Genomic DNA, 117932 nt, shown 5'->3' on the forward strand with positions numbered 1-117932 from the left:
TTCCCCTTACTTTTTAGGAGGGAAAAAGTGAGTCTTACAGAGCAAAAAATACGGTAATCATTTCCATCTTTAAGGCAGCAGTGGCCAGCTTTGACTAGGGAGTGAGGTAGCCTCTTTTCACCTTTTCCTGAGCAAATTAGCCTGAAAATGCTCTCCCTGTTCTCCAAGCAGTTGGCATCTAATCCAAAGCAGTGCACCAATGCACTGCTTTTCTCTAGCCTGCAGTATCTCTTTTAAGTTTTTTGGTTGTAGGGCCATCAGCTAGTTGGCTGAAAGTAGCATACTGCTCTGGCAACTGTCAGCGCTGCCTCTTAAGCAACTGTGTTTGACTAGGGCTTGCCAGTGCCAAGATTTGCATGCACACTATGCCATTCCTTACCCACAAGACATGCTTCCCCATGGGAAATGAGAGATCACAATCTATAGTGACCTCTCATTCCCCCTTGGGTGGTTTCCTGTGAGATGAGAAGAGCAAAATGCATGTGCAAAGCCTATCTATTTGCCAAATTAGCAATAGTGATAAGTGTCGTTCCCCCCCACCCCCCAGAATGGTCATTTTTCTTTGTAATTAGAAATTGCTCTGGCACTGAATATTATAGAATATGAGAGGCACTAAATGTGTCACCTTTGCCAACATTTTTTGAATTTTGCACATCTGATTGTAATTGGAGATGCCATTAAACCCCTAGGCAATATGTTCTGCACCTTCACTGTTAGAATGCCTAACCTCTAACCTAAATACTTCCAGCTGCAATTTGAGCCTGTTCACATTTAAACTGTATGAGAGCAAGCAGCAAAGGTTAATTCTGGACGGAAGCCGCTCAAGGGTCAAAGATTTGATAACCTGGCTGGAGGTGAACTCTCCAGAGTTGCCAGTTCTGACACTGCTTTTGGAGAGAGAATGGGATCTATTGTACTCCCTCTTTTCTTTTTTGCCTGCAAGCCTTAAAAGAAGTAAACCCCCCACCCCACTCCATTTGCTTTTTACCTCTTCTCACCCATGTCATCCTTTCCTAGTGATACTAGATGGGAAAGGGATAAGTCAGAGGATTTTACCTCAAGGCCCATCGGCCATCTTGGTCCTTGATACCTATTTATAGTCTTTCAGGTGTAAGGCCCAATAATGTTGCTGTCTGTTTTCTCCTTGGTACAAATCCCTCCTATGAGCTCACATCAGATCCCGTGAAGGAAGTGTGTACTACTCCTTATTTTGCCACTTCTGAAGCCAAACTTCCTAGTTTGCGGTAAGGCCATTGGGCTAGCTGTTCAAGACGTGCCTCCAGGTCTTCTCTGAAGGTCTGGGAGAATCAGGTCACACTTAAGGCTCAAGGATTCACTGTTTCTAGCCTGAGCAAATGAGATTTTGCTTTCTATCGCCTAGTCGAGTGGACTGGCTTAGCTGCTTAAAAGTTAAGATTAAGGAGAGTAGGCTTTCCACTCTGAAGTTTTCAACATGATTATGAACAGACTCTCTTCATGATTATGGGAGTGTCTGGTCACTGACCTTGTGCATCTTTGAACACCTGCATCAAGAACCAAAGACCAGCAGTGCTTTTTTTTCTGGGGGGATGCATACCCCTAAACATTTTGTGAATCTTTGTACTTTTGTCCACTTACTGTATTTATTTTTCCCAGTTTGAACTATAAAATGGTGATTTTCTTGAGTCAAAATTGAGAGTACCCCTAAACATTTTTTTTTTTGGGGGGGGGGACTGGAGACGAGCAACCAAGTCCATCAGTTCAGTGGTAAAAAAATTTAAAAAAAATTCTCTGGGTCTTGTGCAAGGTGAGGTAATTTGAGATGGAGATGATTGTAACGGCTTGATGCTAGCTGCAGAGATAGTACTTCCCCAGTTTTACAGAGCTCGGTGTCAACAAATGCTGGCCTCCTCTTCTCAGAGTTGACCTGTTACTCATCCAGATCCATCATAGCTACAGCTGCATGCCTGGAGATTGAACAGCAACTGGTGGAAACAGGCTTGTTTCTGTGCAGTGCTCCAGATCATTTTGACCTTCTGTCTTGCCTCCACAAACAGGATTTATGAGACCGTGTGGAAAGATTCCCCACAATGGAACAAAAGAAATAAGCGTTGCCTTCCTTGGTCTCAAAGGTTCCGATACTCTGCTCTTGGCTCAGCCCTGAGCAACATCCTGAAGGATACTTCCAAAAAGTCTTTGGGCTGTATTCAACTTCAGTTCTACTCAGACCCTTTGATGAACCTAAGGTAGTCATAACCATTAATATAAATGGGTCTACTCTTGAGTAGAGCTAACATTGTATGCATGTAATCTGAATTTTCACATTTATCTCTTCCTCCTCACTGGCAAATATAGTATGTTTATGCAAAGGAATCTGTTGGCATAGAGTCTCATACACCACCTCTAAGGAACCTGTCTCAAATACTTTGTAGAGAGAAAATGACATGTAGACACAGGGCTTGCTATGCACTTTAAAAGGGGAAATAATTACATACTTTAAAAGAGTAAAAGTGTGCTTCAAGAAGGAGGGGTAAGCAAGACACACTTGTAGGCCACTTGTAAAATCAGCCGAACAAAGGCCAAAAGGTGTTCTGGTATACTTTTGGAGTTGGGAGAGGGTGGTGATGGGGAATAGTGTAGTGAGCATTATATTGTTGGCTTAAGGGAAGGCTTACCTTTGAGTGTATCTCAAACATTTTTGTAAACAGTGATACTTCATTTGTAGCAGAGCCTACAAGCTCAAGAAAAATCTGATCAAATGTACAAGTGTCTGTCAAAGAAAAAACACATTACTTCCAACTTAAGACATCAGCCTGCATCTAGGTCAAATAGTCTCAAGGGAGTGAAAATCACATGGGTGCACATCTTGGATGCGGGTAAGTATACATTTTAAGAAGGGTGATGGCATATTTTTTTAACCCAGTTAGAACAGTACAGCTACCTTTCAAACAAAGTGTTCTGTACAGTAAGCCCATGATTTACGCACATTTAATTCAGCTTTACGTACTTGGCAGAAAAAAGAATATAAAAAGAGCAGAAAGAGAATGAGCATGGGGGGGGAATACTTGGGCAATCCCACCTGCCGTTGCACCAAGTGTGTTTTTAACTACATGCAATTTTGGCTTTTAGGCACGATCCCTGGAACTTAACCCTGCACAAGTTGCAGTCTTGCTGTATAAAAGACAATGGGATAGGTCCTGCATGTTAAGTAGCCTCTGCGGCCAAGAAAAATTCCCATGATAGGTTTGACTATGTGGCATTTACTCTGTGCTCTTGGCCAGAAGAGCTGATAAAAAGCAGGTTGTGTCCTGTGGGGGCCCTATGTTTGCTTAGTCCCTTCTGTAGGAATGGGTTTACTGCTTACTGAGAGTAGAGGCGGAGGGACTAGGCAAAAGAAGGTCAACGCAGTGCAAATGCATTTGTGAAGCCAATACAACATTCCCATTGGTGCATTTGCATTGCGCCAACCTGTCCCCTCCCCCATCTACCCATAAGCAGCAGCAATGCAACCAGCCAGAGGTCAGCTGGGTGCTGCCACCCCACAACACCACCCGCTGCTGATCTGATGCTATTTTGTACAGGACTCCTGTTCTTAGGGACTTTCAAAGCTGCGTTTGTTACACAGCAGTTGTCCGGTTACAGTAATTTCTCTTTAATGAGAGCTCTAAAAGCCATTTGCGATGGATGGTAACATCTCAAGTCGTGGGGAAATAACAGTTTTTCCGGGCAAGCAGCAATAGTTTTACAACTGCAGAAATACATTTGCTTGCCAGATGTATTATCCACTGCAGTGGCCTCCTATTTAGGCACCTATGACTTGGCAAGTGTTGAGTGATACAATCTGCCCACCATACTGTTTATAAACATTTACATTTCATAAACTTTACAAAAAAGACTGCTACCTCGTACCAAAGTCCTTTCAATTTATTTATACCATTTTCTCCCCCCCCCCCCCCCGCAGTGAAACAGCCATTTGCCGCCAGCAAGGCACGTTTCCAACTCCCTTACATGGGAGGAATATAAAATGCTAACAAAATGTGAAATCTCCAAGCCAATTACTCATAATTTTCCCCTTGGTTTTGCGCACTGGTTTGATCATCGTAAGGGGATGGGGGAAGAAAATATGGTGACCTAATTGGCCTTGTTAAGAGGCTAATAAAAGATGTAAGGAAACAGGATGGAGTCGAGCGTAACAGTCCTGGGCTTAGTGCAGTTACACCAAAGCTAGTGTCCAAGGAAGGGGAATCATCTGAAAAGGCTTTACGCCTGCTCTTGGCTCCCCTGTTGCATCTTCTTTCATCCCTACGCAACGGTGGGAGAAGCTTCATGTGCCAAGTTTTTTTTTTAAATAATATTTATTGAGGTTTTGGAAGATTACAAAAAAAAGAAAAAAAGAACAAAAAACAGAAAAATAAAAACAATTTAAAAAAAGACAAATCAATCCTTCCATAACTTATCTTTCATTTGCTTGTTTCCTTGACCTCCTCACACCTCCCTTTTTTGTGTTCTAGTTCAATTAGCTATTTCAGCAAATCCTTTCCATCTTTGTTTTTATCCTAATAATTTATCTTAATATAATGTAACTTTACATTCTCACCAATTAACAATCTATTTTTACTTAATCCTTTATAACATTTCTGCTAAAACCACGTAACTTCATTCCAACATCCTTCTAACATTCCTTAATTTTACAATGTTTCTGTAAATAAACTTTAAATTTCTTCCAATCTTCTTCCACCGACTCTTCTCCCTGGTCTCGGATTCTGCCAGTCATTTCCACCAGTTCCATGTAGTCTATCACTTTCATCTGCCATTCTTCCCGGGTGGGTAGATCTTGTGTCTTCCAATACTTTGTAATAAGTATTCTTGCTGCTGTTGTAGCGTACATAAAAAAAGTTCTGCTCTTCTTTGGCACCGATTGGCCGACCATGCCCAGGAGAAAGGCCTCTGGTTTCTTCAGAAAGGTATATTTAAATACCTTTTTCATTTCATTATAGATCATCTCCCAGAAAGTCTTAATCCTTGGGCATGTCCACCAAAGGTGAAAGAATGTACCTTCAGTCTCTTTACATTTCCAGCATTTATTATCAGGCAAGTGATATATTTTTGCAAGCTTGACTGGTGTCATGTACCACCTGTAAATCATTTTCATTATATTCTCTCTTAGGCACATGCCAAGTTTTCTCTACCGAACATAGAAAATCAGACCTGTCCTGGCACCAAGGGTGTCTCGATTGTGAAGTAGGCTTCAGGTTCCAGCTGTGGCAATTAATTTGTAGCTCATTTTAAGAAGCAGCAGTTTTTAGACAAGCCTGGGCTGCCAGTATCATTCATACTATCTAGATTGATGTGAATTTCCCGTGTTGTTGTCTGAAAGTCATTTAGGACAAGACAATGGTGTGACTCTGAAGGCAGAATGCTGGACTTCTAGGGCCACAGGCCTGATTCAGGTGGATGGAAGTCTACTTTCCTTGCACATATCTCGTCTTTGATATACATGCAATTTATTTTTGCCGTTACATTGTCAGATCTGGATGCCACAGTCACTGCCATGTCTTTAAAAGAGATGAGGCAACCCTACTCTTACGTCAGTTCACATAACCACTCTGAATGTCTGCTTCTCCATCTGCCCCCAGTCCAGATTACTTCATTAATGTGACAAACCATCTGCAAATGTCCAGGGAATTACTTTAATGTAGGGGCAAGGGCTATTAAAATGTGCAATAAAGGACAGTATCATCTACTCTTGCATTTCTGAAGTGGTTCTAGACATTCTTCACAAGTAATGCTTTGAAAATGGAGAGGTTGAGATGTAGTTTAATTTTCGTGTTCTTAATATAATGTTAAGGGGCATTTTAAATCTGTTGTTAGCTGTCTCGGGAGGGTTGAAAACAAAAATCTCTAACTTCAGTTTCCATCCCCCATGCAGCTTCATACAACTCAGTTTACCCTTACAGCTTTCACAGACCATTGGATGAAAAAAATGATACTGTATTTGCAACAAGCCCTGCTTGGAGCTCATGTTTAGGGGAAACTAAGGCTGCAGTTCTACCAGAGAGTGAGCCCCAATTAAAATGAGACTTCTTAGTAGACATGTACAGGATTGCATTTTTACTCCACTAAAAGTCTACATAATTGTTTGGCTCAAAAGGCAAATATTCACTTCTATATTCATACTGAAAATAGTAGCTGGTGTTCAGTTCCTTCCAGCAATTAAGAGTTACATAATTCTTCCTCAATAGCTCTGAGCAATACTATGTTTTGTTATTTCCATCAAGCCTCACAAATGTTTCATTAGGTAATTGGACAAGGCTTGTACAGTCCTTATATGCATGTTGGAAACTATTAGCCATAAGTGAAGCTGGATTCGAGAGGGAAGGAGTGGAAGAAATCTGCTTTTGCGTGGTTAGGTAATTGTGAATTCCATGGCATCCATTAATCTTCTGACAGCAGATTCTGAGAATTTGAAGTGGGTACCTCCACCCTAAGAGCTAGTCTATATAAACAGTAGCTCACACAGGAAAAGCTATTCCTGGTCTGTACCACTTTAGACTGCTGGGGGAATCACATGATTGAATGCTCCCTCCCTATTAAAAGCATACCTGCACATGGAAAGTTTGTGTGTCAGGCAATAAGAATTCTACTACCGTCTTCTTTCTGACATGCTGGTTGTCTGAGCGTAGGGAGATTTTGAGAGGAGCATTCAAGTGAGCGAAATAAAACTCCCTCCTGGAATGATATAATCTAGGAACAATTTAGGGCACCTACTGGGTGGGGAAAGGCTTTGTCCCATTCAACAGTATGTCCACTCTTTTGCTGAAAGAAATGAAATTGCTCGCCTCCTGCAGCCCAAAGTGGTGAGGTCTATTCTACCTCCAGGAAGCCAGGGAAATAAGAAACAAACCACGGCTGATACTTGCAGCTCATGGTGATCCAGGAGCCCCTCATTCAGCCCAAACCATGAACAACGATCTCATGAGAATAAACCAATTCTCCATCTGAATCCAGATCAAGGCTCCCACAGCTTGAAATGAGAATTTAAAGACATTTTCTGCTTTGACCCTACAATCCAGATAGGAACAGTTTCCTCTCTGCCTGTGTCCATCAATTTAAAATTCCAGATTTGCTTTGTGCATGCATTCACATGCACACATCCAGCAGCACCCTACTGGTCTGAGAGACCCCACTCGGCAAAACTCTGCCACAACTATTAAGGCACATTGGCAGCCTTTTGCCAAAAGACTCAGACTACTCGTCCACAACATCGCACCAGCAAAATTCCTGACAGTGGTTGGTCATATACAGGACCATTGAAATCAATGAACACAATAAGTCTGACTTAACTCGATTGTTTCAGTTGACCTTGAGTATGACTTGGATACCACTCAGAAGGCAAGACAGGCAGTATCCACCTAGCGTGGCAAAGCAGCGTGAAAAGTTCAGTACAAATTCTTGCATAAATATGGGGAGGTTGGTGCAAAGTAAGTGGTGTCAAAAGTACATGTACCTCTTTGCCTTCTGCACAGAACATGCTTGGTGAGAAGATATCCTGGAATTGGCAACCATGCCCTGCTGGACCAGACCAAAGACCTATCTAGGCCAATATTCTGTTTCCCAGAGTGGTCCACCTGATGCCTAAGGAATGCCCACAAGAGCCTACACTAGTTCAAAAGCATTCTCAGCATCTGGTTAACTGTAAAGCTCTCTCAGGCTTAAAGCTCTTAATTATTTCTTCCTCCTCCCAGCCACATGGCTTTCTGCATAAAATCCCACACATAGCCACACACCCAAAGTGATTTGCCCTCAAATCTATGAGGCGGCAGGCTTACCCTGCCTTTCATAGATAGCATATTTGCTTTTTGCTGTGCTCTACATGTGTGAGTAAGCAGATATTACAAAGGTCTCTCATCTCAAGGAAACGGGTCATCTGATTGTGTAGCTCAAATCCACTTGGCCAAGTGGAAACTGGACTGGTTCTTGTGAGAAAGGAGGTTTTGTAACAGAAGTCGCAAGAACGCTGAACACTTAATAATAATAATAATTTATTATTTATACCCCGCCCATCTGGCTGAGTTTCCCCAGCCACTCTGGGCGGCTCCCAATCAAGTGTTAAAAACAGTACAGCGTTAAATATTAAAAACTTCCCTGAAGTTCCCTGAAGGGCTGCCTTCAGATGTCTTTTAAAGATAGGATAGCTGCTTATTTCCTTCACATCTGATGGGAGGGCGTTCCACAGGGCGGGCGCCACTACCGAGAAGGCCCTCTGACTGGTTCCCTGTAACCTCACTTCTCGCAATGAGGGAACCGCCAGAAGGCCCTCGGCGCTGGATCTCAGTGTCCGGGCTGAACGATGGGGGTGGAGACGCTCCTTCAGGTATACAGGACCAAGGCCATTTAGGGCTTTAAAGGTCAGCACCAACACTTTGAATTGTGCTCGGAAACGTACTGGGAGCCAATGCAGATCTCTTGGAACCGGTGTTATGTGGTCCCGGCGGCCACTCCCAGTCACCGGTCTAGCTGCTGCATTCTGGATTAATTGCAGTTTCTGGGTCACCTTCAAAGGTAGCCCCACGTAGAGCACGCTGCGGTAGTCCAAGCAGGAGATAACTTAGGAGGCAAAACAATGGCATAAAGTGGATTGTGAATGGTAAGGATGAAAATATAAACAAAGTATTTATTTAGTAGGTGTGTCCCACAAGCACCCACCACACACATACAATGTCACCCCTCCCCTTTTTATCCCAACTCCTAGCGTAGAGATCAGGGCTATTTTTCTAGAAAAAGAGGTGCTGGAATTCACCATGAATACCTCCCTTGTTCTCTTATAATGGCAATGGCGTCCACTTGAGAGGTGCCAGAACTGAGTTCCGGCGAGTTCCGGCTGGGGAAAAAGTCCTGGTTGGTGTGCAATTGCACCCATCCCTTTTCAGACTTCCTAAATAAAAAGGCCTCCATGAGTCATGTTTGAACTAAATCCAGCATGCTACTGCTAACACTTTTATGTAAGTTACCTCCTTTGAAAGAAGCAAGAGAGGGACCTGATATGTCCTTGACAGTTGCAGCTAATTGTTAGAACAATTTCACCCAAAATTCTGGCTAGCACCCAAGAGCTATTACAATTACTATTGCTTAGCCTGTTCCTGATACAGTACTAAGAGAGCTTTCAGATTTGGGAAGCAAATTGCTGTCTCTTCATTTATTCTGCAGCCTTTACACCCTTTTTCCAGCTTCCCGCACATAATTTTAAGAAAGTTAGGAAAAGAAACCTTCCAGATTTATTGAACATGTTTTCTGTACCCCCCTCCCCGTGACAAAAAAGAAAAAGCTGCTTTTTTTTGGCTTTGCATGTCACACCCAAACTCCAGTGCTAAATTACAGCTGTTAGAAAGGAATCTTTGTTATTCAGCTTTGCCCCCATACTGTGCCTGAACTATTAGCATTTCCATTTCTGTACCCTGACGTGTGCCATGCCGCAGTCTGCAGCCTCCCCACTCCCAAATTTTCAAAGGCACCGCACAGCTTTGGGCTCATGGCTTCCATTAAAGAAAATCAGCAGGAGACAGAAAAATAAAATTCCAGGCTCCTCCGCCCCTCACTGCCTACAAGAAGCCCACAGGGAAATAACAGGAAATTCTCCTGTAAGAGATGCCCTGGCACTCTTTCACTGCTGAGTCAGATACTTGATTCCCTTTCCACTAAGATGCTCCCATCTTCTGCCATGACCACCAGAAAAGGGACATAATACAAGGAAGGGCCCAAATGAGTCTCAAGAGGGTTGTAGCTGATGCCGGTCCTTCTCAGAGCAGACCCACTAAAACTAATGACCATGATGACCTTGGGTCCATTCATTTCAATGGGTCTACTCTGAGTAGGACCAGCATTGGGTAGTACCAACCCTAGGTCACATGCACACCACATGTTTAAAGCATGTGTGCAAACCCTAAAAAAAATAAATTTGAAAATTGTGGGAACTGTAGCTTATCCCTCAGAGCTACAATTCCCAGCACTGTTAGCAAACTAAAGCTCCCAGGGGTTTTTTTTATTTGGAAGGGCTGCTTTAAATATATGGTGTGTACAGCCCTCGTCTCCTCCTTCCCCCCAGCAATCAGGTTAGGACCCTAAATCTGTTTTTTAACGGAGGGTTTCCTTGTCCTTTACTTGCACCTAGTCTGCCCCCCACCCCCACCCTGGTCCCTTTAGGCTGAGGTCTAGTCTGAGGTCACACAACACTGAAGGCTGGTTTGAGTGGACTTCAGACTGCAGGTGTGTGTGAGGTTATATTTTTGAACGCTTCCCCATATATAAGTTCTCTCAACAAGCAGAAATCTGCCACATCAAGGAGGAAGTCTCTGGCCCAGCCCTCTCCTCAGGGTGCTGGTTGTTGTTTAAACTGACAGGAAGTTGTTAGGTTTTTTTAAGAGAGCCCTCAGAAATTGCATTTGCGGCCCCACCCACAATCTGAAGTGGTGCAGTTAGAGCCTTAGGAACCTGCTGTTTGTGTTTGCCCCACATGAGCAAGCAATCTGGCTCCACCACTGCCTTTTCATTTCATTTCATTTCATTTTTAACTTCTCCAATCACTCGATTCTGAGACCCTGGCTCGCCGAGCCAAGTGATAGTTTAATTGCATTCGATTGCACCCACTCATTTTACCACCACCGTCTGGAGCAGAGTGCCAGCACACATTTTAGTGGTGGAGAAGAACGAATACCACCATGCATTAACATGCTTAAAAAATTTCAGAACCCTTTTTTTAGGAGAGGACTGTGTTCTCATAATGCGGTCAATGGAGGTGGGAACAATACTTACATTTTTCAAAAAGAGACAGCCACCATTAGGGCAGCTCTCCACTGAGGAAAATAAACAAGAGGACCCAAAACTACCCAGACCCTCCAAATGTCTATTAAATAAGACATCCCTATTTTCATCAGAGAAATATTGGAGCGTATGCATGACAAGGCTGGCTGAACATATTTTGAAGGGACATAATGCAATTACCATCTGAAGCAGGGGCAGGGAGATCTTACGCCATTAATTCCAGAGTCTGAAGAAGGTAGGAGGAAGCTCTGGCCCTCCAGTTGCTGCTGAACTGTTGGGTCCCATCAGCCCCAGCAAGTGCAGCTGGTGGCTAGAATGGATGAGAGGTGGAGGAACAACCTGGTCCACACCTGGTCTAAAGTTACTTCGCTGCACAACCAACCCAACATTGACATCTGCACGGAAAGCTTAATTCCAGAAATGTGTTGGCAAAAGCTTCCGTTCCTCACTGATGAGAGGAAAGCACTCACTGTATGTTCTCACTAGTAATATTTTATTTGATGGCCATATCTTTAAAAGAAGAGGTGAGGTCATAGAAGGGAGTGATGAAGCTAAATGGCCGTGGTCAAAAGTGTGTGTGTGTGTGTGTGTGTGTGTGTGTGACATTTCTTTATTTGTTTTCACAGATTGATCAGCCAAAAGCTATCGAAGCAGTGTGCCATAAGGTAAAGCACGAAAGATACAGACACTCAGAATAGTAAAACTATTTGTACAATTACATAGTCAACATTCCATAAAATAACTGGGTCATGCTTCAGGGAAAGCCTTAAACAAAAACTTATTTAGCAGCTGCCTAAATATCAAGATATGAGGTGCTTGTCTCATTTGTGTTGGGGACTGATTTCAGAGTGCTGGAGCCCTCTGTTTTAGAAAGACCAGACAATACCTACAGGAGATTCTCTCTCCCAACTTTATGCCACGTGCAGCAGTACAGTGGTACCTCGGGTTAAGTACTTAATTCGTTCCGGAGGTCCATTCTTAACCTGAAACTGTTCTTAACCTGAAGCAAGACTTTAGCTAATGGGGCCTCCTGCTGCCGCCATGCTGCCAGAGCACGATTTCTGTTCTTATACTGAAACAAAGTTCTTAACCTGAAGCACTATTTCTGGGTTAGCAGAGTCTGTAACCTGAAGCGTATGTAACCCGAGGTACCACTGTACTACATTCTAGCTTACAACTTACAGCTATATTTTTTCATGAGCCTATGGGTTAGGGAGCTGATCCTCTCTGGTGCTCCCGTTACATTACTCGCTTGTGCTTCTTTATCCAATCAGCATCTTCTTTTCCTCCCCTCAAGTCATGCATCCTCCCACCTGAAGCTGAGCGACCAGCATCTCAGGAAGGATGTGATGGTTGGTGACATCCTGTCAGCTCTATAGCCATGCTTTCGCATCAAAACCAGCAGCAATAATCTTCAGCCTCAGTCACTATGCATCTATTGCCTTCATCATTCATATATATGTGTAGATATGTATGCTGGATGGTTTACAAACTTATTTTAAAAATGCAAAATGCAATCCTTTTTTTTTAAATAGTATAAATCAAAGCAGCCCAAAAGATCTCATTCTAAAAGCCAGAATAAGGACCAGCAGTATACAATCACTATAAAAACCAGCAAGAGGGAAAGAAATTCATGCAAGAATTGATAAAAGCGCACACACAAATATTTGTTATAAAAAGTAAAAGCGCTGGTGTATACAAAGATACACAACCCAGCAAAAAACCCAGTGGAGCTGCTCCTTAATTCTGAATTAAATGTCAGTCTGACCCTGCTCCAGGGTCACAGTCACAACTTGTGACCCACCAAGCCAAACATGGTCCCACTATGGTACTCTAGGGTTTGGTGTTGTTGTTTTTTTGCCTGCCAGGAATTGCAATAGTGGGGCCCATCAAACATCTAGCAAGCTAGAGTATTTGACTGTCAGGCTGCATTGGGCTTGATGGATCACAAGTTGCTTCAGCACAACAACTTGCCTGCCTACTAGTTTTTTTGTGAGAGAGTTTTCCCTTTTGGCAGATACATCTGCGGAATGCCTAAACTGCTTTAAATTCTCCTAGGTCTATCTGTCTATAACACTTGCTTCTTGCATTTCCTCCAGAGGAGGCTCAAAGAGGCCTGGGTGAGGTTTTTGTTTATCTTCACAGCAAACTTGTGAGGCAGGGTGGACTGAGCTACAGGGGTGTGCTGAGGATCGCCAAGGAAGTTTCATAGCTGTACCCTCATTTCCTTGAGTCGAAATCTGTCCATTACACCCAGAAGAGGTTCAGGAGGTTGTAATGAGAGCTTTTAGAAGAGGATGTTAAGGATGCAGACTACTACTAATGTATCATTTTTTTAAAGCTGAAAAAGTTCCTACATATCTACTTCAGTCTAAGGCATGGATGCAGAACCTGCGGCCCTGCAGATGTTGTTGGGTCTACCAACTTTCCTCATCCCTGGCTACTGAACTGGTTTGCACGTCTCTTACCTCACTTGCTGGACACAACATCAAATGAAGGTTTGCATGTGTGAAAATACCACAGGCAGAATTGCTTTTCGGAAGAGTCATTTCAATTCACACATTTGGCTGTGAACCGTCAATTTATGTGAAACTGAATGGTACATATGTACGAGTGAACCAGGACTATGAGTGTCAAGGTGTCCACTGGATTCGCTAAGCACAAGACTGAGCCTGTTGGGTGACAGCCGCATAATTGCTGGTTATGATACGATATATAGGGACTAGGAATAGAATAATCTGTCAGTTTTACCTGTCAAGAGTAAGCATGGACCAATGGCACCAAATAGTATGGGAGACAGCCCTACTAGAAAAATTAACCAATAAACTGAAACTGACACTGGGACAAATAGAAGATGACACCTTCACCCCGGTATGGCTCCCCTTCATCACATACACAGCCCAACAAGACAACGACAAGAATCCAGCAACAGCATATGAATCAATATGGCTAACCTGATTAAAAAAACCCACCCACCCCACTCACACACGAAAACAAAGTTCAACACAGCCAATCACAAACAAGCAACCACACCTTGGGCCAGATACAATTTCTCTCACCACCAAAGGAACACAAGCGAATAGCAAAGAGAACCTGCACAAACTACGCTGACACAAAAACCCACACATACATAAAGCAAAATAGAAATATCGCCTCCCGACCCCACCCCCACCCACCATGGCCCCCTCCACCTCTTCTCCCCTTTTTTTCTTCCTAATGTAACCCTAATGTCTCAACAAATGAAACTGACCTATGGAAAATGTAACTTGAAAAAAGAGACATTGCGCATACCTGTGTAAACCAATAAAACTTTAATAAAATATTTAAAATAATAATAATAATCTGTCAGTTTTGGTTATCTCAGTTTCTCCTTCTTCCAGTCTTAAATTCAGCTCTCCGCCTTTCTGCAGCAATTTGCAATTTTTAATAAATCCAAATGAAATTGATTGGCAATGTATTGAGAATTTCTCCAAGTAAACACATGTTTGTGTGCAGTTTTGACCAAAGTACACATTTTTGCAAGAATTTTCCCCTAATATAATGTGCTTTTGTATGCTATTTTCACTAAACTACTCATTTTTACGCACACTTTCCACTGATACGTGCATTTTTGTAAACTCTGGTTGGTTGGTGAACTGCATAGCAAAATTCAGATAAGAGCAAAGTTCAAACGACGGCTGCATTTCAGTTCTCACATTGTTTCAGAAAGCACAAACTTGATAAATTTGCCTTTAAATGTGAACCGAATCAAATTTCTCACCCATCACTAATTGGGACTAACAGGGTTGTATCAAATGCTGCCACTGTGCAATTCTGTTTGCTCAATGGGGCTTCCCTTTTCTCCCCCTCCCCATTTTATGGGGGCCTTCTGGAACAGGTGAGGGGCACAGAGAACAGGGGAGGAGAGGGAGGGGATTCCTGTTTTCTGAGCAGAAAGCCTCTTGCATTGCACTGCATACAACCCAACGTGCAACTGCAGTTGCTCTCTAGTTCACTTAGAAAAAATTCCCACTTAACAACCTAACTCACAATCCTTTCCTAGCCAAAACGTCCTTTTGTTATATAACTAAAGTTTTTAAAAAAAAAGAAAAAAAGAAAGAAATGAATACATGTTAATGATTTATTTGTTTTACATTTGCATACTGCCCACATAACTCAGGTCTCTGGACGGTTTACAGACAGTTAAAAATACAGAACCCAATCCAAAATTTAAGCAATTAAAAAAAACCACTAAAGCCAATTAAATTGGGAAACAATTACCACACAGCAGAAGAGGGGGAGGAAGGATATTAGCTTTGCATAGCCAAACAGCAATGCTATTATCTCATCAGCATAGCACAGGCTGAGGCAGAATTATAAATAGCAGCAGCAGTAATGCTTGGGAGTTGCAACTTGGCAGTGCCGCTGCCGGCCACTTCGCTCTGGCTCTTGTTCAAGGAGCTGTAAAAAAGGGCTGGGATCACACCAGCCAGCCAGCCGGCCGGCCAACCAGCCAGCCAGCAACGGAAAATATCCATCAGTTCATTGATTCTCTGCTCCTGTCGGGACGGGATGCAGACTAGCGAGCATCACACCTAAAATGAACAATCCGATTGACTGTGGAACAGTTAATATACTTGTTCTATTGCATTGCTTTCTTAAAAAAGCAGAAGGAAGATGGGGACAGGGAACACAAACTGCAAAGGGTGAGAGCAGGAGTGGGGAACCTGTAGCCTTCCAGATGCAGTTGAACTCCAACTCCCATCAGCCCCAGCCAGCAGAGACATTTGTTGTGGGTGATGGGATTTGAAGTCCAAAGACGTCTGAGACCCGACAGGTCCCCCACTTCTGGGTTAGATAAATCTGTCTGCAGATCTATGAAAGGGCTCCCTGGGCAGAATGAGAGAGCCAGTGTGGTGTAGTGGTTAAGAGCGGTAGTCTCATAATCTGGTGAACTGGGTTCGCGTCTCCGCTCCTCCACGTGCAGCTGCTGGGTGACCTTGGGCCAGTCACACTTCTCTGAAGTCTCTCAGCCCCACTCACCTCACAGAGTGTTTGTTGTGGGGGAGGAAGGGAAAGGAGAATGTTAGCCACTTTGAGACTCCTTAAAGGGAGTGAAAGGCGGGATATCAAATCCAAACTCCACTTCTTCTTCTTCTTCTTCTTCTTCTTCTTCTTCTTCTTCTTCTTCTTCTTCTTCTTCTTCTTCTTTTTACCATAGTCTATCTGCAGCTCCTATCCTATCCTGGAGGCAAGAGCCAGAAACCAAGGCCGGGCCGCCAATGTTATTTGTACATTGTTCCATTTTGTCTGCACTTTGATTCTTGTAAGCTGGTTTTGAACTGAAAAGGGAGGGGATCAAGATAAGAAGCCCATGTACCCTAAACAATACATACAGGAAGCGGAAGGTATATCATTGTCAAATTGATTGGTCCCTAAAGCTCCATCTCATTTGCCCAAAGTTGTTGAACTTTTTCCCCCCAAAATCTCCAACAAAAAAGATTTTTTTTGAGCTTTTTAAAGGAAAATTGCCAAAAAATCAACACTTCCAATAGGGGCTGCCACTTCCGATATGGGCTTTCCTAAACATTTTAACCACTTAAAGGAAGTTCTGCCCAGACGCTGTTTTCGACAGACAAATCCCAGATATATCTGGGAAATTCCAGACGTATGGTAGCCTAGACCATGGGTAGGCAAACTAAGGCCCGGGGGCCGAATCCGTCCCAATCGCCTTTTAAATCCGGCCCACGGACGGTGCAGGAATCAGTGTGTTTTTACATAAGTAGAATGTGTCCTTTTATTTAAAATGCATCTCTGGGTTATTTGTGGGGCATAGGAATTTGTTTCTTCTTCAAAATATAGTCCGGCCCCCCACAAGGTCTGATGAAAAGTTTGCTGACCCCTGCCCTAGACTCTATTCCTGTGCTGGAGTGTCATGAATAAGACTGCAAAGATTCCTATTCAGCCATGAAGCTCACTGGGTAACCTTGGGCCAGTCACTTTCTCTCAGCCTAACCTACCTCACAAGGCTGTTGTAAGAATATGATGTGTGTGTACTGGGGGGGGCGGGGAGCAGAACCTTGTATGTGGCCTCAAGCTCTTTCAGTGAAAGATACAAATGTAATAAATAAATGTTGGCTTTTTGTAATAGCAGACCCTCCAGCTTCCTTCTGGGACAGATGGTGGTACCTCGGGTTAAGTACTTAATTCGTTCCGTAGGTCCGTACTTAACCTGAAACTGTTCTTAATGTGAAGTAGATAAATAGGTACCACTCTGGCGGGAAGGTAAACGGTGTTTCAGTGTGCTGCTCTGGTTCGCCAGAAGCAGCTTAGTCATGTTGGCCACATGACCAGGAAGCTGTACACCGGCTCCCTTGGGCAATAAAGTGAGAAATGTTGGAAGGTATGTCATATTTGGTTTATTTCTGTGTATATAATAAAAATGCCAGGATGTCGTCGTGTAGCCCCCATTGGAGGATTTGTGGTGCTGCATCACAGTCCTGCATTTGCACAAAGCCAGGGGAGAAAAAGCAAAGGCAGGTTAAACAACAGCAGTGGCTAAGGCACTGAACTGAGAAGGAGGAAGCAATGAGAGGGGAAAGTGGTGGTTTAAAACCATGGCAGAGTAAAGCAGGGACAGGGGAAACTGAGAGGAAAATAGCGGCTTTAAACAAGAGCAGAGGTCTAAGTAAAGCAGCACACATATCAGTCTGTTTCCTTAGCTGCAGAGGAAAGGGTGTGTCACTCTCCAAACTTTGAAAGCTCACCCATTCAAATACTCAAGAGAGATCTGCCGACTATTGCCTAACCATTAGCTCCAGTTGAGAAAGCATCTACCAACTAACCTAGACCATTCATCAGTAGTTTGCATTAAGAAATGAATAGTTTGCCAACAGCCATAACAGGATCTAGATGGGCTGGTGCAGAGCCCTATGTGGAAGCGCAGGGAAAGAGGCAGCGCATCAAACAACAAGCACCGCCACTTTTATTGCTAAATTCAGGCTAAGTGATCCTGTAAGGTTAGGCTAACAACAGCTGTCCCCAAGTCACCCTGGGTTTTTCATGGCACTATAGTTCATGAGGGATGCGGGTGGCGCTGTGGGTTAAACCACAGAGCCTAGGACTTGCCAATCAGAAGGTCGGTGGTTCAAATCCCCGCGACGGGGTGAGCTCCCGTTGCTCGGTCCCTGCTCCTGCCAACCAAACAGTTCGAAAGCACCTCAAAGTGCAAGTAGATAAATAGGTACCACTCCGGCGGGAAGGTAAACGGTGTTTCAGTGTGCTGCTCTGGTTCACCAGAAGCAGCTTAGTCATGTTGGCCACATGACCAGGAAGCTGTACGCTGGCTCCCTTGGCCAATAAAGTGAGATGAGTGCTGCAACCCCAGAGTCGTCCACAACTGGACCTAATGGTCAGGGGTCCCTTTACCTTCACCTTTACCTTTACCTTTTACAGTTCATGAGGGCTAGGACCTTGTGTTTGTCTGCTGCAAATCTTGGGTGTTTCGTGGCAGAGCAGGGATTTTAACTCAGAATTCTCTACTCCAAATCCAGCATTCTGGCTATTCCACACACTGGTTGCCACATGCTTCCTTGCTTGATTTAACAGCATGGTCCAGACTAAAAGCCTGCTTTTACTGTCACTTGTAAAAATGTTAAAGATTCCCTGCTGGAAGGGAAAGGGACAACAAGATACAATCTTTAGAATGTCACAGTTAAATAAGCAGTAGGCAAGAGGTTAAAATCTAAAGTGTTCTTTATGGGAGCCACCTGTATAAATGCATTAAGAAAACAAGCTGTTGGATGTTTTTATGATGGACTTTGGCCCCTAGAATGACAGAGCCCTGCTATTGCTTTGATCAGAGGCCTAAAAAAATCTGGCTGATATATATTTTTTACAGGTTTTTACAAATTATTTTTCTCTGATAAGCACTTGAGATGTTCACCCAGTCTACTTATTTATTTATTTTTATTTCCTAAAAATATTCCACAAGTGTAAAAACCTCAAAGCATCTAACAGAGGGAATGAAACAATAAAATTAGCAGTAAAAACAGTTAAAAGCCATGACTTAAAACATTTTTTTTTAATCAGCAGTAAACTAAAAATGAATCAAAACACACACCAGCATTCTACATATCTGGGGAGGATCGTCTAAACAAAAATGTTTTTAGCAGGTACTGAAAACAGTACAGCAAAGGAACCTGCTTTCTGTCATCAGACAGGGAGTTTCAAAGTTTACATGCTTCCACACTAAATTTGCTTTGTCTCAAATGCAGAATGAGTATTATGTGGCTCCTGTAATGGTCTGCCGTACTCTTGCAAAAATAAAAAATAAAAATTGGAAGATGGTGTCCCAGATTTTGGCTTCAAAATTTTGCCAGGTATGCCCCCAGAGAACGCTTTTTCCTAGGTCACACACATACTCCAAAACTCTGAAAATGATGCAAATAGGAAGAGGGCCCCTCTGCTGATCTGAAGATTTTGCTTTGTCTTTGCACTGGATGTACATCTTTTTACTTTTAAAAGTGTGGAGTTCTGCAATTCAGGGGGTGAGGGGAAAACCCTACACCTATCAAGACATTTTTGAAGACTTGCCCCAGTTCCTGTGTGCCCTGCAGAAGAAAATTGCACAGGTACAGTATTTCTTCAAGCCAATGCAGAAAAGGCAGCCATCCCAGTGACTTAATGGCTCTAAATAGCCTTTGGCTTGAAATGCAGTAGTTAACTTTGGCAGCTAGTCAAGAAAAACATAGCCCAATAAGAAGAATATTTTAGCAGGCTGCCTAGGGAGAGGGTTTTTCCAAAATGCAAGCGGAACGCTCTGGTTTCATCAACAGGAGAAAAGAGGTCTGCCTGTCGATATGTACAGAGCAGAGCAGTCGATAAAAAAAAAAAAACATGGAGAAGGTTTCTAATCAATTTTTTAAACAAAATAAATTACAGGGGACGTCACACAAAGAGCAGAGCACGATTCTAGAGGCCTGCTCATCTCTGCACCCAAATGTATGGGAAATGTAATGTTTCTACTGAAGTGCTTAATGTTCAAGGCATTATTCGGTGAATTATGTAGTCCTCACAGATCCCCCTGTGGGACTGGCAACAAGAGAACAGTCTGAGAATTCGAGGAATGACAACATTTTATTTTGCTGCTTTTCTTCTTTGTGTTCATCAGCTCTGAACTAGAGGGCTGCTCTCTGGTGGCCAAGTAAGGGATGTGCAACGTTAACAGTGGGGCTGTGCATTGGGGAAGGAGGTTTGGTTTTTAACTTCCTCTTAGCCTCACCACAGAAAGCTAAAGGCCTGCAAGCAGCCCAGGGACTGGGTTTGTTACCTCATATAAAATGCCATCTTTTGCAGATCCTAGCACGGTGCCCCTTTCCGCTCTTAGTGTTGTGTATTGAGTCAAAGGATTTTATATCTGTATTATTATTGTCTGCATTGCATTAGGGTAAAGTAACTGCCTTTTGGTTCCAGAGGGTACAGCTACTATTGGTTCATTTAAGCTGCTGTATTTGGATCCTCTGTCTTATTGGTTTCCTCCAAAAGGCAGGACTGTGATTGCCTGATATTGTTCCCTCCAAAATGTATCCTTTCTAGCTTGTTCCCTGTCCCTATAAATGTAGCTCTCCCCTCCTCAAGTCTCAGTCTTGTTTGCTTTAATAAAGAAGTGTTACTAGAGAACTGTCTCCAGCATATTATGTCAAGAGAGCTGAAATCACAAACCCCACGTCACAACACTTAGAATCCTCCTTTCGGCCTCCTCGTTCCTCCACAAACCCTCCAATGTGGAAATAGGACAGCCGAATGCAAAATAGGTCAGGGCTCCTGCACCTTTCGTTGTTTTCTTCATAACTATTAAAGGTGTAGAAGCTCCTGTCCTCTTTTTCACTTGACCCCCTACCTGGAAATACACGTGGCTCCGTCATCGTTATCACTATGTTTTAAAAGAAAACCACCTTTTTGACATTTCTATTTCAGCCCGAATATTACTAACTGCGGTGCTACAGGTTAATTGGTACCATTCGTTTTCAAGGAGTGTTGTCAGGATTAAACGCATCCTGCATTTTTAAACATGCTTTTGGTAAGTCTGCAACCCCCAATAAAGAAGAAACGCTAGAACAGGGGTCAGCAAGCTTTTTCAGCCATGGGCCAGTCCACCATCCCTCAGACCATGCGGTGGGCCGGACTATATTTTGGGGGAAATAATGAACGAATTCCTATGCCCCACAAATAACCCAGAGATGCATTTTAAATAAAAGCACACATTCTACTCATGTAAAAACACCAGGCAGGCCCCACAAATAACCCAGAGATGCATTTTAAATAAAAGCACACATTCTACTCATGTGAAAACACACTGATTCCCGGACCATCCGCGGTCCGGATTGAGAAGGCAATTGGGCTGTATCTGGCCCCTGCACTAGAACTTACTTCATCCTCACAGACCCTTATATGTTAATTTAACATGCTGGAATAGCACTAATTATTACAGCCTCCTGAATGTGTGGACCGTACAGTGTGAATGCTCGTTCAGTGTCATGTGCGAACAGGTCTTTTATCCCCTCCTTTCTGAGGATCCTGCTATATATACCCCACTTCTACATGATTCTTCCTACCCAGGGGTGCCAACTTAAATAAAATATTGGGGGTCTCACCCCACATAATCTCTCACAAAACACAGTGCACACACACACCATTTGAATGACTATGTCCATCAACTTGGGGGGTGGCAGCAATAAAAAAATATTTTATTGGGGGCCCCAAAAAGACCTCAGCCCCTAGGAGTTGGCTCCTATGTTCCTACCCCTCTCTTGGGGCTAGCCTTACCACTAGGTAACAAAAGGCAGTTCTCTTAGGGGGCAGGTGGTGAGGGAAGAAGTGTCGAATGACACAGCCCACTCCATATCTCCAAAGCTAGGCTGCTGCTCTGAGGTATGGTGGAGGATGCTGTCCTGTTGCCAGGATTTTAAGGAAGGTCCTATCTGCACTATGTGTACATTTAATGCAGTGACATACCAGTCATGGCTTCCCCCAATGAATCCTGGGAAATGTAGTTTGCTAAGGGGTGATGAGAGTTGTTAAGAGACCTCAATTCCCTTTCAGTGAGCTACAATTCCCAGAGTTCCATGGGAAGAGGGATTTATCGTTAAACCACTCTGGGAATTGTCGCTGTCTGAGTGAAGCATCATAGGTCAGACACAAAAGGAAAAGGGAATGGGGAGGGATGCAAGCATTCTGGCTATGCACCCAGCATACATTTAAAGCACATTCCCCCTCTTCAAAGCATTCCAAGAACTGTAGTTTACCCTTCACAGAGCTACAGTTCCCAGCATGCTGAAACTACAGTTCACATGGTAGACTCTGCTTTAAATGTATGGTATAAGCAGCTGACAAGTAAAGTCCTTTGTGCATTAGAGAAGCAATTCCCTGCAGCGGCTGCTTCTCTGGCCAGCGCATTGGACTAGGCTGGTTTTTCTCTTGTCTGCTATGTTCTCGGTGGGAGGCAGGGGGGCAGCTTAAGAGGTGCATGACTCACTTGCCTGCTTAACTTTTTCACCATGACACTTTGTCAGCTGAAACTCCCTGGGGGTTCATAGAGTGCATTACAGTAATCCACTCTAGGTGAGTTAACACTGAACTGAAAGTTTCATCTTGAAACCACCCCAACCCCCCAGAAAAAAGCCCCAGGATGTTGGGGACCAGGGGAGGGGGAAAATGTTGAATATTTTATGGGGAAGTGGTAAAAAAACTGAGAAACATACGGGGGGGGGGGTATTGAGGCAGCTTTTCTTTTAAAGGGTTGCTTGGTGGCTGTTCCGAGCAGCGACAGCAGTCCAGCCATGTTCTCCCCCAAAGCCTTGTGTACAGTCACACTCCTCATCCATTCCTGCTTTAAAGGCTGTAAAGTTGTGCAAGCAGAAGGTTTCACTAACTGAGTAATTCCAAGCCAATTCAGCATGATGCTGCAATGCTGTAGTTTCTGTAATGTTGCATCACTGTAATAAAATTTCAGGTGCTGATGCAACATTGCAAGGCTATACTGTACATGATGCATTCATGAAATGTGAACACATGAAGTGCTGTCTCATTCTCTTGGTCCATCTAACCTAGTCCTGCCTGCTCCAGTTGGCTCTGTTGTCCAATTTTCGGGCAGTGGTCCTTCCCAGTCCAGCTTCCTGAAATTCTTTAGCTAGAGATGTGATGGACCGAAGTGGAGACCTTCTGAATGCCAAGCATACATTTAAACTGCAGAAGAGCAAAATCTGTTTGCTGATAACCATGAAGATTTTCACAGCAAACCATCAAGCCCTACAGCAAACATCTACATGTTTAAGCCTGGGAATTCTCCCTTCCATATTGAGATTTCCTTCCTTCTGTTGACATCCTTCCCTCTTCTGATGAAGCAACAGACATTAGCACACCATCTACACACAAGCAGCCATTAGGCTGCAGCTACAGAGCAAGGCATTTCTTAAACCGGTGGTGGTAGGAAACTCACAGCCCCACAGGCCTGGTTAGGCCACACTGGCTCCCAGTACGTTTCCAAACACAGTTCTAAGTGTTGGTGCTGACCTTTAAAGCCGGTCCAGTATACTTGAAGAAGCGTCTCCACCTCCATCGTTCTGCCTGGACACTGAGGTCCAGCGCCAAGGGCCTTCTGGCGGTTCCCTTGCTATGAGAAGCCAAGTTCCAGGGAACCAGGCAAAGGGCCTTCTCGGTAGTGGCACCAGCCCTGTGGAACGCCCTCCCACCAGATGTCAAAGAGAAAAATAACTACCAAACTTTTAGAAGACATCTGAAGGCAGCCCTGTCTAGGGAAGCTTTTAATGTTTAATAGGTTATTGTATTTTAGTCTTCTGTTGGAAGCTGCCCAGAGTGGCTGGGGAAACCCTGCCAGATGGGCGGGGTATAAATAATAAATTATTATTATTATTATTATTATTATTATTATTATTATTAGGCTTCCCAGGCCTCCTCATTTGGCCCTCAAGACAATTTTGGCGAAGCCACGCCTACCTGCCCTACTTCTGACATCAATATGGTGTCACCTGACATCATATATGCCGCCATATACTATCAGTGGCAGGAGTGCCAACTTGAATAAAATACTGTATTGTGGGGGCCACATAATCGATCACATGATCCAGTACCCATCAACTTTGTGGGGGTCATCATCTCCTCAGTTCCCTCAGTGTGGAGAAAAAGTTGAAAAGAATACAGAGGTCCTCTTGTAGCTTGTGATTGGTGTGCATCCTTCTTCCCCAGACAGGGACTTCCTTCAGGGGAGCAGTGGCATTTGTTTACCTCAGATCTTTGCCATGACACACCTGTCACTGTTCACCTTCCAAAATTTAATGCTACTTCTGTGATCACAGAGGAAGTGTGTGGGAGTGGGGGGGGACCCACTTTGTTCTAACATAACATGGAAGCTGGATCTTTTTTTAAAAAAAAAAGGACGCCTGGACATGTCAGTGACTGTCGCCGCTTGCCGGCTCACTTTACAAAGACTGGCTTTGAAGTACGGTACTCTCACAAATCAAAAGAGCTATGTCTTTTAAATGAGAAAGTACAAACTGAACCAAAAAAGGAATGATCAAAACCTTTTGTCCTCACAGCTTGCTGGCAGCTTCTAGAGGGATGTGGTGTCAGCCTAGCGCACCCAGCAGAACACTTGTTTGTCGCAGGAGAACTTCATGGAAATGTTGTTTGCATTCCGTTGCAAAAGGAGTTTCTTCGATAGAAATGGTTTGCTGGGGTCAGCTCTGAGATAAAACCTCTGGTATGGTGCCCTCTGGTGGGTCCTCTCCTATGGACATGAATGCACACACCACGTGGGCCTTCTTGCCAGCAAGCAGCCACAGTAGCAGCCCCAAAATACTGTGGCATTTTGGAGTTACCTTTTACATTTCCCACAATGCCCTGGAGTGACGCTACATTGGGGAAAGACTCCAGAGCATTGTAGGAAAGGTAAATGGTGCCGTACTCCTCAGAGTGTCGCAAAAGAAGGGCCCCCATCAGCGATGGGCCTAGGCAGCTGCCCAGAAATGCCAGGTGCTGGTGCAAGTCCCCACGGAAGCCTATTGCGGCTTCTGATCTTGATGTGGAATTACAGGTAGGCGAACTTTCTCTTAATCTAACCTCCAGTCAATGTGGGAAGACAGGAGATCGCCTTACCTGACAAGGCAGTGGATGAGACACCAGCCACCTTAGCACCGGAGCAGAGGGCTAACATTTCGGATTTAAAAGTATAGTGGACAATGAGTAAGAAAAAGTAAAAATGAAACGTTGGTTGCTGTGCCAGCGTTTGCCTCTGCCATCTCCAAATGGGATGTAGATCCTGAAATGTTGCCCAGAAAGGATTGTGACTTTGAGCTGCTGAACATGAGCAAACACGTCAAATGACCAAGCTATTGTTATCAGCTGCGGGCAACAAGGAATTTGGTGACGTACACCTGCTGAAGTATTATTTATTTACTGAGTTTATATCTCGCCTTCCCTCCTTCGAGGAGCCCAGGGAGGCAAATAGATACACAAGTTAAAAAGTTTTGTATTCACGCAGTTAATATCATGGCTAGTTTAGCCTTTCCTTTTGTCCAGACGGGAGATATACTTCATTACTTTCTTACACTTGGTTCCTGTGGAATTATTGCCTTTTCTTTGTTCTATGCTCCATTATAAACCAACTTGTTTGCTTCCAACCTGACTGTTTAGACATTATGCAAAGTGGGAATTGTCTTATTTGTTGCAAAAGGACTTCCTTGCATCCTTTCCCAGCTCAGCTGAAGAACTGGAAAAATACACACCCATATATTTCATCACAAGGGCAAAGAGTGATTTTCCCACCTCCGAAAAAGAAAGAAAGAATTCACACTATGTCCTTTGTTTCATAATATTCCTTCTTTAAAATTTACTTGGAGTTTGTACTGCCAAAGAGTATCACAGAACTATATGTCCAAACCGAGTAAAACATGGAGTGCTATCAAGAGCACACTATATCAGTCTGAAGAAATTGGCACTCCCTTGTGAAAGCTACGTGTTCCTTTCTTATCTTGCGGGTACAGATCTCAGGCTTTTTAGTTTTCCCAATGACATTTAAGTACATGTCACAGCCCTGTGGATAGTTTAGAAATAGGGTGGAGAGAACAGGGCAAGAAGGATTCTGATGTACTGGAGTTCAAGAACAAGGCAATTTTGCCACACATGAAAACCAGAATTTGCTGTTGCTAAAGTATATCAGTATGTGGACAGAGAATATACCATACCCAATTCCCAGGACTCCAGGTGGTTTACAACATGCTTCAAAAAAGTTACCATGTTTGCCCACCAACTTACAATACCACCATTTCATTGGACATACAGCCCTCCCCAGGTACTGACTGCCAGACCCAAACTAAAAAGTCTGGCAATTCTTCCACAAGATGCTCAACTCTGGCAAGCCTCTAAGGTTTCCATATTTGTGGAGTGCTCCCAATAATACTTCTCTGTGTATCCTCAACATTTGGGCAGCTCATGGGTGGCACGATGAGATGTCTGAGCCACAGGTGAGGAAGCTAGTCATTTTAGCATATTAGGCATTTAATGCTTTATAGAATACCGCCAGCACAGTGATCAGACAAAGACAGAGAACAAGAACAGAACACAGAACAACACAAAACCCATGTCCTTGTAGCAGCCAAACTCTAGGGCCACATTCTGCACTAAAGGTAAAGGTAAAGGGACCCCTGACCATAAGGTCCAGTCATGGCCGACTCTGGGGTTGCGGCACTCATCTCGCTTTATTGGCCAAGGGAGCCGGCGTACAGCTCCCGGGTCATGTGGCCAGCATGACTAAGCTGCTTCTGGCAAACCACAGCAGCGCACAGAAACGCCGTTTACCTTCCCGCCGGAGCGGTACCTATTTATCTACTTGCACTTTGATGTGCTTTTGAACTACTAGGTTGGCAGGAGCAGGGACCAAGCAATGGGAGCTCACCCCGTCGAGGGGATTCGAACCGCCAACCTTCTGATCGGCAAGTCCTAGGCTCTGTGGTTTAATCCACAGCACCGCCTGCGTGCCTCACATTCTGTACTAGCTGCAGCTTTTAAACCAGGGGTTGCCAATGTGATACCTGGAGGCAGCAGTGTGCCTGCCGGAACTTTCTGTGGTGCCTGCAAATTGTTGCTGGCGTCTGCCTCAAGAGACAATGGAGAAGTGCACTTTTGGAGGCAAGATCAAGCTGTTGGACAGTTGCAGTACCTGCTGTGGCTGTAGATACCAATGTGGGAGAGACATGTTTTGTTGCACCTGGGGCAAATGAAGGCATCTGGTTGTGCTGCCGCAGATGCACCACGGCGTTTCTTATCTCTGCACTCCTCTCAGCAGTCATTTCTCCTCTGCTCACTCCTATGGGTACACGACTTGACTGCCAGTCTCTAGGCATTTCAGTTGTCTGCAAGGGATTCCCACACAGTAGGGTTGATGTTGCCAGCCTTCACGTTATGTTTGCAGACATTTTTGTAGCTTACAGTTGGTCTGCCAATTGACCAGGTACCTGAAGCCAGCTCCCCATAGAGCAGGGGTCAGCAGCCTTTTTCAGCCGTGGGCCAGTCCACCCTCCCTCAGACCATATGGTGGGCTGGACTATATTTTTTGGGGGGAATGAACAACTTCCTATGTCCCACAAATAACCCAGAGATGCATTTTAAATAAAAGGGCACATTCTACTCATGTAAAAACACACTGATTCCCAGACCATCTGTGGGCCAGATTGAGAAGGCGATTGGGCCGCATCCGGCCCCCGGGCCTTAGGTTGCCTTTGGGGATCCTGCCATCTTCCATTCTGTGGACATGACCATGCCAGCGTAGATGTCACAGAGACAGCCCTCAGTAAATCTCCCCTCAAAAATCTGCAGTGAATAAAAGACTGTTTATTCTTGCTGTTCAGCTCCTCTTTGCACTGGCTCAGCCTCTCCTACATTGAATATGTCCCCTTAAACATGCCCACATTTCATTGGATGCCAGGATCAGACACTCACCCTTCCACCTGCTCTGAACAGAGGAGAAATGCAAATAGCTTCTCTTTGACTGATATAGTTGCTTTTTCCTGCATCAATTGGGGCTGGGGATGCTCACAGCATTTTGTGCTCATCTCTTTTTCTGTTCTTGTAGATATGGCCGCCATTTTGTTCATACCCCATGGCAGCCATTTTGTGTTATGTCATTCCCTCATGGCAGCTGGCATTTTGTGCCTGCCACCCATTATGCCTTCTCAAAAACCCATTTTTGTCCCCTGGTCCAAAGAGGTTTGCCACTTCTTATCTAAACATTCATGAAGGGCAGCCCAATGTAGGAGTTCCCAGGACAGAAGGTAGATAAGCTCTCCATAAATTTCCTAGCTTTTGTCCAGAGTCTCAATGTGGCATTCTTTGCACTATGAAGACATAAACTTATTTTAAATCAAAATGATCTGTAATGTTCTTCAGTTAAATTGCTACCCACATAACACAATTATACATTTTGAGAGAAAGAAAGAATAAAATCTAAACTCCTACCCTTTAAATATGCTTCATTTTAGGTGTGAGATAACTAAGCCAAGCAACACTGTCATGCTGCCTGCATGAAGTGCACAAAATGTTCAGATCTATTACTTCTTTTCTTCTCCCCCTTCCCGACTAGTGGGATCCTCATGTGCTTGCTGTAGAACTGTGACAATAGTCTAATAGAAAAGCGAAGATAAAGCCTGGACTTTTCAAGGTGAGACAAAACGACTCATGACCCACATCTTCAGAACCGCAGTTAATGGCGATAATGAACACTCTGTGGGACAGCAAGCATTTGAAACTGGATCAATTGCTAAGCAAACTGAACAGCCTAGCAAAAGGGGGGGGGGAGTGAGCATAATACTGCAGCATCTTCAATAGCACAAAAGAAATCCACACGCTTTGACAGCAACCAAACAAGTTTCTGGATAATGAAATTGAACATTTGCAGATCTTATCAGTGCAGAAAATGGATTATTGAGTGCAGTGGGGAGGGAGGGCTCTTCAGATTTTAATTAACTAAACAATTTGATTTGATTTGAAAAGCCTTATTGAAAATGGACATGAAGGTAGATAATAAAACAAGGTTTCGATATTTATTTGCTAGGTTCAAATAGGCTGCTCGTTATCCTCAGTTTGTTGCAGCCCTGCTACAGACTCTAAGATCATAAAATTGTAGAATTGGAAGAGACCCTGAGGGTCATCTTGTTCAACCCTCTGCAATGCTGGACTACACACACACACACACACACACACACACACACTTGCAAAATGTCTACTTTGGATCTAACTTAGGTGTGTGGGAGTGCTACTCTTATTACTAAATGGAACTTATGGGTGAAGGGGAGTAAAACTCATCTCCATCCTGCCTTACTTCCTTGTGCTGCACAGCTTTGATTACCAGAAATGAATTGGTTTTGGGGGTAGAGAGTCTTCAATAAGCAGAGCTATGGGGAGATGTGGGGAGATAAGGCACGGGATCAACAAGCATATGTTTAGCAAACACAAGTCTGTCTGTTTGGGCTCTCAGAAGCAGGGCCAGATGAAGGCCTTTAGAGTCCATATATATATAGAGAGAGAGAGAGACAGAGAGCGAGAGAGAGAGAGAGAGAGACCCTATATATATCTAATTCAAAATAAAAACAATAATAAACCATAAAATAAAAAAAATCTTTCAAAATGAAACAAAACCTACAGCAGGGTGGAAAATAATGTTGATGTTGTATACTTCCACTTTATATTTCAAATGCTGAGTTTGCAGTTTCTGCCAAGTTTTACTAAAGATTACTTAATCACTTGACCGAGTAGCAGGTTTGCAGCTATGGTGAGCCACGGATCACAGATCCACCAAACTGGCCACTACTCAGTATTGGCAACCCACTTAGTGCGGTAAGTGCCCTTCTCTATACTATAGTTAGCGTCATAATTAATTCAGCTCTGGATTAACTATGAAAGTCCCACTGCAAAGGCATGTGCCTAGCGTTTATGACTGGGTCTACTGCATGGTGGTGAAAGCAGCAAAAAGAGCCTGCTTTGCTGCTTCCTTCATGTATTTGAGTAATCACCCAGCAGAGCTCTTCAAGGTGTATAGACTATTCACACCTGTCTTAGTGGACAAATCTTAGAACACCTCAGAGACCTTCTGTGAGTAGCTTGCTGGACACTTTGAGGACAAAGTTGCTTGTCTCCATAGTGGGCTGGATGCCGCAACTGATGCAGTTCCAACTGAAGACTCCAAAGCTCCATCAAGCCATGTTTTGTTGCAATTTTTGCAACCTGCTGATGATGAGTGGGTGCCCTTCTTGACTGTGTTACCTGGTTGGCACCAGAGTGTGGTGAATATGTCTTTGTATGGGGGGGGGATGGGGGCAGGGGCATGTGCCTGCCACTTATAAATACTTCTACTCAGTGGCGTAGCGTGGGTTGTCAGCACCCGGGGCAAGGCAAGTAATTTGCGCCCCCTAACCCGTGGATTTGCCCCCCCTAACCCTAACCCCCAGATGTTGCACCCGGTGCGGCCGGCCCCCCCTGCACCCCCCACGCTACGCCACTGCTTCCACTTACAGACTATTCAAGCAACCACAGAAACCTGCTTGTGTTTATTGTTGAAAGTGTCTTGCATTCCAGTGCTAGTTCTTGTTTCTGCAGGACCTTGATTTTCCCTGCTAGACTAGACTTCCTGCTTTGACCTTACTTGCACCCTAGGGTTACAGCTTCCATCTGCAGTTCAGAGTTTGCAAAGACTTCTCCACAGCACCACCTAACTTTGTTCTATTCAAGACCACTGAAAACAAAAACAAAAAAAACTTTCATTTTCCTTCTGTTAATTTTCTGTGGCATGAATTGCTAGTTGCCATGGTGAAGAGTTATCATCATTAGAGGAGAAAGTGTGATCTGCGGTTTGCTAAGATGTTTAAAAAAAAAAAAAACCTTGGGAATTCTGCTGCTATATCAGACAGAATCTGGATGAATAAAATCATAAACCATAACTGGTTATTTTGCTTGACGAAGCCAAATGAAAGAGAAATCCTTGCTTTCAGCATGCTACTGTAGAACCTCAGAGAGACAAGCCAATTTAATGTGTCATCACTGCATTTCTTTCTCTTGCCACTGACTCCAGATGGAGCCCAAGAGGGGTTGAGGGAAGATACAAGTGGGTGAGGCAGAGCACAAGGAGAGTTAGCGGGAGAATGGGCGTCTCTGGAAAACCTTTCAATTGTTTGGGGGTGAGGAACCTGTGACCTTCCAAATGTTGGGACTCTCTCCCTTCAGCCACCATGGACAATGGTCAGGGATGGTGAGAGTCGGGAGTCGAAAAACATCTGCTGGGCTCCCAGCTTCAGGCCCGTGGCCTAGTTCCTGCACTTCATGGCAATTAAGCCGAAGTACATGTAATTAAAATCACCACATATTCTTCTCCTGCCTTCTCAGCTTCTATTTCCCCACTCCCTCTCTTGTTTCCCTGTGTCTGTTTTAGACTGTAAGCCCCTCAGGGAAGAGACCTGCCACACCTGTTCTTTGTAAAGTGCCATGTATCTTTATAATAATATACTGGATCAACCCTTTTTGCTTACTATGAAGAACCTACTAACACGCTCCCCACTCCTCCAAGTGGCGAGATGTTCCAGAGGAAGATAAATATCCTTTGGAAGCAGGGTATGGCACATTTGCAATATTTGGGCTTATTTACAGGAATATAAACTGAGCAGAGGTGGAGATGAACTGTAGAAGGCCCTGCACTCCCCAGAAAAAAGTGCAGGATGGCACAATGAGGATGCAATGGAGATAACAAATGATGCCTTCTTTGCACCACAGCTTAAGAAGAATATTGACAAACTGGGATGTGTGCAGAGGAGGGTCTGGAAATCAAGCCTTATGAGGAACTGTTGAGGAAGTTGGGTATGTTTAGCCTGGATAAGAGGCAATTGAGTTATGATAGCCATCTTCAAATATTTAAAGGGCTGTCACATGGAAGATGGATCAAGTTTTCTCCTGCTACAGAGGGTAAGACCCAAACCAATGGCGTTAAGTTACAAAAAAGGAGATTCTGAACTTTCTGAGAGTCAGAGCTGTTTGAGAGTGGAATGGACTCCCTCAAGAGGTTGTGGAGATTTTAAAGAAGAGGTTGGATGGCGGCCTACCATGGATGTTTTAGCTGAGATTCCTGCCTTGCAAGAGGTTGGACTAGGTGATCCTTGGGGTCCCTTCCCAATTTACAGTTCTATGATTTTATGATTCAGTGAGGAGAAGAAACAGAAGTAACTGGCAAACAGGACTTCAGCAGTTTCTTCAGGATCAGTGCTCACTAATTTAAATAGTAACAAGAGGCAGAAGCCAAAGTTCAAGCCAGAGGAGGAAAAGGCGAATGAGGCTTCCTGATGCAAGAGAAATGACAGAAGAATGAAGGAAAAGCAAGCTCAGAGTATGTGAGTTCGTCACATGATACAGAAATAATGTTTGACAAGTGGGAGGCAACACAAATCTCATTAACACCACAAACACAGGTTCACATTGTTACATTTATTTATTTAAAACATTTAAATCCCTCCCTTTGGGGAAAAAATCAAGGCATCTAAAAAAGAAAGGAATATACAAACAGTATAAAAAATACAAAAAGTTACATTTTAAAAATTAAAAAACACCACTGAAAAGTGCCATTGTTGATAAGAAAGAGGTGGAAACCCAGCAGATGAAAACAATGAGAATAGCAGTTTAACACAGCAAGTCTTCAGTGAAGATCTCAACCATTAAAAGCCAAAAACCATGCTGGAAAGGAAAGTTTCTGCATTGCCAAAGAAGAACATAAGGAAAGGGGTGAGGTGGACTTTTATAGGCAGGGTGTTCTTAGCACTGCTTTCTTTGTCCCTCATCCCAGTCAGATGTGAATTTTGGGCTTTCTGTGTTAATACATCTGGAATAACAAAATAACTCCTAGTTCACAGTGACGGAGACTGCAAGTTGAACAGGCTGTCTTGAAAGGCTGGTTGACTCTCACCAAAGGTTTTTAAACAGAGGCTAGACAGTCATCTAGCATGAATATTGGCATAGTGGGTCCCCTGCATTGGCAGGGGGTTGGAATAAATGATCCCTGAGGTTCCTTCCAACTTGATGATTCTAAATGGGATTTACTGCTTGTGTACTCTGCCAAGCTGCCTTGCAGGTTCTGTTGTTGGGACAGGAAGAGAATAGACGTACAGTATTTTAATAATGAAGGAATTGGGCCTTTAGTGCTGTGGCATCTACCCTTTGGAATTCCCTCCCGTTAAATATTAAACAGGCTGTGGAGCTCTTTCTCAGTCTGCATATGCCTAGGAATTGTTTTCAGATGTTTTAATTGTTTTATTGTTTATGTGTTTGCTATCCTGGGCTTTTGTGGGGAGAAAGGTGGGGTACAGACTAATAATAATAATAATAATGATGATGATGATGATGATGATGTAGCACCCTGCTTGTAGTTAACGCTTAGCTGGAATGAAATATTCAACGCAGCAATAGAGAAATTAAAATAGTAATTTATTTGTCAGACAAATAAATGAGAGGCACAGTGGTATATGGTTACCAAGCTCTGGCCTGGCCTCCTGCCATTCTGGCCAGCACTTATATTTCCTTAATCCAGCCCCCTTGCTCCTCCTGTGGCTGCCTCTGTCCAATCAGCCTGGTTGAAATTCCTATTGGCTGTTTACTAGAACCAATCACAAAAGATACACCCATTTCCCTTCCCTTTTATGGGAAACAAAAAGCTATATATTCTTCTATCTATAAATGACAAATAAGTAGTCATATATCTTACAGGAACCTTAATTACCAGCTCACCTCCTGCCCTCCTTGCCCTATTGCCTTCCAAAACAGATGGTTAATCTTAACTTTTTATCTTAGACAGATGTCAAGGATCTTAAGTTCACATCATCACTGAAAGATCTCCTTCTTTTGGAGGTCTTTAAACAAAGGCCTGACAACCATATGTGTGCTCTAATGATGTTTCCTGCTTGGCAGGGGGGCTGGGCTGATGGCTGACTTAATTTCAGGATAGTTACAACTCTTACAACTATATGAAATAAGAATCCATCATTTCTTAAATCCTTTGCATAATTACATTTAAGCCAATATATTTAATACATAACATAGGTAGCTTTTTAGAAGAATAAACCTTCTCAAAGTAAAAGGAATGAACAGTTTACAGCCTCAAAATAAAATAGGAAGAAAACCTCTTCTTCTGTTTACACTCCCCTTCTCCAGCCATTTGCTCTTGGCCTTTTAACCTTAGGAAAATATGGCTCAAGTTTAATGGGAGGCACATGGTTTTATTTTACTATTTATCAACTCTTAATTTAACCACTCTTACAGCTTAATTGTACTTTGCAACATGCAAGGTCAGTGTCCGCTCTCAGCCTGTAATTCCCTTTTTACAACTTTGAGAATTGTTTTCTGCTATAAATCAGGGGGCCCCCTTGTCTAGGAGAATAAACATTGCCAAGGTTCTTAGGCAGCTGGTCTTCTGCCTGGCATAAACATTTGAAAATCTTTAAGCTCTTTTTAAAATACAGGCCCTGATCAAAAAATATAAGCTTTGATAAAAATGCAGGCTTATGATTAGATGCCTCAATAATACTAAATTCAACAAGAATTTAAATAAATGTTTTGTGGCAGCAAACTTGCTTAGGCCCCTCAGCCTGCTCCTAGTTGAAGGGGGAGGTAAAGGGGGAGGTGGGACATGTAAAAAATGCTCATACCTCAAGAATCTTCCCTCTACTTTGGGGGATCTGTTTCTGTTCGATCACCTCCTGTTTTTGCACCCAGAAACCAGAAGCAGCATGCCCACTTTATTCACAAAGGAATGCTAACATCCACCTTGCCCATAAGCATGCGCTACAAGGGTGGGCAGGAATTCTACTGCTCGTTACAAGAGCCATGCAAATCTGAAAGTTTGTATCTCCCTATATGAGCCTGCCTGGGCTCTGGGATTTTTTGGGCGAGACTCTCTCTCGGTCCAGTCACCTTCACATGCACACTTGTTAAGGATATGGGAAAGGGCCTTCTCAGCTACTGCTACCAGCTTATGGAACTCCTCTCCACAAGAGGCTAGGCTGGCCCCCCTGTTTTTCTTTCACTAGCTAATAACTATTTTGTTTAGGACAGGCCTATGGACACTAACAGGCTATTGTGGTAGAGTATTCTGAGTGTGGGTGATGTATATTTCCTTTTTGGCTTATTTTTAAATGGTTTTAGGTGTTTGACTTCAGTGTTGTTTTAATAGAGAACTTATTTGTGTGTGCTTTTAAATATTTATATTAATTGGTGTGTTTTTAGCTTTAATATGTCCAGTTTATAATTTCACGTTTTTTAATTCATGTTGTGAGCTATACTGGGTCTTGTCCTAGGAGATAGGCAGGATATGAAATAAATAAATAAATAAATAAGAGGTAACTCATCTATTTTAAGAAACTAGAATTATGCTGAAGCCAAACAGATCAAGGTTTGGTCAGCGGCTAGATTTGAGCTCTCTGTTTACTGTATCATATTGAATTCTTGGGATACAAATGTAATGAATTAACAGGTGTTCATCCAGTGTCTCATCCAGCCATAATGTCACGATTCCACCACAAGCATCTGTCGGTGATGGTAAACTTCAGATACACAGAATTTCCTACTTCAGGGCAGAAAGATTTGGAGCTGATATTGGAGGTGGGGGGCAGAAACAACCACAGACCTGCCCTGTTCAACCCCCTGCAAGGAGGAATTTGCACCTGTCCCATATGGAGACTGAAGCTGCAACCTTGGTGCTATTAGCACACACTCTAACCAACTGCGCTATCCTGACATCCGTCTGTCTCAGAAGACAATGAAGGAGTGCACCTTTGTGGGGTAGGGCTATCCCATAATAAATGGTATTTTCAACATAACAGTCTTTTATTCTGAATTTTAACTGCTGCAAAGTCATTTTGGTAGCCAACCTTAGCTGAAAAGTCAAAACAAAAAAATTGTTTTCTTCCAGTAGCACCTTAAAGACCAACTAAGTCAGTTCTTGGTATGAGCTTTCGTGTGCATGCACACTTCTTTTTCGTTAGCTGAAAAGCTTAACTATGACAGCAACAAGGACAAATGATCTACATTTTAATGGTGGAAACAATGTCAGAGTCTAAACTATTAAGAGTAAGATTCCCCCCCCCCTTGAGTTTACTTTTTTACCAGCAGCACAGTAAACAGCCACCAGTTCTTCCCTCTCCCTACCAACTAAACAATTCTTTGTATTAAAAAACGCACACACCCATCTCTGCGCATGCGTTCATGAAACCTGACTGTCATGCGCCCGTCTGAAGCGTTCTTTACGAAAAAGCTTGCTATTCGTAGACCTGTAATAGCCTGCCACTCCCCTTGCGCATGCGTCTTGTACAAAGGTTAATGGCCTGTTTTTTAACCGCAAGGAAGCCAACAGCGCATGCGCTCCTTCTTTCCTCCTAACCGCTGCCCTCCCCACCACCACAATAGTCCTGCGATCTAGCCGCCTATTCTCTCGTGCGTCTTCCAACTGCCCATGCGCAACCTATTGCCCAACCCCGGCACCTTTTCGTAAGCCATGGCGTCAGACGCAACCGCCACGCGCTTCTGCTCCGCCCCTTTCTTCCTTCCCTTTTGTGGCGGCGCGTGCGCGCCGAGCCCTTTCAGTGCGTGGCGAGCTGTATGGTAGAGGCGGCTGGGGGCGGGGCTTCTATATATAGTGCGCGGCCGGGGCGGCGGCCTCCCCCTTGTCCCCCGGCCGCTGAAGGTGCTGTTGTGCGTAGTGTGTGTGCTCCGGCCTTCCCCGGGCACACCAGCTCCGCCGCACCATTTATTACTAAAAGAAAAAAAAACCTTTAAAAATCCAAAAAAAATCTTAAAAGCCCGAAAAAACCATTAAAAAAAACCCCCCTCGACTACCACCCGCCCCTATCTGAAACCGGCCGGTTTGGTATAAAATAACCCGGTGAAGCGAAGCGAAGTCCCAGACCCGGCGCAGCCGAGAGGAGACCCGCCCAAGCCACTACCAAGAGCAGCAGGAAGAAGAAAAAGAAGAGCCGCCGCCGCTTCCAGGAGCAGCAGCAACAACAACCCGCTCCTCCTCCTCCTCCCGCCGGCAGCAACGAGCGCTCGAGCGGCCCGCCAACCGTCGCCAACCGCCTCCGCGGAGCCGTTGAGTTTCGAACCCGGCGGCCCGTCGCGGCCTCCTCGGCGCTCGCGAGTCTGCCCTGCCTCCTCGCCCCCCCTCCCCGTCCCCCCGCCAGCATGAACCCCAGCGCCCCCAGCTACCCGATGGCCTCGCTCTACGTGGGGGACCTGCACCCCGATGTCACCGAGGCCATGCTCTACGAGAAGTTCAGCCCCGCCGGGCCCATCCTCTCCATCCGCGTCTGCAGGGACATGATCACCCGGCGCTCCCTGGGCTACGCCTATGTCAACTTCCAGCAGCCTGCCGACGGTGAGGAATGGGGAGAAGCGCGGGGGACGGGACGGGGAGGGCAGAGAAGCCGCCGTAGCTGGTCGGGCGATTGATTCCCTGCTCTTATTTTACCCCCCACACTTCGAGGAGCGGGTGGGACGGGGACACGTGCGGGGAGGGACGGCGGCAGGGAATTTCCGGGCGCAATTTGTCCGGTCTTGGGGGTGGGGGCTTGGGGGAGGCTGCCCTCCCGGCCTCCGGCTTCCTGTTCCCGGAGCCATATTCTCGCACCCCCACGAGGGCCGCCGCGCATTCCTCCCCTTCCGCTTCTCCCCGCCTCCTCCACGCGAGTCATCCCCGGAGCATCCATTTTACGGATTCAACGCGGCTCCTCGGAGAGTCCTGGGCCTGCCTCGCGGCGGCGCTTCCCCATAAGTCTTTTCTCTCAGAGCCCCCTTCTCCCCGACCCCGCAAGGACTCGCCCTCCTTCACGTGAAATTATCGAACATTTCTGTCCAGAGGGGGGAATAACTGAGGGGGGTGATGAGAGAAACGCTCGTGTGAGGCCAGCTTCTGCCGCCGCTCGACCCCACCGCGTTGTGGAGGAGCCGGGAGAGAGGCCTCGTGGCGGGGAGGAGCCCCCGCGGCACCCGAGCGGGAGGGAGAAAAGGAGGCCTCGTCATCGGCTGGGCCTGCTTTTTTTTGCCACGGGGCCTCCTTCCGCGAAAAGGCCTGGGTCGGCATCTCGGAAGCGGCCCTAGTTTCTCGGATCACGAGGCAGGGCCCTTAAGTTGGGGTGGGGGGGGGGGAGTCAGCGACCAGGGCGGGCCTGTCGCCTCGCTTCCGCCGGCTCAATGAGGAAGTCCGAGATGAGAGGCGCCTTGAAGGAAATGCCTGGATAATTAGGGCCTTAAATGGCGACGGAGGAACGGGCGCAAGTGGGTCGTGTGCCCGCGCGAAGTAAAACTAGGGCAAGCCACGCTTAATTAGAAGTTTCTGAATTGGGCTGCTTGGTGCCCTTTGGTCGCGGGTGCTAATTTATCAGCCTTGCATGTAATGAAAAATCCATCAAATTGGTGTATGGGGCGGGGGGGGGGGTCGATTGTCCACAGGCAGGACAGGAAGTTGCAACACCCATCCCTCTTGCTGGCAAACAGGGTTTTAAGAGGCCAATATTGTTGACCATTGCTGGTTGATGAGGGGAAGGTGAGCATTTACCCAGTCAAGACACCAGAAATGGGAAAGGGAGTGGGGTCTTTAAGACGCTCTTTCCAAAGCCCATCTGCTAGTCTTACTTTAAGGCTGACACTTTGAGAGCAGGTGGCCTGCAGTGATGCGTAGAGATTTTTTTTTTAATATGCCTTTGATGACTTGAATCAGTTTAGTTTCTATTAAATGTCAGGCAGTTGTGATAATTTTTTTATGGACACATTGGTCCTACACAATATGGTGTCCGTCTTGACAGCTTATTACCAAGTTGCATTAGAGCTCTTATCTTTAAGTGAGAAAAATGGGGGAGTCTGCATACTAAGTTTATACACTTTGACAAGAGTAAGCTAATTCACATACATGCATCTAAACTGACCAGGAGTGAGCTTACCTGTAGGTATTTTTCTCTAAAGTATTTTGCTGTTTTTTCCTACCAGCTTCAAAATAATTTGTCCTTCTGCTGGGTGATCCATTCAACCAGAGTTCTAGTAAACTCATTGTAATAAGTATTCTACTGAGATGGAGTAGCATGTTTTCTCTTTGTGTAGACTCTAGGAAAAAAAATGACATTTGTAAATTCTTCAAGTGACGTGAAGAAGCATGTTTTCAATGACCAATATTTCTGAGTTCACAGAAAACTTGTTTAAGCAAAATAAACCTCCTTTGGAGGGGAGAGCTCTTCAACAATTGTCACTTTATTCCAATATAAATGCTAGAATGAACAAGAATAGGACACTGTCTAATAATTTGAATAAGCATTCCAGTGGGGGGTGGGTTACACTTTTATATTGACTACACACTTAAAGCAGTGTTGCAAACAGGATCACAAGGAATAGCCACCCATGCTTTGCTCTTTGCTGAATTCTAGCTCCTTATCCCTTCATTACGGGGTGTAGGCATTGAAAGGGGCTGTGCTACAGCAGTGCTGTGCTGAGCTGGCAGTTCTCACAGTGCAATCTGTGCCTAGAGAGAGGCAAGCAGAGCTGTTGTCTCAGCGCTGCTTTGTACAAAACAGAGATGACAGCCTTGGCTGGCTCCGTGTCCTAAGGTGTACAGAAAGCTTTGCAGAGCCATTACCTTTGCATCCCTCTCTCCACCAGAGGAATAGCCAGCTGTCAGAGATTGGCTATTTTTTCTAGTGGGTTGTTAGCTGGGGCTTGCTATCTGAGTTGAAGATTCTGCCTCTTTACAGAGCAATAAGCTTCTTAGGCAGAAATGCAACTTTTAAATGGGAGTCTCCACTCAAGCTTTTTCAGTCTGCACAGGTATTTGATGGCACTGCTTGGCTAACTAAATTCACAGCTTGCCATTCAGATGCTTACCTAGAGACAGTTGATTTACAGGATCATATCCAGGAATCATGACACAGGATTTGTGATTTAGCTGCTTGCAGTAATTGTGGGAGGTCAGTAAATACAGGGAAAAGGTTGTAACAGCATAGACTTCTACAGATAGCTCCTCTTTACATCTTAGCACAGCCAGTTCCTAAGGCTGCCAAAAGCTCCTGGTAATGCTTGAATGAGCTGCTGGGCAGAAAAGCAGCTTGGAAGTATAAGAAATGGTGGGTCTTCTCCAGTTGTTTCATTGCTCTGAGCAGGGATATGGGTGGGTAGGGAAGAAAGGTGTCACTTGGTTCATAGAGCCTAGCCAGACATAGTTTTCCTGTTCCTGACAGTTTGCCCCTTCCTTGCCAGGTTAATTTCTGAGTTTGGGGGCAGGGAGTCAATGCATGCATCTGATATGTAACCCTATTGCTTGTTGGCAATCCTCATGCCATTAACAGACTTGGGAAGCGGCATTATACTGAATAGGACCATAGGGTGGTGCTGTCTACATTGACTAGCAGCAACTCACGCTGGGGCCATTCCCAGTTGTAGCTGGGGCTTGAACTTGGCAACTTCTGTTTTCTATGGCTTTTCACCATGGTACTCTATCTTACGAATATTCTCATGGATAAGTCGAAATGTTGAGCTTCCACTCTGAAAAGTGCAGTATCATTTGGGATTGGGAGAAGTAACACACTTGAGGGTTGAGGCTTTCTCTGCTAACATCATTTTGGGACCATGCAACAGAACTGCAGAAAGTCTAGAGGCACAAGAATAGAAAAAGAGGTTTGAAGGCTGTGTGTATGGGACTGTGCTAAAATAGTGCTGAAATTCACAGTAGTTTGAAATACATTTAAAAGTGAAAGCTTGCGGGAGAGAGGTTCTACTGTACAACCAAAAATCCTTGCACTAGCAAAACTTCTTAACTGAATATTGCCCATTGTCTTCTCCTTGGAATGCTTACCCTGGGTCCAATTTTTACCCCATTCATTGGAATTGAACTGCCTTTCCTGAACATCACAAATTAGAACAGTGTTTGATTTTGGTGGTGATCCAGAAGCCAACATATTGTATATTGTAAGTGGGTGCAAAGACATTAACAATTAATTTTCTTAGTGATATCTATGTGATAGTTGTGTTGCCTTAAAGATTTAAACAATTTAACACTTTCTATTTAACACTTCTTTTGTAGCTGAGAGAGCCTTAGATACTATGAATTTCGATGTCATTAAAGGCAAGCCAGTGCGTATCATGTGGTCTCAGCGTGATCCATCTCTACGTAAGAGTGGTGTTGGAAACATCTTCATTAAAAACTTGGATAAGTCAATTGATAATAAAGCTTTGTATGATACATTTTCTGCTTTTGGAAACATCCTTTCTTGTAAGGTGAGTTGAAAGGAAAAAGAACCTAGAACAGTAATTCAGCCTTTAAATTAGCATAATTACATTCCAGTCATTTGACCTATCCTAATAATTTTCATAGGTTGTATGTGATGAAAATGGATCCAAAGGCTATGGGTTTGTTCACTTTGAGACACAAGAAGCTGCAGAAAGAGCTATTGAAAAAATGAATGGAATGCTGCTTAATGATCGTAAAGTGTGAGTTTCCTTAACACTTAAAAAAAAAAATTAATGTGGAAATGAATTTAGAAGAGAGATTTTATCAATTATTGTTTCTTGCTTCTAGTGTTGGTTCAGTAATTGGAAATATATGTTCAGAAAACAAAAGGGAGGGAATTATTTCATTCATTGCACAGGAACTGTGAGAGCGACAGTATGTCACAATTGGGGGCAGTCATAGCACATTGCCATGTTTTTTCTGGCTGGGGAAGCACAGCAGAGTAGTATGGCTGCCCCATTCTGAACAATCTGTCTTCCATGACAGATAGAGAGGCTGGGTGGGAGTAGCTTACTCTGCTCTTTCCCTTACCGGGGGAATATTGCAGTGTGCTATGGCAGCAGCTCGCTTGCCAGGAGCTGACACGGGGTATGGGTAAGCACCAGGCTTTTACTATATAAAGTACCTCCTTAATGGAAAGAAAATGATGCCCTGAATCTTGTCAAAGTTAAGCAACTTTTCACCTTGCTTTTTTAACTAGGTTTGTTGGAAGGTTTAAATCTCGTAAAGAACGTGAAGCAGAGCTTGGAGCTCGTGCCAAGGAGTTCACTAATGTTTACATCAAGAATTTTGGAGAGGACATGGATGATGAGAGACTTAAGGAACTCTTTGGCAAGTTTGGTAATGTCATTTCCTTCCATGTATTTGAAAAAGATTTAGGACCTGGTGTGATCATAGTGCTTGCACCCAACTGCAGCTTGCCTACCTCAACTCCTGATAATAACCTGCTTTATTCAGAGTCGGGCTGTTACGGTATTAACCTTTTAGCTGTAGATGGCAGGAACTGAGACAGGCACCGTCTGCAACCACTTGTTTGTGCCCTTCTGGAGTGCAGATTCCTGCCATTGGTTTCAACCTATATGTGTTAGGTTGGCAGCACTATTGATTGCCGTTAGAACCAACCAGAGCTTCCACTTAAGGATTTGAAACCAAGGTTCCAAACTGGCTTCAGATCTTTGGAAATCCGAAGCTCTTGGCAGTGTAACATGTAAGCTCTGATAAGGCCAAAAACAAAAGTTTGCTCTCAAGAACAGAAGTATTAAGGGGAATATGTGTGATAACATAGCTGCTTGTTTGTTGTCATCTTAACAATTGGTAAGCTAAATAAAACAAGAAAAACCATTCCATTCTTCTACACTGAAAATAGCCAAGTGATTTAATGCAGGGCAGAATAAAATCTCTAATGTGTGTACTTTAATCTAGCACAACACCAAAAGGAAGTTTACTGTTGGGTTAGTAATAATTGTAAATTATAGCCTGTTCAGTCCATGATTGCAATGTTTATTTTCTTCAAGGAGTTAATATTGTTGTATGTTCAAGAAATCAAGGCATTCATTATAAAATGAGATCAACAAGGCCAACCAGAGTCTGACATGGCCATGTAATTTGTCAGACTACTAATTTATAACTAGTTGGGAAATTAGTCTCCCAAATGGGTTGCCTTGGCTACAGTTGTCAGTTTATAAATCTTCTAAGTAAAAAGTGTTGTCTGCTGAAAACAAGCCTTTTTAGAGAATTAATTTGAATCATTGTTGGTCATTTGTGTTGTATTTTATTATTTAAGGCTTTTATTATACACTGCCATGATACCTTTTAATGATGTGGTATATTAAGATTATTATAAATAAAATGTAAAATATTTTTTTTGTACTTTTTAGGGCCTGCCTTAAGTGTGAAAGTTATGACTGATGAGAGTGGGAAATCCAAAGGCTTTGGCTTTGTCAGTTTTGAAAGACATGAGGATGCTCAGAAAGTAAGTCCATACATTTTATAAGAATTTGTCAAGTGTTGTGAGTGGTCACTAATTAATTAAAACAAATGCTTTTGGACACTCTTATTTAGTATAACCTGATCTAAAACAGAACATGCCTAGTTTTAATTTTTATATATCTTTATATTAATTGATTCTCTTATAGATAGTAGGTTTTCTAAAATAGGTCTAATAGTGATCAGAGGAATATTAATCTGTCCTCTAAATCAAGCTAGGGAGCCTTTGGCCCATGGACTAAATTTGGTTTGCCAAGTTTCCTCATTTGACCGAACAGACCTTTCCCAAACTGCCCATCTACCCCACACCTGATGTCAAATGGGATGTCAGGTGTAGGATAGGTAGAGACGGAGCTGGATCCAGTGAATGGAAAGCAGGATTGAACTCCCTTTGTTTCAACTGCAGCATGAAGGGTTCACTCTTGCTTGGTTCAGGAACTCAAATGAGTTCTCTGGAACCTGCTGTTTCCCCTGAACCTAACAGAAAGCTGGATGGAACTCCCATGTGCATCAGCAGGTCCAACCAATCTACTCACTCATTTGGGTCAAATTTGGGCATTATGACATCAGATTATAGATAAATAGTCCCGCCCACCTGTCAGAGTTGGCTCACAGCTTGAGTGAGGTGCAGATCTGGCCTACTGGACCAAAACATCTCCCCAGTCCTGCTGTAAAATCTGTTGCCAAGTTACTTCTTCATATAGTGTTCTTACAGTGTATTATTCCCTCTCATGTGCTAGGAAGATAGAAGCACACTGCCTCAGTCTGTACATTTCATCCACCTAGTTTATGTGTGTTTAGATTCCTTGTTTTTTTACTTGCTCTAGCTTTTTGATTGGGGGACCTGACTTAATTCTATGTGAAATCAACTATGACAAACAAGTTAAAGTACCTTTTTTATTTGTGAAGGCTGTAGATGAGATGAACGGAAAGGAACTCAATGGAAAACAAATATATGTTGGTCGAGCTCAGAAAAAAGTAGAAAGACAAACAGAGCTGAAGCGCAAATTTGAACAAATGAAGCAGGACAGGATCACCAGATACCAGGTAGGATGTTAACTGAATATTTGGGGGAGGAGAGGTTTATTGGTGTGGGGGGGGAGTTCTTGTTTTTATTAAGTGTTTTGTGGTTTTTATATGGTATTTTTATGTTGTGAACTGCCCTGAAATCTACAGGTGAGGAGTGGTATACAAATTAAATAAATACAAAAAAATATATAATATTTTCACTGGGTTAAATGTTCTGCATACTGATCGCTTCACCTACTCAATATTTCAGGGTGTAAACCTTTATGTGAAAAACCTCGATGATGGAATTGATGATGAGCGCCTACGCAAAGAATTTTCACCATTTGGTACCATCACTAGTGCAAAGGTAAATGGCATTTTAATCGGCTTTTAGAGTGACTTGTAGGGAGAGTAACTATCAAGAATTGTTTTTAGTGGTCCTTTAAAATTACAAGATACAGTAAATTCTATATATACATACAGATTTGTCTGCAGCAGAACAAAATATGCTGTTAGACTTTTAAAAGCTGTTGGATCGGCTTTTACCGTATTTTTGGCCCTATAGGACGCACTTTTCCCCCTCCAAAAATGAAGGGGAAATGTGTGTGCGTCCTATGGGGCGAATACAGGCTTTCGCTGAAGCTTGGAGAGCGAGAGGGGTCGGTGCGCAGAATATAGCAGCCTGCCGCCCGGCGCGCAAAATACCCTGAAGCAGAGCGCACCGGGCAGACATCAGCCAGCCCCACAAGCTCGGGGGACAGCGGGGAGGCGCAGCACCGCCATCCCGCTGTTCCCCGACTTGGTTTTGGGGGGAATAAAGGGGGGGGGAATTCCTTTATCCCCCTCCAAAAAAAATTAGGTGCGTCCTATGGGACGAAAAATACGGTATTTTAAAACTTCAGAGGAATGAATGTAGAGCCAGGTTTCACTGTTGTGAACAAAAAGGCACATTCTGTCTACAGGAGGCTTTTGATTATTCCACTGTGGAAAAGTGGGAAGTGAGTTTTGTTGATTCTTCCCTCCTCTCTCAGCACCATATCCTACACCTTAACCCTCCAAAGCGGGGGATTCTGAGGGGGATGGGGGAATCTGCAAAAGTTTCCTAAATTCTGCTGAGAGATTCATCCCCTGAATGAAAATTCCTAGGTATGCTTCTGGCAGCAAAAAGAAACCTAACACATGATTGATTGATTGATTGATTGATTGATTGATTAGTTAGATTATGTTCAATCACAAGCTGCAATAGAATATAATGAAATAACATTGTTCAGTGTTCTCTATGCTGCATTTTTACGGTTGCATTTCTTTTTTTAACAGGTTATGATGGAAGGGGGCCGCAGTAAAGGATTTGGGTTTGTCTGCTTTTCTTCACCAGAAGAAGCAACCAAAGCAGTCACAGAAATGAATGGTAGAATTGTGGCCACCAAACCACTTTATGTAGCCTTAGCCCAACGTAAAGAAGAACGCCAAGCTCACCTCACCAACCAGTACATGCAGAGAATGGCAAGTGTGAGAGCAGTGCCGAATCCAGTCATCAACCCGTACCAGCCAGCGCCTCCTTCAGGTTATGTCATGGCAGCTATTCCACAGGTATGACTTACACTATGTTCCCTATTACATTTACTCTTATAAAAAATAAAATAAATAAAAATAATCAGGCATTTTAATTTGAATGGAATAACTTTATTTCCTAAAGCATTTTTTTCTGGTACAGCAAAGCACTGAAGCTGACGAATTAAACAAATACATTATTATTTTTTGACAGATGCAAAACCGTGCTGCATACTATCCTAGCCAAATTGCTCAGCTCAGACCAAGTCCTCGCTGGACTACTCAGGGTGCCAGACCTCATCGTAAGTGACTTGCTTTTCTTAGGGATTTTGGGGGCGGGGGTTGGATTTGACCAAGGCTTGATTTGTGTTGGTTCAGAAATGCATACTTACCGTGAATTAATTTCAAATGCAGCTTTCCAGAACATGCCAAGTGCCATCCGCCCAGCAGCTCCCAGACCACCATTCAGTACCATGAGGCCAGCTTCATCACAGGTTCCACGAGTAATGTCAACACAGCGTGTTGGTGAGTTCTGGAGATCAGTTATTTTAAGTATATTGGCTTGGTTTGGCATGCTGTTAATTGTCTGAAAATTGAAGTGTAATGTGTTTTTAAAAGACTGTCTTAAGCTAGACTGTGAAAGGAGGTCTGCTGAAACAGTTTGAATAGAATATGCTGCTTGGCCTGAAAACAGTCTTTTTTTCCAGCAAACACATCAACACAGACAATGGGTCCACGTCCAGCTGCTGCTGCCGCCGCTGCTACTCCAGCCGTACGCACGGTTCCTCAGTACAAGTATGCGGCAGGTGTTCGCAATCCTCAGCAACACCTTAATACACAACCTCAGGTTGCTATGCAGCAGGTAAGCGTAACAGTTATAGCAGCACTTTTGGATGGAGTCGGTTATATTAATAAGCTGAGCACTTGCAGAGTTGGACATGCCCAAGCCTATTGAAAACAGTAGGGTTAGGTGGACTTGTATGGAGTTAGAAATAGTTTTTCTGAGTGACATTAATGCAAATGTAACTTGGAACGTACTACACAAATTATGTACTCCATTTTAATCCTGTTAAATCTTTTCAAATTCTAGCCTGCTGTCCATGTCCAAGGTCAAGAACCTTTGACTGCTTCCATGTTGGCTTCTGCCCCTCCACAGGAACAAAAGCAGATGTTGGGTAAGTCCGTATTTGGTGGAGAGGTGGGGCTCATGTTGTAAGAGTTGGGGTGTCCGTGCGTGGGGGAGGACAGATAGCAGCAGCACCATTTGGCATGTCTTCCTGAGAAGTCCAAAAAGTTAGGGCTGAGTCCAGTGATCCATGAGTGCTGGGGAAGTACTGCTGCTGCTTGCTCCAAATAGTTGTGCAGTAGCACACGCAGTGATAGGTGGGCTGTTCTGCAGTTCAGAAATCATCTTTGGTTATAGTTGTTTTTTTTATGTATTTACCCCAGTGTAAGTGTGCTTTTGGATGCAACCCTGTAGGGCCAGGATTTCTAGAAATGTGGCTCCCTCTGGGATTGCTTAGGAAAAGTAGGTCCACTACTGAGGGCCCAGTTAACTCTGATGGGAAGTTGTGCAGAGAAAAGAGGGTATGGAGGATCCAGGGAGTGGGAGAAAGAATAAATCTGAAGAGTTTAGAAGCTGGGTGAGTGAACTCCCTGAGTGTGTTAGGGTGGAAGAAGGTATAATTGGAGAAAGGGATGTGATTTCATAACCTTACAAATTATTAAGTTGATAATGGGCATCTACTATTAGGATCTGTGTTTTAACCATAAATGTCTGCTTGGCTAATTATTATAGTTTTCCAGTTCTAGTAACTTAGTTGGGTTTATTCTTTTAAAAAAACTTCTGCCATTCTGCTAAAGGGGTAAACAAATACTGATATGTAGATGGCTAACGTACTCATTTTGAGGCATGTTAAAAGGAAATCTATTTGGAATAGTATTAAGAGGCAAATATAAACCTTGCAAACTTGTCAACTGTTTTCTAGGCGAACGTCTTTTCCCTCTTATTCACGCCATGCACCCTACTCTGGCGGGTAAAATCACTGGTATGTTGTTAGAGATTGACAATTCTGAACTCCTCCATATGCTTGAGTCTCCCGAATCTCTTCGTTCGAAGGTAGGTGGATTCTTTTGTCAACAGTATTTTTTCCTTTAAATGATTTTCTTTTAAGTGCAGCTTATGTGTTAAACTAGCTTGCCTTTACAGCAATGTTAATAACATTGTTTTTATCTTAACTAGGTTGATGAAGCTGTAGCCGTACTGCAAGCCCACCAAGCTAAGGAAGCTGCTCAAAAAGCAGTTAACAATCCAGCGGGTGTTCCAAGTGTCTAATGTAAGTATTCTGGAGAAATGGCTTCAAATGCAGGCATAGATGCACCTGTGTGTGTGAAATAAATCTTCTGTCTGGGGAGGGAGACCAAAGTTCTGTTCACAGTGATTCCTATCTAATGTTTGTTGGTACTGGAGCATCATAATTACTAATGCTCCCACCTCTGTTGCGGAGATTGTCATACTGAACTGTGGGCTGATGTTTTCCTTAACTTGCAGTGTGTGCCCTTAAATACATTACTACCAAATCCCCTGTCTGAATCCTACACAACCATAATGAAGATTTCAGTTTCAAAGTGTGGGAAGCATCTGTTGTCAGGGAGTACAGGTTTTTTAAAATTAGATCTTGTAGATCAGAGGTTCCCAATTAGGTAAGTACTGCAAACCCCCCGTTTTTCAAAAGCCAAGCCACGGACCCCCTGCTTTTGAAAACCTTGATATTTCTGTGGTAGTTTTTATTATGGTGCCAGCATACCCTCCAACATGTCCCAGTGCAAAACTGGGTTGCACGTTTTGCAGGCTACGCTTGTACACAAGTCACATGACCCCACATGAGAGTATGGTGCCCTAAAACGTGTAGTTTTGGGTGCTGTGATCTCACGTGAGACACATGTCTGGCCATGATCCTGCATGTTTTTGGGCACAGTTCCTCCAAAACGGGATGTCCTGGATAGTTAGGGGGTCCATGGCACATAACCATCAAGTGGGTTCTGTGGACCCCAGGAGGGAACCACTGTTCTAGATCAAAGATTAGTATTCCACTTCCATTGATTTTTAACCAAAACTAGGGCTATCTGTGACAGTCGTAGGGACTGGTAACTTAGCAAATGGAAAAGATGTTAGCTGAATTTTTGCCCTTGTGCAGCATTATTGACTATAGGTTGGGTGATATCCATACTGAGTGTAAACCACTAAAATCCATGAACCTTAAGTCTGTTGATTTCAGCGGGCCTCGAGTATGACATTTTGGCAATTATCCTGGTGACATTTCACACCATACTGTACAATCAGGACTGTGGAAGTTACCTAGCATGCAAAAAAGAAGTAAAGGAGTTTATTTCAATTATTTTTCATATCTTTGTCCAATAATTTGGTGCAATTCTAATGCATGATTTCTGTAGGCTAACAGTTTTATCAGTTCCCGCTTGATAAAAAGATTAAGCAAGCTCATGGCATGTTCCCATATTACACCTGATCCTGGTCAACTACTGTTATTTTTCGCTCTATAGGATGCACTTTTCCCCCCCAAAAAAATTGAGGGGAAATGTGTGTGCATCCTATGGAGCGAATGCAGGCTCCTTGGCTTCAGCGATAGCAACGCTAAGCCTCTGAAGCGCAGAGGGAGTGCTTCCTCCGCGCTCCGGAGGCTTCGTGTTGCTTTCGCTGAAGCCTGGAGAGCGAGAGGCGTCGGTGCGCACCGACCCCTTTCGCTCTCCAGGCTTCAGGGATAGCCGCGCACAGCCCCTCCAGCAGGGAGAGGCTGCACGCGGCAATGGCTTCTTTAGCCCCGCACAGCCTCTTCCGGCAGGGAGAGGTTGCATGGGGCTAAAGAGGAAGCCAAAACGGCGAGCGGGATCCATCCCATGCGCTGCCCTGGCTTGTGCCATAGCCCCACGTAACCCCTCTGGAAGGGAGAGGTTATGCAGCCTGTACGCTGCTCTTTGGGGAGGGGGGGAATAAGATTTTTTTTAATCCCCCCCCCTAAAAACTAGGTGCACCCTATGGTCCGTTTCGCCCTATGGAGCAAAAAATACGGTATACTGTTGGGTTTTAGTAATATTTAATATAATACAAATCTGTTTTTCTAAAGGAAATATATTTCAGTATTAATATTTTAATTCTTTTGGTTACAGAAGATCCGGGACTACGCATTATAATTTCGCTTCACCGAAGAAAAATATCTAAACATGGAAAAACTACTAAATATTGAGAAAAACATTGCAAAATATAAAATAAATAAAAAAAGGAAAGGAAACTTTGAAGCTTATGTACACAACAAATGCCAGGACTAGCAAAACTGTTGGTCCTAGATTACCTATTGATTTAAAATACAAAAAAATAGCAAAAGTTAAAAAGACAAATTAATGTTTTATAAACCCAGGAAAAGAATTTTCAGCACAGTACAAAAATTTAAAGCATTCCTTTCTTTAATTTTGTAATTTACTGTGGAAAACGCTCAGAATATCGCTACTGTTGTAGTTAACAGTAGGAATTGATAGCTGAGCAAAGAACCATAATTTGGATTATAAGATTCTTGCTTTAATAAAAATTCCTTAAACACTGATCTAATTGCGATTTTATTTCTATACTTCTAATGAGATGTCAACAATAGAGTTTGGATGTAGATCTACAGCAAATGCAGTTGTGGATGAGATTAACCTACATTGAGCCACCTGTTAATGGGGTATCTGTAAGCACTAAAATGGATAAACAACTGGATTCATCTCTTTTGTAGCTTAAAATTCTTGGCAGCATTTTCTAGAGCTGAATATGCAAAGTTTTTTTATTGTAGTGAAATTTAAATAGAAATTATGTGTTTGTATGTTGAGCTGGGGGCAAAATGAAGTTAATTAAATATGAATAGGCTTGGATTAAGCTTGGAAATCAAAATAGATAATTTTAATGGTACATTCAAAGGCCTAAAAAAAGGAGCAGATAAGATATGTTAACAATCAGTAATGGGGTGAATAGAACCGTGCTTGTGTTTTGTTGCAAATCAACATGGTCCAGCTGTCATATATTACTATTAGGTATGCAGTTTACATGTACAGTGGTACCTCAGGTTAAGTACTTAATTTGGTCCGTACTTAACCTGAAACTGTTCTTAGCCTGAAGCACCACTTCAGGTTAGCTAATGGGTCCTCCTGCTGCCACCACACCGCCAGAGCACGATTTCTCTTCTTATCCTGAAGCAAACCTCTTAACTTGAAGCACTATTTCTGGGTTAGCGGAAGCGTATGTAATCCGAGGTACCACTGTATGCTTCAGGACCCACATGCAATCCTGACACTCAGTTCAAGGGATCTTGATAAGAGAACAACACACTCCAGTGTTCATCACCTATAGAATTAACAGGCAGCAGAAATTAGAAGGGAATGAAGCTTATTGTCTCAAAAGGGAAGGAGCACATTTACTAAAAAATATTAAGCAATAAAACAGCACACTAAATATAGTCTGATCTTAGCAGAGTTAAAACCAGTACAAGTAATTGTTAGAAGCATTCCTAGGAACACATGAGAAAAAACAGAATGTGGTCAGGGAAAGGGAGTAGAATTAAATGGGATGGAAGGAGGTTTGGCTGAAGGGCAAAAAGTGGTATGGCAAGAGAAAAATGGATGCAGATAATAACTGGTTGCTAGAGGAGTAAGGTGTTGGCATATGTGGCAGGCATGGCCAAACATGGCCCTCCAGGGGACTACAATTCCCATCATCCCTGACCACTGGTCCAGTTGTAGTCCCAAAACAGCTGGAGGGCCATGTTTCGCCATGCCTGGCATATAGAGTTAAAATGCTGACAATTCTGAATCACTGCTACGAAGCTGGGAGGTTTCTCTGCCCCTTCGCTTGCAGGTATATCTCTACAATGCAAGCTGAGTTGCAACCCAATTCTTGTAAAATTAGCTAGGTCTGGTTAGTGGGTTTTGGGGAAAGTTTTTAGCTGAAAATCAAGAAAGGCGGAAACTTTGGGGCAATGGTTGAAAGTAGTGAGGTTAGGGACATCTGAGATTTTGAGGTGAGAAAACAGGAATGAATGAGCACAACAAGGAGAAGAAAACGAGTCTCCCCAAGAAAGAAGGACCTCTGATTGAGTTTCAGACAAGTTGCGGATGTTGGACAGCTGGACCTGAGAGCAAGTATAATACAATAAGCCTGTAACTTGCGTACATTCAGCTTTATACGCTTGCCCAAAAAAAAAAAGGGTGTTTGGGGGGAACCTTGGTTTCAGTGGCGGGTGGGACTGCCAGCATGTTTTGACCATATGCAATTTTGGCTTTAGGTGTGATCCCTGCAACATAACCCTCACATAACTTGGGGGCTTACTGTACCTTATTTGGCAAGGCTGGGGTTGAGTGTTGGAGGTGAGAGTACGTATTGAACAAGAAAGGGGAGGAGCTTACAGGAAAGTTCATTGGTACAGATGAGATATTTTGATACCTGAAACTAGTGCTGTCAGTTAGTCGTTTTAAAAACCCAACCCTGATAACGGAGGATGAGGAAGGAGTGATGTTTGGTGACCCTATTATGTGCTGTTCCTGAAGGACTGTGACTCGAAGGATTTCCAAGGGGGGGAGAGAGACAGGATTTATTTGCCTTCCAGGCCTGAGTTTCCCCACCAGTGATCAAAATGGTCACCATTGACATAAAAGTGCAGTCCTGCATGTGACTGACCTCTACAGACATTACTTTAGTTGCTACCATGTGCCCAGATGGTTTTTCTGACCCACCACCTCAATTTTCAATGTTTAGAAAATTGCTGAAATAGTGTGACACCATCCATGCCTAAGAGGGGAGATATCAGTAGGCTTGAGAAGGAGGCCCCAAGGCTTGCAGATTAATAGGGGACCCTGCCAAAAAAATAGCCCAGCGAAGGATGGAGCATGTGTGTTGGGCGTGGTGAGGAATGATCAAATACAAAAGGGCTGCTCATTTCAGCAGCACAGTATGTAGTTAGGAGATTGAGAAGAAATTATATAGCACTGAAACCTAAAATGGACTTTTAAGTGTTTACAGGGATAAAAACCATTTACACAAACATTACAGTATAAATGTCCATAATTAAAATAGACAGTAGGCATGGACATTTTATCCAACAATGGCTAACAATGCCATCAATGCAGACCACGTTTGTTAGGAAGCAATCCCCATTGAGTTCAAATGGACTTAACTCCCAGGTAAGTGCACATAAAGAAAGAAAAGAAAAGAAAAGAAAGAAAGAAAGAAAGAACTGGAGAGGGGGAGCATCTCAAAATGACCTTCAAGATTAAAATCAACTGTAAGGGAAGCTTGCCCTCTTGAGGCTCCATTTCACAGCAATAAAAAGTTGGTGCTTTGTTGCACACATTTGTAAGTACAGTTGTACCTTGGAAGTTGAACACAATCCGTTCCAGAAGTTCGACTTCCAAAACGTTCAACTTCCAATGCACAGCTTCCGATTGGCCACAGGAGCATCCTGCAGCCAACCGGAAACCGTGCTGGACATTCGGCTAACAAAAATCATTTGAAAACCGGAACAATCACTTTCAGTTTTTGATCGTTTGGGAGCCAAAACATTTTGAGTTTACAAGTGCTCAGTTTCCGAGGTTCCACTGTACTGTAATACACCATTCATCCTGTAGTGAATCTTAATCGGCTACAAGTGATCGCCAAAGAAGAAAGAAGTTTTTGCAACACTTTATCTTCTATACAACCTGTTAGAACATGTACCTTATAACTTCAAGTTCGATCCATTTTGCTGTAGGGTTCTATCCTGCGTCTCTTTCCTTTTTTTATAATAAATTTTTATTAATTTCCACATAAAATACATAACACATCACATTTCAACTTTAACAAATTTTTCATTTTGGACTTCCTTCAACCTCTCCGATAATCATCCGAATTTAATTTTTAAATACACATTTCTTTAATTCGCTATTGCCTTTTAATATACCTTTTAATCCTGTTTTTCTTTTTTGCAATATTTCTTCGACTTTTACAGAGCTTCTTTAAATGCCACTAACGTTATTTCTCTGTCACTTATACCTTCCCAATAATCCACCAGCTTTCCCCAGTCCTCGATAAACTTTTGATCTCGTAGATATCTGACCTTTCCTGTCAGTTTATCCAGTTCTGCATAATCCATCAGCTTCATTCTCCACTCCTCTAGTGTTGGTACTTGTTCCTGTTTCCAATTCTGGGCCAGCAATATTCTCGCCGCTGTTACTGCATATTGAAATAGTTTACAGTCCTTTCTATTTATTTCGTTTCCTGTAATTCCTAAAAGAAAAGCCTCTGGTTTCTTAACAAATGTATATTTCAACATTTTCTTCAATACATTATAGATCAGTTCCCAGAAGCTCTTCACTTTTTTACATTCCCACCACATATGATAGAAAGTACCATCCTTTTCTTTACATTTCCAACATTTCTTACATGTTTTATACATTTTTGCAAGTTTCACCGGTGTAATGTACCATCTATACATAATTTTCATAATGTTTTCTTTTAACGCTGTACATGCAGTACATATTTTCATTCCATAGTTTACTCCAATCATCCATTTGTATATTATATCCAAAGTCCCTGGCCCATTTTATCACCTGCGTCTCTTTCCCTGTGTGTATATATTGACATCTGAATGAGTACAATTACTGTTTGGAGCAAGCTCAGGATCATGATTCCATTTGGGCACAGGCTATCTACCGTTAGAGAACTATAGGGAGTAGAATGGTTGCAGCTAAACCCTGGGTTTTTGGCTTGTGCTGCTGTAAAAGCCAATCCCAGTTAGAGGTGAATGCCTTTCTGGGTCTGTACCCACCCCTCTTCCCAGTGCCCTGCAAATAAAATAAGGCTGCTTTTCTGGTGAACATTCAATGTTTTCTAGATCAGTTTGCAGGGCTCGGGTAAACCATGGATATGAGATCGTTTCCTAGCTTAAGAGTAGCTGACTCACAGGAGTATTCTTGTAAGTCATTTGTATGTCAAGGAACAAGGGTACTGATCAAGCCTTCAGAATAATTCATTGGAATTAGTCACATGAACAAACACAACGTAGTGCAAATTTGAAGGTCCCAGGGTTGGCACACAGTGCCTTGTACGAGAGTATCTGCCACTGTGTGGTGTTATCCTAGAAATTTCCATATAGGTATACTTGGAATTTTTTAAAAATAACTGCTCCTTTATCACCTGTGTGCTTCTTACACTTGAGATGTGCTTTTTAATTTATAGCACAGAACTATCCCTTGCTGTCAGGAATTCAGAAGCTCCTTGAAACTCTTGCTCAATTTTGAATCTGTCTGAGCTGATTTCATTTAATATTATTGCACTATTCTAAGACATGGGCAGTTCGCCCTATGCAATGGGTATCTTTGTGGTTTTCCTTTCTCCTTTGTTTCCTTCCATCACCAAGGTGTGAGAATGCTGAGCTGAGAAAGAATTATGTAGCCTTGCTTGTTGCAAGTAGAAATCAGACTTTGAGGCCAATGGATGTGGTTTGGCAAGGAGTTCAGATAAGAAAATGTGCCAAGACTTGGCCCTTGGGCTGGATGGGAGCCGTGCATAATTTGCAGGGCAGATTGAGCGATCCAAAGAATGGAGTATAAGGAAAATAGCCAGCGATAGTATTCTACAAATGCTTGTGTAAGCAATAGTAGAACACTTCATGCAATGTTGGAGTAGGCAAGCTCTGGCAGCTCTCATGCTTCCCTTTGCACATGCTTTTCAGAAATGCAATAATATATTTTGGATTTAGGCTGTACACACACTATATATTTAAAGTGCGTTCTTTGCCTCTAAAAATTCTGATCATTGTTTGCAGGGAGATTGCAATTCTGTGAGGTGTAAACTACAATGCCCAGAATTCATTGAGGGAAATGTGTGTGTACACAGCTTTAGTTTCCCTTTTGTCATACAACACTTAATTTTTTTTAAATTTTTTTTTAAATTTAAAAACCTAAGTCCCTCTGTGATTCAAAGACATTGACATATAGAAAAGCTCCTCTGGATCCAACCCAGAGTGCTTTAAATCCAGTATATAAATCCTGCCAATAAACAGAAGTGACTAACTGGTGTTTCTCTTCAGAAATACTTCTTTCTCCAATTATACCTTAGTTAGGATTTTGAAACAGGAGAGGGTGGACTTACAATGCAAAGGTGGGAAAATTTTCTTAGGGTTTTAAGTTTACGGCTGACAGGACAGGAGAGGGGAAAGAAACAACAAAGGGGGATGTTTGAAGAACTAAGACTCATTTTGTAAGATAACAGTTTTGAATTCTACTTGGAGGTCCAGCAAACCATAATTTGCTTTGTGGGTTTTAAAAAAATATGTCCTATTCATGTCCCATCATCTCTGTAGTCACATACAGTATATGGGTTCTTGGCTTGCACCCCAGTGTAGATGCTGTTTATTGGCACATCATATTGCAAAAGCAATGAATGCCCATTAAGATGAATGATAGAAACATAGAATTTTAGAGTTGGAAGGGACCCTGAGGATCATCTAGTCCAGCCCCCTGCAAGGCAGGAATATGCAGCTGCCCCATATAGAGATTGAACTTTCAACCTTTGCATTATCAGCACCATGTTGTAACTAATGAGATGCATCTTCAGTTGCTGTGCATTCAGTGAGGCTTCTGATTCAACTCTCAAGTCCTTCACCATTCAAGGTGGTGTTGCCCTTTCTACTTTAAAGAAACTTTTGCACGAGGGAGAAACTGGGTTCAGAAGTCCGCGCAAGGACATGCAATTCTCCATGCACAGCCCCCTTCTTACTAAACTCCTAGTCAAGGAAGCGAGAGAACATGTAACCGTACATCAGCCATCTGCAAACCTTCTCTGGCAGCATGTGAGTCCATCCTGGTGGGGGGGCAGGTCTTTTTAAATAGAGATTTGTTGCATATAACAGGGGTTCCTGCATCTATCCCTGTCCTTTCCTCTGGTTTGGTACCTAATATGGTAAGCCAGGATGCCCACTTTACAAACAGAATTATGTTGATGTATCAGCCTCACTTTCATTTAAAAATATTTTTTATTGTTTTCTGTTGCAAACACCAACAAACAGAACATTTGTGTTCTCGCATTCACAATATCAAATCAAGACCACCTTGCATTAAGGTTTTCTCCTTGTCTATGAATGTCTTGTTTTTTACACAGAGCTTGTGAAAAATCTGCTGCAGCTCCCCTCACTGCTGCTTGTGTGTAACAGTCAGCATTTTCTTTTCTGGGTGTTATCCTGCTTGCTCAGCGGTTCTCTTCTGTCTCGTGTCTTACTAACGTACATTTCATTCCTAAGTAAAAACTTGTGCCTGAGTTTGCTTATTTCCTCCTTCCTCCCAATCCATTTTCCTTTGCCATCTAACATTGAAACCCTGAGGGTAGCCTCTTTTTAAAAAAATATATCTGTAAGCCATTTTGTGAACCTTTTTTAGTGGGATACATCTTTAAATAAATAGATTTTTCTAAGGCTCGTATTAGCCCAGCTGGAAGAGAGCTGACCCACTTGCTAGTATGTGCACTTACATCAATTATGCTTGCTTTACTAGTAGTCCAGTCCTTTGACCACGGCGCATCATTTTTAAGAGAGATACTAGAGTTAAACCATACCTGGAAGTTTCATTTGCATACAGTAGAGGCCGGCCCACTGGAGGCAAGTGGGGCACTGCCCCACCAACCTCAGTCTGGATTCAGCCAGCCTGCCATCTTACTTACAACCAATAGGGGGGAGGATCTGCTTGTCATTGGCTCTGCTCCACCCACTGTTGGTCTTCCAACTTTCTGCCCTAACAGTGCCATTGGGCACACCAGCCCACAACTGCATGCATAATTTGGAAGCTCTTCTCCGTAATCCCAGATATTCTGGATTTATCCTTGTTCTTTGTAAAACAGCCCTTTGTCTACACGCTCAGAGGCACCGAGAGGTTCTGTTTCCCACCTCCTTGCCCACTCTTCACAAACTGTGAAATGGTTTCAGATAATCGAAAGCTGCACTGAAAATAAACTAGCATTAGTCTATCGGTCTCATTTTACAACCTGCTGGGCATTTCTTCCATGTACCAAAGGGATGGGGAAATGTAGCCAACTCAAATTAAACCGGCTGAACAATGATAATTTAAGAACTCTGTTCAAAAATAGAGAGCTGCCTCAGTCTGAAGGATGTCATTGTAATTAGAGAACAACACACTCTAACTCTGTTACAGTGGTACACTGCAGCAAAAAGACAAGAGTAACAAAATCTACCTGAAATTCTGCACCAAGAAAGTTTCATTCAAAAACCAAAACAAATTATGCATATTTCTCATACAGAATCACAGAATGGGAAGGGACCACAAACGCCTTCTAGTCTAGCCTTAATTTACATCATTTGTTTATAAAGTATTTCTGTACCACCATATAATAAAATATCAGGGTGGTTGGTGTTCAACGATAAAGTGTAAAGCACCATAAAAAATAATGCAATGTAGCTTTTTTCATTCAGATAGCTGCACTATCTGGTCCAATTGGACCCTGGAAGTTAGAAATCCTTCTGAGTCTCTAATTATAGCATTTTCACCAGGAATTCTTCATAAAGCCCGCCTGCTGAGCCTCTTGAGTTTTGTACCCAATGCTGCATTCCGCATTTCTTATGACTGCATGGAACTGCAGAATATACACAGACCTAAGCTGAGGAATTAACTAAGGTTGTGTATGCACTGCTATTTACTCTGGTTCTAGTGTGCTCCCACTGAAGGGGTCTGAAGCCATGTGGCAGAGTTGGGTACTATGAGGCTCTGAGAGAGGCAACCCCCCCCCCAGCCCTTGTGTTGCCTTCCCAATGGCAGGGAAGGAGATAGAAGGGTTCTGGTAGTGTGCTAGAGCCCTCCCACCCCATTCCCAAAGCTGGAAAAGCACTAACTAGGCTTTGGAAAGGAGGCAGAAGACCTCTAGGACCCTGTCAGAGCCCTTACACCTCTTTCCCAAAGTTCTGCACTTCCTGGGCTTTGAGATGGTGCTGCCTCAGCTCAGTGCAGGTGCACCAGTCTCCCAGCCCTATATCCACCTCTGGGTTAGCCACAATGCATAGTTTCTTGAGACACACTGCTGTTTGATATGTCCCTCCTCAAACCAGCTTCCATCTGATTTGAAAATGTCAGCCACGTTCACTGCAGTTTGGCTGAGGTGTGTACATTTGAGGTAGCCACTGCACATGTGCAGATCACAGCTGCATGAACAGAAGTTGCTTTGGGGGTGGGTTCAGGTGTGGGGAAAGCAAATAGGTAAAATGCACCAGGCGAAAACATTCCCAACCCCTCTCTGGTGTGTACAGCAACATGCAAATGCCACTCGAAACTTGAGTGGAGGGAAATGACCTTGCTGTGTTTCAAACCGCTAATGTGCACATAGCCTAACAAGTAAAGAAGAAGGAGACATCTCTGATGCTACCAGGCTGAATGCAGTTTAAAATACAGAATTTTAGAGGAAGGAAATTTTTCCGTCCTTACAAGGTGAGAGCAAAAAAAAGCATGTCCTAACAATGCCTATGTGATTGGCATTGGACCCCACCGTGCATCAAATAGAGATCAAACCCGGACAGGCAATGAGGGTGTGTACAACATCTAACAACTCACTCTCTATATATACATATATCACAAAACTGCACGGCCTGCTTGGACAAGTAATGGAATGTGGTTAAGCAAGGGGGGGAGTCTTACATCCTCATCACAAACAATGGCGTAAGCTATATTCACAAAGTCTCAGGGATGCCACTCCTGCAACCACAATCCATGTTTCATTTAACAAATATGATGGACATGTACTGCAGCTGGTGAGGGGTCCAATGGTTGTGTTTTACAGGCCTTTAACAGCCACCTTACACAGAAATTAAAATGGTCAGTTGCTCAAGACGACAACAGCATATTCAGGACAGCAGACAGAAGAATAAATGGTGGAAGAACATCAATTTAGAAAAAGAGTTAAAACAACAGGAATGTATGCAGGGAAGTGGTTTATTAGGCCAAATGCATGTTGACAAAAGTCTTCAGGGGCACATTGTGAAACAAAATGGTAGACAGAAGAAGAATCAATATCCAGCTGAAAATGGGATACAGAAAGTACACTGGTACTTTCTCAAGATGTGTTGGGCATAGTAAACCACCTCCCTGTGTACCAGAGTCTCAACTCTCTTTTTTTTTTGTTCCCTTGCTGAATTTCTGTCATGCAACTTTTAAAGACCCAGGAACAAAAGGTGATAACCTTATTATCTCTATATAATCTAAATGAGCCTAGTAATGTAGGAGCTGCCTTATACTGACAGCACAGACAGTTATTGGTCCTTGCACCTCATTACTAGTTTCTCAGAAGTCAAGGTTTGACCCAAGACATTTTACTGCCCAAGGGAAACTTTGCTGTGGGACTCCAACTCTCATCAGTCCAAGTCTGCCTGGTCAGGGATGATGAAACTTATATTCTAAAATATCTAGAGGGTCACAGGTTCCAATCCCAAGGCTGGAGTGTTAGATGAGAGAGAAGAGTAATTCTCAGCATAAAATCCCCACTCAGCCATGAAGCTCTCTGGGTATCCTTTGAAAAAGAAAACTCCCCCAGGACTTTATTATGAAGTTAAAATAACAGTTCAGTAAGAAAATGAAATGGTACTTCCCGCCTTTATTTTATCTCATATTTTTCTCTGCTTGTCCTTGTGCCAGTCACTGAGTGCTTTCAGATAACTTGCTTACTGCGCATTCATCCTTCTGTGCAGAGAGATTAGATGAAGTTGGCTGTTTAATGACCATTCATGCTGATTTGGTTGCGGGGTCAACAGATGATGTTGCATCAAAACAAGCGCTAATCCACATTTCCCAGTGCAATTTCCCATTGCTTTCATTGCAAAAAAAGTCCAATTTTGGTGGTGCAGGTTTGTTGTGCAAGACCTCCTCCAAACCCAATTTGTGTGTCCTGAATTTGCTGGTATCTGATTGAATTCCACCCAGAAACAGGGACAGTCTTGAAGCACCCACTGGACCTGCCGCAGACACAAGACTGCTGTTGTGAATATAAAATGGAGGGGGCAGAACCACAGCGCCATGCCTTGAGCAGGTTCTGTCCCCGCATGGGACTCCTGCATTGAACTAGATGATACTCAGTGTCCCTTCCAATTCTAAAATTCTTTGATTCTATGAGCAACTCACAGGGCTGGTTTAAGACCTTTAGAGGCCCATAGCACTTAAAAGATTTTGGTGCCCCCATGTAGATCTAAATTCAAATATAAACAATAATAAACTGTAAAATATTGTCTTCTGCAATCACTTTATAAAGTTCAGCACAACTGAATCTTGTTTTTGCATTTTTTGCTGCACTGAACCTATGACGCACATATTGTGGGAGCCTTTTTATGTGGAACCTGTTCAGCTGTACCTTATGGTCTGTGGAAATTTTACAGCAGAAATTTTCCCCTTCCCTTGATGCCCTAAACACGTGCTTCATTATTTTGCTTAATGCTGTGGTTCCCAACGTGGGGCATACGCACCATAGGGGAGCAATTTGATTTTTAAGGGAGGCAATTCAAGAATTGAGTTATTAAGTTAATGGCCTTTTAGGCTTCCTCCATGTGAATAATTCACTTTTAGAATAATAAAATTTACAGTATATGTCACGGCGGGGCGGGCATCAGGATTTTAGAGATGCTTAGGTGGGGCATGGCCACAAAAAGGTTGGGAACCACTGGCTTAATGGCTAACGCAGCCCTGGCACCTTGGAGGAAAGGCAGGATATAAATGTACTAAATGGGTAAAAAGGATAGATTAGTGAATTCTTTTGTGGGAGGCTTCATACAATGAGGCAGTGCCTGATTTCTGTGTAAGCTAAACAAGCTACAGCTTAGGGCCCCACTCTCTTGGGGGCCCCAAAAAAATTTAAAGGAAAAAAATGGATTTACATTTCCAAAATTTAAGAAAAGACAAATAAAATAAAACCTACATACAGCAACAGTGTTTTGTGTTGTGTAGGCTCTTATGGTGTAAGTAATGGGCCCTGCCTGCTCCCTAAAATATTCAACACAAAAAACAGCGACAATTTGTTATTGACAAAGGACAGCTGGACATACAAAGGGCCCTGTTACCTTCAGTAGCTTAAGGTAAAGGTAAAGGGACCCCTGACCATTAGGTCCAGTCGTGGATGACTCTGGGTTTGCGGCACTCATCTCACTTTACTGGCCGAGGGAGCCGGTGTACAGCTTCTGGGTCATGTGGCCAGCACGACTAAAACGCTTCTGGCAAACCAGAGCAGTGCATGTAAACACCGTTTACCTTCCCGCCGGAGCGGTACCTATTTATCTATTTGCACTTTGATGTGCTTTCGAACTGCTAGGTTGTCAGGAGCTGGGACCGAGCAACAGGAGCTCACCCAGTCGAGGGGATTCAAACTGCCGACCTTCTGATCAGCAAGTAGCTTAGGGCTACTGACCTTCTGATCAGTAGCTTAGGGCCTCATCAAACTTAAATCCGGCCCTGCAAGGAGGGGGGCATCACTCCCCTTTCCCCCCCTAAAATTCAATATGCACCGTGTACTGTAGTACCTTATCTGCCACATGGTGGGGAATACACCCTTTGGGTAGTGGTGAGGGCTCCCTACCCGGTTTGTCTTTCTCAAGGAGCGAAGCCAAGCCAGCCAAGAGGTTTCCCTGGCGCGGCCGCCCCACGACCTCCACCTGCTGCTGCTGCTGTTGCTACGCCTCGCCTGGCCTGCTGCCGCTCCCCGCCCTTCGGAGGGAGGAGACAGCCGCGTCCCGGCTCCGCCATCACGTGGGGAAAACAAATGCTCCCGCGGCCGCCCTGCCCCATTAGCACAGCCTGGCCAGGCACGCGGCGGGGTCTGGGCTGGCGAGGCGGCGCGCGCGCCTGCTCTCCGCCTCCACCATGAAGATGCACTTCAGCATCCCTCTCTCCGAAGAGCTGCTGGAGAAGTTTGGCGGCCGCTATGTGGTGAAGTAGCCAGGAGGAAGAGGGAGGGAGGGAGGGATGGAGGGCGGAGGGGCGATCGTAGTAGCCGCGCTGGCGGCGAGGAAGGCGGGTTAGAGAGAGGCGCGCGCCTGTGTGTGTGGAAGTAGCGAGGCGGCGGAGACCCTCCGCGTCTGCACCACACGCTGCAAGCGCCACTTTGCCCGCAAGTTGGCAGGAGCCGCGCCTTTTTTTTTTTGCGCGCTGAAGGGACGCAAACCGAGGAGGGCGAGAGGCGCGCACCTGACGCGGGTTACGAACCGCCTTGCATCATTCGCCTTTCCCTCCAGGGCTGCTTGTTGTGGGGCGCGGTGGGGAGGTTCTGAGAGGGGGAGATGGAGGTCGGGGGGGGGTTGGTTCCCACAGGGAAGGAGAGCGTGGATTTGGCTTCCCGTTGCAAGCAATTGGTTGAAGGATCCGTCCGCGTCGTTTGGCGCTGAGCTTGGGGGATGCTTTATGCGCAGCTGAGGTGGGGGGAATGGGGCGTGTGTGTATGCGAGGGGAGGAGGCGGAGGGTTGCGTGGCATGTGGGGTGGGGGTGGCTGGGATGCACAGCCTCTGTGTGAAAGGAATGGGGAGGTTGGGAGTGGGGAGCGATTGCCAGAGGCAAATAACTTGAATAGCGTCTGTAGGGAAGGAGGGTGGGTTTTTTGCGGGAGTCAAGATTTTTTTTGGGGGGGGGGTCTGTGCCTGGATGGCACAGATTTGTACTGATGCGCCAGGAAAGAGAAGCCTTTGAGAGAGTAGAATGTGGTTGGCACGTGGTTTCACGGGGTTGGGGGAAGAGTGTGTGTAAGAAGGAGAAGGAAGGGAGCTCAGACTATACAATGGCCAAAAGAAGGGAAATCTTCTGCTACTGTGCCCTGTTTCTCAAGTAAACTGCGAAGATTCTTGCCCTATATTTGAAGAAATTACGATTGCCCTTGTTCATTTGTATTAAGCACCCCGTTGCAATACCCGAAATGATCAAATGATCTGGAGCGACCAGTCTTTTAAAATAAGAAATATCTAGCAAGCCTAGGGTAGGCAGAGAGCTGCATGTACGCCCTTTAATGCGCCCTCAAAGTGCATTATTTCCCCCAAAAGAATCCTGGGAGCTGTAGTTGGTTGATGTTGCTGGGGATTGCAGCTCTGTTAAGGGGTTCTTTGGGGGACGCAATGTACTTTAAATGTACTCGGGGAAGGCATGGGAATGAATAGCAGTGTGATGGGAATTGTGAGTTGATTGTAGGGTGAGGAGGCATGACCCATGATGGGTGTGCCGTCATATAGGAGGATTCCCTGGTCTGGGGAATTTGCAGGATCTGCGTGAGAAGAATTGTGGGGCTCTATGCAAGAAAGTTTGAAATGCAGATAATAGGAAGTGATAAATTCCCCTAACTCTCCCAAGATGATTTATTTAGAGAATCTGTGTATTTTCAGCTGTACTCTGTGTATCTCGAAGGCTTCCTTTTCTGCAAGGTGCGTTACAGTCAGTTGCACCACTGGAATGAACAGGTAAGATATTCCGGTTCACTGGTCACCTTCCCCTTTCGCTTATGGCTTCTCCTTTTTCATGTTCTGCCAGAAAACATTTCGGAGGATATGTTTTACATGGAAGTGGGGTACATTCTACAGCGGGGGAAGGTCAGACTCCAGCCCTTGTTGAATCTACTTTGTATTTTACTAGAGTCCAGAGATCTGCCAGCTGGAGCAAGGTACAAAAGATTTGCACTTAGAACGAAAGAATATGGTGCCTCTCAGCTACTGCTGAGTACAGGGGTTTTTTCTGAGTTCCAGAACTGAGATTCACTCAGTTTTCCCACGTAAAAATTAATCCCTGGTTATTCCAAGTTTTGTTCATTTCTGCAGTCTTAATTTTTTTTAAGTGTTCATTTTGTTATTGTCATAGCTATGCAATTGGGAGTCAGAAATCATTGTGGTCTACCACAGATCACCCAGAGATCTTCCAGTAGATCATGATCTGCCTTCCGCACATCCCCGTTCTCTGACATTCATTGATTTGTGAGTGAGGAGTGTCACCTAAATTTTGGAACATATGGGTCTAATGTTTAGGTTCGATAGGTAGCTATGTAAATGTTCCCTTTGTTCAGAGCACTTGATATCCATCTGATTTTTTACACGAATGAATGAGATTATCTGCACACTAGCAGCTTCCTGTCAAATGAAACTTTGTGTGTGTGTATATGCCTCAAAAGTGTTTAATTACCGGTACATTTCTGTTCTCCCTTCATGCACTTGGGGAACATTCCCCAAGAATATTCTCAGAATTAGAAATAGATAATTAGTTTGGCCTTTCCCAGTACAAAGGTCAAGGACAGTAAATATTGGGCAGTATGCAGCCAATACTTCTTAAAAGCAAATACCGTATTTTTCGCCCTATAGGACGCACTTTTTCCCCTCCAAAAATGAAGGGGAAATGTGTGTGCGTCCGATGGGGTGAATGCAGGCTCCTTGGCTTCAGCGATAGCAACGTGAAGCCTCCGAAGCCTGCCCTTCGGAAAGTTCCACTTAGATTAGATCCATGGAAATTAATGGACCTAATCATAGCCATTAACTTCATTTGGTATACTCTTGAGTAGAACTTACATTGGATGCATCACAATATGTCCAGTGACTTCAATGATATAACATGGACTGAACTGTGCTGGATCTCTCAGGCTTAATGTCAGGATGGCGGGTATATGTTTCCGGGCAAGTCAAAGTAAAAAGGCAAGGGGGAAAGGCATGTAGAGTTGAAGTACAGTGGTACCTCAGGTTACATGCGCTTCAGGTTACAGACTCTGCTAACCCAGAAATAGTACCTCGGGTTAAGAACTTTGCTTCAGGATGAGAACAGAAATTGTGCTCCGGTGGCACAGCAGCAGCAGGAGGCCCCATTAGCTAAAGTGGTGCTTCAGGTTAAGAACAGTTTCAGATTAATAACGGACCTCCGGAACGAATTAAGTACTTAACCCGAGGTACCACTGTAAAGTTTATTTTTTCTCTCATTCCTCTCTGCTGATTTTTTGCTTACTTAAGGCTTAAAGTTTATTCTTTTAATCCCAACTGGCATTAGTGAATATCCAAAAGCTATGAAAGGAGAACTGAGTAACATTGAGAAGAACAGGTTTCTCTCATTTTTCAGGTGCCTTTAACAGGTGGGAACACCTTGTAACCAACAATATGAAATAAATAATGTCAAATACCTTCCCTGTGCATGAGAGACAATGGCCTCTCAGTGTTTATCTGTCAGAAAAATTACCGTATTTTTTGCTCTATAAGACTCACTTTTTCCCTCCTAAAAAGTAAGGGGAAATGTGTGTGCGTCTTATGGAGTGAATGCAGGCTGCACAGCTATCCTAGAACCCAGAACAGCAAGAGGGATTGCTGCTTTCACTGTGCAGCGATCCCTCTTGCTGTTCTGGCTTCTGAGATTCAGAATATTTTTTTTCTTGTTTTCCTCCTCCAAAAACTTGTGGTCTGATGCGTCTTATAGAGCGAAAAATACGGTAGATTGTGTTAGCCACCAGCACCCAGCTTCAGTTTTCTTGTCAGAAAGATGCTATCACTGATACAGATTCTTAGCGTACCCTCATCAGAAAGATCCAGGTAACCATATTGCATAATGTCCACGAACATTATTACAACAGCCTTCTTCCATTTGAACCATGTGAGGCATCAGCATTCTGCTACTGTAATACTCTGCCTCTAGTAAAAGCTTCCAGAGTGGCCCTCTATACACTGGCTGCAAAAACAAACAAACAAAAAAATCAGGAAAAAGGAGTTAGATAAAATCACTATAAATTGTTGTGGTGATTTGGAGGTTTAATTTGAAATCAAGCTGGATTTGCATTCCTTGGTGTTTCTGGCAACCTCTCTTGCATCATGGATGTTGGGTCATATTATGATCTGTATTGTTTTAATTGGTACGGTTGCTAGGGGGTTGTCATGGCCTTTGGCTAGAACAGCAAATTGATATTGATTGATTGAAATGGAGAACCATAAAAGTGAATTACTAGTAAGTGTATGGTAATGTGGAACACCAAGCATAAGTTACAAGTTTACTAAAATTAGTAGTCCCTGACAAGTTTTACACGCAACAGCTCATTATTAAGCCACCCTATAAGAGTTGGATGTATTCTGAACTGATTATCCTGGAGATTTCCATTAAAAGGGTTCAGTAAAAATCGTACATATATCATGATAAAAAGAGCAATACATAAGAACATGAATTGTCGATTCTCCCTCTCCAGATTCACAGGAACATTTAGGCTGACAATAGGGAACGTACAGCCCCTTGTATTTCAAGAATATAAGAATTGCTTTGCTTTTCCAGTCCAGCAAGTCTGTCATTCTTGTCTCTAACAAGTAAAGTGCTCTATCCAGTTGCCCTGTCTTTTCAGTTAAGGCGGGTCTTTGGGAAAGGTGTGCCTGCGTTCCCTCCAAAATTCTACCTCGCAATGACGAAGTCAATGGCTGATGAAAGGAGAGCTCAACTTGAACAATATCTACAGAATGGTACAGTGAATCCTTAATACACACACACACACACACACGTCAGTAGTGGTTCATGACAAATGGTGCAAATGTAAATTTTATACATGATTTCATTGGTCATAAACCGTTAGATGGTATCTCATCTGTTCTCATGGGCTGAGCATGTTTATTTAGCCCCAAACTATTTATTACAGATGCTGGTCTGTCTTGTTCTTTAAAACCTCCACTAAATAAAGGCTGCACAATATTGTTATTTCCTCATATTAGCCAATGGCCTTCAGGCCAACTTTCCAAAAGCACCACCACTACAATTCAAATTGCTCTATCTATCTATCTATCTATCTATCTATCTATCTATCTATCTAATATGAGTTGCATCTGATGTGGTGCACAAGAAAGAGGATCCCCCTGTTTTTCCCTCACCCATTATAGTCATCAATTGGGGACTCTCAGGAAAGGCATAGGATTTGGAGTGAATGGATGCAGCAAGAGGGAAGATTGGGGAAAATTGGGTGGAAACATCTTGCCTGAATGGACAGTCTTACCCTTGGGCAGGGGGAACAGGAGGGACGGGGGGGGGTAGGAAATGCCCCCTGTTTGAGCTTCATTGGATACAGTGTGGTTGTAGCGGTTAAGAGTTTTAGACCAGGAGACCAGGGTTCAAAACCCCACTTGGCTGTGAAGCTCACTGGGTGACCTTGGGCCTGTCACTGCCTCTCAGCCTAACAAGGTAGTTGTGGGGATTAAATGAGAATTCATTTATGCCACCTTGAGCTCCTCAAGGTTAAAAAAACCCAGTACCTAAATTAAATCTATTTTCCTGAATCCGTACTTAATAATGAAAGGGTGAGGAGAAAATGCAGTCATCTAAAGCATCACTGTATATATTGATTTATAAGACTTCTCATCAGGAGCTTATGAAATGTGATGATCATTACTCCTGAAAGCCATTCTACACAATCCTTTCTGGATCCTCCAATGTGCTATTTTAAAAAATCCACATTCAATTATACAAACTTAATAATTATTTTCTACCATGTTTGTCTTGAATATGCATGTACTTTCCTCAGATCTATATTGTTAGTTTCCCTTTCAATCGTAAAATGACTGAAAGCTTGCATATATAGATAATCCTTTAAGCTGTCGGTCCTGATTTTTGTGCTTTTGTTTTTCAGTGTCGATCGATCCTAGTATTACGAACAGTGATGTCTTTATTAGTTTCTTTAGGAAATTGCAGCAGGTAAACTCTAGTCTTTCACAGAAAACCTATTGGAAAAAGTGCTTGCCTTGTGCTCTCTGCACCTTATTCTGTCTTAAAACGAACTGAAAAATCAACTTGTTTTTAGAAAGTAACAAATGGGCGCTGGCACAAAATACCATAGTGTGAACTTCTCTTTGTTAGGAAGCCATTACCATATCCAGGGGACTCCGTTCCATTCGTCCTTCCCTCTGAGTTTTCCTTCCTCTCCTTCCATTCCACGCCCAATGAGCCACCATTCCACGCCCAATGAGCATGCTCAGTTCTCCTTGCAATGTTTTGGTCCACCCCCTTCCCCTTAGGGCCCACCCCCCACTTCTTCTTTTTTTGTACTTCTGGAAACCTTAAGGGTTCCCTCAAGGCTGCATCTGCCTCCTCCTCATGCTTGGATGGTGGTGTTTTGGCCTGCACTTGGAGTTGGATATTAGTGTGCAGGATAAATAGATCCTTACTGCTTAACTTTGCCTACTTTGCCGCATTAGCTACCAAGTTGGCAATAGTTGCAATCTGATATAAGCTGATCTGTTAAAAAGCTAATGCTATTCTCATGCCCCTAATGTTTTTGGTTGTTTTTTTTTTAAAGTGTGGCAAAAGGGTTTGCTTATGTTATGTTATGTTATGTTGTTATGTTATGTTATGTTATGTTATGTTATGTTTTATGTTATGTTATGTTATGTTATGTTATATGTTATGTTATTTATTCATTTACTTACCGTATTTTTCGCTCTATATGATGCACTTTCCCCCTCCTAAAAAGTAAGGGGAAATGTGTGTGCGTCTTATGGAGCGAATGCAGGCTATCCCAGAAGCCAGAACAGCGAGAGGGAGCTCTGCGCAGCGCTCCCTCTCGCTGTTCTAGCTTCTGGCTTAGCTGCGCAAAGCCTCCGGGCAGTGGGGAGCCTTTATCCCGCTGCCCTGCGGAGGCTTCGCACACCTATCCCTGGCTTTTGCAGGAGGTGGGGGAAGGGACAGAGCACGCGGCTCTGTCCCTTCCCCCACCTCCCAGAAATGCCCCTAAGAGCCGCCCTCCCTTTAAAGAGCACGTGGCTCTTGCGGGAGGTTGGGGGAAAGCCAGGAGGCTTGCTTTCGCTGAAGCCTCCTCAGTGAAGAGGGAGGAGCGCTCCATCTTCGCTCAGGAGGCTTCTTATTTCTTGTTTTCCTCCCCTAAAAACTAGGTGCATCTTATGGTCAAGTGCGTCTTATAGAGCGAAAAATACGGTATTAATTTATTTATGGTCACTACATGACTCCCAGAAAACTCTCTGAGCACTTTTTTAAAAAAGAAAGCATGCTCCTTGGGACTTGGCTTCAAGAAAATAGCTTTGGGTTATTTGGGGACAAGAAACGATAAGTGTGTTGATGTGAAGATGTCAACATCTCTTTATCTTGTAATGGTGGCGACAGCTGGAGTCTGGCACGTACTTCCAGAGTGTTGCAACTTGAACTTCTAGCCTCTCTGCCTATATTCTCCTTAGTAGAAACAGTGTAAATATGGTGTATGCTCATGGAGATGCAGTGTCCTAAGGCCTTGCAAGGTTGGAATGATAGCACAGTTTAGTTTAAGTCATTTTATCAATATTTTCTGGCCTTCAGTTAAAACCATACCATTTAAGTAACGCAGACAGCAAGGACATTTAAATGATGTGACAAGAGTTCGTTTTATTAGTATGGCATAAGCTTTCGTGGACTAGAGCCCACTTCAATCAGATGCATGAAGTGTTATATTCAGGGCAGAGCCAGATCACCTACTTATTAAGTATTGATCTTGGTTTGCTTGTACAAAACTTAAAATTATGTCCAGTCTTCATTCAGCTTTCATTCCTATTTGCTTGCAAGCTGTCCTTGTATCTTCTCGTTAATAATTTTTTCATTCCGTACATTCAATGCATTTCCCCATCACTTTACAAACTGCAAAAAGCGAGGTGGTGGTTGTTTTTTAAACTGCATTTGTTGCATAACAGAGAACTGCAGCCCCCCAGATGTCATTGGGAATACAATACCAACTATATCCCTAACCGTAGGCCATGTTGGCTAGGGCTGATGGGATTTGGAGTCAAATAACATCTGGAGATCCATAGTTCTACATTCCTGCTCTAAGGGGACAGTCATTTAATCTCCTTTAAGTGCACAAACCCAAAGTTTTGGGATGCACTTGAATTGATGACATAAGTGATAGCATAAGTCCTCTAAGATTTAATTAAATGTGGTAGGAGATGAAAACAGTGTCCTTACCTCGTTCGTGTCCAAACAAATAGAATCAAATTTCATTATTGCTTTCAGCTTAGCAGTTTTGTACTGGAGCACACAACCCCCCCAACACACTTTAATATTCTGTTGGAGAGAGCACATTTCAGGCCTGCAGCAGTGTACCCATGTTGTATATGGTTTCCAAATAAAGTAACTCGGGTTCTTACTGCTTTGTGTAGTAGTTCATGAACATCACAAATGTCAGATTGTACTTTACGCAAGCTGTTCTCATGCCCAACCCAGAGCTTTTGTCCAGGAATGTGATCCGTGCATGAGAAGAGCCATGCAATAGAATGCCTAGTTAGCATTCCTTCCACCAAATGTCTGTGGGCTAGCTGGTGCTGCATTATGATGCCAGACACATAGCCTAAATCTCAATATGTCATTTTTTTTTTCAATAGGAGAGATGATTTATGGGAAGGATCATAAATTATGTGTGAACAGCAAGTGTCCATTGTATTTCACTATGTACTTGTAAGTGCATTTATAAAACAGCAATTGAAGGCTAAGTAAACATTGTCCAAGCATGAAAGATTCTAAGCAAATAGCTTTTAATAGAGATGTTCTGATACTCAGGGCTGTTTTCTTGCAAAACATTTTGTAGAGGATCTAGGGCCTTTCTGGATGACCTGTAAACAAGAGGAGCTGTAAAACGGCTGAGCAAACGTTTTCCTCCCCTCTGTAGAATTTCTACTGGTACAGCATGACCCGAGAACATCCTCTAATTTATTTGTTTTAAGTTGCTGCATAAATGTAGTGGCGATATTTAGCACATGATTTCCCTCCTAGGATTTTTCAGTATTAACACTTGCATGAAAAATCTTTGTAAGTGAGACTGTACAGTAGAAGTGACTATTGGTGAGAATTTGATGGTGTAGTGGAAGGGCAAAACAGGAATATAGTGTGATATTCTGAGCACAGAGCTTGGTGAAGAGGTTTGCTGGTGAATGGGCTGTGAGCATGGCAACACAGATTCAAGCATTCTTCATTTTATGTGCCCACTCTGGATGGGTTGAGGACATCTTTGGCAGTGAAACAGGGCTCTCTTCCTTCAACATCTCCAAGACCGTAGAATGGTGAAGTACTTATTTTTTTTTATAAATATTTTATTAAATTTTCAAATACATAATACAAGATCCCTACACCAAAAAGCCAGAACAAAAACACCAAAGAACCATATAGATAAAAAGAAATAAAAAAGAAAAAAGAGAAAAGTATAACCAACCGTTCAATACAACTTTTCTTATATAACTGATTGGACTTCCTCACATCTCCTTACCCTGCATTATTTATAATAAGAATGTCAGCAAATTATTACCTTGTTTCATACCTTATTTTATACTTTCCATATATTATACGTCTAAATTTAAAATAATTTTTATCAATTACTCATACCTCAAAATTAAACATAATATTGCCTTAAATTTCGACCTAATGAAGCTGGTTATAACTTAATTTTCTATTTTACAAAGTCTATTTGCTGGAACTGATGTTTTCTAAATCGTGCAAAAACTTAACATTCATACAACTTATAATGTTTTTGTAGATAGTCCTTAAACTTCTTCCAGTCCTCTTCCATTGTTTCTTCTCCCAGGTCTCGGATTCTGCCGGTCATTTCAGCCAATTCCATATAGTCCATCAATTGCGTCTGCCACTCTTCCAGTGTGGGCAAGTCTTGTGTCTTCCAGTACTTTGCAATAAGTATTCTTGCTGCTGTTGTCGCATACATAAAGAAACTTCTGTCCTTCTTTAACACTTTCTGGCCGACAATGCCCAAGAGGAAGGCCTCCGGTTTCTTAACAAAGGTATATTTAAATACCTTTTTTAGTTCATTATAGATCATTTCCCAGAAGGCTTTCACTTTAGGGCATGTCCACCAGAGGTGAAAGAATGTCCCCTCAGCCTCTCTACATTTCCAACATTTATTATCAGACAGGTGATATATTTTTGCAAGCTTGACTGGGGTCATGTACCACCTATATATCATTTTCATAATATTCTCCTTCAAGGCATTACATGCCGTGAATTTTATTCCGGTGGTCCATAACCTTTCCCAGTCCTCAAACATAATGTTATACCCTATATCCTGGGCCCATTTTAGCATGGCTGATTTAACAGTCTCATCCTGTGTATTCCATTTAAGCAGCAAGTTATACATTCTCGACAATACCTTAGTCTTTGGTTCCAACAGTTCTGTCTCTAATTTCAACTTCTCCACCTAGAATCCTATCTTTTTATCCAATTTAAAAACCTCTTGAATTTGGGCGTAATGTAACCAATCTTGCACCTTATTCTTTAATTTCTCCAAGCTCTGCAACCTCCATTTGTCTCCAATTTTTTCTATTATTTCCCAATATTTCGGCCAACCGGCCTCCATATTGAGTCTCTTTTGGGCCTTAGCCTCCATTGGTGATAACCATCTTGGGGTCTTACTTTCTAGTAAGTCTTTATATTTTGTCCAAACAATAAATATTGCTTTTCTGACAATATGGTTTTTGAACATTTTATGAACCTTTACCTTATCATACCACAAGTATGCATGCCAAGCAAAAACATTGTTAAACCCTTCCAGATCTAGGACATCAGTGTTCTCAAGAAGTAACCAATCTTTCATCCAGCAGAAAGCTGCAGCTTCATAATATAACTTTAAATCCGGCAGGGCAAACCCCCCTCTTTCTTTTGCATCAGTTAGTATTTTAAATTTTATTCGGGGCTTTTTGCCCTGCCAGATAAACTTAGAAATATCTTTCTGCCATTTTCCAAATTTAGTTATTTATTTCAGTCCTAGAGGTGCTTTTGAACATGATTAGGGAGGACCGGTTGGTGCAAGGAATACAGGTCGGAGTGAAACAGTATAAATTGAAAGCCTTTGCAGATGACTTGGTAATTACATTACAGGAGCCAGAATCTAGTACGAAAAGAGTTTTGGAACTGATATATGAGTTTGGTCGGGTGGCGGGATTCAAATTGAATAAGCAAAAAACTAAGGTTTTGGTAAAAAATCTGACATCTTCGAAATCAGAAAGGTTTCAGAAAGAGACAGAGTTAAATGTAGATAAAAAAGTGAAGAACTTAGGGGTTAATTTGACTGCTAAAAATTTGAATTTATTTAAAGATAATTATGAAAAATGCTGGTCAGAAATTAAAAAGGGTTTAGAAATTTGGTCAAGATTGAAACTCTCCTTATTGGGTCGAATCGCAGCTATAAAAATGAATGTGTTGCCAAAGATGTTGTTTTTGTTCCAGGCTCTACAGATTGTGGACAGAGTGGAATGTTTTGAATGGTGAAGTACTTAGAATCATAGAATCACAGAATTGTGCTGTTGGAATGGACCATGAGGGTCATCTAGCCCAACATAGGACTCTTTTGCCCAGTGTGGGGCTCAGACCCACAACCCAGAGATTAAGAGTCTCATTTTCTATAGACACATGCATTGGATTGAATTCATGCCATTTTGCATTCAAAACGTGCTCTACCACTGAGCTACAGCCCATTCCCCATGAGCAGAGCAAACTCAGGTAGATAAGCAGTGGATGGTGGAAGACTTGGACCCCATTTTTGTTAGAAATTGGACACCATTGTCACAGTTCTGAGTTTAAGCATCAACTGAATCTGCTGTCATCATTTCTGGTTTAACCCCAAGTGCACTTTGCCACAGGTTACTTCAAGTTCTGCCCATAATGGGGAGAAGGGGAAAATGAATAATCCAGCAGTAACTGGCTTGGAGATTAACACTCTTAACAATGGCAAAAAAGAAAGGTTCTTTTTTAGCAGTGTGCTAAATACTTGTTTAATGGATGTGTGAGGGTCGTGATGATGCCACCTTGTTGGCTAGACCTGAATAGGACTAGCATTAGATACAAAACCTTTGGTACAGACTAAGGCTGTAATCCAAAGCATATCTTGTAGAAAGTAAACTACTTTGAAAGCAATGAGATAGGTGAAGGAGAAGCTGCCACCTTTCACTCCTTAATGCTCATAATTAGTTCTAAAAATAGTTGTTGCTTCATGACATCATGAAGAGAGATAAGAAGTTTGTGTGTGTGTTTGTAACTAAATGCCCAGGGCCCACAACTATATTTTATTGCAGCGCTGTCGCTTGATTTAAGGTATAACTTTAATCAATTAGTTATAATTAATCAAATCTGCATAAACTTGTATATGAGCAGGTGCAATTCAGAAGAAAATAGTGTTTTTCAGATGCTTGCATTGCTGTGTCACAGCAGACCATATCAGAAGAGATATTGCCTCCGCTCTCAGAAGGGCTTGGATCTATAAGCATTTAGATTAAAAATAAACAGTTTAATTGGTGCACTTCTTTAATTGATAAAAAAAAAATCAATTTTACATAATCAATTAATCAATCAACTAAGTGCTGCAGACTTCAACATCTGCTTTTTTAATCTTACTAAAGCCAGTTGACCATTTTTACTATTTTGGGGATCAAAAACAGGGATAGAAAACATGTTGCCCTTCAGATATTTTGGACTACAACTCCCTTCAGCCCTGACCACTAACCATCCATTTCTGACCTAGTTTGCTTAATGATCCACCGTATTTTTTTTCTGTAGTGAAGAAGCTGAAATATTCGCTTTCAGATGCAAGGACCACATATATAGGCACTCCAATCCCATGTTTTCATGTCTTGCAGGATACATTTAAAATCCAAACCCAACAATCTTTTCTGGATGTTTATCTTGCTGATGGACGGTATCTCAGAATTGATATTCAGACATCAGATACCGCTGAAAGAGTGCTAGAGGCAAGTAATTTTTAAATGTTCTTTACAGTATCTCATAGGAACCAATTCACAAGCATGTTAAGCAATACGTTGCTGTTGTGTCTGTCCGGATATTTCAACCAAAGTACTAGCTTAAAAAGACACTTATTTCTTGGTGGCCAAGCCCAAACGAAATGGAGCAATTTGGACTGAACTAGTGATTTCTGGCAGAAAGAACCAGTACAAACACACCCATAGATAGAATCAGTGAGGCAGATATGTAAGAGCCTTTTAAAACTCATTTTTCATGATGAACCGTTATGAAGAATGTGAAAACGTGCAATATTTCTATTTCATCTCTCTAAACCTCTGTGGGGAAACAAACAGATTTATTTGTTGCGTTTTTCTAATCCACCCTGATAAAAAAGCCATTTCAAAATATTGTCTTAAACAACGTAACTCATTCGTAATCTTAATGGGAAAGTACCTCTCTTTTCTCCCCACCCCCCTTCCAGGTTGTATCGTACAAGATTGAGCTTTCAAGAGAATTAATAGGCTATTTCAGCTTGTTCCTTATTCAAGATCACAACAATGGGGAGCTGTCTGGTAAGAGGTGCATTGTTTAGTATACTAGACATTGCATTCACATTCCTTTCTATTTGTGCAATGTGGGAAGGCTTTATGGGGGATGGCTGTGTAGAAGCAACGTTTTGGCTGAACTCTGGTTTTTCCTCTTTGTTTTTGGTTGACTTTAAAACCTAAAGCAAAACCTATATGTTGCATGGAGAGAAACCTTTTATCATATCATAAAAATGCAAGAACATTTGGTTTGCTTTTGCTGGAAAAATACCCCTTTTATTTCTCTCCTTTTTAAGTTGGGGTTACTTCACAAGTTGTGTGTTTCGCAAGCACATATTGAAATGCATCGCATGAAGGAGACAAATGTGTGCTTTAAAAGATGTATATTAAAAAAAGTCAACTTTTTAAAAAAGTGTTTCAAAAATTACCTCCCCCCCCCTTTCTTCCCCCTCACCTCTAGTATTGAAAAAACTGGCAGAATTTGAACTTCCCTATGTGAGTCTTCAGAGCATGAAAGAATCGCCTTGTAAGATTGCGATCAGAAAGTGGTAAGCAAAGAGGATGAAGAAGCGGATTTAGAAAGATCCATTAAAATGTATATACAGTGGTACCTTGGGTTAAGAACTTAATTCTTTCCGGAGGTCCGTACTTAACCTGAAACTGTTCTTAACCTGAAACACCACTTTAGCTAATGGGGCCTCCCGCTCCTGCTGCGCCGCCGAAGCACGATTTCTGTTCTTACCCTGAAGCAAAGTTCTTAACCTGAAGCACTATTTCTGGGTTCGCGGAGTCTGTAACCTGAAGTGTATGTAACCTGAAGCATATGTAACCCGAGGTACCACTGTATATGCTGGAGGAAGGTCAGAAATACAGTATTTCAGTAGTAGCTCTCATTGTAGATATTTCACTGGATCAGTGGCTTTGTTTCGTTTAAACTTTCCATTTCCCTCTCCCTGTTGGACAGGTACATGGACCCATCCCTTGATAAAATGCTTATGAATTGCAGAACTTCAGTGAACTTACTTTATATACAGGTAAGGTTTTTTCATGTGCAGGTGAGTTCCTTCTAGAAAAGCACTACTCCTGAAATACTATTATGAAAAGAAACTGACTTCTTGTGTTTAAAAGTAGGTGTTCATGAACAAGCAGAGCTTCTTAACTCCCATCCCATATCAATGCTACCTGATGTATAATAACAAATAGGTGTTCCCAAAGAGTAGGCTGGCCCAACTAGATGTAAGAGTGATAGATCTGGGTTTAAAACACATCACAGGGGGTTGTTCATAGCAAAAGGTCTGTAAATATTCCTCATAGATTACTTCCTCGTGGCTTCTTTCTCTCCCTCCCAGGCATTAGAATATTACTGAAACCGATGTGAGCCTGGCTGGGAGGAAATGTAGGAATTTAAGAAGCTTCCTTATACCAGGTCCATCTAGCTCAGTATGACCAACACTGACTGGCAGCTGCTCTAAGGTTTTCAGGCAGGAATTCATCCTAGCCCTGCCTGGAGAACACTGTGGATTGAACCCATGACCTTTGGCATGCAAAACATGTGCTCTACCACTGAGCTACAGCCCATTGCTCATGAGGAGAGCAACCTCAGGGAGATAAGCAGTGGGTGGCGGAAGACTTGAACCACTCATCACCTCTGTGTACCCCATTTGTTGTTTAAAATTGTAGAGTTGTCACAGATCTGAGTTTAAGCATCAGCTGAATCAGCTGCCATCATCTATGGATTAACCCCAAGTGAACTTTGCCACAGGTCACTTCAAGATCTGCCCATAATGTGGGGAAGGGAGGAAATGGGTAATCCAGCAGTAACTGGTTTAGAGATTAGCACTCTAATACTTGCCCCCCAAAAGGTAAGGGTTTTTAGCACCATCCTAAATGCTTGCTTGGACGCGGGTGGCGCTGTGGGTAAAACCTCAGCGCCTAGGACTTGCCGATCGTATGGTCGGCGGTTCGAATCCATGTGGCGGGGTGAGCTCCCGTCGTTCGGTCCCAGCTCCTGCCCACCTAGAAGTTCAAAAGCACTCTTAAGTGCAAGTAGATAAATAGGTACCGCTTTATAGCGGGAAGGTAAACGGCGTTTCCGTGTGCTGCGCTAGTGCTGGCTCGCCAGAGCAGCTTCGTCACGCTGGCCACGTGACCCGGAAGTGTCTCCGGACAGCGCTGGCCCCCGGCCTCTTAAGCGAGATGGGTGCGCAACCCCAGAGTCAGACATGACTGGCCCGTATGGGCAGGGGTACCTTTTAAATGCTTGCTTATGGGACACGGGTGGCGCTGTGGGTTAAACCACAGAGCCTAGGACTTGCCGATCATAAGGTCGATGGTTCGAATCCCCGCAACGGGGTGAGCTCCCATTGCTCGGTCTCTGCTCCTGCCAAACTAGCAGTTCAAAAGCACATCAAAGTGCAAGTAGATAAATAGGTACCGCTCCAGCGGGAAGGTAAACGGCGTTTCCGTGTGTTGCTCTGGTTCGTCAGAAGTGGCTTAGTCATGCTGGCCACATGACCCGGAAGCTGTATGCCGGCTCCCTCGGCCAAAAAAGCGAGATGAGTGCCACAACCCCAGAGTCGGTCACGACTGGATCTAATGGTCAGGGGTCCCTTTACCTTTAAATGCTTGCTTAATAGTTGTGTGAGAGTCATGATATGCCACCATGTTAGGTTGAAATTAAATAAATTGGTCCTTGGCTCCCTCTTATTGCAATGCATGTTACAGCTGTTTTTTTATATATCACAGTTCTATCATGAGAGCTATTTGAGCTGCAGTAATGCAGACAGTTGAAATAGCAACTGGGTAGCTGCTTGTAGCCTAGTAGTATCTGGTGGGCATGGTGGGACTCCAAGGTTGCAGGATCCTATTGCCACAATTTCTTTGCAAAGTCATTTTTATTGTGCTGCTTCAGAGAACTGTTCTCCACCATTCTTGTGCCCCTTCTGCCATGTCAGAGGGACCTGATCCCACATGGATCAGCAGGACTGGCAATTTGAGGAGCTCATTGGTCTGGTGGTTTGGCTGCTGGACTCTTAAGTCAGGGAGAACAATGCATCGGGGACTTTAATGCATACCTTTTTTCTCTTTTTAAGGTTCTACAGGAAATGGAGAAGAACTGGATCAAGCCTACAGACGGACAGATGCAGAAGCTTCAAATGCTACAGAAAGCACCTAACAAAATGAAGGTAACACAGTGTTTTAACCTTTTCAGGGTGCATGCTGTGGTGCAAAGACACCAGAGAGAGCATCTGCTTATAAAGGCTTGCTGTGTTCTTCAGCTCTGCCAAGGATTTTTTATTTTATTCTGTGAGCAGAAGAATCTTCTATCCTCTCCTTGTGTCTCATCCCACCCCAGTTTGCTCAAGCTGGACCCCAACAGAGTGGCTTGTCAGGGGTCTCAGGGAGAGATGAGGATGGGAAACTCTCTTTCTATTAATCCAAGCCCAGCTGCACAAAAAATAAGTCCCCATTTCAAAAAATTTGTCCAGGTGTGTTGGATTCTGTTGATGCTGTTCGTGAAAATTAGCTGAGGCCCATCTACAGTTTGGATGAGCATTAACTTCCCATGCATATTACAAATCATGTGTTAGGAAGGAAGGAAGATGAGCTGTCTTGGCTGCATCAAAGCTATTGCAAAGGTTGCTCTCTGGCAAACCCAGACCGGCTTCTACCCATCTGGCTTTTCCTTTAAGCTCTTCCTGCAGAGCGAGGAGATGAAATGTGAGATTGGATTAGAGAGAGGAAAGAGCAGACCTAGAGACCCAGACCCCTTCTCCCTTTCCTTCTGATCTTTCAACCCCAGCATACTCTGTATTAGCATCTCCAGCTCTGCCTCCATAGACAGAATGCCTGCTGCGGTATTTAATTATTTCGTGGGTGAAAATGCAGTTTGTTATAAGCATACAAAGAGAGGCAACAGAGAAATAATAAGCCAGTTTTGCAGAATTTCCTGTAGCATTTGTACAATGACAAACTTCTAGACATGCAAAGTGGGAGTATAGCCTGCAGATCACTTGCTACAAGATTAGAACAACTCCTATAGAGTGCTCCAGATTTAAATGGATGAGGCCTGGAGACTTGCTGCAATCAACACTGCTCATGTGGAATTTTTCTCACACAAGTGGACTTCCCCTTCCTCCTCTTCTCCCTGTGCACCTCAAAATGCGCTCTGGGGGATCTGCCAACCCCTTGGAGCAGATTTTGAGGGTGCACAGCTGGCTGCAGAACTTCCACAGTCCTAGCAGTGTTGAGTTCTGCCTTTCTTCTCACGTTCCAGTTTCTTTAAGCTACTGCTGTGCCTGAAGACTTTGGAAAGGAATTACTGATAAAAGCTAATAGTATCGGGTATTCCATCTGCACTGCCATACACATTTTTTCCAGTGTGTTAACCATCCCCACTTGACATTGACATGTATATTCTCAAATGAGCACTGGGATAATTCCTGCATTGATTTTATATGTGAGACGTGGCCCGCAGTGTGTTTGAGGGGGCGGGGGCTTATCCACATAACAACAGAGTCCTTGGCTTTTGGTCCCTTGCTGAAGTTGCTAGCCCTCAGTACCTTCCTGCATCATGTGGTACAGTATATAACCCACTGTTGTCCTCCAGTTTCTGTTTCTCTTGCACAGTTTTTAGAGCTGGCTCGGGAGGTCCAGCACTACGGATACATTAAGCTCACTCCGTGCTCCTGTGACTATCCTGAAGCAGGCTGTACTGCTGCTATTCATGTGGGGAATAATGAGATTAGCTGCTGCATAAAGTTGCCTAGCAACCAGATCAAAGAGGTCAGCTTCAAGATCAACAGGGTGAGGTGCTGGCAGGTCACATTTCTAGTAAGTACCTTGTGAGCAACTTCACTACTTAACCACATTGTTTAATGCTAACTTTCTTGTACTGGATTTCCTTTAAACTTGAGTCTCATGAGAGAGAAAAAATCCTAAATGAGAGGCCCTGCCTTGTAAGCAATAACACAAATTCTTAGTTTAGATTGCCTTTATGCACCTTTCTTGCTGCACATACACATGTTAGGAAGAAGCTGTTCATTGTTAAAATTCTGTGTTCCAAATATCATCAACGGTAGACTGAGTTGATACTTCTGCAGTCTTGCCTCACCTCAGATTTCTCTAAGCACTCTCCTCTGACCTAGGAGAAAGTGATAGCTGCATGTAGAAAACAGGGGATGAAAGTTCTGCTGAGAGTGAACCCATTGAAGTTAGTGGGCATTTCTAACTTGCATACAACAATTTTAGTGGGTCTTCTCTAAAAAAACAACAACATTGGAGATATCCTCTGAATACTAGTGTAGCGTAGTGACTAGGCATCAGTATAGACTGGAGGACCTCTTGACTAATATTACTGCATCTTTTTTTAAAACTACTTAGGGATCTGTTACAGGCCAAGGCCTTGACCAATTCCTGGAGCTCAGGTTTGAGTACAACGATTCTGACACCTGGAGATGGATTGCCTTTAACACAAAGCAGGTTTGTATTACATAATACAAACGTAATGTACATAAAGTACATAAAAGGAGAAGCCTGAAGAGTGAACAACCATGTATTGTGTGTCTGCTGAAATTGCAGCACCAAAGTTCAGAGGGGATCATTTTTTAGCAGTTAGAGACCTTCTTTGAAGGTGCATTTCCCAATGGAGGAAATCCCTAGTCCACCTGATCCCAGTGGGGCTTTCTGCCCAGGGAGCCCTGCAGTGGAATAATCTGGAACTCACTTCAAGCTCCTGACCATTTATTTGTAGCCATATCCATACCTCCCTCACACCTGGCATCAGATATGACATCAGGTATGGCAGGTGGGTGTGGTTTGTGGGTAATAATAGCCTTACAGGGCAAATTAGTACTCGTATAAGGCCTAATTAGGTCTGTGGGCCAGAAGTTCCCCACCCCTAACCTAACCCTTGCAGGCAACAGCTCAACAAGACCTTACCTGGACATCTTCCTCCATTTTGCTAATGTCAGGGGTTGAAGTTGGGACACTATAGATGCAAAGGATGTGCTTTTACAGCTAAGCTGTGTTCATCCCCCTGTTTTCTTCCACCTAGTATTAAATATAAAGGGGGGAAAGTTGCCTTATATCTGTTACTTATGGATGACAATTCACAAGAGACAATATCCCCCGAGCGTTACTGTTATATGTTTAGGTTCACATCAGGAAAGGCTTGTTCAGGTTTACTTTCATATGTAAGTCCTGAGTAAATTGAATGATCTGGCTAGTGGACTACAGTCGGATAGATTAAGCTGGGAGTAAAAAAAACATGCGAACCACAGAGCAAGGCTGATGTACTCTGGAAAGCAGCAATTCTGCATATAAAGTATTTTGTTACTTAAAATCAAAATGTAATATTTATCCCACGTCTAGGCATTTCTCCTAAGCTCCTGCTTAAAAAAGATAATATCGGAGCAGCTGATGACAGCAACCAAAGGTGATCCAGAAATGGTGAGCGATGTTTGACAACCGAGTTTGCCTGCCTGACTGTTGTTGTGAGGTTCTTGGCTCCATTGCTCCTGCACGGTGGAGGCCGGGTGATTAGAGCAACTGGGGTATTGCCTCACCAAACTCAGCCAGCCCCTACCGGCCTTACTTACAGCCAATCAGAAAGTTGCTCTGCCTGTTGTTGGCTTGGGCCTGCTGTTGGTCTCCCTGCCTTTTGTCTTGCCAGCCTCGGTGGGCAATCCTGGCTCCAGAGATCCTCACTTGACCCACCCTATGTCTGAAATCGTATACAGGCTTAAGAGCAAATCCTACTGAGTTCAATGGAACTAGAAAGTACTTCCCAGTAAACATGCACATGGAATCAAGATGCATACTTTCCATTTTGTAAATGGGAGGCCAAGGAACCTAGAGGGAAGTTTGATCATCAACCTATAGAATGACACATCCTCTTGGGTAAGGTTCATAAATCATATTCAGGGCAACTTCAGCAATGATTTCTTTTTTCAGTAGGGGTGAGTATTGCCTGGTATCTGTAGATTCTAGGCTCACCATAGAAATTGGTTCATTGCTTAAAGGAAAAGACCAAAAAAACAAACCCATAGCTTTCATTCACTTCTCCACCTATAAATGCCACTGGTACTTGATATCAATGGAAATCATGTTCACAAGGTCAAAGAGAAATGTGATTAAAATTGCTGATACTATAGTGTATTTGCCAGTGTCTCCCCTGTGTGAATACACTTGAGTTACATGTTGCCTGCCTCTGTGTGCTTATCTTTCTGCCTAGCAATGATCTTTACATTTTATCAATCTGTTTTAGCAGATTGAACTTCCTGAACCAGATAAAGCTAAGAAACCAAGCATCCATCCAAGTCAGGTTTGTGAATTAAATGACATAAACTTGGGTGGAGACCTGAGAGGGGCTGGGATGCAGTGGCGTGGGGTGCAGGGGGGGGGCCGCACCGGGCGCAACATCTGGGGGTTAGGGTTAGGGGGCGCAAATCCACGGGTTAGGGGGCACAAATCCACGGGTTAGGGGGCACAAATCCACGGGTTAGGGGGCACAAATCCACGGGTTAGGGGGCGCAAATTACTTGCCTTGCCCCAGGTGCTGACAATCCATGCTACGCCACTGCTGGGATGGGAAAGGAGATGGCTAGGGTCCCTAATGCAAGTTGCTGTTCTCTCATCCTAACCTTGCCACACACACACACACACACAATCTTCAATAAGGATGGTGACGCTGACATGCCTTTCCTGGTGGTTGTGAGGATTACTGAGCTTATTATCAGAAGTGCTCTGTACACGTCATAGTGCTATATAAACAGTTATTATCACTGCGTCATAGCGGCTGCCTTCTTATGTCAGTTCAATACAATTGCTGCAGTACTATAACTATAATACCTGTTGGACAGCCTTCTGCAACCTGGTGCCCTCCAGATGTTTTGAACTATGACTCATATCTGCCCCAGCCAGTATAGGCTGCCAAAACATCTGCAGGCACTAGGTTGGAGAAAGCAGGATCAAAAACCTTGATAGCTGCTGGCTTTCACAAACCTTTTCTTTCCTGTTACGTATCATTAGCATAGCTGCTGGTGGTATTTCCCAACACACAGTTAGGTGGTGTTCTAACCCTAGAATGTTAGCCGCTTTGAGACTCCTTAAAGGGAGTGAAAGGCGGGATATCAAATCCAAACTCTTCTTCTTCTTCTACTGGTGTGTGTTTCATGTATTATTGACTAGAAGTTTTTTTTTTTATCTCTTGGCTTAACATATCCTGTATTTGATTCTGTGCAGATATTTCATGCTGGTTTTAAGCCAAGAAAAAAACCGAACGCTAGTAGACCAAATGAGGATGACTGCGTGTTTGAGAAAATACGCGAAGAAGACTTGTGACCTGCACTTCAGCTGCTGCTGCTGCTGCTGCCGCCTCTGGGTTTTTTAAAAATGAGGAATAGTGAACTTATCACAGCAGTTGTCCTCTGTTTAATAGCAGTCTACATTTTCTAACTCCTCATGTATTTTTGTTCTTGAGGTTTTTTTTAAAAAATCTGCTGTTCCTGGGAACCAGAATTTGTTATAACGGGGAAGACTGTAAATGTTTTGCACATATATCTCATTTTATTATAAAAAAATGTACAGGACCTTTAAAAAAATGGGAAACATTGCATATCTTGGATCAAAGTAACACCTTTTAAAGTATTTGACATTAAGCTGTTAATCTTTGGCCTCTGGAATGTTTACCATTGTTCTGTTCCATGGGATACAAACTGTCTCCCCACAGGTCTTCAGCTTAATGATAAATTACACAGTGCCACTGAATTTGTGGTAAGGTCTTCCTATGTACAAAGTACATCATCTTACAATGATCCCTACTTCCCTCCAGTACCTGTTTAAATGCAGACATGTCTTTGATTATCTCTACCCGTTCCTGCCTCCCAACTGTGCACTGACTACTGGAATAATTACCCTCAGGAATGCTCCAGTTTTAATTACTCCAACATATTACAATTTTGGTCTCTTTTTGTTGTTGTTAACCTACTATGTTTTGTATGAGTGTGTTTTTTAAAAAAAAAATATGCAAGGTGGGAGATTACTTGTGGTGAACAAGCTGTGATTATGTTAAATATAAGCACTGTGAAATTATTATAAATGTCGTAATTTCTCTTCCCCCCCCCAAAAAAAATACACTTCTTACACAGCTGAAAATACTGTGGACACCAGGTGTCACTACTACAACTCCCATTTGTTGTTTAGTCGTTCAGTTGTGTCCGACTCTTCGTGACTCCATGGACCAGAGCAGGCCAGGCACTCCTGTCTTCCACTGCCTCCGGCAGTTTGGTCAAACTCATGCTGGTAGCTTCAAGAACACTGTCCAACCATCTCCTCTTCTGTCATCCCATTCTCCTTGTGCCCTCAATCTTTCCCAATATCAGGGTCTTTTCCAGGGAGTCTTCTCTTCTCATCAGGTGGCCAAAGTATTGGAGCCTCAGCTTCAGGATCTGTCCTTCCAGTGAGCACTCAGGGCTGATTTCCTTAAGAATGCATAGGTTTGATCTCTTGCAGTCCATGGGACTCTCAAGAGTCTCCTCCAGCCCCATAATTCAAAAGCATCAATTCTTTGGCGATCAGCCTTCTTTATGGTCCAGCTCTCACTTCCATACATCACTACTAGGAAAACCATAGCTTTAACTATACGGACCTTTGTTGGCAAGGTGATGTCTCACAATGTTATAATGACCAGCAAATCTGGACTGTCCCCTTCATGGATCACTGCCTTGCCGTGGCGAAGGGGCTTGAATAACTCAGAGAAGCTATGAGCTATGCCGTGCAGAGCCACTCAAGATGGACAGGTCATATTGGAGATTTTTGACCAAACATGATATACCTGGAGCAGGAACCGGCAAGCCACTCCAGTATCCCTGCCAAGACAACTCCATGGACAACTCCCATAACCCCTGGTTATTGGCACCAGAGTGGGGAAGGCTACATTAGATCATCCTTTGTCCCTCCACTGCTCAATAGTTGCCTGAGTTTGGGCGAATCATAGAATTGTGGAGTTGAATAGGACCCAATGGCATCTAGTCCAATCCCCTGCAACGGAAGCATCTCAACACGTGGCCTGGATGGCTCTGTTAGTGTGGTGCTGATAATGCCAAGACTGCAGGTTTGAGCCCCATATGGGGCAGCTGCATATTCCTTCATTGCAAGGAGCTGGGCTGGGTGACACTCGGGGTCCCTTCCAACTCTAAAATTATATGATGCTATCCAATTTTTGAAATTGTATTGGCCCCTGCTGAGGCAGCATGATCTCGAACCGGTGCGGATGCTAGGGGCAGGTGAAACATCCTTTGGGAAGTGCTAGAAGATGTATGGAGGCAGGCACTGGTCCATCTACACTGGTAAACACTCCTTTTGCAATCCTACCTGGAGATGCTGGGGATCGAACCTGCAATATATGTGAAGCATGTTATCTACCATCGAGCTAATCTCGCCTCTCGCTAGACACAGCGGGGGGGGGGGGGCTGTTCTACATTAGCCAGCCCGCGAGGGGCGCTGCTGGACCGATCTCGCTTTGCCCGACGCTCTATCATCTTGTCTCTGCTCCGCGTCATTTCGCTCCAGGCAGCGCTGAAAACCCAAAGCGGATATAGTCTCAGCTGCTTTTGCATACATAGCATTGATCCGCAATCGACGCTCCAAGAATCTACGTAACCTGCAGGGCGAGAGTCATTCTGCGTACAGAAATAAAATGTTCCAGTAAGAAACCCCATGGCAGCTGGACAGACTTTAATCCCCAAGAAACCAACTACCCTTCCCTTAAAACACTCCATACATAAAATAAACTCCAGAAGCCATGGGGGGGGGGGGGCTTATTCTTATCTAATTGACAAAATAACGTGGTGGAAGTGAGCAACCTATTCTGCCTTGGTCAGACCCCAGCGGGAATACTGTATTCAGTTCTGGGCACCACAATTTAAGAAGAATATTGACCATATTATTCCGAATAGGATTTCCCTTAAAAAAGGGGGAAAGTTGACAGCTATGATATTGACAAGCCGGAACATGTGCAGAGGAGAGCCAGCAAGACGATAAAGGGTCTGGAAAGTAAGCCTTATGTGTGCTTTTCCATGTTTAGCCTGGAAAAGAAGAGACGGAGAGGAGATATGATAGCCATCTCCCCATATCCGGCACCCCCAAACTCGTCCCTCCAGATGTTTTTTCAGACTACAATTCCCATCATCCCCGACCACTGGTCCTGTTAGCTAGGGATGATGGGAGTTGTAGTCCCAAAACAGGGCCGAGTTTGGGGGTGCCTGCCCTATATAGAAAGAACTGTCACAGGAAAAGCTTGTTTTCTCCTGTTCCGACAATGGAAGGCGGTTTCTAAGCAGAGATTGGATGGTCGGACTAGATGACCCTCGAGGTCCTTTCCAGCTCTGCAGTTCTGTTCCTCTTCAAAGCATTGCATCAGAAAGGCTTTCCTTCCTTCCAGCGCCAGCAATTGATCCCAAAGCGCTTGCCCCCCCCCCTCCTGAGAGGAGAGTTCCGTGAACTGCAACCGGGAACCGGAAGAGAGAGGCGAGTTCGGGCTCCCTTTCGCGAGGGCGTCTCTACCTCTTTGTCGCAACCGGGGCCTGGTTTCTGGCGGTTGGGCGCAGGCAGCTGACGACACCCGTCCAGAGCGAGGTAGGGGCGAAGGAGCCGGGGCTGGGGCGAGGCAGCGCCGGCCTTCTCGGTGGGCTGCAGCCGGGGGCGAAGGAAGGAAGCGGTGCTTTGCTGCCCGGCCCTTGAGCGTTGGCGGCCGTGAGGGGAAGGCGGGGAAGAATTGCCACAGAATTGCTGAGGGACTCCAGCTTGGGGGGGGGGGGGAGCAAGCATCTGCGGAAGGAGGTATTGTGGGAATGGGCTGTCCCGTGTCATCACTACAGGTGGCGGGTTCGGAGCGTGGCACAACCCTGGCCCCGCCCCCTTTTAGAGCTTGCAGCGACGCGCGAGAATTAAACAGGTGAAGGCCGGATTTAAGTTTGATGAGGCCCTCAGCTACTGAAGGTAATGGGGCCCTTTATATGTCCAGCTGTCCTTTGTCAACGACAAATGGTCGCTGTTGTTTTGTGTTGAATGGTTCTATGGTCATTTATGGACCTAATAGATACCTAAGCAATATGCACATAACAAAAGGCTAGCAGGCGGGGCTCATTATTTACATCATAGGAGCCTTTTGTTGTTGTTTAGTCGTGTCCGACTCTTCGTGACCCCCTGGACCAGAGCACGCCAGGCACTCCTGCCTCCCACTGCCTCCCGCAGTTTGGTCAGACTCATGTTTGTAGTTTCGAGAGCACTGTCCAACCATCTCATCCTCTGTCGTCCCCTTCTCCTTGTTGCCCTCCATCTTTCCCAACATCAGGGTCTTTTCCAGGGAATCTTCTCTTCTCATGGCCAAAGTATTGGAGCCTCAGCTTCAGGATCTGTCCTTCCAGTGAGCACTCAGGGCTGATTTCCTTAAGAATGGATAGGTTTGATCTTCTCGCAGTCCATGGGACTCTCAAGAGTCTCCTCCAGCACCATAATTCAAAAGCATGAATTCTTCGGCGATCAGCCTTCTTTACGGTCCAGCTCTCACTTGCATACATCACTACTGGGTAAACTACGCAACACAAAACACTGTTGTTGTATGTAGGTCATAGCTGTAAACTTTTCCCTTTTCTTGCGAGGAATCCTATTCAGAATAAGGGAATTTCCCTTTAAAAAAGGGAAACATTGACAGCTGTGATGTAGGTTTTATTTTATTTGTTTTTTTATCTTATATTTTGGAAATGTACATCCAGTTTTGTTTTTTCTTTAATTTTTTAGGGCCCAAGAAAGTGGGGCCCTAAGCTATAGCTTGTTTAGCTTCTACGGGAGAAACAGGGATAAATTTTCCTTGCAGCTGTAAAAAATACCTGAGGCTTGAATTTGCCAGTGTAAGTAATGAATAATGATTTTTTTGATCCAGTTACATTACTGGGCATTGTGTCATTCACCATTGGCAGTGAGCATTTTAGTTTTTAAAAATGCTATTTATTTAATTTGATGAACATTTGAATTCATATGAATTTCAACTATACGTAATAGCCTTTTTTCTATTTTGGTGTGACCTTAATTCTTAGCAATTCTATACCCTTGGCCATACCGTGTGATTTTTATTTTTTTTACAGAAAGTAGCTTTAATGCTTTATACACTTAAGTACCTAAGGGCCTATACAATTATGTGTAACAGCATGTGAGGTGGCCTTGATTTAAACAGTTGACGTTTCTATATTTTTATTTAGTGCCAGTAACTGGTTTTGGCAGTGCCATTCAATGGTACAAGGTGCCATTTACCAGAGACTGACATATTGAAATATATTATCAAAAAATGATAATATATTTAATGTTAGATAAAGGTAAAGGGACCCCCGACCATTAGGTCCAGTTGTGGACGACTCTGGGGTTGTGGCGCTCAAATGGTTTCTTTTTTATATGTATGCATATAGTTTTGTTTCTCAAGCTGTGTTTTAATCACCAAAACAGTTATTAAGTGTTAGAGCTATCAGAGCACAAGATAGCCTATTATTGAATGTACTTGTATTAAACCTTAACATGCCAATTGTATTTTTTGACTTGTCCTATAACATGTACATGTTCTAACGGAAGAATAAAATATGATTTAACTAATGAGTTTCCTTATACCAAACCTTAACATGACAATTACTGGCGCCCTCACCTTAGAATACATTGAAATGAATATTCTCTTATTTTAAATGAAAATTCTCTAAACTCATTAATCGAGAATATTCCCTTATCAAATTATCTATGGAACAGGAAAATTCAAATTTTGTGCAGGGTGGAGTGTACGCCGACACCTGGATGAGGAGAATATAATGCAGATACCACTAAAATAAAATATAGACATAATCAGCTTCAAGTCCTCATTAAAGTAAGCACTCAGTCTGAGCTCAGAGTATGTGCAGATTACTAAACTCACTGTTTTCAGAAGCAGAATAATTACATGAGTAAACAGCGTATATTTATTCAACATGAGATCTATATAGAGGCAGTTTGGTGTGTCATCCTATACACACACACATGCACACACGTTAGTGCCTTACTTGAAAAGCAATGGATTTCAGACTCCCTACCATTGTTAAACCCTTTTCCACACTCATTTGTCTAGTGAGGGACTTCAGCACTTTGCCGAGTGTTTCCCAACCTTGTGCCTCCAGATGTTTTTGGCCTACAACTCCCATCATCCCTGACCACTGGTCTTGCTAGCTAGGGATGATGGGAGTTGTAGGCCAAAAACATCTGGAGGCACAAGGTTGGGAAACACTGGTCTAGAGACAAGCCTGTGTTCAGACAACATGCTAAACCAAACCATTTCTTCACTTATAGCAGTGCAGGAATTTGGGAGGAGTGCAGTGTTCTTGATTTCCTCTCTCAAAACACCCACATATTTGTGCTAATATGTTGTTTAGATTAGCATAATATGCATCTGAAATAGCATCTCTGATTAGTAGATTACATTTTGCTAGAAATTCTGATCTTGGAGAAATGTAAAATAACATTACATTTCTAGGTGTATTGTGCTCAGTTTAAAACTTACAGGGGAATACTGAGCTCTACTCTTCTGTTCTATTACAGGTTTGTACTGGACCACAAAAATATGTGATTAGAACGAATGTCAACAACCTTGTGAGTAGACCACACTTACCTACTGAAGACCAGATACTTTCTTAATAAGTGAGTATTTAAGATATTATCTTTACTACTTAATCACTTCAGTATCTCAGTCTGTAATTCTTGTTTGCAGCAAACATGAGACTGAGCTCTGAAGGGGGGAAAGTTCATCTATAGCAGGGTGAGCCTGTAAGCATCTAGAAATTAGGACAGTTGTTTTGCAAAGATGTGATGAAGCCAGAGTTGGGCTTCTTCAGATTTTGGCTGGGAATTAGGCCAGAAAGCCTGACTGGCTTTGAATGAGCACCCCCAGTTGTGTAGCTCATTAGAGTTCTTAACAGTGGGCTCAGTCATACTGTAGTTTAAAGTGGATAGTAAGCTTTCTGTACCTCCATTAATTCTCCGTTGCCAGCATGACATTCTCCTCTAAAACACTCCCTTCCCAGACTTCCTCCCTCCTCCAGATGTTTTCATACCTTCTACTTTTCAGAGTATCCCTGGTATGAGAAAATCTGGATTGAGGAAGCGGAAAGTGTGGGAAGGCGATAATTTGGAGGAGAATGTCATCTGGACAATGGAGAATCTGTGAAAGTACAGGAAGCTTACCATCAACATTAAATGACAGCATGGGTGAGCCCAACATCACAGACTGGAAATGAAAGCAGCTTTATGTGCTTAGTTTTTGTTCTTCCAGATATAATGAAAGCAGCTGCTACTCTAGAAGGCACTGGTGATCTCTTACGAATTCTATCTAGTCCCTTTCGTGAAAACTGTTTCATTTTCAAAGGAGGCTGAATAGACCACAAACCATTTCTGTAGATGAATAGCACTTACAGAATGAATATGTTCATTTGACATTTATTTATTTCATAAAATTTATACACTGCTTGATTTGGGGGAAATCCGTCAAAGAAGTTTATCCTTTAGAACTGTACTTTTCACGTCTTTCATTTCAGTGTTTGTTTTCTGTATTTGTAGTAAACCATAACTATCTAGAAGGATTTGGATAAAGGCTTTTGGGAATTTATCAAGGTATAAAAGCAAAGCAACATGTTGCTGGACACACAGTCAGTTGGAACAATTTCAACTACCATCGCTCTGTATTAAATTCAGGCTTTCCATTGCCAAGCTGGTTTTATTGTATAGAGAATTTAACTTTCAGCTGTTGCAGGACATTGATTTCAGCCAGTGGGTCAGAACCTCCAAGGGGGTGGAAGAATTCCTTCTTGTATAGAAGAAGGAATTTCAGATGGTGAAGTGTTTCTTATCTCCCTGCCTGATAAGCTGTGCCAACCAGAATTCAATCTACCATATTGAATAGGGAACCCTGACCGCCTCCTTTACACCTGGTTGGTCCTGATAGAAAAGCAGGAACCTGGATGTGTGTGTTGAAAAGTTGAAAGTAGGCCCCATTTTTCAGGTTGCATTTAAGGATCATAGGCAGGAGTCTGCAGCTTTTGACTGGCCTTGCTCAGAGCCTGTTTTCTTAGAAACAAGAAGCAGGGAAAATGTAGGCTTGGGCTGCTGCTTGACTGTGTTTCTCTGAATGCACTCCTCCCCTTTATCATTTAGAAAATAGAGACAGATGTGTGAGGGCTTCAGCCGCTGCTTGGTAGCAAGACTCACAGCTCCTCTGCTGGGCAACAGCTGTAGAAGCCTGTCCCCCTCACCTGCCCCCCTCTCTCTTATGAGATAGAGAGGAAGGAGTGCACTGAGTAGTGATGCCCAGAACGCTGCCATTGGGCAGCAGCCAAGAAGTCCCTATAGCAGGGTGGTGGGCTTGCTGGCTTGAACCGGGGCATGGGGAGCATGGCCAGCTTTTCTCCCAGTATTGGAGCTGGAAATAGAACTGCCACAAAGCTACCAGGTCAACTCCCACCCATCTCTGCAGCTTCAAAGTTGGGCGGAAACTTGTTGTCACTCAACATGGTCGCCAGAGGGCAGTGCCACACTGCAGTTGTTGAAGTCTAGTCAAGACTAGATTGGGGCATCATAACTATGTGGAATAACTGCTAAAATCCCAATGTTTGTGAAACAGCTATTTAAAAAAAGGGAAAAAAGATTGTTGTTATTGTAAACTTGAAAAGTAAGCATAAAAGAGCAAGGGTTGGGAAGACCCAATTTATAGAATATTAAAAAACAAACACCAACACTTCGCTATATTTGCTTAGAAGAAATAAGGCCAGTTAATTTCAAAGGAACCTGGTTTCATACAAGAGTGCTTAGGATCAGAGTCTTTGGTACAGTCAGAATGATCCAAATATTTATTCAGAATTGATGTGTAAAATATACTAGGATTCTGTTTGGAAAATACTGAGTCTTGAGTATCCAAAATCCATATTTTCCTTTCCATAATCCAATTTTTAAGCCTCAAGAAAAATACTTAGATAGTAGAACAACACATTAGCAGTGGAATTAACACATTAAACAGATTGTTCACTTGATTCTTATTCTGGTTGTGTAATTACCTCTCACATTTCCATAGCTTCAACCTGTATTTTCCACTTCGGGTTGTGTTTTATTGTTTTTCCTTTACTGATACCCAGTTCAGGATGCATGGTGGCCATGGATGTGGTCCACCAAACACTATTGTTACATAACTTCCATGAATTCCAACAGATTTTTATTTATTTATGAGATGTCCTTTGTTATAAGGTCCCAGGGTAGGTTACAACAACAGACTGTACAATTGTAGAACTCCCTTTGAAAAGCAATGGAGGTTGCATAGCATACATCTTTAATGGTTTGCTTTTGTTTCTCTGTCTCTACATTGGGCATTTGATGTACATGAGTTGAATGAAATATTTGTGTAAATGAAATGTACAAAGATATGGTAACATTTAAAGTAAGTCTGAGGGGGCTGATGTATTCAGGGAGGATGGTATTTTAAGCAAAATCACACCACCGCTGCTTATGTGCTGAAGTTCAAATGTAAATAAGGAACGGATAAATGAGAAATGAAATCGCATTAAGAGAGGTTTTATTTATAGCCCGTATAAGAATGTCTCATCTGCATCACTGTCTCTTATCTGGAGACTGCATAATGTATATCCATGTACTCTTCTTCAGTTGGAGAAAACTAGGCATTTCAAATTTATAATCATTAGCAATATTTGTATATCACCCAGTCATCAATGATCTCTGGGAAGTGAACAGTAAAATATTAAAACATAAAGCAAAAACAGAATAAAAGTTACCACAAAAACTGAAATAGGTAAAATCCGCAATATCCAAGCTATTTAATATGGCAGATTGAAAAGTGCAACAAATTTTAAAATTAAAATGCCTGGGAAAATAAAAAGTTGCCAGAAGGGGCATAATATGAGAGCTGGGCAAGCCTCTTTGCAGGGGATCTTTCCTTCCCTCCTGATCACCCTTTATATTCTGAAATTAAGCTGCAGAGGTCAGGGAGATCTCTTCTTAGTAAGGATTTACCAACTGTCTGACATTCATCATAGTGACCTGAACCAACCCTCAGAAGTGAGAGAGTTACTAATCCTTGTAGGGGAGAAAGAAGTAAAAGTGTTCTCTGTTCAGAGTGAAATATGAAGCACTATGGGTGAAATTCAATGTTGTGCTATTATGAACGTTCTGTCTGCATAAGCACTGCAGCTTGTCAGGGGGGTTCTCCCAATTCCCCCCAAGAGCCAATTTTGAGGGGAGTGGAGATGGACCTTGTTGCATAAGCAGAAATCCTTATTCAGGGCTTCTGCTGAGGTGACATGTAAGTTGAATCCTGCACTATATGTATACAGTACAGTAGTTTGGATCTGACTTCCATGTGACAGTTTTTCTCATTCAAGAAAATAATTGCTTGCTTGAAGTGTTAGCATTGTTTTCACCAGCATAGTCTCACTGTTGGTTTCATTTCATTTCATTTTCAACTACAGGCTTGCTGCATTTCCCAGAAACAGACATGTCCTATGTGTTTGTAAACGATTCTTCACAGACAAATGTGCCTCTGCTGCAGGCTTGCATTGATGGAGATTTTAACTATTCCAAGAGGCTCTTGGAGAGTGGCTTTGACCCAAACATTCGCGACAGCCGTGGCCGAACAGGCCTCCACCTAGCAGCGGCCAGAGGAAACGTAGACATCTGTCAGTTGTTGCATAAATTTGGTGCCGATCTGCTGGCCACTGATTATCAAGGTAACACAGCCCTTCACCTGTGTGGGCATGTGGATACCATTCAATTCCTCGTGTCCAACGGGCTCAAAATAGATATTTGGTAAGTATGCTGGAACCCTGTGTCTTGAATTTAAAAAATAATAATAATACTTGTTGCTTGATAATCTACCGTAATAGGCAGATTGGGCCACGCAAAGGAACATGCGAGGGATTTCAGACTTGTCAGTTTATTCTGCAGCCTTGCCGGAGTAGAAATTCAGCATAGTTCTGGGCTAATGAGCTGCGCAAAAAACAAAAGCTGTTTCAGAGCTGACACAGGAGAAGCTGGAAAGGTCTTCAGGTCCATTATTATAGCTTATAATGGATTTGCTTTTCCTCCCCAATGACTGTGTAGCACGAGGAACTGTGATTCTCCCACATTATGAGCAGTGTTAGAAACTCTGTGTTAGATCTATAACACAGATATATAGCGGTGTTAGATATATAAGCTAGGCACCAAATGGCACCCTAAACCTAGGTTACAGTCAACACAACGGAATGTCTGTTCGCAAGGGGGTTAGACTAGATGACCCTCTGGGTCCCTTCCAACACTACAATTCTATGATCTCAACTACATTGCTTGACTGTTGACTCTTACAACAATTCACTTGTCCCAGTATGCAAGAAGGAGAAACACACATGATGGAAATGGGTATTAACTGTGGACTAAGGCAGAGGTTTATAAACTGGTTTTTGAGTTTCATTTGCCTGGCCTGTGGAAAGGCTGCAGCTTAGTCAAATATATGTGTACCCAGCCCTGCTCTTACTTTATCTGATGCACTGATGGAGGACTAAGATGCCCAGCAAGGGGTGCATGATTTTCATGGCAGTTCATAAACATAGATCACGCATCTTTTGCTGCGCATGAGTCAACTGGCTTGATGGAGATGTCATTTGCCAACCTGGTGCCCAGAGATCTCCATGTAGTCACAATTGGACCAGCGCCAGTAACAAAACGTGCCTGGCATCTGGGGAATTTCCTCAGTACCACTGCCTTTTTGATAGTTGTTGCCACTGTCATAAGCCCCTTCCATGGAAGGAAAAGGACTATCTGTACTGCATGTTGTGGTGGCACCATGGAAGCGGTATCAGGCAGAGATGATTTCCAGTGCCTTCCATGTGATACTGTCAGATGAGCACTTGTGCACCTGACAAAGGAATAATGTCTATGGTCATAGGTGGTGTTGGTATTCTGATACAGATCCTTAATGTGGAGATGAAGGACGGAGTCATCTCAAAATAACTGGCCTCATTTCACGACTTGCTGGTTTCAGTGTAAAGAAAAAAGTGTTCCCCAGTTCTTTTTCATTGCTGTGGACAACATTGTTTTCCAGCATTCACCTTACCTGCTCCCAGAGCTTGTGATTCAGTCTTTTCTCTGAAATACTGCATATTTGCTCTGCCAGGCTCCTAACATCTGCCAATGCCAGTGCCCGGACAGAAGCACTTAATGTACTGAATAAATAAACACATTTAACAATTGTCCCAGAATGGTTTATTGTTTGAACTATCTGCTCACTTATCCTTATTGTTGGAAAACTGCAGTCAGGCATAAGTCTGTTGTTTTTATTTTTTTGAGCTATATTTTGACATTTTCTCTTATTGACTTGTATTTGGCTAAGAGATCTAGAGACAGTGCAATCTTAGTAAGTTCACCTGTACTTTGCATGAATTAAAAAAAATCATCTTAATTAACTTTGGGATAGATCCTCTGATAATGCAACAGGAAGCTCTGAAAAAGAATTGGTGCCAGATATGGTACTGACGTGAGGGACGCGGGTGGCGCTGTGGGTTAAACCACAGAGCCTTGAACATGCCGATCAGAAGGTTGGCGGTTCGAATCCCCGCAACGGGGTGAGCTCCCATTGCTTGGTCCCTGCTCCTGCCAACCTAGCAGTTCAAAAGCACATCCAAGTGCAAGTAGATAAATAGGTACCGCTCTGGCAGGAAGGTATACGGCATTTCTGTGCGCTGCTCTGGTTCACCAGAAGCGGCTTAGTCATGCTGTCCACATGACCCGGAAGCTGTACGCCAGCTCCCTCGGCCAATAAAGTGAGATGAGCGCCGCAACCCCAGAGTCGGTCATGACTGGACAACAAAAATGCAAGAGGAAAGATAATAGGCAGAGAAAAATGTGATCAAATGCAATTGTGCAGACTTAAAATAAAATAAAATTAACCTGGATCTTGCAATCCCAAACAATCTCTTAACAGTTGTTTAGGAAAAGTTGCTTTCATTTCCCCTTTTCTCCATCCATTGTCAGTAATAAATTCAAAATAGTTTTTAATGAATGATAAAATTAAGGAGCTATTTATTTTGTCTACATTGGTGCTCGTTTACTACACAGGTAGTAATAAAAACACTGCAATAATGGGCTACTTGAAGGCCACTTGAAATGCTTTATCCTTGCATGCTTACACCTCTAAAAATTGCTTTCATATGGCAGTTATAACATTGGGAAATTGCTTTCCACCTGTTTCACCTGTCTAAATTGGAGAGATAGTGTTGATGCTGCATCATCCAGATGACTTCCATGCTGCACCTTTGTGTTATTGGATGGAATCACATGGTAAATGGTTCTGAAATATTACACATCTCCCTCATAATGCAAGGAATGTCCCTAAAAATTGTTGTGATATAGAAGTCATAGAATTGTAGCATTGGAAGAGATCCCAGGGGTCATCTAGTCAAACCACTTGCAATGCAGGAATCTCAACACGCGGTCCCTCATCTAATTTGAAACCATACTTAGCTTTGCAAATGTGGCAACAGTTTTATTGCATCTATCCATGTTTCAAGTAGAAACAGTTCTGTGAGCTCTTTCTCTCTATGCTTAATATAGCAATCACCAAGGTGCTACACCTCTTGTTCTGGCAAAACGAAGAGGTGTAAATAAAGATGTGATCCGGTTGCTAGAATCTTTGGAGGAACAAGAAGTGAAAGGATTCAACAGAGGAACTCACTCGAAGCTGGAAACAATGCAGACTGCTGAGAGTGAAAGGTACTACAAAAAAATCAAATCAGTATTGTTTACTGGTTCAACATAGCTGAATGAGTTCTCATGTTTGGAGCTTGTTCTGTGTATTCAAAAAGGTCAGGGCTTATTGTCAGCGTTTCCATAGAACCTTTACTGTATGTTTGGGCTTTAGTTTCCAAGTTGATCTTTCAGGTTCTTCGAAAGCTGGACTGCCTGTGTCTTATGTGACTCATGGACTTTGGTAGTCAGCCAATATCACATATGGTTAGTTCTCAATGAGCCTGTACCATCTCGGATCGCCAGAGGCGGCTCACGTGATCTGACTTCTCTTCCATACCAAAAAGCGAAAACCCTAGACATAGAAAACTAGATGTCAGGGAGAAAGGTTCTAGCTTAACTTTATCCCTGACATGTTGGAAAACCACGGGCAGATAGTGATTTTTGTACAGAGGAGTATTCAGTCATGCCCAAACCAGCCCAAACTAGGCTGTAGTGAGTGGCTTCAGCAGCAGAAAGTCTTTGAGGGTCCTTTCGTGTTCTGTGTGACAGACCTGCTTTCAGTGTGTCCATTGTGTGTCTTTCAATGAACGCTGTGTTATTGGAAAGGGAGATATGCTTGTGTAAACGCAGGAAGCCTCAGGCACCTGCTGCAGGTTGCAGTTGTCTGACTGGTGCTACACACTTTCCATAGCCTTTCTGTGGTAGGCAAGGGAGCTCTCACTTCCACCATCCCTGCTGTTTTATGCAGATAGGCCCCTTCCCAGCTGCCGGGGGGCAAGTTGAAAATGCTATCTGCATTGGAAATGTGTGTGCTTCATATTTACAGTGAAGCAGCTGGAATATTGATATGTTCAGGTTTTCATCCTGAAAATTATTTTCAAGTAGAAACTAGGCTAGACTTTTTAATGTCTGTCCTCCAATCCTTATCAGCACATTGGGAAAGGGGAACAAGATCTTTATTCCTTAAACATTTTATGGGGTTTTTCAAGATCCTCTTACGCATTAAGTAAATCAAAACAGTGGTTTTCTTTGCCCATTCTATAGGAGATGCAGCCCACCTCTTCCATTTAAAAAGTATCTTCAATTCTAATCGAGCTTTCGTTTGCAAATCAGCATTGTGCATCTAATGCATTTAAACATAATCCATTGCTTCCTTATCCCCTAATTTTTTTCCATGAAATGACTTGGCAAAGAAAAATGCCTTATTCAGCTGCAAATATCTAAACAATGTGCTGCCCAGTGTCCCTAGAATTGCTCTACAGTCTTTTAAGTACCATCTTTTTATACAGGACTTTTCATGGCAACAATAGGTATACTTAGGGCTCAAAAGTGCATTTACATTTGTACCCTTTGTGGTTGAATAGAAAAATATAAACAGAAGACTGCAGTTACAGCTGTGTTGGTCTGCCATAGTCAAAACAAAATAATTCCTTCCAGTAGCACCTTAAAGACCAACTAAGTTAGTTCTTGGTATGAGCTTTCGTGTGCATGCACACTTCTTCAGATAGACTGAAGAAGACTGCAATTAGGGTTTGATTCTTTGCCTTGCGTTCTGTCTCCTTCCTGCTTTCTTATTTCACCAAATTAATTGTTTCTCTTTCTTGTTCTGTTAGCAGTTGAAGCTTGGATTCCCAACTACTCTCACCCTTTTCCTCTAGCGTGGAGTCTTATTGGAGGCATTTTAACTCTGAGGATGTGTTCTCCTTGTGTACTTAGCCTTAGCCAGCCCTGTAACTAACGGCCAACCACTCTGTTGGTAGCAACATCTAACAAAAATGCAGCCTGCTTTTCTTAGCAGCAGAAACAACATCTGGGATTCACGTCACTTCCTAAGTCCTTCCAAAATAGCTGGTATTCCAGCACTTCCTACCATTTTAGTGCCGAGAGTTTAATTTGGTGGTAATGGAAAATAACACAGGTGGTTTCTCGGTGAGCCTTTTTCTGTTTACAAAGAAAGAGGCCTAGTTTGTTTTCAGTAGCCATGTGATCTTTCCACTTAAAATACATCATACCTTTATTTAACCTCTATAGTGGTTATAGATTAACAGGTTGAATCTTAATTAGTAAGCATTCCTGTGGTGTGTTAGAGGAGTTGATAACAAGGGTGAAATGGCTTGGATTCTGCAGTAGGCAAACACACCAAGGTTCTTTCCAGGGAAGTAAATGTTTAAAAACAAAAGTAGGGAATTATATTACAAATATCAGGTGCTTTCTGTCTGTTTCTCCTCTTTCTGAGATCTTGCGCATGTGTTCTGCCATGGAGCAGTCATGTAGACTGCATTAGTGGCAGGAGCAGCCTAGTCCCCTCACTCCATGACCCTTTACCAAATTTTTAGAAGTGTGTGTGCATTTAAGTTTCTAACCTTTTTCCTTTCAGAAGTGTAAAGAAAAACCCACACTCTACCCAGTTACTTGGCAAGCAGTATATGTACTCCCACCTTCTGGCCTGTGGATAACCAAATATTCTCATTCAACTTTCTTTAAAATTCAGGAGGTGTAATTAATACCTTTTTTGTGTATCTTTTATGGCTGATTGCAACCACTATTCCTCCTCCCCTGCTGTTCCTTGGGACCATCTTTAGTGGTGATCCCAGCCAATCAGAAATCAGGTCACTGAATGCGATGAGGTTGCAATGCCCTCTCAAACTCCTCCCCCCCGCCCCTTCCACTTCAGATGGCCAAAGATTACTGGGGCCCACTCGTCACAAAATGGTGGCACATGGAGGCAGAGTTTGTCATACTCAGCTGGCAATTATTCATAATGATTTTACTGCTATCTAATCTATCTTTGGGAATTTCTTTGCCACATCATTTTCCTTGTGACAAGGAGTTCCATAACTCAGCTTTCCTCAGACTAAGCACAGGCATTTGCTGTGCAGGCATTGTGACTCAGACTCCACATTTTAGGCAGAATGTGTAGCCCTAGAGCATCTAAGTGGAGAAAGCTTTTTCTTTTATATGTTTTCCTTTCCACACCATCGCATGCTTCATTGCCCACCTCCTGAAATATCTACTATTCTCCTTTCACTCTCCACTTGTACCTTAGTCCTACCCCCAGTTTTTTTCATCCCTCCTCATTGGTCCTGTTACATTCACTTCTTTCTCTTGCAGTGATGTCCCTCAGTTTAATTGCTGAGAGTCTCTTTACACAACCAGTGTTTACGACATTTGGTACAGGGCTGCATCTGTGAAGGGAATATAAAAGATGTTTCCTTTTAACATGCAGCAGGTCTGTGTCAGAGACCAAGGCTCCTTGTGCAGAGTGTTGTGTAATAGCATATATTTTGTAAAAACGGTGGTTATGCACTTTTGGTTAAACCATAAACAGAATTCACTCGGTGTGGGTTTTTTGGTGGGAAATACCACTGTAACACCCTTGTAGTTTTGGCAAACGCAGCCAACCAAAGTGTGAAGCAGCCTGGTCATTTTAATCTGGGCTTTCCACATCCAAAACCCAATCTTAGCTCAGTAAGGCCTTGGCATGTTGCTTGCACAGTTAAGTCAATATTAATGTTCTGTGGTTTGGAGTTTTCGCTTGATGCATTAACCTTAATTCACCTGTGCTCCTTTTATAGCGCAATGGAAAGCCACTCACTTCTCAACCCCAACCTGCAGCAAGGTGAGGGAGTCCTCTCCAGCTTCCGAACCACCTGGCAAGAATTTGTGGAGGACCTTGGCGTCTGGAGGGTGCTGCTCTTGTTGGTGGTCATTGCTTTGCTCTCTCTGGGGATTGCATACTATGTCAGTGGAGTTCTTCCTTTTGTAGAAAACCAGCCCGAACTCCTGCATTAGAGGTGACACAGACAAAGAGTGCCCTTTCCATTCTTTTTATCTTCTCAGTCTGTTTTCTTTGGTGCAGGTGGCAGCGGCTGCATGTATTGTTGTCCTTGACATATATACATATGTTCCTTTGTAGAGAACTCCTTTTGAGCAACGATGCATTCATTTCGACTAAAAGTAATCCTAAATCAGCTTTCACCAACTTGGCACCCTCCACATCAGTGCTGGCTGAGGCTGATGGGCATTGATGTCCAAAGCAGCTTGAGGGCACCAGAGTACCATTCACACCATGCGCTGAAGGCACATGGCTTCCCCTATAGAACCTTGGGAACTGGGTTAAAGGTGCTGGAAATTGTAACTCTGGGGGAGACAAATTATAGTTCCCATGATTCTTTGGGGGAGCCAGTGACTGTGATGGTGGTGTAAGTGTGCTTTAAATGTATGGTGTGGATGCATTAAAGGTTACCGAAGGCTGCCTTAAGCTACCTCTAATGAGTCTTGGCTTTGAGTAAAATGTCGTTACTAGCAGTCTCTACTGATAACATACAAAGGTATTAAATGCCCCTGAACAGCATGACAAATTGGATAGGATGATGAATATTGGAGCAAGTCATCACTATTTTATTGGACCACATCTATCCTTGTGGGTGCTTAATAGAGTTAACTTTTCACCAGAAATATGCATAGCATAATACTGCAAGGGCACTTCTTTCATCTAAGGGTGCTTTTTTTGTAAAGTAGGCTCACTTCATAACATCATTTCCTTACATTCTATTTGAAATGTTGTCAGTCTTTCTGTTTATTGGTTCAAGGCAATCAGCTAGTTTATTTAGAGTGCACAATATTAATATTAATGACATTAACTTGTTTTGTTGGTTGTGGATGAAAACATCTTCTGACTTTAAATATGTTGAGTGGGGGTTTTTTCCCTGTTGGGGAAGCCATTTTTTCTCTCAAAAGCACACAAATAATTTTTAATTTGGCATTCATTTGCTGTATAATTCGAAGCATATTTGTGTGTGAGATGTTAGTCTGTTACATTTTTGTTAGGAGCTAGAAAGTAATATTTATCTCATTGAAGTTCCATTAGAAGGCAGGAATGTGAAAAGGTTTATAGTTTTTCAGATAGCACTTAAAAGCTAATGGGATGCCTTCTCTGCTAACATGATAGAGAGCTAACACAACAGAGAGACACTCAAGTGTTTTAAGATTTTAATATATGGGATCACCTGAAAGCTGTCTCAGAACTACAGTTTTGAGATCCTTTTACTAATTTATATGATGTTTCATTAATACATACACTCTTACAAAAATTGTGTAACTATTTAGTAAGTAGTGCAGATATTTTAAAGGCAATTTGGCAACAGTTTTCTACTAAACAGAACGGGGCGTGTGCTCTTACACACACAATTATAAGAGGGAAAATAATGCTTCCTTTCTCTGCTTGGTAAGCTACAATCCATGTAAATCCACATGAGTGAACATAAAATAAACATTTTTAAACTCAGAAATGGAAGGAAATACTTGGTGAGTATATTCAGGGATAAGTGCATTCTCTGTGTTGTTTTCTCTGGCAGAAGTCTGAGGACAGTGGTTCCCCCCGCCCCCTGGCAATGTATAGGCATCTAATCTAAATGTTTTCTTGAAAGATTCTTCAGTTAAAGGTAGCAGAAATGGTAAGCGCTCTGCACATGCATGCCAGTTTTGGGATCTTCTTGGTGTACTGTACCTGATCTGAAAATGATCCAGCCACAGTTAATTGCTTTTAAAGACTCCATTGAGTTTGAAGAGAAAATCAGCTTGCATTTAGTTCTTTCATGGAAAAATCACTGGATCATTTTTAGATAATATACAACAAATTGGGAAGGCTCCAATACTGGGGTACAAAATAACTTCTCAGCAGTTATGTAGTCATCAGTATTGTTTCACTACAGATTCTCTTTTTATGCTTCTGTAATAAGCTTTAATTGTATTTTAAGCATGATTAGACGCTCTTCATAAATGTGTATAATCCAACTGTGTGCATGTGTATTTTCTGTACTGTTTTAGACCATAATAACCATGCAATCTATGTACTGTCTCTGGATCAGTTCTGCACACTGGATGTTTTGAAGTATGTATTGCACACACAAATATCTGTATCGTTCCTAACTCTAATAAATAGGTTATTAGAACATGGTTGTTTTGACTTTTTAATGAGGTTTTATTCTTACGGCTTTATTATGTTAATGCAGTTAGAAATGAATATAGCAGCTTCCAATCTGGAGGAATCCATAATGCTTCCAGGGTATGTCCTGAATACAGATGAAATGAGACTGCCTGGCTGACACAGTGGGCAAAAAAGAACTTGGATCAAATATACCAGGCAAATCCTAGAGAGGCAATGGATTCTTTTAATGCACCAGTTATGATATATGAGACCCATATGGAAGTACCAGCAGTGTGAGTAGTCCTCCCCCACCCCACCTTATTTTTCAAGCAAGTGCACTAATCTGCAAGTAATCCACCCATTGATAGGGAAGGATGGAAAGATGAGTTTATTTGCTACGGTATAACCCTGTGGACATATAATATGAGGCATGTTTGCCTTATCACAAATGAGGAGATGGACACTAAGTTTCCCTCATTATTTGTATCAGACTGAGGAATTTCCCTGGGAACTTTTGGCTCTTAAACCCTGAGAACTTTTGGTGTTACTTAAATAGAAGTGCAATTTTCTATGCTTCACGGTTGTAAGATCTGGAAAAGAGAGGCTGCCTTCTCAAGCCCTACCTCCAATCTGTAACTGGCACTGGGTAGTATATATTTGGCTTAAGTTAATATAGTTAGCCTGAAACTTACACATATTGAACTTGTGCAAATTCAGCTTTAAGCGCCTTGCAGGGGAAAAAGAATGAATTAAAAAGGGGGTGGGCATCCAGGAAGAAAGACTTTGGCAATTTTGACCATATGCAATTTTGGCTTTAGGCACGATCCCCAGAATGTAACCCCTGTGTAAGTTGTGGGCTTACTATAAATATTTGCAGTCAGCGATAGCTAGCTGGTTTTAACACTGCCTGTTGAATCATTCAAATAAAAAATGTGCTTTTATTCCCACCCCATTTAATATAATGCAAATAACTGGCTACCTTTCACAAGTTCTCAAAGGTTTCCATCTCCTTCAGTCCACTGAATTAAATCCACTACATCCTATGGGTCCTTCCTCTTTTGCATTTTTTTCCTGCACAACCAGCATAGTGGGAGGGAAGACAACATTTAGCATTCTTTTTGCTGAAGAGTGAGACCGGGTTGTAAGAAATCCCTGCCTCAAGGAAGCCAAGCGGAGATTACAGCCACACTTGGCCACTGTTCTGATCTCTGTACATGCAAAGTATTCCCAATGCAGGAGCTTGATTTGCATCCATCTTAAAGCTTTAGAAGAGTTGTTTGTTACTATGACAACAAAGAATTAAGCAACTCAGGCATACCTTTGTCATGTCATAACTATATTGGGCTTTAATCATTCATAGAAGCAGGAGTGCCAAGGGCTGCTGAATTCAGGTTCTTCCCATGTAAGTGTCAATTTGTGGTTCCTATAATACTAATTTGGTTTCCTTGAAATCCTGGAAGATGTTGCCTGGCCTTTTTTTTTTCTTTTTCTTCGTGCTGCTTTGAGAGGTATTTATATCTTTCAGATTCCTAAGAAAAGCCTCTTGCTGTCGCATTATAATACTTGTTTTGTTGTACAATACTTTCCAAGGAAACGGCAGTCTCTTGCATTTCTTACGTTAGCAGCACATTTATGTCACGTGTGTGTGTGTTCTTTTTGTTTTCAAAGGAAATTAGAAAACTTTCCAAAATAAATTCCTGCTTTGAGTCAAGGAATCCGAACTCTAGTTTTCTTTCTTGGAGGTGTTTTTCAAATCAAGTTACACTCCTCCAAGTGCCTCTCTACCACATAGCTTTCTGAAAGATGTTTTGGTGCTGCTAAGAAAGGCTAGTGGGTTCATTCCTTCCAGGATAAGAGTTAATATCTTTGGCAGAGGACGTCCCTGTATAGCTCTCCACAGCAGCTGACCTGCCTGGCAGTTATCATTGTGAGATGTTTTCAGAACACACACTCGGAAAACAGATGTTTGTAGAGCAGAGGCTGAGAGTTCGGCAAGGTGGATGCTGCAGCTGGAAACTGGAAGAAGGAGAGGGAGAAATCTTATACAGAAATGGGAGCGGACAATGGAGAGCACACTTTGACCAGGGTTTTGATTTGGGCCACTCAGCCTTGCCAATCCCATTCCTCATTCAACTCCTAATCCTTTTCCCATTTATGGTGCTTGGTACGAATCCCTGGAACAGCGGATGGATTGGGGTGGAGTGGAGGAGCATGCAAAAAGCAATTAGTTAGAACCAAGTCTTGTGGCCACAGATTCCTTGTACCTGGACGAGGAAAACGTGCATGAGATCTGAATTGCTGCTAGGGGAATAGTTTAAATACGTTTATAAATATGTGTCCCAGTGTGTGTTTTCCATTTTAATACTAAGGTATTTATTAGAACTTGAACTTTATTTACAGCTGTTTGTTTTGAAATAGTGCCATATTCAAATAATGTCAGCTGATGCTTCTTAAATTCTGCCTTCCCTTTTCTTTTGAAGGGAAGGCAGAATCCATTAGATCTTCTTTTGATCTGTTGATCCCTCAGCTAAACATGTGAAGCATAGGCTCTGCAACTGAGCTACAGTCATTCTCTAGTCATTCTAATGGGCTTTCATCGCAGAACAACCAATAAGGCAGAATAAATCCATCACTAGCGCACTATTATTGTGTTAAGAAGATGTTGGAGAACCCACCTGCAATAAAACACAAGTCTGGAGGAACTCCAGTTTGTCCTTCAGGAAATCTCCAGTCCCAGGGTGTGAAGGGACACGTGAGGCCACAACCCCTCTGAAGCTAAGCAGGTCAGAGTCGAGTCAGTGGTCTGGATAGGAAACAACCTGGGACCCACAACTGCACTACCTTGGGCTCCGTGGTGGAAGGACATGTGTATGTAAAAAAAGAATAAAGAAGTCTGAACTCTGAACTCAGTAGATAGCGTTAGGTGAGCCTCACTCAGCCTCGTTCTCTACATCTGCAGTATGGGAGATACTGCCTTTGTCGTAAAGGCTGCAGCTCTCCATAATGCATGCAAAACGCATCAAATACTTGCTTAAAAGCCCTATACAGATACAAATGCTACTGCTATTGTTGTCTATAATGGCCCACCAAGTTGTAAGGAGAATTTTGTCAGCCCTGCTTCCCCAGATTTCTGATCAGGTGCAGATGTGTAGTAAGAAATATTTCATCAGCACTTGGTAGGGATGGTCAATGGCCATCTGGTGATGAGGAACAGACAGTTGTCTGTCTTGCCTGTGTATGTAGCTAGCTAGTTGGCTGAGGCCTGTGTGGTAAATTGAGTAAGGGGCTCCAGGAAAAAGAAAAAATAATAATCTGTACTCTGCCAAATTTCTGTCTTGTGAGGGGCATCAATTGTCCCATGGAAGACAGAAGCTCACAAGTTATTTGCCTTTCTTGTATCTTTCTTGAATTGCCCAGTCCTGGGCCAGGGGCAAGAATGCACATGGTCAGCCAGTATTTCAGTTGTGATTCTTCCCCCTGCCCTCTCTCCCCACTGTCCTTTGTTCAACTTAGGGCTGGGAGACAAGTAGCTGCAGTTCACTCTCTTTCCTGGCTCAGAGTGGAGCCTAGCAACACAGCCTGAGAAACCTCTTAGTAAAGCTAGCAGCTCCTTTTTGTAAGGGAGAAGTAATAATCAGCACTGTACAAAACAATAGACTTTGTTCTTAGTCTGCCCACCCTATGTGTTTTGAGCCAATAATGACAGTGTGAAACAAAATTCATGTCAAACTCTTTGTTGTAGTCACCACTGATAAATATCCAGGGACTTTCCAGGAGTTCACCGCTATCATATGAATGTGTCAAATTTCCTTTCTTCTGGAAAGCAGGGAAATCTGTTCTAGCTTTGGGGCAGGGGAAGGAAAGGAAATGGAATGCACTGCATCATCATCATCATCATCATCATCATCATTTTGTATTATTTATCTTGCCCAGAGGTTTCATACAGCTGTTAATCAGCATGGGAGAACCAGGTGGAATTCCTGCAGGACACTATAGGATGTGGCCCTCCAGGTGTTAATGGACTCCAGCTTCCATCTGTCCCAACCAGCATAGTCAATGGTCATGGATGATGGGAAATGTAGTCCAACATCTGGAAGGCAGTAGGTTAGCAAGTCCTGCCCTAGGCCAATGGCCAAAGTATAGAACAGGAGTCCCCACCCACCCACCCACCCACCTAATTTCCCCCAATTTATTGGAATATTCCCATATCAGATAAATTCAAATTTACAGGAGACTGGCATCAAGATTGGTGTTAAGGGTAGCACCATGTGGAATATGTTGATTAAATGGGAAAGCAGAAAGCTGCAAACACTCAGTAATTTCTGGTGTGGACAAGTCCTTTTTATGCCACAAATGTTCTGGTTTTGTTTGTCTTTTGTTCCAGTTTTGTTGAGCTATAGCACAAGAGAGCCCCTCCGGACAGCAACAAAGCAGTATCATTGGAGAAGCATACAGGATGATGTGTAGATGCTCCAGTATAAATCCACCACTATTGCATGATTATTGCATCAATGAAATGTTGAAGAATCCACCTGCAGAAAGACCCTTACTCTCAGGTACCCATGCACAGCCTTACAATCCAACCAAAGTACAAGAATCATTCTGTTCACCAAAGCTTTAAGAAGCAATTTGAGAAATAAATTCCCACTCTCTCCCACTCACTCAGAAGCATAACCTAGAAATCAAGGTTCAAATGACTTTAGGGAACAGGTTTTTGGTGTGACATGCTGTGTTTCCAAGCTGTGTTTTTCATCAGAAAAGTAGGCCATCCAACTATACTCACGTTTGCTTCTATTTTGGGGCCAAACGAGAAATCAGTTTTATGTAACAACGTTCATCCTTCGTGTATCACAGCCTGCCTCCTGCAATCTAAAGGCAATGCTGCTTTTTTCTGTTCCTGAATGTGGGGAGGCAGTAATTGTGGGATCAATACAGTCTTGAGACTTCAGGTGGCATCTCTTATCTCAGTTAACAGCTGTTTTTGCAGTTCAGGACCTCAAATCACCCACCCTTATAGCTGGAAAAAGAATTCCCTTATGACTTTGACTTGTGTGAATCGATTTTGAATATCAGTCTCAAAGCTGATGACATGTGAGCCTCTTTTAGAGATGGAATTTATATAGATCCTGTTTGATCTTCAGACAAGATTTGCCCCTGATGTGACTTACAGTTAAAACCCGCACAAAGGATTTTACATCTGGAATGTGTTATATTAGGGGTGAGGGCGACTGGCAGTCTTTTTTGACATCTTGCAATTGATTACACAGGCTGTTACTATTTTGGGGTAATATTCAATCCTTTATTGGCAAATTTTAGTTGATTTGGAGCTCTTCCAAGGCGACCAGCTTCCTTCTATAAAAAAAAGGACTTCCTTCAATAAAGACAGTGTTCAGAAAATACACTCGGAAGTGTGGGATAACATTTGCCTGATGCCATCTAACCTCTGTAATCTCCCTGAAAACACATCAGAATGGATACTCTATAGAAAGCTGATGTTGTCTAACCTTCCCAGAAGCCTTGTGCAAACAAATGAGGATGGATCCTCAATAAATAGTTAATCTGGAAATCCAGGTTCTCCCCTCTAAATGAAGGGGGCAGGAGCTGTAGTTGGAATCAAAGGTTGACTAATACACTACTGACTTAAAATGCTTTTCCAGAAATTACAAGAGGCATGATAAATGACCATCCCAGAAGGCAGGACCACCAACCTGTCAAAACACCTGGCATCATAATGAGATCAGGTGACCCTTTTTTGCCTGCATGATATTTGAACTCAAACCATGCAGGCAAAGGTACAGCCCACAAAGTACCGATTATCACTTGCAATGCCCCTTGCAAAACCCTCCACCTGACCTGACAGTTAGCTGATGGTTGGGTCTTATAAAGCACTGTGTACAGAGCTTTGCAGGCACTGCACAGAACCTCCATGTCAAACCCAACTATTTGTGAGTGACTTAATTTTATTTTAAAAATCGCACAAACACTGAAAGCAAAATGGATAGACCATGTGCCATTGGCACCAACTGTGCCAATGGGATTTCATCTGGTATGAGAGTAGTAGGAATGCAAGACATGCAGATTTCTTCATCTTCTGCATTGTCTTCAAAGAAGTAGAGACTAACTGACTAACCTCATTTTCTATCCTATATCATACAAATCATTTTGCATGGGACGTCTCCACCATTGACTCAAGAGTGTGCATTATTCCCATTTCCATTCCTGCTGAAATGAAATATAGCCTGCAACAGCTTGATCACTTTGCAGATGTCTTGCTTGGGTAAAGAGGCAGAGGGGAGAATGTTGGGAGCACTTCTACAATAAGAATAATTCATTTTGTTCCTCGCCGCTTACTGGGTTAATGCGCTCAAGACTAGAATTAGAAGGGCTGCCTACATTTTGCAAAAGTTTTCCCTCCTTGAACACTAACAGACCTTAAAGGCTAGCCAAATTCCTTCCACTTGCCATTGATCTACCTGGCTCTCTGCCTGGGATAAGAGCAAGTTCTGCTCGCTGAGTCATGCTTGTTTTCTCTGAGCTACTCTTGGGAAAGGCTCAAATTGCTTGTTTCTAGACCAGGGAAGCATCTCCCCCACCCCGTCTAAAAATGTCATGCTTTTCTGTTAGTGCAGGTGAAGTGTAAAGAACAATGAGTACAGTGTACAAAGCTAGATTCATGGGGATGGCACTGACAAGAGTCCACAGTTGATTCAGGACTCAGGAACCTGGAGCCAATTCTGCAGTGCACTTCTTCTAGAAAGACTTCTGGTAGGTCCAGGATTCTCAAATTGTCAGGCAAACTTGCTTATGGATGCTGCAGGAGCAGGTGAGACTCTGCCAGAAACCTCTCTTCCATTTTATGCATATATTTCTGATGGACAGATGCTCTTCATGACCACAACATGTGAAATGGCCGTCTCCAACGCACCCACCTCGGCTTAACTGTGGGTTAAATTTCCAAACTGCAAGGCAGCTGGTTTGAGAGAAAACACATGAAACAGCAGTGTTTCTCAAGAAGCTACCGGACAGATGCTGTTGCACACCACCCCAATCTCTGAGCGGTCAGACTCACTCAGTAGAGACTGTGGTGTCTTTAGGATATATGGTTTTATTTACACATATATACAACCTGAGCATAGGATGGAAGGGCTCACAGCATTGGCAGCCCCAACAGATCTTGCTTCCCCATTCAGTTCCGGGCAGAGCCCCAGCACGGAGCAGCACAGAGCTAAATATGTGTCTCGGTCTCTGCCACTTTTTGCATTCAGCTTTTCCAGCTCACTCACTCACACAACTCTCTAGACCGGTTCCCCTTGGACCTATTGTTTTCCATCACTCAGCTGTAGCTATTGCAACCTCTTTGGACGTGTAAATCATGTTACTTAACTAGTCAGCCAAAGCCATTACCTAGACCAGAGGCTTTCAACCTTTTTGAGTCTACGGCTCCCTTGACCAATTACATTCTTTCTGTGGGGCCCTGGAGCCCAGTTATGTCACCCCTTGCCTGCAGAGCTGGCAGCCTTTCACCCTCCCTTGTGGAGTGCTCCCTCAGTCTCCTCTCAACTTCTCTCTCCTTGGGAGTCCTCTGGGCAGCCGCAGCTGCCACCCCCTGGTCTCTGAGCTGCTCCGCCTGCCCCAAAGAGAGGTGCCTCCTCACCATGCCCCACAGGGGCCTGGGAAGCACCCCCTGGCCAGCTCCAGAGGTACCATTCACCTGGGGAGCTTGTAGCCAGGGCTGCTGCCACAAACAGCTGTGCAAGCGTTCGGGAGGCAGAGACACGAGAGGCACTAGCAGACAACGGTAGGGGCGGGGGGTGGATCGCCCCGGGTGCCATCCAAGAGGGGGGGTGACATCGCAGCCATCCCTGCCCCTACCCCCCCCCAGGATGCTCGGCGCTTGACGAGCACCCCCCAACGTGCGCTGCTTGCTGCACACACACCCCTGATGCGCATCACATCCCCTGGGGCATGTGCCAGCCACGCCCCCGGATGTACGCCGCTCCCGGTGCTGGAGAAGGTCACTTTGCCACAGGTGAGAGGGCATCAGAGGAGGGAGAAAAAGAAAGAGGGACAGAGGCCAGTGTTGAAAACCACTGACCTGGACAAAGGAACTGGTTTGGCAAGCTTGCCCATATACATTTCTCCCTTCCACACACACACATGCAGGATCAGTTTTGGAAGGCATACAGGGTGTCATCCAGACTACCCTTGCCCAGAAAAACTTCATAACACTATGGATTGTGGCTCCAATGTGCTCCCACTGGTAGTGTTTGAAGCTTTGTACAGTACATGTCATGTGTACATGTGGGAGCACATTGGAGCCAGAGGAAATGGTAATTTATACTCCGCCTAGTCGATGTGTACAGCAACAGCTAGCTATCAGCCATAAAAACCCACTAAAGAAACCTATTCAAGCTACTAGTTCTCACCGAGGACACTTCTTTAATTATCAACTAAACAACAACAACAAAAATAATAATAAGGGGATCTCATCCCTTTGTGGCCTTGGCAGTATTATTAAAGAAGATCACAGTAATATGGGATAATGTCAGCTCTGGCACAGTTTCCTTCAGGGTTCATTATATTGAACAGAGCAGGCAGTTCCTTGCAAACAACCAGGTATAATTATATTTTGAGCTAAATTGCTGGAACATTGCCAAGATGTCTGCACGGTTCCCAGGACGTCTGATAAATACAGGAGACTTTGTTCTGGGTGGTGCCAGTGGCATTGGTTTTAGAGCATAAAAGCTCCAAAATATGCGGAAGTCCTTGCTTCTTGGAAAGAGCTGAATATGGCATGTTACCTCCTCTGACTATTTTTTAAGCCATGCATGAACTCTCACCTGCTTCTCAACTGGGTGGCAATTTATAACACGGTCAAAGCCTCTGTTTTTGGTGTAGATGATTAGGATTAAAGTAATCACAAAACATTTAGCAAAGCCAACTAGAACTGATGTCGTGAATCACGTGAAGGAAATGTGACCTCTCTTGCTTAAAAGAGAGCGATTTCGTTCGGCCTCTTTTAAGCTTGTGCATGCAAATATGGGGATTTTGGTGTACATAGTATCCTTGCCAAACCATTAATTCTCAAATGCGGGATGGGATCCATCAGAGGGTCATGGTGAGGCAGCAATAAACTGTTGAATCAGTCTCAGCTGTTAATTTAGCAGTTCTGTCTTTTTGAGTGATGATGGGTGACTGAGCCATTCTGGATGTTAGAGCTTGCTGGTAAGGAAAGTGTCAGCGGGGTGATGGCTGGCTGGGCACTATTTATTCTGCTGGTTGGTTTTTGTACTGACCATCAGCTCAGGTATCATCACAGTTTCTTTGTGGCTTGACCATATCAGATATTACGAATCGGCATGTCTGAAAATGCTTCCAGACTGTCACTATTTTGTGGGTGGAATTCTGGCACCTACTAGACTGTTAGGTTTCTACAAGTAAAGTGGATTAAAGGGCTCTATTGACCTAGTGCAACAAATCCACTTAAAAATAGATCTTTTCTTTCCCCCAGCTTGGAAACTGATGGGAAAATACATTGGAAAGTGTGTGATCAACAAATCACTAATTGGAAGATGTGTGAATACCCCACAAGCAAACCATAATAAATGCTTAGTTAAACTCCAGGTTATAATCTAACCTCCATGTAAGCTTTGTGCAACCAAATCGGGTTGAATGCTCAACAAATAAATTATCTGGAGGGACTCTCGCAGTTGCAAATCTGGAAGCATATTATCTGATTATGCTTTCTGTCTCTGTCTCTCTCTCTCTGTGCTTTCTGTCTCTCTCCTTGCCTCTCTCCATCCCGCCACGTCTTCTATAAAGAAACCTCATCATACTGGGTCTATGCCCAGACAGCAGCCAGGGCTTCCAGCTGTGGAGTCCCTTCTCTGCTGAGTCATGGTTGTCACCTCCCTGCACAAACAGGCCAAGCAATGTGGAGTGATGAGCCGTGTCAACCATCAGTGGATGCTAAGCTGGACCTACAGCCTTCCCGTTAATAACAATAATAATGAACAAATAATTTAATAATGTTCACAAATGAAGTACACTCCTTCTGGGATCCAGTACAATCAATACGCTCTTTATATCATTCACATGATCAAGCAGAAAGCGATTATAAAAAAAAGCCAAACTCAGATTCTGTTCAGGATGAGGGAGAACTGTAGATGTAATGTGTGGAAGTAGCCAAAGATTGAATTCCTACTTTCTTCATTCCAGGAAACAAAAACTGGATGGTAAGCATGTGTGTGTGTATAACAAGTTATGATTTTATCCAACAAGCTGGCCTCTGCTGGGGGAGGGTATTCAGAGGCTTTGGGGAAGAGAGTAGAGAATTACCAACACGGCCCTTTTTTGTAATTTCTCTTTTACCTTCAAGTTGCTGTGTGTGATTTACACATGCACACGCACACACAGTGTTCAGGAAGCTTCATAAATCAATTAACAGCATACTAATGAGAAGGGGGAGAATTTGGACTACCTTCAAAAGTGTAATAGAAACTTAGGCAATAGAAACTTTTATGCTGTCTTGATCTGCTCTCCACTTGCATTTGTTTATTCGGAAAAAATCCTGGAGCATCCTGTTCTGGAATGATTCTTATCTGTTGTTCTTATTTATAGTTTCAGCTGAATGACCTGCAATTGCATCTGTGTTATTCCAGCTCTGCTTCCCTTTAACTTTGACAGAAAATTGAATCCCCTGTGTATTTAAACAAACAATGGGCTGGTTTTCAGACATCTGATTTCCGAGTGGGTAAAATGAGTTTACGGTCTTTACCTCTTCAATTACTGTGTGCTTGTGTGGAGCAGGGCAATCCAGTGCCACATGCAGAAGCCGGAAGTTTCCGGCAACTAGAGAGAACGATCAGCCTCTCTGTCACGATGAGCCATTATTTCATGCCTGTGCGAGGCAAACATTTTCCCACACAAAACTGAATAGTGAAATAACCAAGTTGGAAGAGCTTTAACGGCCTCAGAAATCATCACAAAAAAGGAAAGAAAGAAAAGAAATAAATCATCACTGAGACTTGGATCTCACATATATTTTACCACAGGGTGCTGCCAAAAACAGCATGGTTTGGTAAATTACCCATTTCTCATATTGTAGTCTAATACAAAACTCTTACTATGCAGAGTGAAGCTGTCATACAATGAGTTCCCCAACCCCATGCACTCCAGCTTAATAAGTACACTCTGAGGAGTGCTGCTTTCTGAGGTCAGCACTGGCCCAGATATTTGAAGCTGCCATTCCTCTCCAGGACTTTGGTAACTGTAGCTTCCAATAACTGCTACAGCTTCCAATATTCTTTGGGGGAAGTAGCATGCTTTCAAGTGCTTTAAAATGTATGGTGTGTACCCAGCCTTCATTTCCTCAAAAAGGACTGAATGTTATACTTTGTCTTGTATCTGTCAGTCAAAATGCATATTAAAATAAGAGGGGACAAAATGAAGGCAAAGCTTTGTCAAGATGCAGGATCTATTGGCGTACATATTTATTTGTAAACAGAATAACCTTGCCATCCAAACCAGCGCTTAAAATGACTTACAACCAAAGACTTTAAAACAACAGTACTAATCTCATAAAAGTCACAGTAAACATAAAAAAAATCTCAAACACAATTTTTATTTTTCAAAAAGGATGATTTTAAACGGTTAAGAACTCCTGCGGCATAAGAACACACGCAGAATATTTTAGGAAAATTGGTTTAACTTTGTGTAATGTTGGGCATGCTCCAAAATGAAAGGCAGATCAGAAACCAGGCTCCGGGCTAAACTGGCGGCCATCTCTTCATGGAAGGCGCATGTTAAAATAGCTATTTTATTTCCAGCGCTACTGATGAAACGAGATCCTGATCCTGCACTTGCAGGGTTGGGCACGTGGCCAGAGAAAACTCTCTTAAAAAAAAAAGGCGTTCCAAATAGGATGTGTGTCAGATCATCTGCGCTGCAAAGAATGGAATGCAGACCTCCGGGCCTCCTAAAGGAGCGGCAGGATTAAGTGGACCCACATTGCAAAATGCAGACAAATAAACATCCACAGGAGCCACTCCGGGACTCTGCAACTTGTGACCCACCAAGAAGAATGAAGTCAGCCGGCTATGTCCGCAGCCTGCCATGTCGCGGCCAGTCCCTCTGGTTTCAAAGTCTCAAGCAGGCACCAAAAGCGGCGCATTTATAGAGAGCCATACAGTTGCCGGGGAACATATGCAGGAGAGTGGGCTTCCCACTGGCATCTTGTTGGCCACCCTCAGTACAGAATGTAGGGCTAGATGGGCCTTTGGCCTGATCCAGCAGGCCTCTTCTTATGTTATGTGCCCATGATGAGACTGGCATCAGTTGCTAGTTTCCAGTTCCTGAATCCTACTTCACAAGGGACCACAGGAACACAGTTCCTTATACCAACCCATATCAGTGGTCCATCTAGATTAGTATTGTCTACCCCGACTGGCAGCGACTATCCAGGGTTTCAAGCAAGGGACATTCCCAGTCCTACCTGAAGATGCCAGGGGTTGAACCCAATACCATCGGCATACAAAGCAGGTGCTCTGTGACCCTTCCCAACAGTAATAGTAGTAGTTTATATTGCTTGTACCCCGTCTATCTGACTGGGTTGCCCAAACCACTCTGGGAGACTTTCTGAGCAGTAGAAGGGAGGATATTATTTGTGCTGGGTAAGGATTTCTATGAGCAGAGAAGAGCCAGCAGGAATGTGTGGGAAGACATTAAAAATTGTCTTCAAAATAATTTTATTATTAGGGAAAAGAAGAAAAACAAACAGAACAAAAAACAAAACAAAACAACAACAACCGAAAAACCATCCTCCAAGATTAGACCAAAGCCAAACCTGAACTGCTTCCAAAACACTATGAAGAGAAAAACGTCCAAATTTGTCCATGCTTATCGAGTTTGTCTTGTTTTCTATAAACTGCTCTTTCTTTACTGATAAACCAGCTATTTGCAGTAGCCACTCTTGAGCTGCTGGAATGTAGTATGGACATTTCCATTCCCTAAAGAGCAACCTCTTAGCAACCAGCAGAGCAGTTTAGGATACAAATACCTTCTGCCTTTGTTAAAAGGCCCCGTAAAAATGGTATAAAACCTAGCCAGTGCTGAATTACAAAGGTGTCCGTTGCTTTTAAACCTAGTTTGCATCTTGACAAAGGAAAAAAACCACCACCATACTACCCTCCTGTTTCAACCATCGAATCCAACCCCCTGCCAAGCAGGAAACACCATCAGAGCACTCCTGACATATGGCTGTCAAGCCTCTGCTTAAAGACCTCCAAATAAGGAGACTCCACCACACTCCTTGGCAGCAAATTCCACTGTCGAACAGCTCTTCCTGTCAGGAAGTTCTTCCTAATGTTTAGGTGGAATCTTCTTTCTTGTAGTTTGGATCCATTGCTCTGTGTCCGCTTCTCTGGAGCAGCAGAAAACAACCTTTCTCCCTCCTCTATGTGACATCCTTTTATATATTTGAACATGGCTATCATATCACCCCTTAACCTCCTCTTCTCCAGACTAAACATGCCCAGCTCCCTTAGCCGTTCCTCATAAGGCATCGTTTCCAGGCCTTTGACCATTTTGGTTGCCCTCCTCTGGACACGTTCCAGTTTGTCAGTGTCCTTCTTGAACTGTGGTGCCCAGAACTGGACACAGTACTCCAGGTGAGGTCTGACCAGAGCAGAATACAGAATACATTCATGTCTCTTAATTATTCCTGATTTTCCCATATATGGATTCTGAGTTCCTATTATAGGAAAGAAAGGGTGAATAAGGTAATTAGGATTTAATACTGTCCAACTTTTTCTTAACAGAAATTGGGACACACATCGGGTCACATGTCCCACTTTTTTGGGGGGTGAGAATAAGGCATGGGTTGAGAGAGCACAGCACTGGGCTTGTCAGAGGGTCGCTCCAGCCAGACTGCTGTATCTTCAGCACTCTGGTGCGAACCTGCTCACGAGTGCCAGACTGAGAGTCTTTTGGTTCCACGGTGCAAAGACTCACACTAGAGCGCCGGACCAAAAAAATGGGACACCCAGGAATTGAACAGAAGCTGGGATTGGCTTCTATGATTCTGGGGTGTCCTGCTTAAAACAGGGAAGTTGGTGGGTAAGTGATTTGCGTCCTTCCAGTGTTGAAGGCAGTATGTCTCTGAATCCCAGTTGCTGGGAGTCACACATGGGGAAAGTGCAGGCTTCTCAGAGGCCATTGCGAGAACAGAATGCCGGGCTAGAGAGGCCT

General features: G+C 43.1%; 3 protein-coding genes and 2 long non-coding RNA genes across 14 annotated transcripts; 4 read left to right on the plus strand and 1 right to left on the minus strand.

Annotated features, from left to right (window-relative positions):
• Nucleotides 1–24836: 24836 nt before the first annotated feature.
• LOC310849568 lies at nt 24837–28640 on the plus strand. Of its 2 annotated transcripts, none has more exons than XR_014566986.1 (2): nt 24837–24889; nt 28433–28640. It is a non-coding gene; the product is annotated as an uncharacterized lncRNA (long non-coding RNA). The 2 variants fall into 2 exon arrangements; XR_014566987.1 differs by lacking the exon at nt 24837–24889 and adding an exon at nt 26977–27226.
• A 7726-nt stretch (nt 28641–36366) lies between these two features.
• PABPC1 (poly(A) binding protein cytoplasmic 1) lies at nt 36367–50304 on the plus strand. 4 transcript variants are annotated; one of them, XM_083749794.1, is made up of 15 exons: nt 36367–37249; nt 40937–41130; nt 41228–41343; nt 41844–41983; nt 43021–43115; nt 44039–44176; nt 44409–44504; nt 45455–45727; nt 45903–45990; nt 46103–46213; nt 46396–46550; nt 46779–46863; nt 47677–47807; nt 47931–48024; nt 49874–50304. In XM_083749794.1, exons 1-14 carry the CDS (start codon nt 37057–37059, stop codon nt 48021–48023), a joined length of 1908 nt encoding a protein of 635 aa, XP_083605920.1. In that variant the 5' UTR covers nt 36367–37056; the 3' UTR covers nt 48024; nt 49874–50304. The 4 variants fall into 4 exon arrangements, with proteins under 4 accessions (XP_083605920.1, XP_083605921.1, XP_083605922.1 ...); XM_083749795.1 differs by having other exon boundaries at nt 36369–37249; nt 49877–50304; XM_083749796.1 differs by having other exon boundaries at nt 36369–37249; nt 41844–41974.
• Nucleotides 50305–53430: 3126 nt separating this feature from the next.
• On the minus strand, nt 53431–62361 carry LOC310849564. The gene is made up of 3 exons (XR_014566982.1): nt 62263–62361; nt 54317–54429; nt 53431–53487 (listed from the first exon to the last, which is right to left on the minus strand). It is a non-coding gene; the product is annotated as an uncharacterized lncRNA (long non-coding RNA).
• A 125-nt stretch (nt 62362–62486) lies between these two features.
• Nucleotides 62487–85058, plus strand: SNX31 (sorting nexin 31). 5 transcript variants are annotated; one of them, XM_083749816.1, is made up of 14 exons: nt 62487–62668; nt 64106–64180; nt 67069–67183; nt 68338–68402; nt 75320–75430; nt 75904–75994; nt 76428–76515; nt 76932–77001; nt 79060–79152; nt 80597–80800; nt 81350–81448; nt 82340–82417; nt 83235–83291; nt 84212–85058. In XM_083749816.1, exons 1-14 carry the CDS (start codon nt 62603–62605, stop codon nt 84308–84310), a joined length of 1311 nt encoding a protein of 436 aa, XP_083605942.1. In that variant the 5' UTR covers nt 62487–62602; the 3' UTR covers nt 84311–85058. The 5 variants fall into 5 exon arrangements, with proteins under 5 accessions (XP_083605942.1, XP_083605943.1, XP_083605944.1 ...); XM_083749817.1 differs by having other exon boundaries at nt 83238–83291; XM_083749819.1 differs by lacking the exon at nt 62487–62668 and adding an exon at nt 62723–62935.
• Nucleotides 85059–87249: 2191 nt separating this feature from the next.
• On the plus strand, nt 87250–103710 carry ANKRD46 (ankyrin repeat domain 46). 2 transcript variants are annotated; one of them, XM_083749842.1, is made up of 6 exons: nt 87484–87604; nt 90578–90676; nt 91104–91243; nt 94504–94840; nt 97622–97780; nt 101332–103710. In XM_083749842.1, the coding sequence occupies exons 3-6, from the start codon at nt 91174–91176 to the stop codon at nt 101546–101548; spliced, it is 783 nt and encodes a 260-aa protein (XP_083605968.1). In that variant the 5' UTR covers nt 87484–87604; nt 90578–90676; nt 91104–91173; the 3' UTR covers nt 101549–103710. The 2 variants fall into 2 exon arrangements, with proteins under 2 accessions (XP_083605969.1, XP_083605968.1); XM_083749843.1 differs by lacking the exon at nt 91104–91243 and having other exon boundaries at nt 87250–87604.
• The last annotated feature ends 14222 nt before the right edge of the window (nt 103711–117932 follow it).

This window comes from Podarcis gaigeae, assembly GCF_964106915.1.
Source record: "Podarcis gaigeae genome assembly, chromosome: 7".
NCBI lineage: Eukaryota > Metazoa > Chordata > Lepidosauria > Squamata > Lacertidae > Podarcis > Podarcis gaigeae.

What these genes read in the sequence shown, in the direction of transcription:
- SNX31 (XM_083749816.1), top strand. Translation starts at nt 62,603, where the DNA reads ATGAAGATGCACTTCAGCATCCCTCTCTCCGAAGAGCTGCTGGAGAAG. An exon ending in CCGCTGAAAGAGTGCTAGAG is followed by an intron (nt 75,431 to 75,903) that starts GCAAGTAATTTT and finishes CCCCCCTTCCAG; the next exon opens with GTTGTATCGTACAAGATTGA. An exon ending in TGAACTTACTTTATATACAG is followed by an intron (nt 77,002 to 79,059) that starts GTAAGGTTTTTT and finishes TCTCTTTTTAAG; the next exon opens with GTTCTACAGGAAATGGAGAA.
- ANKRD46 (XM_083749842.1), top strand. Translation starts at nt 91,174, where the DNA reads ATGTCATCTGGACAATGGAGAATCTGTGAAAGTACAGGAAGCTTACCA. An exon ending in AACATTAAATGACAGCATGG is followed by an intron (nt 91,244 to 94,503) that starts GTGAGCCCAACA and finishes TTTCAACTACAG; the next exon opens with GCTTGCTGCATTTCCCAGAA. An exon ending in GGGCTCAAAATAGATATTTG is followed by an intron (nt 94,841 to 97,621) that starts GTAAGTATGCTG and finishes TGCTTAATATAG; the next exon opens with CAATCACCAAGGTGCTACAC.
- PABPC1 (XM_083749794.1), top strand. Translation starts at nt 37,057, where the DNA reads ATGAACCCCAGCGCCCCCAGCTACCCGATGGCCTCGCTCTACGTGGGG. An exon ending in GACATGAGGATGCTCAGAAA is followed by an intron (nt 43,116 to 44,038) that starts GTAAGTCCATAC and finishes TTATTTGTGAAG; the next exon opens with GCTGTAGATGAGATGAACGG. An exon ending in TCAGGGTGCCAGACCTCATC is followed by an intron (nt 45,991 to 46,102) that starts GTAAGTGACTTG and finishes TTTCAAATGCAG; the next exon opens with CTTTCCAGAACATGCCAAGT.